The 114,533-nt window shown below is 40.1% G+C and overlaps 2 protein-coding genes across 6 annotated transcripts; one reads left to right on the forward strand and one right to left on the reverse strand.

The window, feature by feature from the left end:
* The first annotated feature begins 10,926 nt into the window (after positions 1 to 10,926).
* On the forward strand, positions 10,927 to 18,029 carry nr2e3 (nuclear receptor subfamily 2 group E member 3). Its single transcript, NM_001097164.1, is given in 8 exon segments — positions 10,927 to 10,977; positions 12,025 to 12,175; positions 13,120 to 13,223; positions 14,355 to 14,603; positions 15,594 to 15,775; positions 16,403 to 16,643; positions 17,675 to 17,780; positions 17,894 to 18,029. Coding segments are annotated over 8 exon segments (1,215 nt in total). The 5' UTR covers positions 10,927 to 10,928; the 3' UTR covers positions 18,027 to 18,029.
* A 9,054-nt stretch (positions 18,030 to 27,083) lies between these two features.
* myo9a (myosin 9a) lies at positions 27,084 to 103,816 on the reverse strand. Of its 5 annotated transcripts, XM_002934550.5 has the most exons (44): positions 103,176 to 103,813; positions 80,720 to 81,625; positions 76,711 to 76,805; positions 75,759 to 75,821; positions 75,576 to 75,675; positions 74,867 to 74,923; positions 74,541 to 74,638; positions 73,313 to 73,439; positions 69,468 to 69,557; positions 68,358 to 68,480; positions 66,292 to 66,426; positions 65,739 to 65,860; positions 65,519 to 65,660; positions 62,017 to 62,209; positions 61,160 to 61,291; positions 57,941 to 58,016; positions 57,581 to 57,730; positions 56,760 to 56,799; positions 55,325 to 55,447; positions 54,957 to 55,037; positions 52,304 to 52,414; positions 51,365 to 51,487; positions 50,331 to 50,480; positions 49,915 to 50,231; positions 48,233 to 49,837; positions 47,458 to 47,539; positions 44,617 to 44,796; positions 43,870 to 43,982; positions 43,644 to 43,777; positions 42,763 to 42,974; positions 42,222 to 42,338; positions 41,927 to 42,118; positions 40,278 to 40,325; positions 39,869 to 39,980; positions 39,420 to 39,481; positions 37,617 to 37,809; positions 36,480 to 36,608; positions 36,079 to 36,184; positions 35,811 to 35,942; positions 35,032 to 35,155; positions 34,842 to 34,895; positions 29,705 to 29,895; positions 28,966 to 29,108; positions 27,084 to 28,450 (listed from the first exon to the last, which is right to left on the reverse strand). In XM_002934550.5, exons 2-44 carry the CDS (start codon positions 81,563 to 81,565, stop codon positions 28,032 to 28,034), a joined length of 7,842 nt encoding a protein of 2,613 aa, XP_002934596.2. In that variant the 5' UTR covers positions 81,566 to 81,625; positions 103,176 to 103,813; the 3' UTR covers positions 27,084 to 28,031. The 5 variants fall into 5 exon arrangements, 4 of the variants coding, with proteins under 4 accessions (XP_002934596.2, XP_031754985.1, XP_012822326.1 ...); XM_031899125.1 differs by lacking the exon at positions 44,617 to 44,796 and having other exon boundaries at positions 103,176 to 103,814; XM_012966872.3 differs by lacking the exon at positions 61,160 to 61,291 and having other exon boundaries at positions 103,176 to 103,812.
* Between the last annotated feature and the right edge of the window lie 10,717 nt (positions 103,817 to 114,533).

Here is a 114,533-nt window from a genome sequence, read left to right on the forward strand (position 1 = left end):
GCTAGCGATATTATTCATTTCCAAGGGTGCCACAACCATGTGACCTCTGCTCTGACAAACTTCAGTCACACTTTACTGCTGAGCTGCAAGTTGGAGTGATATCACCCCCCCACCAGTAGCTGATCAGTAGAACAATGGGAAGGGAGCAAGATAGCAGCTCCCAGTAGATATCAGAATAGCCCTCAATAGTAAGAAATCCAAGTCCGGCTTGGGACTCCTCTAGTTACATGGGAGTAGGAGAAACAATAGGTTACCTGAAAGCAGTTCTACTATGTAGCGCTGGCTCCTTCTGAAAGCTCAGACTCAGGCACAATGCACTGAGATGGCGCCTACACACCAATATTACAGCTAAAAAAAATACATTTGGTTCAAGAATAACATTTTAAATGGTAGAGTGAATTATTTGTTATGTAAACAGTGTAATTTAGAAATAAAAAGTACATAAATGACAGAATCCCATTAAATTCCTTCCCCCACCAGAGGTGCAGGCTGATAGAGCCCACACAGTCAAACACATACATAAGGAGCAAGTGCCACAACTCACTTATTTTGCGCATCTGTGTGACTGGGTGGGTAAGTCATATGCACGCACAGTAAGGACATGGCCACCTGCACTGGAAGATCCCATTCCGGTACAGGTGGATTTTTTTTTTTTTTTTTTTTTTTTAAACAAAAAAACTATTGTTTCCCCTACCTGGGCTCTATAAGTCAGCACCTCTGGTGGAGGAAGCAATTTCATTATGATACACATTAAGTTTTAAGTTAAATATGTTGCAGGATTTAATGGTGCTAAACAATAGCAGGTGGAAGATGTTTAACAAATCTGTTCTACAAAAAGTCTATATTTTTCTAAAAGTTCTTTATATATCTAGCTAGTTCCTTAACCCTACAGTTATTCCAGTTGCAAACGATCCGCTCATGCTCAGAGAGGTATTTGATGTGATCCAACAGACCATTTTCACGAGTCAGCAGTTTAGTGTATTGGCCCACAGCATGGCTGACTTGTTTGCTCTATAGAAGAAAGTTAGTTTGAGAATGCAGCACATGGTACCTGGATTACAGAGCTGCCCCTTGGAAACTGAGTGGGAAAAAAATCAAATAAATCCATTATAACAAAGTATTTTTTATATTTTAGAACATATGGAAAAAATATAACTAAAAATGGAAAAATTATCTGTAAATAAGTGTTTTATGAAACTGACCTACTAATTTAACAGACCTGTGGCGAAGTATATTTACCAACTGTATGAGGCACTGAGGGGAATGGAGTCAATGGTGCAACTATAGAGAGGGCAATATGACTGAAGATTTTCATTCATCCAGGTATATATCCATGGTATATCTAGTATAAAGAAATCTAAAGCCACTGGACTTGCTAAGTGATTTCAGTTGCAAGTCCAGTTGCTTTAGATTTACTTATACTTGAGATAATAGGGCAGACTCTATAAACACAGGGGGCCAATAAGAAGGGGTTGCAGGTAACCCACAGTTTTGGACATATCGTTAAATACTCAAACAAATAAAATAATGAAGTACTAATATCCTACAAGCAGAGGGAAGCCCATTATTCAGTTTATAATCCATGCATTTACAGGAAGTAAAACTAACATCAGGTGCTTTCTGTTTTTTGGCAACCTGGGCTCTACTAAAGCTGTATTTGCAAAGTATAAGATTCTGTATAGTGGTCCTTTCTGGCATGTTTTATTCTTTTCTGTGATTTCCCATATAGTTCCTCTAGACATATATCACTTCATCCCTGCAGAATAATTCGTTTATTATTGGGCAACTGAGTATTCTCGCTGCAAAATGGCTTTAAATCACAGGGCTTGTGTGTGGCAGTAAACCTTGGGCTCTATGGAGGGGGGGGAGATTAGGTACAGAAAAATATTTAAACAAAGGGTAAAGCTGGCCATACACGTGGCGATCTCACGATGTTTCGTACGACCGTCGGTCGCACGAAACATCGTCAGATCCGCCACACACCATTCAGGGCTGAATCGGCAGGTAAGGAGGTAGAAACAATAGGATTTCTACCTCCTTCTGCCGATTCAGCTCTGAAGGGAGAATTTTGGTCAGGCGCCTTCTATGGCGCCCGATCAAAATTTTCTAACTTGGCCGATCGGCGAGCCGACCGATTTCAGCAGCTTCCTGCAATATCGGTCGGCTCGCTGACATGCCATACACGCACCGATTATCGTACGAAACGAGGTTTCGTACGATAATATCGGTGCGTGTATGGCCACCTTAAGAGGTTCAGTATATTAGGGATTTATGCATAGTAAACAAGCAGCTAAATTACTATAATGCTTTTGACTGGCAGAATTTTGCCTTCTTATTCACAGCCACAATCTAAAACTGGAATGATACAGTTTCACAATACGTCTTCCTGCAACAACTTTTTTTTCAGTTTTAGCTTACATTTCCCATGGAATGATAATCGGTGGTGTGGAAGGGAGAGAGACCCATGTAGCTTTGATCAGCTTTGGATGTTCTAAATGATTCGGTAGTGGCTAAGCCCCATCAGGAGGATGAGAGACACAGATCTGACAGCCTCAGCCGTCTGAGCATCAGGAATCTGCTGAGGGCAGGAAGATGGTGACTGCTGCAGATGGTGGCTGTCAGAGATCTAGGTCAGGTCCTTACAATGCTAGGAGGCTCAAAGTAAGGAGCAGAGATTTGGCAATATGTTCTCTACACACACATTTTTATTTAACTAATCATTTTATTCTTTCGAATCACATTGATAGGAGAAGTATGAACTTTGGCATCTGTTTACTAAAGTTCCTAAAATTGTCTATAAGCTATTGCTTAATATTGCTGTGAATGTTCTTGCGACAATATTAACGCCACTCCCATGTTTACTAAAGTGCGATGAGACAGCTTTGTCTTGCCATAAGTAGTGATATTTAGCTAAGCGTAGCAGTTAGTTTCTGCTTTATTTATGGCGCTCATTTAAGTTAACTGCATTATCTGCTAGAAATCTTGCAATTTTTTTTTCGCCACTGCCAATGGCCACATTAATGAATAGTTTATATAAAATAATATTTATTACCAATTTATAAATGTATTATTAAATATACTTATGGCCAATAAAGTAATTTCAGGAATCAGTTATTTTCACATTATATGAATTATTCTTATTCTTAATTTTCGCTGCTCATGTTTAAAAACTGACTTGATGTTGCTCCCACTATACAGTTTCTGCCTTTTGTTTCACATAATGTCACTCTCCAGGTGGCGATTAAAATTGGCAACAATTTTGTTTAAAATTTGGTGACAATTCTGGCAATAATTTTTAGTAAACCTTGTGAGACCGCTTACATAGCATGAATGGGATAATAGGTGATAATATATATGTGCACCAGAAAATTTGCCACCACAAAAGTGCAAGCACTTTAGCAAATCTGCTGTTGCGTTATTTCTGCCGCAAGTCGTTATCGCTGTCTATCGCACCTTAGTAAACAGACACTTTAGAGCTGGAATCCACAGCAATATTATTTAAGAGCTCAAATATTATTTTGGTTCCGACGCCTATGGGCTGCTGACTAATGAGCACTAGTTTTGGAAGTTGTGCCTAAACGGAGGCAGAGGGGCAGGCGGCTTAGGCAGGAGAGGGACAGTGCGGGTGGGCTTCAGGGGGGCTCTCTTTAGCCACAAAAAGAGAAAATTCTCCCCCTCTTGGCCCCCCACAAGCAAAAACATCATCTGCTTCCCCTACAACTCTGATTAAAGGGCCATTACACAATCACATTAGCCAGCTCACCTATATCATACACATATAGTATCTCATTTTACAATGAGAATATTAGGGCTGAGTGTCAGACTTAGAATCTTTTATATCATAAATGCGTAAGCAAGTACAGCTATGGGACCTGTAATTCAAAATGCTCGGAACCTGGAGTTTTCAAGATTAGGGGATCTTTCTGTTATTTGGATCTCCATACCTTAAGTCTACTACAAAATCATTTAAACGTTAAATAAACCCTATATTGCCTCTGATAAGGATTAATTAAATCTTGGTTATGATAAAGTACAAGGTACTGTTTATTACAGAGAAAAAAAAAACATTTTTTATTTGATTAAAATGGCGTCTATGGAAGATTACCTTTCTGTAATATACAGCATTCTGGAAAATGGGTTTCCAGATAACCAATCCCATACCTGTATGTTGTAAGTAACTGTAACATTGTGCATACCACATAGTGATATATAAAATTAAGGTTTCTCCTTATGCAAATATATCTTCTTAAAAAACATATCAATTAAAGGATTAATTCACATTAAAATTAATGCAGTTTGATGTTTGAGAACAGTTTGCAGTTTGTCTTCATTTTATTTTTTTTACTTTTTTTTTAACAAAAAAGTAAAATTTAACAGCTATCTGGTTGCTAAGAATTAAATACCCTAGCAACCAGCAGTTTTGAGGTCAGAATGGACAATGAATAGCAGAGAGATGGTCTAAAAAGATCAAACTGAAGCCTTACAGTCACTGTTTTTTTGGTTGCTAGGATCCAGTATCCAGGATTGCAGTGACCCCTAAAACCAGAGAAATTTTCAGACCAAAAAGGCTTATAATTATATATAAAAAAAATCATGAAAAAAAAGAGGTTGCATACAATAGGTCCATCTATTACATACTAAAAGTATACAGGCGGACTTAACTTTGAAATTAAATAACTACATTTATATTTTTACCTTTGGTAAAAGCTGAATGTGTATTTTCAGTTGCTTTCCTATTGCACAGATTCTGGGAAGGAAATGGAATCATCCTTAGCATTGCCTAAGCAGCGTTGCAGTTGGTACATTTGTGTGTGCGTTATACCTTTGTGTAGTATCTTTTTAATGTGGCTATAGAGTAAATACATTCTCTGATTCTCTGAGCTCTCAGTCACACTTACCTGACAGGTGATAGTAATCCGGATGAGCTGCAGGATGTAGAATGACACGGGGTGCTATTACTGACACCATACGGCAATGCACTTAAGCTTAGACTCACATCTCTCTAACACACAGTCTGCTATTATAGCCCTGACCTCTCACCCTCCTAATAAAATGGCGTATAATAGCCTTGCTTGTAGGCAGATGCAAATCCTTCTTCTAAATTGTTTTCTATCAACTAATTAACTGTGATTGTTAGCCTTAGGGATTAGGGTTAGAGCAATAATTACAAAATACGATTAGGAATATACATAAAGCACTGAGCCCCTCAAACTGGGCTGCATAGTGCTGCACTGAACAAATCCATGCAAAATGATCTATTAACTATATCACTGCAAGGTTACCTGCTATTTTATTGTGCGGTTTTGTGGAGTGAATTATTCATTTTCAGGATTGCAATAAATAAAGATAATTTTTTTCAACATATGTTAAAAAAAACTCAAATGGGTTAACATCACAAAAGAAAAATAAGAACATTTCAGAATACAGTCAAGATTCAGATTTTTTGCAGTTTTTCTCTAATAGCTGCAAAAGCACAATTTTAGTTTTTACCAAATCTGCCCCTTGATGTTGTGGGCGGAGCCCATGCTCAGGCATAGCGAGAACGGAATGTTGCAGTTCATACAGGAAGTACTATACACCGATTACAGATTGATGCACAAATAATCTGCTACTGTTATATAGGTAAATATTGATTACCTAGGAGTCCCATATATCAATAAAGGCCACATTAAGGGCTTTAATTAGATCCATGAGTTGACTTTATAATTTCCTTATATTTTACAACAGCGGGTACACTAATTCTTCTAATACACAAGTTTGACGAGCCATGTAACGAGTGACATCACTAAGCTCAGCTGATTTCACAATATCATAATCATAATATCACTAAGAATCCTTTATAAGACAATATTTGAGGTTACGTATTATTCGTACGTGTGTGTTAAACCGGATGTTACTTCTGTAATATAAATATGTATTTAGTAATTCACAATGTGGTTACTGGGTGCTAGGTTTGGTACAGTTATAAGGAATGCGCCAAATCCAGGATCCGGTTCAGGATTCAGCCAAATTCAGCAGGATTTGGATCTGGTCGAATCCACATGCCTGGCCAAACCGAATCCAAATCCTTAACATCATGTGATGTTTTGTCACATAAACATGGAAGCTGATAATATTTACTGGGCACCAAGCGCAGTTCTATACAAATTAGGATTCAGATTCCCTAAGGGCTGTGACAGACACGGCAACAAATCTCCCTTGTCGCGGGCGACTAATCTCCCCGAAATGCCATCCCATCGGCGAGAATGTAAATCGCCGTTGGGATGGCATATGCGGCACCGAAATAGCCGAGGTTGCCTTGTGTATGCCATCCCACCGGTGATTTACATTCTAGCCGGTGGGATGGCATTTCGGGGAGATTAGTCGCCCCCCGACAAGGGAGATTTTTCACGCATCGACTAATCTACCCGTCTGTCACAGCCCTGATAGTTATCATCTTATATATGTAAGTATGGGAGCTGTAGAACTGCAAACATAAGCAGGTGCAGATTTCTGGATGCCCCTTTTATTACCTGCTACTCACTTGGATAGCTTCCCATTGATATCATTAGTAGGCAATACAAGATAAGTAGGATGATTGTAGCTACAAGTAACCAGATGCCCCCTGTGCCATAGCCCTTAGCTGCAGCATGATAACTATCTAAGCTTGCACTGAAATAAGAGTGTTTTTCTAGCCTATATTGTGATAACATATGGGTATGTCAGTTTCTGTGGAATAGCAGTACAGTAATGCATTGGCCCCATTAATGTTAATTTGTGATTAGATAAGTGCTAGTGTAATAAGGAGGGGTATGGGCTTGGCTATTGCTGCACATAACACTTCTGCTTGCGTCTCACTTTAATGCAGTGTGTAAACGTATTATCAAAGGATTATGGGATTTACATCTGTACTGGCTCCTATCATACTCCTTCCAAGAACCTTCAACCAAAGGCAGCAACAGAGTTTAAACCACCACCAGATTCAGCTAGAATTAAAGAAGAAATACTGGTCATATCGAAGGAACCAGCAAACAAACCTAAGTCTGCAGTTTTCAGAGAGAGAGGGGATTAGTGATGTTATGTGGTACCTATTGCACCTGAGAATGGTGTGCAGCTAAAGCTGAATTACTAGATACAGTATATAGTGCATATTATATATAAACACACACACATGCATACAGCTCACATACAATAGGTCAGACAGATCACACTGGGGGTCATTTATCAACACTGGGCAAATTTAACCATGGGCAGTAACCCATGGCAACCAATCAAATTATTCCTTTCATTGTTCTACCTGTAGCAGGCTGAAAAAAGCCAATCACTGATTGGGTGCTATGGGTTACTGCCCACGGGCAAATTTGCCCAGTGTTGATAAATTAGCCCCACAGTGCTGCTTTATTGTCCTCAGTAAATAACTTTGGTCAGTAAGTTTCACATTTTGTTGATGTGGGTTCAGTGGATACATGGGGGAATTATAGGAACCTTTGAAAGACACTATTATAAGCAATTATTCTGATTTTTAAAAATGATTTTGAGTAATAATAAAATAATACCTTCTACTTGATGCCAACCAGGCCCGGATTTGTGGCGAGGCCACATAAGCCCGGGCCTAGGGCAACACAAATTTAGGGTCAGCATGCCACCCAGCTGTACTGAAATGTTGCCCCCATACAGAGCAAAGGGGACCAGATGCACAGAAACTTTAGCATATCCATTCCCCACTGCTCCAGGGGGCGGCCTTGGGGTGCCCCATCCTCAAATCTAGCCCTGATGCCAACTAAGAAACAATGAATACTTATTGGATGAAGAACACTCCTATTGGGTTTATTTAATTTTTAAACAATTATTTGGAAAATCCCAGGTCCCGAGCATTCTGGATAATGGGTCCCATACCTGTACTAGGTACAGACAGACCTATTTAAGTAGATAATTGGCATGAAGAGTAAAAACTTAGTAAGTGACAAAGATAGGTAAACAGATCAATATGAAGGTCATATAAGGCTGTGGAGGAGAAACCCACTCGCTGAGCCCCTCCTTTCAGTCTCACCATCTGCTGACTCCTGAGCTTTGCTCTAATTTGTACAGTTTTTCTTTATTTTGGCTTCTTTTTGATAAATGGATTAAATGGGATCTTTTTGTAATTAGCATAATTTATGGCTGGCCTACAATGAGCTGTTCTTTCAGAAGAAACCAAATTAGTTCCTTGTTCATCTGTTCTCCTAAAGATTTTGTGCTTTAGCAGTATAGGGTGATAATAATGCTTTGTAGAAAATATAGCCATGATTTTACTAAAAAAAAAAAGATTACTTATTAAACAAAAAAGCTTTATTTTAAGTGATAATAAAACTATAAAAATGCCTACCTAGCCTACTTATTAAGAATGCTCATAAAATACACCATATGCCACTGAATCAAATAGATCAAACCAATTAAGAGATAAATAGCTTAATACTGTAGCCTTATAAGTCTCAATGGTAATTATGAGGGGGTGCAGTTTAATAACTTCATATTATTGCTGGGATTGGCACAATCCCTGGCCTCCATCTCATCGTGCCCCTTTGCACCATAATGTCACTATGCCAATGACAGCGCTAAATTAAACAATAAAACATTCCAACAAAATGTGAGTCTCACCGAAATATGATAAAGATCTGTTGATTACAGGGCAAGGTCATGTAATAATGGCCTGTAATATAGAAAGTAATTGGAATACGCTGCAAGAGAAAAGCTGCGTGTGTAATACATATTTATAGGTCTATACATTCAACATGGTGGTGCAGTTTTTAACACTGCTGGAGTACAAGTGTTGATTCCAGCCAGGGCACTATCTGCATGGAGTTTGTATGTTTTCCCTGTGTCTGTGTGGGTTTCTCCCATGATCCTCTCACCTCTGCAACAGGCAGGTAAGTTTATTGGCTCCTGATAACAATGTCCACAGTGTGTGAATGTTATAGGGACCTCAGACTGTTCCACTGGGACTGATGAGAATGATGGATAATTTCTATAAGGCGCTGTGGACATGTGTATGCAATATATAGAAATGTGTAATAATATTTTGTTCTTGCAAGGAAACTAAATTGTCACACCCTTGGTAGATAAGCCTGGCAAAACTATTGCACACTGGAGCTGAGGACAAGCAAAAAATGTTGTACTAGAATAGTAAGTTTTTAATGATATTGATCCGTTAAGGACATTGATTGGGCTACTCAAGGACAGCCACTTTCTTTTCTTTGTAATCCTCTTCAGACATTGTGTCTTAGATTTAGACTTTTGCTACAGACACTGTTGTGAACACACATGCACTGATTTTAAAGTGATGATAGCACAAGCTGTGCTCTGATTTTCTGTGATCAAAGAATGACAAAGGGTGGTAGCCCACATGGAAATGCCTGTGTGCCTTTCTGCAAGTGTTTTACTGGTTTGATATTGGAATGGAGCAGCCGAGAATGACAGAGCTCCGGCTACGGATGAAGTGGTATGCCCAAGTTTATTTCTCTGTATTAAATAGTTAGTAGGGCTCCACTATTTAGTGATGTTTTGCTTTGCCAAAAATTTGTGAAACTGAAAAATTCACAAAGCCACGAAAAATTTGCAAAACATGGTTACCTTTTTTGATGTGACCTTGACTTTTTTGATGCGACTGGGACTTTTTTTTTTTTTGCGACTGACTTTTTCCCCACTCTGCAAATTTTTTTGTGGTGAATTTTTGCAGCACTTTAGTAAAAAAAATTGCCAACATTTTCTGGAAATTTGCCGAATTTCACAGCAAATCCTGGTCTGGCAAGCTGCCTGCAGGGAACTAGAGAACTTTGCCATACCCTTCATATACATATCTGCTTATGAGACCAACTCTCTCTGTTTTGCTTCGAGTAGCAGTCATACCTCATTCCATGAATATTAAAATATACCCAGAGAGGAGAGGGTATACAGTATATAACAGAACAGATACAGCAGAAATAGCTACATAGCAATTTTTTTTCTCAAACTTTCTGTTCAGATGGAAAAAAAGAGAACTGACCATAGATAAAATTAAGCTCTAACACATTCCTCTATTTTATGCAAAGAAGTTTCTAATCACAAGAATGCATTACAGTGCCTAGATTAGAAGACAAAATAAAAGCAGCTATATAGGTTTATATCTAACTTGTGTTTTCCCAGCTCATCTGGTAAAATGTTATTTGAGGCTAGTATTGTCCAGAGGCAAGAGAAATAAAGACACATTAGATATCCTATAAAAGAACTGTGCAAGTGCCCTTACAAGGAGTCAAATCCAATTCTGAATCCAAGCAAACTGAACACCTATACAACACATACTGTACATCCGCACAAAGCCTTACTGGCAAGTAAATCCAAAACATACGGAGAAGCCAGCTATTTAGATTCTTGATTCAAGTCCTCACATTCAGAAGAGCATATTACAGCATAATTACCAGAAAAATCTCTCTCTCCTCTATGTTACTCCATCAGTAGCATATATATAATTACATTGATTAGCAGAAGTTCATAATTCAGTTGAATCTTGTTAGAAAGCCATATGCTAACCACTAAGTGCTAATCTCATAGAATGGACACCTCGTTAATTCTTCATGGGTCTACATGACTGCTCCACCTTCTCATAGACAGTAAAGATTAAGAGGATGACAACAGGCATCTGCTTACACAGCGTTAGGCGCTAATCTTCAGGCCCTAAGAAAAACTCTTGACCATAGACAAAGAGTAAGAGAAAGATAAACCTCTCCATTAATGTCCATCTCTCCATCCTGCTGAACCTCTGCAAGGAGCTCCTTTGTATTCTTAGATTTCGTAGGGTATCAGCATTTCCCTTTGGGGAGTTAAATTAAAGGTCACCGGGATCTCAGCAGTAAAGAAACAAACACTTGCAGAAGAACCTGCTCACCTGAACTGCCACCTAAAGACAAGGAGAAACACTGAAGGGAATCGGCACAATGAGTTCTCCCACAGGATCTGTTCTAAGCACAGAGGACAGTCAATCAGGTAAGGGATGCTTGTTCAGAATGATATACCTTATTATTTATGTAGTTTACGCAAACTTTATTACATAAAAGCCCAAACTAATAAGTAATATTTATATGTATCCAGTAAACTGCAGCATTTGGATGGAATGATTTCTCTGAAAGACTAACCATCTTGGTGTATAACAGCCCCATGCTTCTCCTAAATAGTAAACAATTATGAATTGTACCAGAAGAGGGCTTTAAATTGAACATTCCTGTTATTAGGATTTTATAAGAATATAGAAAATGTAATTGAAAGGCGTGTATCCAAGAAATAAATGTCCATGAAATTTTAGAGATTTTATCCTCAGCAAGATGGTTGTTTTTTCACTCATTGCTAAAGACTGAGAGACTAAATAGCTGAAGACTTTGCTAAACTAATAACCCATTGTGGTGTTTAGACAAACCAGAACATTAAATTAAGTTTAATCAAGCCAAATGATCCCCTTTATTAAGAGAACAGCTACAGCTTTAAGTGGTACAGAGCCTAGGAAATGTTGTGAGTCTTTCTAACTTAAACAGGACACTTGCAACAGTGCAGTTACCTATACCAACTAGTTCACAATTAGTCTGCATCTTTTTACTGTTGGTATAGTAATGTAAACATAAGGGCTATGACCCTGGGAAAAATGTATCCACTGTTTCTAATAACCTATAGAATAGTTATGTCTGAACCATAACCATAGAATAGTTATAAAGGTTGTGCACATAGTACTCCATTATAAACAGAGATGAAATAAGGTGTACTCTGTATGAAGCTGTAAAGGAAAGACAATACAGAACAAAGAGTTAAATGTGAGTTTAAGGGCAAAGACACACGGAGCTACTTGTCACGGCTACAAAAATAGACAATGCTGATCATTTACTGATAATTGTCTCTATGTGTGTTTTAGCCATTATCTAGGGCAGGGTATTTTGTGGCATTTAGTGACAAGTAGCTGCTAGTAAGTAAAAGTGCCTTAGCGCTAAGAAGCCATTCCCACACTGAGATTGAGATGAGGTACTGATGTTGCATTCTTTCTTGCAGTTCCCAGCCCGGCCCCAGGCCCTGCTCCCAACCCTCTCCTTTTGTGCAGAGTGTGCGGTGACAGCAGCAGTGGAAAACATTATGGCATCTTTGCCTGTAACGGTTGTAGTGGCTTCTTCAAGAGGAGTGTTCGCAGGAAGCTCATATACAGGTAGGCTCCATATCTTCCTTCCATTTCTGGCAAAAGCTGGCTTGTTTCATTTGCATGAGAACTGGGGGCATTTGCACTGGATGCTTGTTCTGAATTTCTGCCCTGCAGGGATTAATAAAATGTGACCAGTGAAGGGTAGCACTTTTTCAAATAGAAAAAGTTATTTAAAGACAGTTTTTATATACTGTAATATACATTCCAACTAGTACACATAAATAGATTGCACTATTGCAAGCTATGGAAAATGGCTGCCAAGTTTTAAATGCAGAGAATGAATGTTCTCTATAAACAATAATATATGAACCTGGGCTATGCTGTATAGAAAGGAAAATAAATTACATTCTAATAATATATATATAGATATATGTCTAATATTATTAGCGTAATATTTAGGAGAGTTTATTATGGAGTAAATGATGGTGTTGTAATGTTTAATATTACCTAAATATCCATTATTAGTGCAGAATCTTTTCCTTGTTAAATGTTAATCTCTCTATGAATACTCTGTACTGCAAGGAGAAAGGGTAGTGAAAGCTAAAGGCACAGAAAACACTATCATCACTGCACTTTTAAGCACTACAGTAAGCTTGCGCTCATTTGTACTTCTATCACAAGTCATTAGCAAATGAATGTTCTGCATACACAATAACTGCTGTTCTGTTATCTCCACGTGAACTTCAGGCAAACGGAAGTTAGATTTCAGCTTTTACATGATGTGCGGAGGGGAAACATTCCGTTTAGCTTAATTCAGAATAGACCCAAATTCAGAATAGGATTAATTTGAATGTAACATTAATCCTAGAGTTTAGTTACAATTTCAAAATGAATAGTTGTTTATGGAACAAAAACACATTGCACATTTTAAAAATATCCATATGCTTATGCACTCACTGAATGTATGTATATCTGCAAAACTATAAAAATCTAATGCATCTAATTTTCAGGTGCCAGGCTGGCACAGGACTGTGTCCAGTAGATAAAGCTCATAGAAACCAGTGCCAAGCCTGCAGACTAAAGAAATGCCTTCAGACGGGTATGAACAAGGATGGTGAGTGCTGCAACTATGTATTGGTTTGTAGATGTGATGTGTCCATATTAGCAACTATATCAGTAGAAAGTGTGCCTTTTCAGCTGTCTCTGTAGTGCAGGATACCATCCAGCCTTGGTACATGGGACAGCCAACAAAATGATCTATTAGTGATACAGTGAGGTATTATTATGAATAATGGGGTTATGTATCTCATTGTCTTGTGCATATAAATGCAAGCTTACCTTTGAACAGGGAGCATCAGCTGATTAAAGGTGGCCATACACAGGCCGATTGTAGCTGGCGATATCGGTAGCTGGCAGCTTATCGGCCCATGTAGGGGCACAAACGATGGGCCTGCCCAACCGACATCTGGCCTGAAATCAGCCAGATATCGATCTGCAGGTTAAAAAATTTAGTTGGATCGGGGACCGCATCAACGAACCGACTGCGCCTATTACCGGCGTTCTAATTTGATTGTTTGGCCTGACCGAATTAGCCTAAATTCACCCAATATCGTCCCCACCCGTAGGTGGAGATATCGGGAGAAGATCCACTCGCTTGGCGAGGTCATGTATGGCCACCTTAAGCATGTTGATTTCTCAGATGTTCATCTCTGAGATTTTCCATGGGGTAAAAAAAGCATTGCCTGTCTTAACCCTAAAAGTCATGTGACTGGACAGCTGAAGGTGATTTTTTTTTCTTCAAATTTTAATATGCATAAAGTTTGGTACAGTATTTAGTCAAATGTCTTGTTTAGGATTTGGTTGAATCCAAAAATCATAGATTTGGTGTATCCCCAATTTGTGCAGCTTATAGCAAGGAGCGTTATGAGTGGGTACTGTTGATACCTTTCCTGTAATTTAAAATAGTTAAGATTGGATACAACTAGTTTAACATGTTAAACCAACAGCAGATGCTCAGAGTATCTTTCTACTGCAATAATAACTGGTATTAAGTTCATGTCTGATCTGCACTGTACTAAGTCACATCCACGTACCAGTGCTAACAAAGTCTGCTTCTAGAAACAATATCACACTTGGAGTAGATCTTATGGAATCTTGTCAAGTGCTGCACCATTATTGGCATCCTATGCAGCTACTGAACTTCATCATTGTTAAATGTTAATAAAGGCTATTGTTCTTTTTGTAGCTGTCCAGAATGAGCGTCAGCCTCGTAGTACAGCTCAGATCCGCCTTGACAGTATTGACTTGGACACAGATAGCCGCTCTGAACACTTAGCCACTACACGGGATCCTCCTCCTTCCTGCCCACAAGGCAACAATCTCAGAACCCCAATCCCTAGTGCCATATCAGGAACTCTAAGCCCCCCGCACAACCACCGCTTCATGGCTAGCTTGATGACAGCAGAGACATGTGCCAAGCTGGAGCCAGAAGAAGGTAAAGACAAATAGAAAAGTTCAATAATAAAATATTTTAGCAAACATAGTAACATTGTCTGGGGATTATCTATATTGTCTGCCAAATAACTAAGGATGCACTGAATCCATAATTTTTGGACTTGGTCAAATACCACCACAAAGATTTGGGTGATTACCAAACTGAATATGAACCCAAATTTGATTAATCAAAATAATTGCATGATCTGTGAATAACAAAATGTTGCATTCAGTTGTCCAGAAAGTTAAAGAAAATGGCTTTATATTTAGCTGAAACAAGTCAAAATCTGAATCCTGGAAAAAGGGCTGTGATTTGTCCAGATCCTCAGCTGAATCCTGGCTTTAGTGCATACCTACGAACAATGATAACCCAAATGAGCAACATGGTTTGTCTAGGGCAAGGCGTCATTATGAAAATTAGTGCACTGAGAAATTAACCCTTTTTTCCCACATCCTACTGAGACTGGCACACGCCATAAATTTAAAAAGAGTTTAAAAACCCAAGAAGGTTAACATTTTAGGAAAGTGTCATGTGTGTAAAGGCAAGGCATACATGTATGGAATCCCTTATCCAGAAACCATTTATCCAGAAGGCTCCGAATTACGGGACGGTAATACCCCATAAAGCCCATTTTAATTAAATAATTCAATTTATTTTTAAATGATTCCCTTTTTCTCTGTGATTATAAAACAGCACCTTGTACTTGATCCCAACTAATATACAAGTAATTCTTATCGGGGGCAAACAATCATATTAGGTTTATTTAATGTTTAAATGATTTTTTAGTAGATTTAAGGTAAGGAGATCCAAATTACAAAAAGATCTCTTATCTGGAAAACCCCAGGTCACATGCATTCCAGATAATGTATCCTATTCCTATATATGTAATGTGTGTTTCCTTGTAACATACTGAAAAAGGTAAAACATCAGTACTAAAAAATACATAATCCAAACTATTTTACAAAATCTCCATAAAACTTTTTTTTTCAGCTGATGAGAACATCGATGTTACAAGTAATGAGCCAGAGCGAACCCCAACTGACTTTCAGATATCAGGATTTCCAACGTCTAGCCCAGAAGGAGTGTATGAAACTTCAGCTAGGCTTCTCTTCATGGCTGTAAAATGGGCTAAGAACCTTCCAGTTTTCTCCAATCTTCCATTCCGGGACCAGGTGGGTTATACAATTCTGCCATTTTCACACTAGATGCCATTTTCTAAATTGTTCAGCCACAGATTCAGATTCTGTTTGTGGCTAAATCAGCCATCCACCAGCTCTAGGTCACTCTCTCATTAAATGCCCTTCTACTGCATACATTCATGTAACCATTTACTGCCTTGCATTCTAAGTTGATTGGTGGGTCCTCTTTAAAGCCTCTGATAATGCCCTCTTTTTTCTGGGTGACATTATATATACATTACATATAACATATATGTAAGATGTGCTTAGTTCTGGTGGTCAGCCAGGCGTTTATCTGTTTGCACTAAAGTTTATCTGTTTGGCCTTAGGACTACATGCAATTCAATCATCAATTCAACTTTTTTTTTTTAATCTGAAGAATGACGTATGCCAAAAATAAATACTTTTGTATTTATTACAAAAAATAAATGGCAGACTATGGCATCTTAGATAATCTTCAGATTGGCCAAGACAAAGACAGTTGAGTCTGGTAGCTGTGTATTTGCAGTCGTGTAGAGTGCAAGCTGAATGTCAGAAAGTGACACTCTACCTGTTAACATAAGTCATCAGATTCAAGGTTTTGTTTCCAACAAATGTCCTTTTTATCCTTCCCTGGTACAGGTTATCCTTCTGGAAGAAGCATGGAGTGAATTATTTCTTCTATGTGCCATTCAATGGTCTATGCCTCTTGACAGCTGCCCTCTGCTCTCTGTACCAGACTTGTCTAGTCAAGTTCATGGAAAATCTGTGTCTTCCACCATAGATGTTCGAATTCTTCAAGAAACAATTAGTCGGTTTAAGTCACTCAATGTTGACCCAACAGAATTTGCCTGTTTGAAAGCTGTTCTGCTCTTTAAACCTGGTAAGTAGGAAAGACCTTTCTTGCCCAAAAAAAAGTGATTGCTCCGAGCAGTGGAGGGGAGCTCAGCCTGAAAAACAGACCTTTTTTGGGTTAACTGGTGGTGCAGGGATGGGGGGCACTTGCATGAAGGCCCTTTAAAGGAGAAGGAAAGGCTAGTAAAGAGTTAATCTCAAGCTGCAGGCATACCTTCAGTTGTCTCAATAGTGCCCTTAAGTCTCCCCATATTTCTCCTGTTCAGAAGATCTGAAGCCAAACAGGAAGAAAAAATGCTGAGCTGTGTAAAGAAAGTTCCCATAATGCCTCACTCCTGCACAGACACTGGGACCAAGTGAACATGCTCAGTTAGTAAGACTATGAGTCAGCTTCCTGCTGATTGGCTCAGATCCACATTCCTAAGGGGGGGGGGGAGTGAGGTCTTAGCATTCTTGAGGGAGGGAGGAGCAGGAAAGAGCAAAAAACAAAGATCTGCGTGTCTGTGGCACAGGAAAACAGACACAACTAATCTTTTGACAGAGAAGTCAGTGCAGCATTTCTGTGAGTGCTTATGGCTGTATTTACATAGACCTTTCTGATAAAGCTTACTTAGTTTTTCCCTTTCCTTCTCCTTTAAATATGGATGAATAACTGATAAACAGATATTTTCCTATATTCTAGCCATTTTGTGAGCTATAAAGGCTCTAACCAAGGGCTGAAACTTAAAAGAGAACCCCAAACAAATATTGGACCTCAAAGGATTGAACTAAGAAAAACACTGTAGGGGGATCCCCAGCCCAAGCATCTAAACCCATTAGATAGAGCCATGCAAGTGCCTTAATAATCATGTGACTATAGCCTAAAAGTGCAAAAAAGATACATTTTATGGTAGTTATTCATTCATTCATCAGGTATGACTTTGGTAAGAGACAAAATGCTTTAAAATGTAACCATTCAATGTAATTTTTTCCCCAATTGATTGAAATACACAATGATTCATCCTCGCCTGTCTCATGAAATGAAAAATTATTTCCCCATCTCTATTTCCTGTGTTCTAGAAACAAGAGGCCTGAAAGACCCTGAACAAATAGAAAACCTTCAAGACCAATCTCAGATGATGTTGGCCCAGCACACAAGGAATCAATACCCAGCCCAGCCCGTTAGGTAACTCAAGGGGAGGGATTGGTTGGCAATTTGAGTGTTGTGTTGTACTGCTGTGGGGACAGTTTGCTAAAGGGAAGAGAAGCCTTCTAACTGACACGTCTCCTTATTTTCAGGTTTGGGAAGCTTTTGCTCCTTTCTCCATCACTGCGATTTATTTCATCTGAACGTATTGAGCTGCTTTTCTTCCACCGGACCATAGGAAACACTCCAATGGAAAAACTGCTTTGTGATATGTTCAAGAACTAAATCACTTCTAAATGACACATGAAACTATACATATACACAAGCACTTTAAGGAGTTAAGTACTGCCCAGGCTCCTCCACCTTTAAGACAAATGGCTAAGAACAGAGGTGCCATCAAAGCAAAAGTGGAACGGCATATTGTGGAGGCAGAGTTACGCAAGTTGATTCAAAGGAACATATTTGTTGTACCTCACAGTTACATACAGGACTTGGTTCACTGAAATGTTTTTGGTGTTTCTAAAACTGATGCAATACATGTATACAGTAAAGCCCAATGTAATGTACTTATTTACCAATTTCTATAAAACCTGCTCAATAAATGAACAAGCTATGACTTAAAAAGGGACAGTATATTTCCTTGTACAACATGAGTGCAAAAAAATAGCTGAATATACTTTATGCCTATGTATGTATGTATATTTTTATTTATATAGCTATACTTATGTACGCAGCGCTGTACTGCAGAACAATAAGTCAATAAACCAACAGGGGGTCACAGAGCGGAGGAGTTGGCCAGAAACATATGGAGCCTATTGATTTTATCATACAATGTTTTTTTAGATAAACAGAGAAACTTCCCTCCCTAGGTAATTGGCTCCTGCTACCCAAACAGCCACAACAAAGCATGGAATGGATTCTTAAACCAATGCTATTCAATGAAACATCATTGCAACAGGCCTAATGCCCCAGTTAGACAGGGTTCTCAATGGAGATTCATCCTGCTTTGCTCTGTGTAACCGTGGCTCCTTTTTCTTGTTTGTGGATCTGGCACTACTGTATGGCTACCCACCTGGTGTCTGATGGTAAATATCTGCAAAGTTATCTACTGATATCAATCAACTTGATATAACAAGTTGATTGATATATTGCTGGAAGGCAGAATTCCCTTTGGAAAACCCTTGTATGCCTGTATTTACCCGTGGGCTGCCAACAGGAGCTTTTTGTTGAAATTTTTTTTTTCTTTTTAAGACTGATTTATTTATTTTTTTGTCGATTTTAAGATTGATTTTTTTTTATTTGTTCTACATAAAAAAATAAAATTTTTTTTTTTTTCATTTCACAGCAGTGCTGCCATGAACATGCCTGGAACTATAGCAGGGTGACTGTTAGGACTATATCCCTACATAGCTGCAGGGTTGCCATTATGGGGTTAACAAAATTTTACACTGCAAAGAGGGCACTTAAATCCATGGAGTATAATAACCTCTGTAACAAAGGGCTACAGTACAAGATTGGCATAGTGCTGTGTGCACAAAGGACATTTTTTGCACACAATTAGGGATGCACTAAATTCACTATTACCTTGACCACGCCGCCTCTCTGCAAAAAAATCTTCGGAGGGGCCATGGGTGTAATGCAGTACTTGCTCACTTGCCCCTCTTGTCCGCTAGCTCTCAGGCAATGGGGAGGGGGTTTCCCTAAAGCTTGCAGTTTGGTCCCTCTGTTCTGACCATGGAGTCTCTTTCCTCTATAGTTACACCACTGCATTCATTCCTCTGAACCTCACTTTATCTCTTCTCGTGTCTCCATATGTTCCTAGCCAACTTCTATGCTCCTCTCAGAGCAACCACTTGATTGCACCCCCCACTACTACTACTGCTGTTTGGCACCTTAAACCTTTCTGCCTTGCTGCCCAGGGCCGCCATCAGGGGGGCACAGGGGGTACGATTGTCCCGGGCCCGGGCGTTGTTAGCTTTAAAGGGGGCGCGGCCGCACCAGAGTTTCCGGGCCCCCTATCATCAAACCCGGCCCGGGCCCAATATTCAGTTGCGTCTTCCTCTATGTGCCACGGCTCTCTGCTGCATCCTCGCTTTTATAAGGTTGCGCCCGTGCGTACTGACGTCACACGCACGGAGCGCAACCTTAAAAAAGCACAGAAGCAGCTGGGAGCCGCGGCACATAGAGGAGGACATCATGGGAGCAGGACCCTGCTGGGAGGAAATTGAAGGTGCTTGGGGGAAGCTAAATGATGCCCTGGGGAAAGCTGAAGGATGCCCTGGGGGAAGCTGAAGGATACTTGGGGGGGGCCCTGGGGGAAGCTGAAGGATGCTTGGGGGGGGGGCCCTGGGGGAAGCAGGAGGATACTTGGGGGGAGGCGGAGGATGCTGGGGGTGCCCTGGGGTATGAGTATGAGTAATTTGGGGGAGGACCACCGATGTTTTAGGGGGCCCTGGGCTGGCTAGCAATGATTTAGGGGGTACCTGCCCTGGCACCAATGCAAAACGTAATCCCTGGCTACCAATGTCTGTATGTCTTTTGTATTGATGGGGGGGTCATTGGGGGAGGGGCCATTGGGGGTGTGGGAGGAGGGGGGGCCCAGAAATTTTTTTTGTGAGGGGCCCCGTGATTTATGATGGCGGCCTTGTTCTGCCCCTTACATTTGCAATGCCCTCCCTGATTTCCTCTGGAAAGAATCCTCCCTCAGTCATTTAAGAACTAAAAAAAAGGCTACCTCTTGGAGCACTCACCCAGCACCTGATCTGGAACTTACATCGCAGTGTCACCTAATGTAACCTGCAGCACTATTATCCTCCCATTTAGGGCCGTGAAACAGGGGGAGATTAGTCCTACCAGCTAGAATGTAAATCACCGGTGGGATGGCGCAGCAATATGCTGAAGTCTCCAAAAGTTTCCTCTCAAGGCAAATCGCAACATTGCATATGCCATCCCACTGGCGATTTACATTCTAGCCGGTGGAATGGCATTGCGTGACTAATCTCCCCGTGTGTCACGGCCCTTTGCAAAATACAGTTCTAGGTGCCCTGCTGGGGATAAAGGGCACACATAAATGCACTGAAAAAATATTAAATGGAGATTCCCCGTTAAATCTCATTGACAAAAGGAAGGAGAGCAAAGGAATCCAAGCTGATAGCAGCATTAACATAAACTGAAACATTCAGCGCTTTAAAAAAATAAAAAAACACACACAAATTAGACAGGTGTTACAAAGAAAAGCAATGCTGGATTTAAAGACAAGGGTTAGAGGCTGCAGTAAGACCTTACAGAGCTCTGATGTTCTCCATCAGGACATACTGATTTCATATGAATGTAGCAATGCCAAGTGCAGAGACGCCATGCGTGGGAAAGGAGACCATAGTGAGGATTCTCCTAAACAGGAATCCACCGACTCAAATAACCTTCAGCTTGGAAGGGGCCTAACCAAGTAGCACAATGGGTTTAATGTATACTTACAGATGGAAGATTGATTGGACATGTATATTATTTATTTTAAACAAAGTATGGCTTTTAGACTAGCCTTAAACTACTCCTGTAAAGCTCTCTCTTAAGTACATTTACTTTGCTGGCCAGCAACTTATGTAATAGGCAAGCAATGAAACAGATTCACAGATCCTGCACATTAACCAACAGGTGAGAGGTTATAGGATTCCAATACATTAGTATATAACCCAGAACTATAACATTTACTGCACTTGGCCTGCCTACAGGCATCACAGACTTATTATTCTACAGCAAGCAAAGGGTTATTTAGTCTGCGTAGTAGGCGTTTAAAAAAAAAAAACAAGCTTTATTACAATGTTAATTTAGGTAAAAAAAGTTTGTGTATCTTAAGATGGGGTGTGCATTAATGCATAATCATCCTTGTAGGAACATTATTAAAAACTGTTTAACATTTTTATACAAGCAACCATTGCTAGGAAATGGTATGTGTTCACCATGTACTTACCTGAAAGGTTCAGAGCAGACGCTTTCTAACCGGCTGGTCCGTACGCTGCGTGCATATACCTAGGACAAATTGTGGCCACTTGGTGGCAGCAGAGAGCAGTCTGGAAGCTAAAGGGCTTGCAGTGTGGCTGCATTTAGCTGCCTGTGCTAAAGGTGGCGCTATACAATTACGATCTTTCATGCAACCATTGGTTGTAGGAAAAATCATTAGTTAGGAGCCGAATCATCACATATGCAGGTAGAAACAAAGCAAGTCTTACCCCTATCTGACGATACAGCATTAACATTACACTGATCGAAATTTTCAGCCGAATCAACGAGACTACCTTTATCCAAGGCTTTTACCAATACTGGTCACCTAGGGGCTGATTTACTTACCCACGAACGGGTCGAATGGAGTCCGATTGCGTTTTTTTCGTAATGATCGGTACTTTCGGTAATTTTTTCGTATGTTTTGCGATTTTTTCGGATTTTTTCGGATCCAATACGATTTTTGCGTAAAAACGCGAGTTTTCCTATCCATTACGAAAGTTGCGTAAAAAGTTGCGCATTTTGCGTAGCGTTAAAACTTACGCGAAAAGTTGCGCATTTTTCGCGTAAGTTTTAACGCTACGCAAAATGCGCAACTTTTTACGCAACTTTCGTAATGGATACGAAAAACTCGCGTTTTTACGCAAAAATCGTATTGGTAACGAAAAATTCGTACAGAATCCGAAAAAATCGCAAAACATACGAAAAAGTCGCAAAATGTTCGTTTTCAAGTCGGAACTTTTCCAATTCGGGTCGGATTCGTGGGTTAGTAAATCAGCCCCTTAGTCTCCCACCCTACATGCAACAATAATCGTACTTCGTTTTGTACAATAATATTGGTCTGTGTATGGCCACCTAACGTCTTTGCAAAATACAGTTCTAGGTGCCCTGTTGGGGATAAAGGGGCCTATCTGCAAACCTTATGCAAGAAAAATAATTTTTATAATGCTGTCTTTTTTGGCCTACCGTGTGATTTAATGCTGAGCAAAGCAAACCCGCAAACCCTGAAACCACAATCACTGTAATGATATATTTATCTATTTTTATGTTATATTTTATGTGACCTGAACACTAATGTATTATGAAATTTACCTCAGACCTAGGGGCACATTTACTAACCCACGAATCAGAATTGGAAAAATTCCGATTGGAAAACGAACATTTTGCGACTTTTTCGTATTTTTGCGATTTTTTTCGGCGCCTTTACGACTTTTCGGAAATTGTCGCGACTTTTTCGTTACCAATACGATTTGCACGAAAAAAACGCGAGTTTTTCGTAGCCATTACGACTTGCGCAAAAAAACGCGACTTTTTCGTAGCCATTCCGAAAGTTGCGCAAAATCTGGCGATTTCTTTCGTAGCGGTAGAACTTAAAAGACGCGACTTTTCGCGCAAGTTTTAACGCTACGGAAAAAATCGCAACATTTTGCGCAACTTTCGGAATGGCTACGAATAAGGCGCGACAATTTTCCGAAAAATTGCAAAATACCGATCATTACGAAAAAAAAGCAATCGGACGCATTCGGCCCGTTCATGGGTTAGTAAATGTGCCCCCTAATGTAAGTCATTCAAGACAATGGCAAAACGTCATTTTAACTATAATTAGTTGTGTAAAAATTTGTGTAAAAAGCAGATATGATGAATTCCATTCCCTAGCATTTTCTACGCAACTGCCAGGGTTGGACTGACACACTGGGTTACTGGAAAAACACCTGGCCCAGACCTCATGGGCCCCATTGCAACTGCCTTAGGCAGCCCAGAGACCCCTCACCCCCAAGCTGTACCTGCTTGTGCTCACTGAGGAAGTGGCAGGATGCCACGAAACGCGTAAATCTGTGAGTTGCACACTTGGGCTCGAGCAGTAAGTGCTCCCATGTATTATCCTTATTCTGCTTGCGCTCACTGACTGACTTGCACATCTTTTACATCTTGCATTGATTCATGTGGCAGATTAGTGTTGTGAGCAGAAAAAGGGATTGATTACAGTTGTAGCAGCACCCCTGCAATCCTTCAGCACCAAACGTCTCTATGCGCAGAAACTGCTCTCCAATTTGACATTGTATAGAAACTTCAACCTCCTGTCCAATAGAGAACAGTATTGTGCAAAGAGAAAAGTTTGTTGCCCTTAGATGGGGAGGACAGTCTGGAAGAGGGCCATGCATAGTGTGCTCTCAAGTACAGCAGTTACACACACAGCTTGCAGGTAATCACTTTTACTCATCCTTTGCACTATATAGGAATGTGCTTAAATCCCTTTATCATAAAAGCCCCTTAATATACTCTATATAGCCCCCACAATAACATACTATTCTCCCTGCACTCATTCTCATGCAGATTCTGTACCACAAGAATCTCAGCTTCAGCTCTCTTAGTGACTTCCTGCTCTAGCCCCCTTTTCTTTGCTGATCTCTCCTCTCTCTTTGACTGTGAAGATGGTTAAAGTGGTGCTTACTGCATATGCCTTATTGATTTTAATTGGAGCAGAGCCAATGAGCATGTGCAGAAGGCATTTCTTAAATAGGGCAAAGGGTTAAATACTGAAATACTTAGGAAGAGGAGAAAATGAAGGTTAGTGTGAGGAGGCTGGAAGAAATATATAGGATGTGAGTAGTGTGCTGCAGCTAATATGTCCTTCTGCGGCGGTATTTGGCTATGGGCCTGCGCTTTGATTATTTAGTTTACAACGCCCATGCTCCTCATCATTCAATCCTTGAAGAAATTGTAATCCTGTTATGAGCAGGTAATTCTCTGCCACATCTAAAGTAAAAAAAAAAAAAAAACAATTGTGCATACTGGTAACATTGGCGATCCTGGGGCTGCTGCTGCCCCCTCTCTCCCATTCCTTGCTTACAAATTTATTGTTGGGTCAGGTCCAGAGGGGGCCACATTGAGAATGCTATTGTGCTCTCTGCAGTAGCAGAATTGCATTTTCATTTTAATAAACAAAAAATCAGCTCTTAAAGTTACCAGAGGTGGCTTTTTTGCTGCCCCTGGTAATTGGCTGCTCCCTGCTGCCCAAGGCAATGTTCTCATCTTATGGCAAGAGCAGCCCTGACCAGGAAGCAAGCAGACAGCTTAGGGATTGGACAAGTGGTGATACATTCAGTTGTGAAGATTGGGTGCACAAATTACACTCTATCAAAACGAATTTGAGTGCTCCATTCATTGGAGAGACGGTCACAAAAAAGTATACTGAATAAATGGGACAACATAGCAGCAAGAAGAGGAGTGCGCAGAAAAGTAAAATGGACACAGAAGGAACAGGAGTAGATAGCTTGGGAAGGAGATATAGAAGACCAGAATAAGGAATGAAAAAGAAAGCAGAAAGGAGTAAGCAAGAGAGGAAAAAAGCACAAAATACTCCATTCTGGTTTAATTTTTTCTTTTTTTGCTGTGTGGTGCCGTCACTATGTCATAAAATGCTTGGAGGGCCAGACTGTGCCATGAAATTTGGGACAATGTCAGTCATGAAATGTTGATGCCTCTCCCAACCATGTAAAAAAAAGGTGTGGATTTGTAAATCAGAAGCGTTGAGCTTCCCAGGCCCCTGGGGTGAGGTTCTCTGGTGGGCCCCAGGTACCCCACTCCGACACTGGCAACTGCTGCTTTGCATAGCACAATTGTGCAAGTCCAATTTGGCCTAAAAGCTATACACAGCTCTGTTTGATTTTCCACAGAGATGGGTGGTTTTTATTTTACACAGTATTATAAATAGGCACTCAAGTATTCTATGCAGATAGCCTTTGTTACTTGAACAGGTTAGAAAAAAAGAAAGTAGAATTGCTAATAAAAAAATGTGTGGGTAAAACACTATTAGGGTCTATTTAGAGCATGTAGGGGTTCAGTTAAACCAGCTGACCCAGTTAAGAGTGTGTACAAAGGAGGTGGCCAGTCTTTCCATGGACCTAATAGTAAACCTCTAAATATTAACATATAGGAGTTGGCCTAGAGATTAAGTGATCAGCCTTTGATGTGGGATTTCACGCTAGAAACCGTGGTTTGATTCCCTGTGCCAACTCTTTGTGTCCCTGGACAGGTCAACTCATCTTCTGGTGTCCCGTCATGCTTAATGTGCCTAAAATGGCTCTCTTGCTTGCTGTAAATTGCTTTGAGTCTTTGGGAGAAACGTGCTATATAAATGATGCCCTTACCCTTTCTTTCCCAACAGATCTTTGCAGAAGGCACTAGGGCATCACTTAGTGGGGAAGGAAAGCTACTGACATTGTTTACTCCCAATTGATTAGTCACAATAGTGCAAGCTAAATCGCTATAGCAGCTGCAATATTACTTTAGTGTGACATCACTTCCCTGCCTGTGTCTCTCCTGTTGCCTTGTCTCTCGCTGCTAACTAGTGGCTTAGATTATAGCAGGGAGGGGGAGAAGCGCAAGTTGTGCAGACTCATGCCCATGTCTGGAAGGTAGTCTGATACAAAAGTCCACCTTTACACAATAGAAGCAAAGTGTCTTTTCACTGAGAACTCAGTGCAGCATAATGTAAAGGTGGCCACACACGTGGCGATCTGACGATGTTTCGTCAGATCCGCCACACACCGTCAGGGCTGAAACAGCAGATAAGGAGGTAGAAACAATAGGATTTCTACCTCCTTCTGCTGATTCAGCCCTGATGGCAGATTTTGCTCAGGCGCCTTCTATGGCGCCCGATCAAAATTTTCTAACCTGGCCGTTCAGCGAGTCGACCGATATCAGCAGCTTCCTGCTATATCGGTCGACTCACCGACTTGCCATACACGCACCGAATATCGTAAGAAAAGAGGTTTCATCCGATATTATCGGTGCGTGTATGGCCAGCTTAAGTGTAACTGGGTGTATTTACATAGACCTTTCTGATAAAGCTTACATGGTTTTAACCTTTCCTTCTCCTGTAAGATAAGATGAAAGATGGCTTAAAACATGAGATCTGGTCAGCAGCAGAATTCTACATTCTTCCATGAAGCGACTGCACAGACAGATATATTAGATAGAAGGATATCTCTTTCTAGAAGCTAACAAGTGGTTAAATCAATGCATTAATTAACTCAAGGTATTAATACTCTTAGTACAGTATTGATCAGGGATGATATTTTGGAGTCCAAGAGAAAGGTTGTTTTCTGTATAAAATAGAGGCTGATTCAAAAGGAGTTTGAAATGATTTGGGCATCCATGTGATATACTGCGGTAACATCTTAGGCAAACATAAGCACAATGCAACACAATTCCCAAACCCTTTGGTTTGACTTCCCATGGGGCTATTTAACTTAAAGGGTCAAAATGACACAAACTTTACATAAAGGCAAAATCTCCAGTGCCATTTGACTGAGCAATAAATCAACGCACGCCTAAACACTGTAACATTCTGCAGCTTTTGTTGTTTAATAAGCTGGGTTTGCTCTCAATGAGATGGGATTTACAGCTGAAAATATTAAACAGATTGTACTGAATACATACATACAACAGCTTTCCCTCCCACCAGTCTGGAGTAATATTTGCACCTAGTTTTTTTCTCCCAGATACAAAACATTTACATTCAGTCTGGAAGGATTCTGCCCCTTTTAAGGCTCAGCAGGCTTATGTGAGGGTAAATGTGATACTAGAAGGGGCAATGCAGTGAGGCAGCTGTTTCATCCCTATTTCTGTCCCACAGAGCTCCACTGAGTCCTGATCTGGTCCATGTAATAGAAGTCATATGTCTCTAAAGTGGGTGCCAATATCTCGTCATCCCTTGGCATGGACCTCTGTGTGGCCTGGACAGTACAGTGTGCATCCATTAACAGATCCCTGGAATGTGCTCACACAGTGGTCAGAAGTTCCCTTGGGTTCTGTCGAAACATCTCAGGGGCAAAGAACCAAGGGGGGGGGGGGGGGGGGTTGCATCTCCTCACCTAGAGGAATGTTTAATGTAGTCTTCACCCTTCCATAGCGTTGCGTCCACAGTGCAGATGCTGTTTTAAATTAAAAGGGACTGGTTTATTTATACAGGGCTTACAAACCACAAATAAAATTATTATTATTAATAATAATAATATAGTTATATTTATAATAAAAGCCTCTCTGACAAAATCATTAGCATTAGGAGAGGGTGGGTAACAGAATCCCATGAAAAGTAGTGGAGTCAGCTTGTTAAACACAAGTTTCCTGGTGCTCAGTTTGAGCTGGGTGTGCATGCCAAGCATTCTGTAGCTTGTGACTGTGCGCGACTGAGGCACAAGGCTAAAGCTATGATGTAGGGCACAGAGCTTGGCAAGACAGGGGTATGGCGTTTGGCAGGCGGTCTTAGGGAAGGGTTTGAAGTTTTCTTCACACCATAAACTCGTTGCTCCCAAACAAAACGATAGATTGTGAGCTGCCATCTGGTCCCAGAATTTTATGCTCACCACCATCTGGGGTGTCCCTGGGTTTTTGTGGGGATTGCTTGGCACTTTTCAGTTTCTGCCGTCCTTTCTCTGGATTAAAAGTCCCACGACTAGTGAAATGTAAAGGTGCACCAGGATCCTGAGCACTGGCTGGTGCTGACTCTCGGCTGTCCCCCTGTGCTCTGTAGAAAGGGTGCAAATGGAACCTCTTTCTGCCTAGTTGGGGTAAGCAGGATGAGGCCGTTGGAGAGGAGAGGTTGCGATCTCTGGTATCTGTGCTTTGCATGTCCCTTTTGGCCTGTCTCCTGGCTCGGGTTAACTCAGAACGAGAACCTTTTCCAGAACTCAGTCCTAAGCTTTTATCTGCACACAAAGGACAAAAAGGAGAGTGAGAACAAATAAACGACACAAGGAAATACAGAAGTGAAAATAAAAATGATGTCTAGTGGGGGCAGTGGTGGGTTATCTTTTGTCCTCACTGGATACATCTTTTTATATGTGCCACTGAGCACTTCCTTCCAAATTCGCACTCGATAAATTAATTGTGGGGGTCAATAACTATGGGCAGGGGCAAAGTGCCCAAAACAGGCGCTATCTTCAGTCATGAAAAAAAACTCATGTCAGGCACATTGACCTACATTCCCTAAGTGAATACAGCACTGACTGCGTTCAGGGCACAGGACCTGGGTAGTATCTCTGAGTTATTCTATGACCGATAGGACTTTACTAAACCCTGTGCTGCAGTCAGAAAGGTGGGATCCACAATATACCCCAGCCAAGCATTTGCACATGAATGTAATTTAATAATAGTCCAAAAGTCTGCAACATGTCTAGATCACCATAATAAGTAGACAAAAGAAAATTACATGGCCACATACCTGTCCTGATGGACACAGCCCCCTCAGATTCACAATTCAGATTTTCTGAGCTGTCTGCAGTTCCCAGTGATGCCTCCGACTCCAGGGTCTCGTCATCTGAAGCTCGGGGCTCCAGTGCCAGCATCTCATAGGCCAGCTCTTCCCTAGCAATGAAAAATGGAGCCTTAAAAACTGAAGCAGTTTATAAAACCCATTTTCTTACCCCTGAGGTATAAGTACCAAGGCAGCCAAGTGCAGCGTATTATTTCACAACCCTTGTATGAACTCTTAGGGCTCTGGCACACGGGGAGATTAGTCGCCCGCGACAAATCTCCCTTGTCACGGGCGAAAAATCTCCCCGAATTACCATCCCACCGGCGAAAATGTGTGCCAGAGCCTTAGGGGCAGATTTATTGAAGTGTTCAAATAAGAGATTTTTAGAAGCATATTTATCAAATGGTGAACTCCAAATTTCACCCCTTCATAAGTACGCTTCTAAAAATCCCATAGGCACCACAGGCCAAATAAACTGATGGCAGGTAGAACACAGTGGGACGAGCCTAAGCCCCAGCAGGATCAGGGTCAATTGGGATTCTTCCTGGTACCCATGATGCTGGGTGCCCTATTGGAACTTTTGTGTTGTTGCTGTCTTGTGCCTTTTCTTTAACTGTGCATTTCCCAATGCTCTCCTTATCCTAATCTCACCAGAGCCACTTTCTCCTAATTTTATAATATAGCACTGGGAGTACACCATACTTACTTTTCCTTTTGTAAAGTCTCAATCTGTTGGGCCAAGATTCTCTCTTCCTGTTGCATAGCAGCCTCCTTCTGCTCTGGGGATTCCTCCTCTGAGGGGATGCTAGACAAGCTGTGATCACCTGCTGCATCTGTAGCCGCAGTGGAGAGTCCAGATATCACTGGGCTTAGTCCAGGCCGGAGACGTCCTTTCCCCTGCACAGAATGAGCAGTGTTAATACGCACACTGGCACCACATGAACCATCCAGCTGGGAAACAGGATTAGTATTGCTTCAACATCCAGTGTCATACAAATGGCAGGCCTCTCAGACAGGCAAATAGCATTTAATTGCAGGGCAAAGCGTTAAGTAATCACCTCTTTGTTACTCCCCACAGGGGTACAGGAATGTATTTTTGATGTATAAAATTTAAATCCACTATAAGCACAAACCTAGGATAGCTGATTCTTTGAAAATAGAATTCATTTGTGCTCTTTAATGTTAAAGAAAACAAAAAAAAATACAATACAAAAAGAGCATACCTTTAAATACTTTCCATTTTATATAAGCATTACTATGTGTACAGGATATCTTGCATACTCATTTCATACAGTTTTTATACAAATATGTGCACTGTGGCAGCTCCTGCACCTTTTTAAATGCAGATACTCAGAGAGGAGAGGATGTTCATGTACAAACTATGCCCTCATATTTCTAATTAATCTAATTAATCTTAAGGAACTCTAATTATAGGGTTTTTTTTGTCCATATATATATATATATACAACAATTAGCAAAGGATCCGCACTCACAGGACTTACGTGCAGAAAGTAGAGTCTTTTATTGAGCAAGCAAAAAAACGACGTTTCGGCTGTGGCTACAGCCTTTCTCAAAGTTACACATACAGAATACTAGAACCCTTACAGTGTGTGTCGGGAAAAATTAAATCAGCGTGATGTACACCAATTGGTGCAGGTAAAACAGAGGCGTGACGTAACCCCAAAGTGACAAATGGTCAGTAAATAAAGTGCAAAAACAAAACAAGATATACATCAAGAAAATAAACAATAAACAACGAAACCAAAGCAATAAAGTTAATATAAATAAAATTAACCCGATCATGTACCAGATCTGTGTGAAGCCACAGCCGAAACGTCAGTTTTTTGTTTGCTTAATAAAAGACTCTGCACGTCCTGTGAGTGCGGATCCTTCGCCAATTGTTGTCTATACTATCTACCTTATGGACTGCACCCAGGCACCTTCATTCTCCTTATCGTGAGTGCCAATATATATATGCCTGACCGAACCAAATCTGAACCCTTAAAGGAGAATGCAAGTCAAAATTTAAAAAGCATACTGCCCAATAGTCCTCCTATTGTTTAGTAAAAACGCCACACTTTTGGCTCACCTAATCAAATATTTACTCAGTCACACTTACTTCACATTTTCTAGAACAGGCAGCCATCTCTAAAAAGGTATTCTCCCTTCCTTTCCCTCCTTGCTTCATACTGCACATGTGTTTCATTACCTCCCCCCCTCCCCTCTGGCAGATCCGCTTCTGATTGGCTGGTGGGCATGTGTAGCTCAGAACAGGAGACAGGATAAAGTTACACACATGCTCAGAGAATAGGAAGCTGCCGCTGGCAGCCTACAGGAAGGGGAGAGAGATTTCAGTGATGTCACTGTAGTCTTCACACTGCTGTAGGCTGCCAGCACCATATCTCAGAGAAGCAAGCAGGGATCTGGGAATTTAGATATGCAGTAAGTACTTAAAAAGAATGCCTTTAGACTATTAAGAATATTAACCTTTCATTGTCCTTTAAAACCATGTGAATTTTGATCACACGAAAAAGGAAATTTTTCATTTTTTTCTGCATGCGTAGTGCGAAGTTCTTTTTATACCTTTCTTACCCTAATTAATATATGCAATCTAGGGTTCTGATTTGGTTCAGGATTCAGACTAATCTTCTATGAAAGATTTGGGATTTGGCCGAATCCCAAAACAAAGGATTCGGCGCATCCCTAATTGCTTCCAATACAGAACAACAACAACAACATGACAAGCAATCTGTACATTAAAGGGACAATACATTTAAAAATCAAATTCACAGATATATGTGTCAGTGTTTTGGTGCAGTAAACAAGTGGCACTTATCCTGCACAATGGCCCTGGGCCTGCAATGGAGACATCTGAGCACTCCCCAATACAAGGAATGTGTGCTTCCTCATTCAATTTGAGTGTAAGCTCCACAGAGTAGGGAGCTCACATGGCACTTAATATAAATAAAATTATACATATATTCACTGGTTATTGTATCTACAATGCTTTTGTGTAGCAGCATCTATTCAGTCCATATTTATTTATTTATTTTTTTAAACTCTACAACGTTGTGCAAGTGCCGTCTGGCCACCTCTCCTTCCCTGTTGCAGCTAGGTGACGGGATGTGTACAGCGCAATGCAACTGCTGTAACCATTCCATAAGAAGCAATTTTACATCCGGTTTGCAACAAGTCTAATGACCCATACCAACTAATCAACTGTTTGCTTTCAAATAGGTAACAAGCAAGTGCTATCTGATGATTGGTTGCTGTTTAATACTAGACTTGGCACAAACCTTTGTGACATTTCTTACATTTACCTGTTGGACCTCAAACAAAAAGGTTGTGCAGGAAACATTTGTTTTGCCACAGTCTAGGAATATTTCCATATATATCTGTGAATGGAGCGTAAGGACTCTGGCACACGAGATCGTGCTGCGCGTATGCCATCCCATCGGTGGGATGTCATATCGGGGAGATTATTATGAAAATGTAAATCGCCGGTGGGATGGCATACGCGGCGGCACGATTTGCGGAATTCGCCGGTGGGATGTCATATCAGGGAGATTAGTCGCCCGCAACAAGGGAGATTTGTCGCGGGCGACTAATCTCCCCGTGTACCAAGGCCCTAAAGGTGGCCATACACACTACAATTATGACCTTTCCCACAACCATCGGTTGTAGAAAAGCTTGTTTGTCCACTATACTAACATTAAGAGATGAATTGTTAGATATGCAGTTAAAACCAAAGGAATTCTTTACACCTATCTGACGAGGTGTAAAGGTTCCTGAACAGATATCCAAAGGTTTTACAGATAGCGCTCACCTTATCTCCCACCGTACATGCACCGATTATTGTATGAAACGTATATTGGTGCGTGTATGGCCACCTTCAGACTGTATCGACATAAGTTAGAGATCTGATTGCCCTTTAACTACTCACCAACCTGCATTGCAATTCTCAAAAATGCCACACATAACAAAACAATCATTAAAAAGAAAACAAACAATAATTATAAGAAGGGTCTGCACCCTAAATCTTATAATTAGCACAATACAGTAAACAAACATATTAGATACGTAATCAAATACCAAATGATGTAACAGGAAACATTTGCTAAATGCATAGCAAGTACACACACAAGGTATGTGCATACAGAATGGACTGGAACATGCACTTGCTTGGTACATGAGATCTGACTGGGGTTAATGAGATCTGAATGGATATACAGGTGCCTTTATCACAGGAACATTAAAGACTAAAGGATACTAACAGAATGCAAAATTGTTCACCCTGCTCTTCCTAACACTTTTACAATATTTTTTTTGCTATATAATATGAAGAATGTGTAACAGGAGTGCCCCCTGCTGTTTTCTCCAGGCAAGGCCAAGCAGAACAGCAACATCTTAATTTACTACAGCAGGAAGCATGTCCGACTCTGCCCAGTTCTACCACTCCTGTCACACTGAGCAACAGGACTGAGCAGAGAAGCATCATCACTTACTTTCTGCAGCTATTTGTCTATCCATCACCAAACAGAATAGCAGGCAGGGGGAACTCTTGTTTCACATTTATGATATTATTAGTGTAAAAACAGCTAAACTCATGAAATCTAAAAATAAAATGAATAATGCAAAAAGCAAAAGATCTTGGAAACGCATTGTGAGCAATTTAGGTTATATGAGTGGTATATGTTCAGGCAAGTGATATGAGTGTAATGGTACACATTTAAAATCTTGTAAATGAAAAGGCCAGAGCCACAGCAGTGTGTTTCAATGGGATTCATTTTTAGTGAAGTTTGTAAAATTGATTAAAAAGAAAAAAAAAAAAAGGAATAAGACTGCCCATGGCAGCTATGTTCCTAAAAATAAATAGTTATGTAAGTTTGTAATAAGTGGATGAGAATGTGTAGTTAGGTGAGAAGAGAAATCACGCAGGGTACGGGTGCTTAGCACTGGGCGCAGAATGCTCAGAAAGTGGGCAGAGTGATGGCATCTCATATGCTGGGGTAAGGCAATGGTGTTTCTTTGTGTAGAATTATTATGTAAAGTGCTGCTTCAGCTACAGAAATAGAATGTGTATAGAAAAAAAGTTTAGGGTCACAACATAACATGTTGTGAGAGAGGCAGATTTATGCTGGAAAGAGGTAAAATAAATGCATATTTATAAAGCTGTGCATTTCTCCTTATGCATGCTTTGACTCTGCCCACAATCATCCCTATAATCATCCATTAAAAAGGGCTATTTTCTTTTGACTCACTTGTTTATACGGTTTATACTGTTTATACTAGGGATGCACCAAACCAATCCACTTCAATGGATTTGGCCGAATACCAAACCGAATTAGGATCTAGAGGTTAAAGGGTTAAAAATCGCCTTTAATCAACTTAGGGGGAAAAAAATTTCCCCCCTTAACATTTAACCCTTCTGAATGCTAATTTGGATTCAGTTTGGCCAGGACTGTGGATTCGGCCGAAACCTAACCCTGACAAAGAAGGCAAAATCCTAGCCGAATGTGTATACTAAGGAAGAATGGCTGTGAATATAATAAAAAGGCAGCAATGATAAAGTTCATTTTTAAAAAACAGCATTTTTATGCTGCCTCTCATGCTGGAAATTTACAGATATACCATTGCTGAAAACCTATACACAGCTTGATAAATACACTGGATTTCACACTGCAATATCTGCCTTTCTAATGGCACCGTGTGTTGTATTTGATGGCAGGGCCAGGGAATATACAGGCAGTGAAGGTGTGGACAAGCAGATTGAACAGACTATGTGAATAAGGAAAAGGGACAGGATGAATAAATGGGAGACAGCCTGATGTTAATATACATACCGGAAGGGAGCTGCGATTTATGCTCATAAATCTAACTGCAATTAGTACGGGTTTCTGGATTAGAAAAGGAGATGAAAGGAAAGCAGAAGGTTAGAGGAAAGAGAGCAGCACAAGGGTGAGGTGAAGGAGCACAAGTGTGTCAGTTAGTGTGGCCAACTTCTGCCTATGCAAACACCTCTGGACAACTCACCATGGACCTGCGGATAAGGGATAGTCGGCTCTTTGCTTTATTCTCAGCAAACTCCAAGCTGTTTATATCCTTTAGACGAGCTCTGTATTTGTTCATTTGCTCCACCACAATCAGCTCAACACAGCTGCAAGAGACAGGCATCCATCAGTAAGGCGCTTACACCCATGGAACAGGACAGGACAGCATTAGGCAATTACAGAGCAATGAGAGAGTAAATAGTAAGCATTATATGGAATAGAAGAGGAGGACTATGGGTGTGAAGAGCAATAAGAGGTCTCTCAAAAACACACATTAATCAAATGGGAGATGGAGAGGGCGTTACATACAACGAAAGCAACATGAGTGGGGAAGGGCAAGGACAGGCAATAGGTGCCTCTGCAGCTGCAACAGAACATCTTAATGTCTCCTAGCCATCATGACAGGCAGCTGCAGGAATCTAATTGTGTCACAAGATATGGCTAAATTGCACAAAACCTAAACAGACCATTGAAACAAGCAATATCTGTTTGACAAAGTGACCAACTCATATTTAGTCATTATTCCCACTACTGCTGAACAGTCTACTAACTCCCACACTGTGTATGGGTAAAATACATATCAAGCAAGTGTTATGTAAAAGGACAAGCTATAATGTGGTGGAGTAAAGGGCAATTAAGTGAATGCCAGAGAAACTGTGCAACATATCCCTTCCCCAGGCTATGCACAGTGTAAACAGATGGAAGTATGTTGCACCATATAGCTGTAAGAATAATGTACACAGTAAGCCTGTGGGTACTCACGCAGTTGTCTTTCCAATGTCCTGCACACTTTGCAGTGGGTCTGTTGTGTCTGGACACCGAAGAATACATGGGGCAAACACAATGGCTAACGCGTTGGCAGACATGCGATTGGTCTCTTCTTGTTGTGCAATCCTAAAAGCACCAAAAATAAAGGGCAGGTTAGTTAGTACATGATTTTTGTCACATATCCTAATGGTGTTTAGGATTACAATACTCTAAAGAGCTGGCACCACTGTAGCCATATTCATGTAAAGGAAGCAGTAATCACCTGACCAAGTGGAAGATGAGTCTCTCCAATGTTATGAGGTGTGTCCGGGAGAGCTGGTCTACCACAGAATAAACTCCTCGAACTGTTTCTTTTCTTTCCCCCAGCCCTGTAGAAACAAAATCATGACTGAAAAGCTTAGAAGCTTTACTGATGGAAGAATATGGGATTTACACTAAATAAGTGGGGGCACATGATTATGGACTACCACACTATACATTATACTAAATGTAATCTAAAAAAAGTAAACTACCCCTTTAAGTTAAATGCGCATTCAAATCTGGGAACATGGATTTTAGTTCTGTTATATACAGATATAGGACGGTCCCGTTGTGAGTGGGGAGAAGAAAAGTTGGAATCCCAAATGTTAGGGTATTACTGAAGCAAGAAGTAAAATAAATTACCCATGGATCTGAGGAATTCTTCATATAGTTCAAAGGTCATGAGAGGATTGGGCAGCTCCCTTAGCCACTGCTTGAACACACTGGCAATAACATGGATATTATAATCATCCAGATTTACATTTTCAATATCTGCAAGAAACAAAAGAGGCTGGGTAAGGGAACAGGTCAAGGAACAAGCAGAACACAACAAATAAGGGCTTGTGTACGCCCGCAGATGAAACTGTGTCCGATTTGTGATGAAACACATGTGCAATTGCGTCAAGAGCCTATAAATGCAATATAATAAAGTGTTATATACTCACAGGAACAGGAAGAGATATATGTTTCTGGACAGTAAAATTTAAAGATGTGGAAGCTCCAGATCCAGAGTAGGTCTGGGGTGATTTGTCCCCTGAATTTGGCATTGGAGCCAAAAAACATTTTCCGCAGACATAAGTGTACTTTTTTTTTTAATTTTACAAGTGAAGTTTTTGAATTGGACAAGAAAAATTAATAGTTTGTTTTTCACTAAGCATCATGGGTAAAAAGGAGGTGAGCACTGTTGACCCCTCCTCTTCCTGTGGGTATATTTCATTTGATTGTATTTCTATCTATAGAGTTAGAAAGAGCAAGGCCCAAAATGTTGCCTTAGTTAAGGCCAGGTATCCCCAACCTTTCTTACTCGTGAGCCACAGTCAAACATAAAAACACTTGGAGAGCAACACAAGCATTATAAAAGTTCATGGAGGTGCCAAATAAGGGCTAACATTGGCTATTAGGCAGCCTCTATGCACACTATCAGCTTACAGGGGGCTTTATTTGGTAGTAAATCTTGTTTTTATTCAGCCAAAACTTGCCCCCAAGTCAGGAATTCAAAAATAACTACCTGGTTTGGGGGGCACTGAGAGCAACATCCAAGGGGTTGGTGAGCAACATGTTGCCCCTGAGCCACTGGTTGGGGATCACTGGCTTAGGAACTCAAGTTTTCACTTTTACGAAATAGTGCTGAGTGCTGCTGTTTTCACTGATCTATATTACTGCACCCAGGCAGAGAGTACTCTGTGTACCTGAGCCAGTGAAGAGCCTTTTACCATTGTGTAGCACACTACAACTTATTCTAGGAAACTAAATGGTAGGATTTACAGACTTTTCCCCCACCTGTGTCTAAACTTTGCCTTAGTTCACGGATTTTATTGGTAGAGCCCGGCTTCCTATATATTCCCTCTGTATACAGTCCATGCATCTCAATATAACTGATCAGCTTCTCCAGCAACACAGGCACCAGGCGCTCCTCATTAGTAAGGCGCGACAAGTCCACTCCAAATTGCCGAGTTGAAAGCTCAGAGTCATTCTGGGTAAGGACAGAAGAACAAAACCGACATTAAAAATGAAATAGAAAATGCTTAAAAGGAAGGGAAAGAAAAAAGAATAAAGTGAATAGCAAAACCAATGAGAAATATAGTAAATGAACAAAGATAAAACTAGAAGGCACAAATTTTAGAATAAATTCAGTAGGCACCCTACATAACCCTTGCTGAGATCAACCACTTAAATACTATGACACACTGGGCAAATGATTAAAGGCTAACCCAGAACTGGGTCTTCGTATGTATTTTGTCTCTGCATCTTCTTTTTGTCTCTGCAAATGTCAGGAGATTTCCGCTGATTATAATGATTTTTGCTAATGAGAAAAGTCTCAGACAAAGAGCACAGGCATTTTGAGTATTATTGACTGAAACCATTATTCACAACTTTTTGATGCAGTGTTAAACAGGCAGATAGGCCATAGATTAATATGCCCACACACATGCACTCTATACTTCCTCTGTGCACTGATTTGTTGGTTCCACCTTCTTATATACAAAGATGAAAAGTGCAATGTGCAGAATGCTCTGGAGCCTTAAAGGGGCACAGGTACAGGGCTTTCTTAGTGGTTTAAGACACTGCACTTGCTGGAAAACCCACACTGATGTTCATGCAATGTGCCTTTATTGGCAAAATGGCTGCAACACTTGCACCAGGATTGACAAATAAGGGTTTGTTTACTAAAATATTGTTTAGTTGCTACTAGCAAACTATCAGCAATTATCTGTAGCAGTTGATTACAAGTGAGATAATCAAAGCAAAAATCTGCCAAGGATAGCTGCACTGGGGCAATTTATTAGCTAAGAGATAAGGTAGCTTCAGGTGCATAATTTGCAAGGCTTGCAATTAAACTGTTACACTGTTGGTAAAAAATATTGTAAATTGTACCTATGAACAAATGCACACTGAACCACGTTAGTAAATAAACTTTTATATGGTAAAGTGATATAGAAATATGGAGTCATAAAGTTCCATCCTTATGCAACTAACTGTTCCCCAGTAAAGCAGCTTATTCTTTCATCCAGCACCAGTGGATGCCAGACTGCTGCCTACATATCTCATAAGCTCACTGCTTGCTGCCCAACAACCACTGCTGCAAAATGGAGACAGCAATCCATTAGATAAAGATGGCATTTTCTGGCTAACTGCATCAATTTAACACAGAAGTGAAAAGCTTGGGCCTCTGTAATGCATGTTCATACAGGTATAATAATGATAATATTATTTTATTGTTCTGGTGCAATTAATCCAGGAGATGATAATATGGCTTAACACTTTGCTATTCCTGGAAATATAACTGGAATACATTTAAAGTAACTAACATACCCTTAATGTGAGCTAAGATATTCTCTTAGAGTAATATAGACCAATATAAAACCAGCAAAGTGCTGAGACTGAAGAAACTGAAACTTTATATTGATTAACAGACATGATACCCAACATCAGAGGACAAAGCTAATAGAAAGCACTACTTAGCAGGTTCCATTACAGTCTCCATGATAGGTATAAAGTAACATGAGAAGCATGCAGGATGAGAGGGCAGCGCTTACATACAAAAATATAAAACTGACAACAGATATCCACTCTATTTCTCACCTTTTTATTGCACGCTACATTGATCAGGGAACAGCATTTCTTGTGACAGGCGTATCGGCACACTGAAATACAGCATTGTTTGATGAGAAGTTGCACAAAATCACAACTGTGTGTATGTGAACAATTTGTGACAGGTAGTTCAACACTAGCAGGTACAGTAGCAAGCTCTCAAGAGACAACACAACCATATTGTACTGAGTGACTCAATATAAATATAGACATACATGTTGGAGCATGACATTTTGACTAAAAAAGTTAGTATCTGCACTTAATAATCCACTGCAACCAATTAGCAACTTGCTTTGGTTATAGAACTACAAGTTGCTATATATGTTACTCTATGTTAGTCAATAAGCTGTTATATGGGTAGAATTCACACACTGAACCCAATATTTTGTAGATATGCACTACCACAAAATGAACTGCTTCTATGTCAAGGTCAGTCATACATTTGCAGACAGCAGCTCGATCCATGATCCAGATGAGTGAGGAGCAGTACTCGCAGTATGTTGGAATGTTGTACTGGGTGATTTTAAATATGTGACCATTATGTTCTTCTACCTGTAAAAGGCAAAGGATAGCAGAGAAAGCTTAGGAGACAGAGCAAAATTGCAGGAAAAAGAAGCAGTCAAGGAAGATAAGGATTCAGCTGGACTGTGCAGGTACAGGAACAGAGGAAATGAGTGAAGGTTTGTGCATGAAGAGGCAAAGAAGTGTGCTAGAAGTCTTTATAGAGAAGGGGGGAGCAAAGTGATAGGGTTTTTATGTGTTTTCTTGTTTGTCACAAGAATGGGAAACATGCTGTTAGGGTGTGGGCAGAGTGGTAGATAAAGAGATTACACTGGCAGGTAAACTTACAATGTCAGAGTCCTTTTTCCTCCTCTTTTTACGTTCTGTCTTTTGGATCTTGAAATAAGAAACAAAATAATGTAAGCAAATTATATCAGGTACTGCGATTCTCCTATTGTTGGGTCTCACTGCCATAATCCCTACAAGATGCTCCAGGTTTTTTAGTATTTCTCACTAAAGGCAGATTCCCAAATGCTAATCACCTCCCATTTCCACTGATCTAATGGTCCATCAAATGAAAAAACCTTGCTTGCCAGGCAGGCCCAGACTGGCAATCTGTAGATTCTAGCAAATACCAAAGGGGCACAAGTGAGATGCCATAGACAGTCACTCTTTAGTGGGCTGATCCGAGCTGATTGGGCCTCTATGTACTTAGATTGCCAAGGCCATTTCTGAGCCCCAGTCCTGGCCTGCTGCCAGGGATGGTGCAACATTTCCAGGGTAGTTTCCGTATCTGGCAGAGGAAAAAGGGCAATGCTTATCACTACATGTGTCTATTATAATGTATAGGCTAAGAGCCCACTGCAGTATTTAATACTCTATAGTTTCCTTGTGGCATACTGCATATGGGATATATGTATAACTTTATTTATAAAGCGCCACAAGGGTATGCAGCGCTGTACAATCTTACAGAATACAAAATTACACACAGGGAGGACAAGTGATATAATAAATAAATACAGTAAATATATATATATATATATATATATATAAGTGCCATGTGGTATGAGGCACAGTGGGAAGGAGGTCCCTGCCCCGTAGAGCTTACAATCTAAGTTTAATATCACCTGCATGTACTTTCCATCTAGTATTTGGTGGTGATCCTGGTCTCTGGATGCCTGACCAGACATCATCATATAACTCAGCACAAATAAGAATGGCACTCAAGTCAGTGAGTCTGTGGCGTAATGAAAGTGTGTAAATCCCTTAAATAAAGTTGTTCCTGCTGCTGCTAATAAGACATGGTGGAACTGCCTAATGTCCACTGAGCCTAACAGGTTTTTTTTTTTCATTTGTAGCACTACAGTATTTGGGTGTGAGGCTGTCAACAGTTCTGAACATGCCACTTCACAATTCTAATTTTTTAAACCGTAAAATTATTGCTAAAACAGAGGCATTTAATGCTCCATAAAGTTGGACCAAAGTTAGAAAACAGAGCAAACCTGGAAACCTAGAAGTCTGTAATCCAGATCACAAGTGCCCTTCATTACACCCAGTGGTATTTTGCGTGTAAATCTGCTCTCTACGCCAGCAGGGAGCGGGGATTTATTGGTGAGTGGGTGGGGGGATGCATCAGGGCAGGAGGCGGGGTCACTTTGCAACTCTGCACCAGGCCTCTCTGAAGATTTTTTTGCAGGGGGGGCCAGCGCAGAGTAGTTACTCCACTGATTATACCCCCATAAAAGGTGATCCTTTACCTTTTTTTAATAAAACATATTAAAAAAGGTGCTTCTTTCTTATGTGCAATAGTACAAAATAATTCACTGATACATAAGGGCTGTCACTGCTTTGCTTCTCTGTACCCCCAAAAAATAACCAGATCAGTAACCTATAGTTATGACCACTAGGATCCTCTTCTACTAAACTGAAGATGGATCCCTTTTTCCTAATAGGTATCCTTTCCACTTTAAACAATCACATTTAGCAAAGCTTTTTACCTTTCCTGGAGTGTAATTCAAGGGTTTGTATTCAGTGACAAACTCATCTAGGAAGACCTTGAATGTGTTTATCCAGACTCTGAGTGGAGACTCACTCCAACTCCTAGGGTGCTGCTGCTTCATTGTTTTGTCCAGGATCTGCTCAAAAAGTGCACCCAGGTCTCTGTAACGAATGCTCTTGCCTTCTTCTCCCTGCCAAAGCAACAGATAAAGGGAAGCAGAAGCAGCTAAAGACACAACACTTGACTGATCTACTTCAAGTTATGGTAGAAGAAAGTGGACTTAAACCACATACCATGAGTGAGGTTGAATAAAGGCTAAAGATATTCTGGCGGAATTCTTTCAGGGCTCTTTTAAACAGAACATCCACCAGAGAATCCTTCTTCCCATCTTCAGAGTCCAAATCACCAATCTGCATCATGAAAAAAGGGGTTTACAGCAATGAGATCAAAAGAAGGAACATAAAATGCAGTGGATACGGCAGACTAACCCCAGCATCTCCGCCATAAAGATATTATGTTAAAGATAATTCAGGAAGCTAAAAGGGACCTATATATATATATATATATATTTCATGGACTTTTCATCTTAAAAATCACAACAATCAAATACTAGTAAATAAAAGTCAGTAGAAAGTTCTGTGGTAATAACACATATGGGAGATTTTTGCCAGAGCATGTATGTCTTTCAGTTGATTACTTTTACACTAGCAAACTGACAATGAGTGTGCAATATTCTATAGCCTTCACTGCAGACTGGAATAAATGAAGTCTGGTTGTGGGAGCTGTTAGCCCTAAATCCTGCAGGAGAGTTTCAACATGTGCACTCAGACGTACCTTTTTTTGCAGAAACTCATCCATGCACTTTAGGTCACTTGCACTGCAGATGATCTGAGCATGCTCATGTTGCCACTGCACAGGTTCAAGTCCAGCACTGCTAATCTTCAGACTTCTTCTGCGCTGTACCTTTGGGGAAGGGTCCTTGTTCTCCTTTTCACGCCCTCGACTAAGATCCGGACTGTGAGGGACCAGCCATAAGCCTGAATCCACTGGGGAAGAGGTGCAAAGACTGATTGGACCAAGAGTTTATGTGTGTAACCAGGTGTAACTGGGTACAACAATGCTAAAGTAAGTTCCAGAATGTATGTGTGATCTACTCTACTTTAAAGGTAGGAGCAAATACAACAAACACAATCATACAAAGCACTGAAAAGCTCCAACAAAAGCTTAGAGACAGGGTAGGAACAATTTAGGAAGTAAAAAACAGCAGAGGTGTAATAAGAGAAACTAGAAACTACAGATACAATCAGGGAATGTGTTAAAACAATAGTATTCAAAAAAAGTGCAGCGCATACAAGATGTAACAGCGTGGTATTAATGTTAAACTATGAAACAGAATTTGCAAGGCCTCTTTTAAACCCACAACACAGCCTAACATTAAAGATAATTTGTGGAGAACACACTAACAGAGGTTCACTATACCTAAGGGCTCATGGCAAGATAAGAATATGGTTTGACTAAAAACAGGCGATTCTAGGAAAATTGGGGCAAAATGTTGTAAAGTGATAGAAGATGTGATGTAAAATCTAGGAAAGGCCCCATTGAAATGCATTAGAATTAGTGGGACCACCAACAAATGGTTTAATGGGTGGGGAAATTTAATATGCAAGACGTAAATGGAATTTTCACAGTATTGTGTATTTATCTACCATTCTCACCATCACTTGAAAGAATAGAAGACATGCAATCTTTTCCCGAGGGATCTACATCCATCTCCAGAATCTCTGACGGAGTGGTCAATTTCTCTGAAGCCTTCAACTTCCCCCAGAAGCGAATCTTCCCTTTCTGTGGTCTGAAGTGATACAAAGAGGAGGAAGTATAGCTATGACAGGCCAGACACAGGTAGGTTATGAAATGCATGAAACTCATCTTTTGAGCTTTTACCTTGTGTCAGACTCTGAAGTGTTGTGTGAGATTAGAAAACGGAACATCTCTCCCTGAGACACAGCCTTGTGCAGTCTGCTGGCCTTGTCTCCTCCCTGCACCCGCTGCAACATCTGTGGGACAGTGGAAAAGCATTTTATGAAACATCAGCATTAATTAAAATTCTACTGCTGTCAGTTACTGAGTGCATATCTTTAAAATGATCATTTTAATTTGAGCTGCCATATTTTTTTTCATATCACCATCACATGGTAAAACAGGCCTGCTTAGGCATCAGTGTTGGACTTCTCATAACAATGCAGCAAATAGCTCATAACTGTGTCTTATTGAACAATTACGTACAAATATACCTATCAAAAGCCACTGTTCTGGTGGCATCTCTAATGTGCTGCCAAGTTATACCCATTAGTGCTAAAAGGCATTTTTAGATTGTAAGCTTTGTTGAGCAACCTCTTTACCTACTGTATCTGTCAGTATTTGTATATTACTTGAATTACATGAATAACAGTAATATGTTGAGAGCCATAATAACACAGAGTCTGTTCTATTTATCCTCTGTGCAATTCTGATGATCTCTCCATCATACCAAACCACCCATTACATTGACTGGTGTATTTGTTTGTCCAAAAGAGGAAAAAGTTCTGCTAGTTCTGCCATGACTAAGCAAACTTAAAGCTTAATGGACAAGAGTTGTTCTTGAATTGCCGCTGGATAATCTAGAGAGACAGATGCCACGCCTGACTTTACCATTTCTGAGTCGCTGTGACAAGCTTGGCTCAGTCTGCCTGCCTCTTCAGCTGCGTTAGTGGGAAGGTTCAGCTCCCCTTGGTCATCTGACTCTTCCTCAGAATCTGCCCCCCCAAGAGCTCCTCTAGTCATGATATCAGAGCGAGTTCGAGCCATGCGAGCCTTCCGTCTGTGTGGGGCCTGACAAACAGAATGACATGGGACATGGGGATGGAAAAATGAAATCACAGGCACATGGCTGTACAGAAGTGAGGCAAAACCATATAACTGATAAAATAAATCTACATATGGAAAAGAGAGGTCAAATGGTACTGCAACACTCACCACCATGTTGGTGAAAAAGGATGAATGCATCAGTAAGAGACAGAAACAGACACACCACGCTCAGGTCACAAAAACAAAGGGGCAAGAGTAATATTCAGCATTCATTCACTCAAACATATATTTAGATAATGTGTAGCCAAAGTAATGAGACAGACAACCTGTAAGCACCCCTACCCAGACTAGATCAGATTACATATGCAGATGGTATTGGTAAACATACTGTAGCCCACTTTAGAATGATTCTTGTGCTGCTACCTGCTGATAACTTTGCTTTGGCGCTACAGGAGTCCTGAGCCCCCGCTTACTATGGGGGTTAACAGGGATTTCTCCCTTTTTAGGCGTGCCTCCACCCAGGGATGGTGTTGTGGAACTATAATCCACCCCCTGGGAACTTAACAGTCTCTAGTACCTCTGCCTGGGATCCACACACAGCCCCCAGTACCTTGCCCCTCCCTGGGGTAGTTGCTTACCGGCAGGTAGGTGATCCTTGTGGCAGGAAAGAGTCAGATACACACGGAGTATGATGAATTAGATGAATCAGTTTATTAGGGCAGGACCTCTCCAGGAGTGGCACAAATTATCGATACACAGCATGCAGGGCTTTATCTCCTCACTACTCATTGAGAGCTTTCTCCTGTTGGGCAACTCACGGTACTCACGCCAAGTGTCTCCTTCTAGGTGATCTCCCCGGTACTCACGCCAAAAGGCACCCCCTCTTGGGGTCCTTCCCGGTACTCACGCTAGGCAGCCTCACCACAGGCAGCCCACCCCGGTACTCACGCCTAAGCCCCCTCAGATCCAGCCTCCTGGGTTAGCGGTGACCTTGTCCACCTACCTAACCACTTATGGCCCTGCACTCCGGCTGATGTAATGCCGGGAGGTCTTAACCTCACTTCCACTCCTGGAGGGGCAATGTCCGCCCATTCTAAACTCCTGGTGTCCTACATATTACTCCTAGAGCAATCTATTATAGAACTTCTAACACTAAGCTGTACCTGGGGTACTCCTTACTGGAGCAGTCCCCAAAATGTCTGACCACAGCACATGGCTGCACCCCCTTATATGGGCCTATGCACCACCCTGGGGCCATAACCCGAACTACAGGTATACTCCCTGTTAACTATTTAGCAACCCAGTCATCCCAGTGTCCCTGTTTCCCAGCACCACCCTGTGGCCTGTCCTAGGGGTTCCTGTCCTAAGGGCCCATTTTTGGTAAACCCCTACATTACTATAAAATACCTTTTACAGGGCCTAAAGAAGAACCCGTTTAGAGGTTGGAGAGCTTACTATCTGACTATCTATATAAGGTACAACCTTTAAGGCAATACCAAGTCAGTATTGAAGCACCAATTTTTTCACCAACTTCTGGGGCACGCTGGCGTGTGCTTTAACGCGCATGTGAAGGTGGGGGGGGGGGGTTGCGGGGCAGTTCACAATGCGATAGATCATTGCCCCCACCGCGTTATGACAAGCGGCAGGGGCAATCACTAAAGTGAGCGGGCTAGGGGTAGGCAGGAGAGGCTGCCTGGCGCCCCCCCAATCGTTGTGCCCTAGGCAGCTGCCTCTTCTGCCTACCCCTAGTTCTGGCCCTGCACGCTGGCACTGTCACTGCAATTGTTCAGTAAATAAGAAGGCTTTTAAGTCAGAAATGCAGCAACTATGATTAATAGCAAGCTCCATGCAACTCAGTAAATATCAAACTCAGAAGTACGTTTTTGCATAATGAAAGAAAACGACGCAGTACAGGTACTAAAGCAATTTTCTGATATACAGTCATTACAGCCATTTGTTGAAAACCAATGTCTACATCATATCAAAATTACATTTTAAAATGAACATCATAAATAAACCTTCATGGAACATAAACATGAATTTGTCCTGTCAGTTGTCGAGATCTCAAGAAAGAAACTTGGGACAATTTACCACGGGGGAAAAACATGGCATTCACAGCTCATAGCACAGTCATCAGGCTGCAGAGAATGTTAGAGAAATCAAGGTGTCACCAGCAGAATGGAAATAAGATCAGAAAGGCAAAGGAGGACCAAGTCAAATAGATGTGCAAGGGGACACAAATCAAAAGATGAGTGTTTCAGTTTCATGACCAATTATGTATGTGTGTGGTGGGGTATGCCTTCAGAGTGTCCTTTCAGTATTACTGATGTACTCTTCTGTTACATGTATGTGACAGTGTGTGTGCATGTTTGTTTGTGTGCATACGTTACACTCCTGTGCGTGACAACTGGTACTGTCACTTTTGGAACTTTAAGTGTAAGAAAACTGTAATTTTTGTTATGGTGCTATATTACTGCTTACTACTTTATTCTTTACACAGGTTAGATGGCAGGATTCTTTGGGCAAACCTTGATCATTTACCACAGAATGCCTGGAAATCCAATGAACCTTACGGGCAATAAAGGCTGTTTGGTTTAATCCAGCTACAGCTCACAGTACATTATAGTCACTCCTCTGCAGTCTAGATGCAAAGGCAATAAGATATCCTAGTCAGCCAATACTCACTTCTGTCACTGCTGATGGCTCTGTTGCATCCAGTCGTTTTATAGGATCACGAGCACACCGCTGAGGAGGGGAGGAGCCAATTCTGAAAAGAACAACAGACACAGAGTCAGTGGCAGAATACTGACATATGATAGAAAAGCTGTAAACAGAAAAGTCTGATATAATGGCACTCTGTGTACCATTGCCTATATGTCTGTGTCTATTAGATAAGGCATTACAAATTATTTTTTAATTTATATTTCATAATGGTTATATCTTTCGGACTGTTTTCTTTCTTCTTGCTCCTTCTAGCTCTTGTGTATTATAACAATATTTCATTTCATTTGTGAGTGTGGCAATCCAAGGTGACATCTAATATCCTCATATTTTACTAATATTACAATATTTCTCATATGTGGGGTACATTATTTTTAATAATAATCAAGAGCCTTGAATATGCTGTAAATTATATTCTTAGAATCATTGCTTAGTGATATCATTTCTATCACATGACTCATTAAAACTTGTGCATTATAAAAACACAATGTACCCCCCTGTTGTAAAATATGAAGATACTAGAAGCCTGGTGCCTTTGTTTGGTCATTAAATTCCTCCTTAATCGAATACTACACTCCTCTATACTATTTACCCACACATACATAAAGAGAGGGAGATAGTGACACATACACACACACACAAAGACAGTAAGAGACACACAAACCCAATATTAATCATATTAACAAGTATGGAAACAACTACAGTATATAAAAAGTGATAGTGTAAATAATTTACTCACTCTGGGTTACTAATATTTCCTTTAGGGTTAAAAAATATGGTGGAATTCCCTGTGGTGTGCAACCAAGGTCGCTTTCCTGTATCTCTTGCCTCCCCCACAGGGTCCCTACATGGGGGGTCCTGCCCTCCTACAGTTTTGCTTATTGGACGGTCATTTTGTGAAACTTGTGGGTCACATTTTCCTCCAATGCTCAGTCCCTTTATCTCCACAGTGGGCTTAGTTGGGGGACTTTTCTGTTGAGAACTCTGAATAAGCAAAGACTGTGGCCTATCTGATATTCTTTTAGAGGTCCCCAATGGAATTTTCTCTGGTTCCTGTGTCTCCTGAATCCTACGTTGCCGCTCAAGTTCTTGTTTTTCCTGGCGAATCTGCTCCATCATTTGCCGCTCCTTCTCCTGTTGAAGCTGTTTTTGCTGTTGTTCCTTCTCCTCATTCAGCTTTTGAAGCCGCTGCAAGACAGATTCAGTAGGGATCTCCCCAGTTTCAGTGAGCTTCTGGGTCCGCACAGTTTCCTGTTGTGGGAGATAGAATGTAGGGAGGCTGCTTGACAGCAGCGGCTCCCGCGTGTGTGTCCTATTAAAAACAGGAAGAGAGCTTTTAGCAGGGGCACTCTCTGATATCTCAAACCCTTGAGGCTTCTGTCTCCAGCTAGATTGTGAAATATCAACAGCTATAGATGCAGCAGATGGTGTGTGGTGGAAAGAAGCATTTTCTTCTGTTACATTGGAAATTATGGGTCCATTGGATGAGACATTCACTGGTCTTGAAGATACTTGGGTATGATTGGTAAAGTAAGAGTTTACAGAATCATGATTAGGGGATCCTGGTAAAAACTTGGAGTGTGGAACAGAATGGGTAGGACTCAAGGATCCACAAGTAGGAAGCTTTTCTGGAGTGTAGTGATGCTCATTACTAAGGTGACTTCCGTGATCATTACTGGGAGTGCATTGTGGTTCAAGTGTGGCAGAGTACGGAGGTTCTATCCTAGACAAAATTGATGGATCATAAGTCTTTGAGGCTGCCATATCACAAATGGGGAAATCTTGGCATGCCTCAGTGGCATTGCTTGCTAGTGTGTCAGTTGGAGAGCTGGGAATTATTTCAGAGGCTGATGGATGTGTAGGAGGATCTTTAGGAGACTGTAAATTTTCCTCCGGGTTTATAAGTTCCAAACTAAAAACAGAACTGTCACTCTCTGGAGTGTCAACAAGCTTATCCAGAACCTCTCCTGACCAGCGCCGCTCCTCTGAAGGAGAGATTCCTCCACTGCGCACTTTTAGTAACTCAAGACTGAACTGAGCTTGCTCTAGCTCCCGCAAGCGCCGGCTTTCTCTCTTTGCTCGGAAAACCGTTCGCTGATTTGGATTCTCAAGAGATTTTGGCCTTTCCCTTATGTGAACTTCAACTGGTATCGTGTTGAGATCTGCTGAACAAGAGGAATCTAACAGTTGCTGCCCAGGAAGTTCAAAAGAAGCAGAATCCTGCAAATGTGTGCAATTCATGTCTGGAGTGTGAGCAGTAAGTCTGATGGGTTCAGAACCCTTGTCTCCTTGGGAAAGTTCATGGACAAAACTGTTTGATTTTTGATCCATAAGTGAATGAAATCTATTGGGAAAAAATAAAAACTGTTGTTAGGCATCTTCTAGTTCTATATTTTATTATATTACTGCAATTTGAATTACCTGCATCTGGCTAAATAACCTCGAGATGCTGCTTGCAGGACAATAATACACTTCAGCTTTCTCTGATACAAGCTCTTCTGATAAGATGCTCTCCACCAAGATTGGATGGAGACAGCAGCCCTCTGCTTCTTCAGGTTATGTTCTCGCCAGCAGTTTTGTATAACAAGTACCGAGTTCTTTGTCTTTAGAAACCTGAGCCGTGTCCTTCGACATCTCCACCATGACTGAATAATACAAGCTGCCTCACAAGGAATAAGTGTGTGTGGAACCGGGGGTTCCTCACCAATCCATCGCCTCTTGTAATGTCTCCAACATCTCTGTAGAATGAGGCATGACAACATTAAAACACATTATTAAAGAATGAATTATAAAAGATTATTGTTTTGTTGCAATAGATCTTTATTAAGTGGGAATACCTGGATAGTAATTACTGCATCCCTGAAGAGTAGGAACCTTTTACGTTGGAGTCTTGCTCTTATCCAACGCTGCAGCAAAATGATTCGCTGAAGTACTGTTTGGTGCAACATTTCCATCAGACACTGGCGTTCTTGCTCTTTTAAGAACACCTGAAAAAATTATATATTTTACTCACTGTGTCACTCAGAAAGAAGAATACCTCACCTCCAGAAGAAGAGTTATATTTAAATCGGACAAATCAAATAAGCTCCAACAAGACACAGAAAAGGAAACAACCTTCCAAAAACTCAACAGCACAAAAATTAAGGGTGCACCAAGACTAAGGGGCAGATTTCCTTAAACTCTAACATTTCTGATTTTTGTTTTTTAAGTTTTAAAGTTGCGAAAATTCTGCATTTTTCTGAATTCTGAACCCGAAACCCTAAAGTTTCGGAGCAAAAGAAGGATCCTCCAGGGAAGGGGCATCTGCCATTGACTTCTGTATGGTCTCTGCAAGTTTTAGCTGGCAAATTGTCAGATTCACATTTTTAGCCATTTTGATGCAAAGTTGTGACTTTTTTTCCGTGCTAAAAAATCCAAATCAGGAAAAAACAAAATCAGACAGTAAGTATATAGCCCCCTAAGATTAGGTTTGTGATCTGGTGAAATTTCGAGATTTTTGCTGGACTGAATTTTTAGAGAACCATGACAGCAAACAAAATGACTTTGACTTTTGTTTTTATATAACTTTCCTGAAGAACAATCTTTTTGCTTGCAGAGAGAGAATTATTTGGGAAACCTGCATTCACACTGTTATATGGAAATGAAAGTTTAATTTTGTTATCTGTAAAAACTTTTGCTGAGAATTCACTGGTGACAAAATCCAAATGTTTATGCATTCAGTGCATCCCAAATGAAAATATTCACTTATGGCTGGCAAATGTATACAGCTAGGAGTTTAAAAAAAAAAAAAAAAACACACACTATTAGTCTAGCTGAAAGCAAGCAGACTTTTGCAGTTCCATCACAACAGTACTATAACCTGTCACCTTACCATGGTTCTCCCCACTTGGTACTGATCGGGGCTATGGCCTATTCTCCAGAAGAATTCCTTGATACTTTGATGGACAGGGGAAATGTCTTTAGGCAGCAACACTGAAAACTGTGTTACGAAGTCCTGTAAAAGAAAGCAAAATGAATTATTACTTTGCACATGAACAACCTTACTGATCTCCATTAACATTCAGGACCTTTTGACTAAAGTTATATAAGGGATATTTCTGCCAGCAGAAACTCCTCAGTTGCCTTAAACAGCTCTCAATGTGAACATTTTTTTCACTCCAAAAATGCATTTACATGGTTTTTGGGTAAAAAGGTACTTATACCTCCACAAGGTTCCTATAAAAGTAATTGTGTGACATTAGCCTTAACAGAAAAGATATATAGTAAACACTGCTAATTAGCTCCTTACCCAAGACACAAAGGGGCAGATTTATCAAAATGAGAGTTTAGTGCATAAAACACATAAAAACTCTATCCACGCCTATAGGATTTTTAGAACCGTATTAATTAAATGGTGAGTTCTAACTTTTACCCATTGATAAATACACTTCTAGAAATCCCAAAGGGGAAAAGGGAATAGAGAGTGGGGAATTTTACTGTGGTGAATACTAATTTTACACTTTGATAAATCTGCCCCTAAGAGTTATTTTTGGGTAAATATCTGACCCTCGATGCTAAAACTTACCACTTGTCTTTCCAAGTTAAGCCCTAACTAATCCTGCCTGGGTTTCAAAGTATAAGTAGCCCTGATTTCTGTTTCTTATCCTCATATAAACTGTCTGCAGTTTAAATCTGCTTGATATTAATATTTTTCTTTTCGACAAAGAGTATAATCAGTGAAATAGCATCTGTATAGAATGACATCTGTTGGATACATTGCAAAAAATGATGGCAAATATTTATAAGGCAAGTAAATGCCCCACCATCTTACCTGGAATGGGTATTTGCAGCTGTAGCCAGACTGGCGTATTCTGACAGTTTCCAGCATTCCTGTGTAACGCAGCTGTCTAAGTACCAAAGCATCATCAAAACGCATTGGTACCTAGAAATAAAAAAATTATATTGAAGACAATCAAGTCTGACAAGAAATCATTTCTAGACTTAGAATATGATTTACACAAGGCAATTAATTTTGCCTAATTTATACAGGTATGGGGTCTACTATCCAGAATGCTTGGGACCTGGGGTTTTCTAGATAAGGGATCTTTCCATAATTTGGATCACCATACCTTAAGTCTATTTAAAAAACATTTAAACATTAAATAAACCCAACAGAATTACTTTGCCTCTAGAATGGATTTATGCAGCTTAGTTACCATCAAGTACAAGGTATTGTTTTTTTTTTTTTATTGCAGTGAAAAAGGAAATCTATTTGGTTAAGACACAAAGGTACCTTTAAATGTGGAAGGAACAGATGCAAGGCCTGTGGAATCATAAATGTGTCTAGGACCTTTGTTTGTATTTTTTCGGGACAGGTTTTTGACATCCCACAATACTTTAATTGTCAGTCAAAAGGGATAATTTATTTAGAGATATGTGATTGTGGGGCCCAATATGTCGGTAAGACTATTAGAAGGGCTGGTACCAGGTTTTTGGAACACCTGTCGGCTGTGGAAAGACATGATTCCAAATCGGCGATTGCTAAGCACATGGGAGAGAAACATGGCGAAGGTGGCCGTGTGACCTTCCAAATGATAGATAAACCAAGGGCTAACATTAGGAGAGGCAATTTGTATAGTAGGCTATTGGAGAGAGAAGTCTATTGGATCTACTGTTTGAAAACATCAGAACAGTATGGGGGTCTTAACCGTGAATGGGAGACATAATGTTATTGTAGATAATGAATGAATAACCGGGATGCAGCGATACTTTTTGTGCGCTATGTGTTATGCAACATATGCTATATGCCTATACACTATTGGGTCAAGTGCGACATTGGCTTACTAATACTTTACCCCACCCTCCCTTTTTACAGTGTACTGCAATAATGTAATTTTGTGATTATCATAAGCTATATATATGGTCTTATTGTACTATTATTATACATATTTACCTATTTATTGCAACTATCTCTTTATATATATATTTTTTCATCTATTTCTTTTTTGTCATTTGATTTCTTGGAATGGACTCTGTTTGGATATGGAGTAAAAGCCACTAAAAGTGTTATTCTTTTTTTTTTTAGTGGTGGATAATACAAAGCTGCTTTTTTCTGTTCTCGTGTTGGTAGAAACATGAACATTTGTGGTCTGGAACACACTTGGGGCAAGAATAGCAAGAAATATGTCATTTACCAGAATAGGTGCAAATTTGTGTTAACTTAATTGAACGAAAGCAACCAATCAGCAATAAGAATATTGGATGCAAACATTTGATTGGCTGCTAAAGGTACCAGAACAGGTTTTCATTTTCTGAAGTCACGCAGACTTGCGTGCAGGAGGAAACTTTGTGCAACTTCAGATTACTGAAGCGATTCGGAGCGGTTTGTCGCCCACGATAGTAGAGCTCTATCGCAGGTGACACAACTGCTCCATGGGTTCTTACCCTAAAGGATTCAACTGCCTGAACTGATAGTGCCTCTATAGGCTAAGAGCACTACTGGTACCGAATTTTAGTGAGTGGGTAAACAGGCAAAACTGCTTATACTGCCTCCCAGTATTTGGGAGTATTTTGGGAGGGTGACTTAAAGCTTTTCTCTGCCAGCTAAAATACACTGTGGAAAAACTAACCCTTGAGCCTCAATTAGCTTTTACATTAAAGGATATATAGACATATACACACAGTATGTGCTTGTAAATAATAGTATATTGATTCTAGGACCAATATCCCCAGATCCTAAATACAGAGGCAGAAGTAGTGGTACCCAAAATACATTAAAAAAAGTGAGAGACATTGGGTAGTGGCACCACAAATACATTATATACAGTGAGAAGCAGTGGGACCTTTAGCCCCAAATACATTATATACAGTGATTATATATAATGAAAGGCGATGATTCATGACACCCCAGACCCCCTAACCCTTCCAAAAAGTAGGTTTTCTAAAGGCTGGAGAAGATTTTTAACATTGTAGAGATCAAATAAATTCAAAAAATTGTTTGCAAGTCTCATGCCCCACCTAGTGGTAGATATGAGAATAGCACTCACAAGGAAAACCTACTTTGTTTTTATGCATATTGGGTCCTATTGACAGTACATTGAGCAGGAGAAACAATTGCTTGTCTGAAACCAGTTCTATGTTCAGTCATGACAGAATCCCTTTAACTATTACAGTGGGTTCCACATTATATTACACACTGGTGATACCACAACATTTCTTTTGTTCAAGTTTTGACTACTGATGTTAACTTGTGTGTTATGCAGTGGTTTATTGGAGCAGTTACTTAATTCAGAATCACTGTACTGTGCTTTAAACAAAAGTGATAATGTTCATTATTTTATATTATGTGCATGCATACCAATATTTCTGAAGGCAGCAGAGAAAAATATTGTGGTGGGGTTCCCTAGTATGGAGGTTACAACTGAGCAAAAAGGCGCCCATGTTACCTCACCTGTTTGGCATTACTGCCTATTGTGTTCTCTTACCTTCTCTGCATTGGATCGGATACATTTTACAAAGTAAGGTTCTGCTTGCCCGAGAGTTTCCATTAGTTTGTTGAGGGAAGTCTGAAAACAAAAAACATAAAAAAAGATGTAAAAATACAATTAAAACAGTCTCAAATGAGTTGCTATTATTTTATGGCAATTGCTGCATGGATGTACAGCTAAAAATGTAATGTGTGTTCAGGCAAAATCTGCAGTTTTAGGCAATTTGCAACACCGCAATGTTTTTATTTTTTTGTTTGTTTTCCTGTACAAAAAATTGCCAAGACAGGGTTGAACAGTTAAAAGAGAAAAAAAACAGATACCAAGATGATATGCTTGGAGGACGAGGTTGGCAGGAAAGTACTGACCTGAAACTGTGCACTAATACTAGGAGGCTTCTTTTTCTTGTGGTGGTGCAATAAAGATTTGGTAATGCGATCGTGTAGGGTAAGGTTGGAGAGATGCTTCAGGGACTTCACATCCAGCAGATGCTAAGATAAAAAAAAGAACAATATCACAAAGAAGTTGTGTCTGTCTAATGCAAACACAGTATTTTTTTTAGGTCAGTCACTGCACATTTACTAAGAATCATGCTAGTCTACATGCTGGCCATCGCTTAATTCAGCAGTGCACAAAGAGCCCATTTCATAAAACACAATGGGAAACAGATGGTGGATCCTCCTGAAGTACTGACTGAATGAGCGCTGCTGAACTGACCCATGTTACAGTACCAAAGCCCCGCAATAATTACAAGAATGGCATTCTGGGTTCCTTCTGAAGTGATACTGATACAATCCTTATCACTTAAAGGGACCAATCAGTGTCATTTAAAAAAAAAAAAAAAAAGATATACTCAGATAACTCTGTTTATTGTGGTGTTCTGAGTACATCAGAATGTTTACTGTTCTAAAAATATATCTCCTTTGAGGCTGTTGTGGCCCGGGGTAAATTGTAAGTGCCTCCTAAAATAACTGACCCTAGTGTTATAGGGAACTTAGATTGTAATCTCCATTGGGACTGATGTAAATGATGTAAGATATGTGGAAATTAATGCAGAATATGTTGGCACTAAACAGAAATTAATAATAATATGCTTTTGGCTTCTCTGGGGTGAGGCCATCCTGCACAGTCAATGGTCTTAACATTTCATAACTTTGTTAAAAGCCAAAAGAGCCAAAAAGGGAAAAAAATTATTTGCTTCAGCAAAATATTACATTTCCCCTGTGAGTTCTTATCAACATTGCAACTTGGAGCCAATACTCATTTACTCGCATTGGGAAATGTACTGTACCCTGTGCCACCGGAACAAAAATGAGAGAAAAATAGAGAGAATGCCACACATAATGCATTAAACAGAAACACCAAGCCCTTAATATGTTCAAGACTAAGGTTGTACAGGATGTAAATGCCCTAAAGAAGGCTTTGTATTAATAAAAAACAAAATATATATATATACAAACCTTTTTGAGGATTGTGCATATCCTATAGCGCATGTGTAAGTTTTATAATAAGTTCCAGGAAGCTTAGTATAGCACATGCCAGAATGCTTGATGTGGAAGCATCACATGGTTAGCATGTGCTTTTTGTAGCTGGCTGGAAATAGGTGTCTATTCTATACATAGCCAAGTACTATATATGATCCTTTCAACAAACAATAAAACCCCCTTCTAGCCAGCTATAAGTAACCCCTACTGACATAAGCCTAAGGGCTTACTAAAAAGACACCTATATACTCAGTAAGCAAAGCCATACAATACCCACCCCCGCCAAAAAAAAAATAACATAATATATCTGTTGACTCACCTTTGGTAGAGCAGGTTTGTTTTTTGTGCTCTTGTTTCTCCTAAAATGAAACATGTTTATTTTTACAATTCATTTTAGACAATGCTGCAAGCCCATCCCTAAATATATTGAAATAAATATTAAAATGGTTCTGCCCCTGACTTGGTTAATACTTCAACTTCTAAAGCATACCATAACTAACTAAAGGTGTTAAATCCTCTTTTAATGTCTCATTTGCTAAAGCCAATGGTCACATTTTGTCCCAAATCAACAGACCACTGGCTTGTATGTGGGCTCAAATATTTCATTTTCATCAAAACACTCACACGAACAAGTTATATCAGGCATTCTGGAAAATCTCTTTAGCTGATAATAGCATTGTCTGGTGTATGCAGCAAGTCTATTAGGACTGTCAAGTTATCTGGGCACTGAAAGGATAATTAGAACCTAGGGGGGAGATTTATTAAGACACGAATGCAAAGAGGGTTCATTCTGCGTTTTTTTTTTCACGCTTGCAAGACTTTTTTTGTATGCTTGCGCGACTTTTTCATACGCTTGCGCGGAAAATTCGGAAAGGTTCTGCCACTGTTTACAATCGTTCGGTACGAACATTTCGTGACTTTCGGATCGCCAATATGATATTATCGTGACTAATATGATTTTTTCGTAAGCATTTTCGTGATATTTGCGATCTTCAGAAATTATCGTATCCAATCTGAATTTTTCCCATTCGGGATTCGAACTCGTGTTTTAATGAATCGGCCCCTAGGTGTAATCTTTGATGGCATGGTTATCAGGCTGAACTGCCAGATGCCCCCTCCCCAAAATTCCACTTTTCTCACATGAGGATTCCATGGGCCCTCTCCAGCAATTTGCTGTCAGTGCTGTTGTTCTGGTTGGAGCTGGAGGAACTTATGAAGATACCACCACCCTCCAGGTAAGAATTAGATGATGAGAGACGGTTTTGCCTTCGTGAAGTCCAGCTCATTTCTCTGAAATAATTAATCAGTTCAAATGAGGCAGCTGGAAGTTTAATAGAGTAAGGATAGCTGAAGGAGAGAATAGCATGAAGACTGGACTGGCAGATACAGGTAAAATGAGTATATATACTTGGCAACTTAAACAATTAAGAATACAAGATTCAGAAATTTATTGAAGAAGGCAAAGAAATTAAAGATGCTGCTGTGATTGCCGCTACTCACTTAGGGCTTCTATCCTGGATAGTATTTGCTCCCTGCAGGTCAGAAAGGGGAGTGCGAGGAGTCCGACGAGGAATATCTGTAGAGAAGGATCATGTGATTATATGGCAACAGGTTGCTTGAAGGAGTCTCTTCACTCCTGCCCTGAATATTCAAAGTGTCAAGCTCTGTGTCCCAGGGATGGATGTGCAACTGAGTCTCCACTCCCTGTGTTAAACTAAATCTTGTATATCTGTGTGCAGAATGCACAAAGTACAACTTCCCATCTATACTAGAGAAAGTTGTGTTTATGCATTATTGTGATAAAGTGTCTCTGCATATGTTAATACGTTTAAATTGTTGTGTCCCTCCCTTATTTGAACCTTATTTCAATGTTTTAACGTGTAAGTATGAATATGTTCATATGTTGTTACTAGTCAGTGTGGCTCTGCACTAGAAAATGTATTTTATTGTTAGAGATTATTCAGTGTATGTGAAACGGTTCAGGTGCTCAGCTCTGAATTCTTCACACTTTTCCTGCAGACTCAAAATTGCGTTAGCAATACAAGAACATAGAGGAAGAAGAGGGAGATAAAGAGAGCAAGATAAAGTAAAGAGAGAAGCAGAAAGACAGCATGGGCATCAGGCAACATTCCATGGCAACACGGGGAGATGGCAGGAGAAATACCCACATATGTGACGCATGCTTTCCTATCAAATGTAGGCCAAGGTATGGGCAAGGCAAAGAGAGGGGGGGCATGCTAAGAACAGAGTTAAGAGCAAACAGAGCAAGTGAAATACACACTAAACTAGTCTAGCCTAACTAGTTGTTATTTTATTCTCCAGTGCCCCATAAGACTTCTGGCTCTCTCTCACCTACGTAGGGTTGCCAACTTTTATAGAAAAAAATACTGGCCTTCCTATATTTTTATGTTTTTTTCCCTATTACTAATAATGGCCAGGCCGGGTGGCAATCCTTTACCTAGACTGGGCTGGTTATTTGCTCTGTCTGTTCTATAAGATGGGGAGCAAGAGAACCTGTTAAAAACGACCATCTTGTCTCTCTAGGTTTAGACTATATACAACACACAGCATTTCTGCCTTCAGTGTTAGCTCGCTACCTAAGGCCCAGTATGCACTAATACAATAAACTTTCATTTGTGCACTTATACCATAAACTTTAATTTGTCTACATTTTCAATATTTCAGTATATCTACACATTTCTACCCCCAAATCAGAGAAACTTTTATTATAAGTGTGTATTAAATATATATATATATATATATATATATATATATATATACACATACAGAGGGAGAGGCACACATGCAACTTCATTGGCATGCATAAGGAATGTTTTATGGAACTCTATTTAAGACAGAACTGGGATTCCATTACTGTGTTTAAGCACAGCAAGAGTAAAATTTACATGTAAAGTTTAGATGGACAGGTTGGCAAGAAGATTCTAGGGAAATCTTGCATGTGTTAAAAGATATGTGAAGTCATAGTGTTGCTACCCTGTTTGCACTCATGTACAAAGACTTCTGTAAGTATATGTATTGTAAGACAGGAAATTTCTTGAACAATGTGTAAATATATGTTTAAGCTGCACACTACTATTAACAGAATACTCCCAGTTAGGCAAAAAAAACAGCAAGTTTACAGTATATGTGTGATATGGGACAGAGGCACAACTGGTTCCACTTGTTCAACAGGGTCGATACATGCATCAGCTCAGCACAGGGAACAAACCTATATTAAAGGGATATTGTTGTTAGAATTCAAAGTGTTTCAGTTTGCCTGAAGTGATTACTTTTGCTCCCTTGTTATAGGTATCGTTGCCAATGCTAAAGTAATTGAGGGTTCAAAATCTGCACCGCATAGATTTTGTGTATGTGTATTGCACAGATATATTCTAAAGTCAGAGGGACTGAAAAAAGGTAATAAAAAAGTCAGGGCCATATGAAAGCTGAAAAAAGAAGAAGAGAATGGAAAAAACTATATAAAAAAATATAAAGACCAACTGCAAAGTTGCTAGAAACAGGACATTCTAAAACATACTAAAAGTTAACGTAAAATTGTGCGGTGATGGATTCTGGGACTTGAAATTCTGGAGAAACAGTGCAACAGCCACTGTGGGAAACAGAGACTTCAAGTCCCAGAATCCATCACTTCACAATACAACCAGTGAAGGAAGAGTTGTATGATTCTGTAAGACAAATAGTTAAAAAGGGGCATATATTATCTCTTTAATGGAGTGATATCATTTAAAAGGATATCCTTAATATGTGCATATTTGCACAAATGAAAAGGAAAAACAAGTTAAAAAACTATATTTCATGTTCTACTAATTTGCATTTAGATATGACAGGAGCCTGATGTATTGCATGCCTTAGCTCTGGGTAAGCATAAAAGCCTAAATAAATTAAATTCCTAAATAAAATGCAATTTTGGAAAATCTAGTGGATAGTTCCTTGTGTGCACTAGACATTCCTTCTCTATATATTTGCATTGCCTGGTCTATATGCTTATTATATTGATCTTTGTAAATTCTTAAAATAGGTGTAAGTAGTTAGTTACAAACATTCTGAAAAAGAGGTGTTTATGTACAGTGAGAAAGAATTGTTTGAGCCAGAGGTAATGTTTTTTGGTAGAAGCCTTTGTTATTGGTTATGTGCATCCAGTAGACCATCAGGGCAATGTACAGTTCTGGAGTTAGGGTTGCAAGGGTAGGAGCCTGACTATTCTAATCCAGTTATAATATATATATATATAATTATGTATTTTATATACATTTTTTACAGCCTAGAACACTGGGCTGCATAAGCATCTACAACTAACTGATGTGAAACAAAGCACAAAATTAGAATAGGATCTGGGCCTTCAGCAGCATTTAAATTGTGACAGAGACCTATTAAATAAGTAAATGCAAATGGAAAAAAATAGAGGAAAAAAACAGCAATAGAATTACCATTAATAACATGACCTCTAACCCTGGCTTGTACATTGCCCTGCATATATCTACATATTGCAAGATGTTTTTTTGCATGAAATCTTGTGTTGTTTGCAGTTAAATGAATTTTGGACAGAAGCACACTTGTACGTAGCTTTATGAGAGTGTAAGATGAGGGATGGAAGACTATGAAAGAAGATGCTTAAAAAATTGCAGAGGATTTGGAGATAGTAAGCTGTGTGTGCATGTAAATATGCAGTTGCAGAGGATTGTGGGATGGCAGCCTTACTGTATTGGTCGGTCTGACACCTTTGCAGGATCTGTAAGCTCCTTTGGTGGACGGGGTGCTGCAGAAAGCTAAAGCTAGAAATGCCTTTGTGAGCTGAGCCGGGGGGCCCCGGTGTACAGAGGGGGCCCGAGCCTTGAGAGCAAACACACAGGAAGAGAAGACAGAGACAGATTAACCAGAGAGAGTGCAGAGTAACCATCTCCCAGCAGAAATAGAGAAAGAATACCCCAGTGATGCGCCTACCATTACTATCAACAAGAGATAAGCATTACAGACTCCTATTTTAAAAACAGTTGAAATACCACTGGGATAAAGACCAGCTACATTTTTAACTGGGGGTTCTGAATCAGGAGAGTTACAGTGTTTGCTTATATGTGTTCCCCCATCAGTACTGAACCCAATGCAATCATCCTCTGTGTAATAATTCCATGTAAATAAACCCATGGCTTATAAGCTTAGTTAAGATGCTTAGACAGAAGCACAGATTTTCTCCTATTTTAATTTCAGCCAGAGGTGGCCCAGATCAATCCTTCTTGGCCTATCCTGTGGAGATCAAGTGCAATACCTATAGCTCATCAACAGAACTAAATCAAATGTACTTTTGCTAACATACACTTAGAAACACCCCAACATACCATAAAGCAAAACTTTTCTGTATTACCAATATCTCACTTAAATTGGTACACATCCCTTTTTCCCACATTTCTAGACACAATATATTCTCTTTGTGATTCTTCAATCATAACCATTCACCTGTTCTCTTCTTCGAGGTCATACCTTTACTTTAGCCAAATACCAACACACTTAATCATTTCTTATTAATGAAGTTCCAGTATATGCTAAAGCAGCATACTCACCAGTCTTTTTGCTGCTGCTCTTCCCACTCTGCTTAAATGCCTCCACGGCTCGGAAGAAGGCTCTCAGCAGAGCCCAGCGGAAGGCACCCACAGGACTAATAGAGATCATCCCTCTGATAAAAGCATTTCTGCTGCTGCGCAGCAAGGCTACAATGTCAGGGCGCATGTGATCTGTGTTCTTTTCTCGGAAATCCTACAGTCATGGAGAATAATGGGTGTGAAAACCACATTTTCTTAAACCGATAAATCTTTTCCCCTTTCTAATTTATGTTGCATTATTATATGGTTTACTTTAAAGCACCCAGCTGCAGAACCCTCCTTGAATCCTCTACATCTGTTTATTTCTTTTCTATGCATGTTTCTGTACATAATTCACCTTAAAGGAGACATATTGGATAAATGGGAAAACCCCTAATTTTTTAGGGAATTATGAATAATATACGGTGCTGGTTTCACTTTGTGCTAAATCAGTGCTGTCCAACTTCTGTTGTACCGAGGGCCGGAATTTTTCCGACCTACGTGGTGGAGGGCCGATAATGGAAGCCAGTTTTGACCACTCCCCTTTTTGAAACCGCACCCACTTGAAACCACACCCATGTTATCACATGACCATACTCATGTTAATGGTTGTAGTACAGCAAAAACCTGCCATACTCTGCCTGCCCTACCCTGCCTTTGTGTGTGCCATACTCTGCCTTCCCTACCCTGCCTGTGTGTGCCATACTCTTTTTTAGGTGTGCCAGTTTCTGTCTCTTATTGTGTCCTTAACACTATACTTTACATTACGAATTTCGAAATACTGTGCACCCTAAAATTTTGTGTAGTGCGAGGTTTTCCTATATTTATTATACTCTGCCTTCCCTACCCTGCCTGTGTGCGCCCTACTCTGCCTTCCCTACCCTGCCTGCGTGTGCCATACTCTGCCTTCCCTACCCTGCCTGTGTGCGCCATACTCTGCCTTCCCTACCCTGCCTGCATGTGCCATACTTTCACTGTGTGTGCCATTCTGGGCTGGTTTGTGCCAAACTTGGCCTGTGTGTGCCATACTCTGCTTGCCCTACTCTGCCTGTGTGTGCCATACTCTGCCTTCCCTACCCTGCCTGTGCGTGCCATACTCTGCTTGCCCTATGCTGCCTGTGTGTATGGCACACACAGGCAGCCTACAGTGACACAATGCTGGCACTGCTCCTACAGTCTGCACAATAACTATATATTAAAAAACTTTTTAATTGCAGTACCACCTCAGTATATGTTCTTTTTGTAGTATGCAGGGATTATTTGTGGGTTTCTACTGATCCTGAGGTGTGAACAGGGGAACAATGGGGGTGATTACAGCCTGAGCCTGAGGTGTGAACAGGGGAACAATGGGGGTGATTACAGCCTGAGCCTGAGGTGTGATCACTGCAGGGGGTGAACAATGCAGAGATTAAAAGGTGTGAACAGTACAGGGGATTACATATTTAAACAATACAGCCTGATTACAGCCTGAATCTGAGGTGTGAACCATGCAGGGGGGGGCAGTTAATCACAGTACTGATACCATTTAAAGCTTACACAAGAGTAAGCCATCAAAGCAGCCAGACAGGTGGGGGGCCACACAGAGGGGGGTCGCAGGCCGCCAGTTGGACAGCACTGTGCTACATTAATTTAATCTAATTAGATTAATCTAATTAATCTAATTAATCTGTAAAAATTGCCCCTTTATTGAAGCCCCCTATAGATCCTATCACTTCTCCGTCCAGTGTGAAATGAAGAGTGGGCGTGTCCTAACGGTCCCTGCCAGAAGCACAGTAGGAGGGGGATAACCAATCACAGCTCTGCACTCACACAAGCAAAGACAGGCTTCAGTTCCCTATCAGGTCAGCCTAGCTGCTGATTGGTTCCTATCCTACAGTGCAGTGTACAGAGGGCCGCAGGCACCCCAGCTCATCCAGAGAATTCAGCCAGCAGGAAGTGGAACAGATGGGCGGGACTACTGGGGTTTTTGTGGAATTTCTCAGTAAATCAGTCAGAAACACAACTTTTTAAGCACAATCCTTCTATATCTAGAGGAGTATAATTCACTGGTACATTCTTAATTTTTATAGGATATGTCTCCTTTAACATGCAGATAGTAATATTCTAGGAACATTTGCAATACCTCTTCATTTTTTATTTTTTTTAATTATTTAGCTCTTTGTTCCACAGTAAACTGAACCCTAGCAACCAGGCAGTGATGTGAATAAGAGACTGTGAGATGAAGATGGAGAAGCCTTAATAGAAAGATTATTAATTAATAGGAAAAATAAAACTATAGCATGACAGAGCAACAGATTTGGGCTGCTGAGCTCAGTGACCCCACTGGAAAAGGACTGTTGCACAGAGCAGTGTTGTGTACCTGGGAAGGGCTATTTCACTTGAAAAGCTGTGCAGACCTTAACATGTGAATAAACTACTGCACTCGGGCTTAGAGGTACCGTGCACAAGACTATGGACTGTATATATGGCCTTACATGACCCTGTTTTGGCCCTTAAGCCAGGGCTATATAACAGGTTGATACCTAGGTTAAAATTCTCTGTATAGGACCAAATAGGGGTTCCCTTCTAGGTTAACATATGAAAAATTTAGTATTCAATATTTTTGTTTTGAGCCTACAGAATTTGAGATGAGTCAGGGGTAAAATCATGCACTGTATATACACTGCCGTTATGTAAGCAGTTTGTATTTCTATTTACAAACCATATATTTATTCTCATTTACTATCGCTAAAATGGGAGAGATGCCAAACACTGAAGAAGATCTCCCACACATTTTTATATTATATTTGCAATTGATGGAATCGACTGATACCTTTTTTTTGCAGCAGCAGTAGTCTTATTTTGTTTAAAAAAGGCTTTTTTTATCCTAGGTGTGTTGAGAGCTATAACTGACATTTGACCATTTGGCCTGCAGTTTTATTGCAGCTATTTCAGCTACTTCCTTGTCTATTGCGAACCACCCCTTTCCTTTTCTGAGCTCTCCTTCACTCTTTGACTGTAAAAATAGTCAAAGAAGTGCTTACTGCTTATGTCTGATTGATATCCATTGGAGCAGAAGAAGCAATAATGCATGCAGAGTAGATGCCTCTTTGATCATCTTCACAGTCAAAAGAAGGAGAGCTCAAAAAAAGAAAAGGGGGTGGAGAAACATGCTAGGAAGTAGCTGAAAAAGCTGCAGTCAAACTGCTTGAATTTAGAAATACGTAAGACCGAATACAGGGAGTGTGGTATGCTATTCTGGGGGCTGTTTAGAGTCTTTTTATTGGATTTTAAAATAAAAGGTTTACTTATCCTTTAAGTACTTTGTATGTAAGTTTTACATGTTACTGGTTATACAAAATTGGGTACAACCAAATCTAAGCATATATGGCTATCTTTATTGTGAACTCACAGTCCTTTGCTACAGACTACTCCTGGCAGATGATAAGTTTGGTCTTATATGTAAAACAAAGGTGCGATACCTGCATCCTCACAAAGTACTCACCTTGACCCCATATTTAACTTTGCCAGCATAATGATGAATTATAAAGGCTGGTTCCATGACTGCTGGGAATTCAATGTAAGGGTTGCGTTCGTTGTGACGCTTAAATTTCTCCAGAAGGGTCTGGTGAGTGGCCTGAGGAAAGCTGTAGAGAAAAAAAGACCATTAAGCAAAGTGAAGGCAAAACTAGCAATAGAGATGGATAAAATGTGTCACTACTCACTTGCTCTCCTCATCTAGAAGTTGGAGGAGACCAGTTGGTTTCTTGCTGATCAAATTAATGCAGCCACCATTATCAGAGTAGGTAATATTGCTCCAGCTAATCCCTTCTGAGCGATACAGCTCCTGTACAAAGTAAGACAAAATCAACCATAGCACCAACATTCTTCATTAATGAAAAACATAGTTAAGCAACATTGGCAAGAGAATGATTAGTCCACAAGACAGAAGACTAAATATGTACACTTAGGGGCATATTTATCAAAGTGTGAAATTAGAGCTCACCACAAAAAAATCCTCCCACTCTCTGTTCATTCGTTTGGGATTTTTAGAAGGGTATTTATCAATGGGTAAAAGTTAGAGTTTACCATTTAATAAATATGCTTTTACAAATCCAACAGGAATGAATAGAAAGTAGGGTGATTTTTTCTGTAGTCAGCTCTAATTTCACTCTTTGATAAATCTGCCCCTTAGTCATTTAGTACACAGTGTCACTATGATCTTGGAAGTTCACAAGCACACTGATGCAGCCCCACGCAATTGCACACTTTCCTTACCTGCTCCAGCTGAAAAAGGTGTTGGTTGAAGTAATGCTGTAGTCGCTCGTTTGCATAGTTGATACAGAATTGTTCAAAGCTGTTAGTTCCATAATCTTCAAAGCCGAAGATATCCAGAACCCCTATAGAGAGAGTCTGGGACAATGCACAATATCATTACTGACTTATCGTAACCATGTTGAAATATGATAAAAATACTATTTCTTATGAAAGGAAAATTATTAGGCACATTTCCCTGAGAGCTACAACAAATAATGTATTGGAACCAAACTCATAACTGTCTACACTGTAACTAATAATAACATGAAAACCATTTGCTTCAAGTCTATAACATTAACAACGAATCAGGTTGTTAACATTAACAACGAATCAGGAAGCATTTACTGGCATTTACTAGTCTACTGTAATGAATAAAGTATTCTAAAATAGTGGCATAACTTATCGCTACTGCTCCCTCTCCAGGAGGGCAGCTAGGGAAGGGGGATTTCTTTACAACTATAGAGGAAGTGGACCCCTGGGCCCCTTTGCAACTGCAAGGCCTGCTTCCTTATAGTTATGCCAGTGTATAAATATTACTGGTGGCTATGGCTGACAGAGCCAATATAGGATACTGCTATCACTAGTACCATCAATAAAAAGCAGATTTTCCATTTGTGTTAAATCTAGCATCTGTCATTTTTCAGCTATGTGTACATAAGACTCTGTGTATTCCACAGTAGCACACACATTAGAAGACAATTCCATATGATCATGCAAAAACAAGTATGCACCAGAAATAATCAGTCTGTGATCCTAGTGTTTTTGGAAACAGAATGCCTTAGCTTCTCAGAATCAGACATATTTATACACAACACAGAAACCTGAAGCAATTTACTTCTAAAAAGTATTCACATTATCTTACATTAACCCACACTGATGAACTGGGAAACCAGGACCAATATGTACATAACATGTTTAAACTCATTGCATGCTCTAAAACCATATTTAACATTAAATCCCTCACAATATAAGGGTCAACTTGTACTGCTATCAAGTTTACTACACTTCCCATGATAGTGTATGTTTAGGTGGAGCTTCTGATTTACTGGAGATAGTTTACTATTAGTTACAAATCTAATTCATACCTTAGCCCTTAAACAAACCAAATTCCCAAAGTAAATGAGTTACTTTTTAGCCAAGACTGAACAAAACAGGTTCATGCTAATTAGGAACCAGGGGAAGGGCTCATTAAATTCATAACATTACATTTACATATTGTCCATATCCCCCACAGGTACATTTCTTCTTCATCAAAGGTGACTTAAAAACAATTAAAGTGCCAATGTGCTATCTCACTTACTATAGATAGCCCAGTGATTTGCCCCATATTTTACACTGCAAAGATCTCAGTGACCAAAATGTATGTGATGTGCAGTGGTTAATTTATTATTGTTAATGGGAAAAGGCACTGACATGACTGTTGCCTAGAAAAGCATACTTCTGGCAGCAGTCGCACACGTGATTTTTTTTTTTTAAATAAAAGAAAATTAAGTGGCAATGTCATCAAAAATATTACATAAATACATTTAGAAACTCTTAAGAAAGTCTAGAACAGCAGAAACTTTAGCACATAACTATTTACATAGGGGTTAAAAGAATGTCAAATTTTCAATGTTTTGAATGGTTTTTGCACACTTTGGAGTTAAATTGTCTATCTCTGCTCTGGTGGCAGTTTATAATTGGTGTTAGTTTTTGGACTTATTATCTCCTTACTATCAGATTCAGAAAGATGGAGTTAAAATGTTGAAGTTTGCTTTACTCGATTTTTTTACTTAAAAAAAAAAACATTTTGGAGTAAAGTGGAGTAAAAACTGACATTCTACTTTTGTGTATTCCCCCCAGGGCAGAAAATAACCACCCTTTATAACCCTAGGAGACTGCCCATAACTTCCTATCTCTACCATCTCAAACAAAACTAGTCATCATCTCCCATGCAAAATTTCCTTCTCACCACTGTGTTCCAGTTCCTGGCTTTGAAGTATTTCACAGTCTACAATTTAGCATTTGACCTCCCCTTATCCACTTACCTGGCTCCCTTCATCTATGGCTTTGCTGTTGATGTTAAGCAGAGCGTGGTTGATACGAAAAACAATCCAGTCAAAGAGAGCACTGTAAAGGGACTTAGCCAAAGAGTCTCTGACAGTGATAGCCTAGGGAAACAAAGAAAATGTATAGGAGACTGCAAGATGCAACATATTATCAAGTGAAATAATACATAAAACAACAATCTATGGGTAATGGCACAATTTGTCACTGCGAGCAAGAAACTAGCAGAAACTGCCATCACCTGCATTTTCCGATGAAATTTATTATTTATAGAAGTACAATTTGCCCATCAACAAATTACTATTTTAAGCAATACTGTCTAGTTGAAGCTTGGAAAACTACCGGTACCTGCTTTGTCCAACAAACAACCGGACAATGGGCAAATTTAATTGTTAACAACGAAAAATATTAAACCCAATCAATTTTCTAATGGATGTCGGATGAAAAATTGCTAAATGTACGATCGTGCCCACTAACCTTATGATAATTTGATGGATCGTACTGAAATTTGCGGTTAGGGAGAGAAAAATCTTAATATGTACGTCCAGCATTAGTCTCCTCCAGAGCAGGTGGAAAAACAAGCTGTGTGCCATTACCTTAACATCACTGACTGCGATCCTTTACACACTGTGCCCACCACAGGCAGTACAAGCCGCAGGCAGTACAAGTGAAATTAAGGTTATTGGAACACTGGGCAGACTCTTGACCTGTGCAAAACCGCAGGCCCAATAATAGTCCCTTGACTCATATTTGCAGTCTTCATCTGGAGCCACTGGGCCAGTCCAGGTGCAGAAACACAGAAGAAATCTTGGCACTGAAATGCATGCTCATGTGATTTGGCGCCAAAATCTCTCTGTTGTCTGTACCCTAGCCAATGCAGTGACTCTGAGTGAAGATACAGAAGACTGCTGTTTCTCACCTGCTCTTACATGCAGTTGGAGAAACAGCCCATTGTGGAATTAGGCTAAGCAGGCAACAAGTATTTTTAACAGAGTTACATACCCTGCAGATGGAAGGTATACTTTTCATATACCACTTATACAGAATATATTGCCCCTTCAGCCCAAACCTATTCTTTTTTTAATGCTTACCTCTGGCAAGCGGTATGGCAGGATTAGTTTTTCTCCAACTGTGACAGTTTTTCTTGTTATCAATGCGTCCAACAGCATCTCCTCCCGCACCTGTGATGGAGAAAGCATTCCACAGAATTGCCAAAATCAAACGAAAGGGATTATGGCACAAATTATATAATTTACTTTTAGGAAGCAATAAAGTTATGTTAGAAGGGACCACAGTGAGGTATACCATTTAGTATGAAACAAATGGAACAGACCTGGTAATGAAAAGACACAAGACCCTGCAAGGCATTGTGGGAAATGGAGTTTTAATTGTTTCAGTGGCACATGTAATCAGGTCTGGCAGTTTGGAGAATAGCTTAGGACAGATAGATACTGCTTTTAACATTGAAAATGTTTACCGCATATCAAAAAGATGATAGTTACATTTGAGTTTACTTCCCCAAGCATTTGTGACCTCTCTGGAAAAACAGTTAGGGCTCTGGCACACGAGGAGATTTGTCGCCGGCGATTTTTAAAAGAGCGATTTGGCGACAAGACGAGCGACAAGACGCCAATGCTAAATCAATGGAAATCGCCAGCGTCAAAACATACGAGGCTTCTTCAAATTGCCTGCGGTTTCAAATCTCACACAGACCCTTTTCTGAGCGACTTGAGTAAACATGTGGGAGGGGTAACTGTTGAGTGGTACCATGGGTAGCAGATCGCCTGGAGCTCAACTCGCATGAAATCTCTTCGTGGGTATTGTCGTGGCGACTTGTCGCCAAAGCGCCAGGGGGAAAAAACGCAGGCGACAAATCTCCTCATGTGCCAGAGCCCTTAAGGTTAAAAGGTGTGACCTCTTACTGTGAGCAACCACTTTTGTGTTTATATACATCATGGTCACCTTTGAAATTCCACACAGTGTCAAAAAAACAAAAAAAAAAAAGGTAATAATATGGCGCCAAAACTCTCACAAAACTTTTATGCCTCAAAAAAAATAAAATAAAAGCATAACCTCCATCCTCTTTTGGCATACACGCCAAACGTCTTAGACATTGCCTGAACTGGGAACTTTCTTCCTCACCATCTTACCTGTCTCTTCCAGGCATCACTCACCAAATTAGATTGGCACATGTGCAAGAGAGTTACATTTTCTTATATTACACTAGTGCGCATGTGTATGCCTGATGCTTCAGATGGAATTCTGCAAATACTAATGGGGCCAAGAGGCACTTAGCCAGCAACGGTTTAGAGCCTCACTTAGTGCTGCCATTAAGAGTTAGACTCCCAGGAAATACAGCCTCAGGGGTGACTTTCTAATCACTTTCTGTTTATGTTTGGAGGGAACATATTTGCTGCAAATGCAGCCCGACCCTATACCTGATTGCTTTCTGATAACAGCAGGCCATTAAATGATGACTGAAAACTTGTTCCCATAAAGCATTCCTTCTCTGCATTAGATGAGTGGGAATTAAAGTCTGACTCAGCAGAGGTGAAAATTAAACGAATAGCAATAACAATGGACATAAAGCGTTCATGGTCTATCAAGAATATTCATGCTTACTTCATCCACAGGAATGTATCAAACTATGGCCTCTTACTGTATGGCATCTATTTGTTTTAATATAGCACCACTTGTATACACAGCCCAGGACTTTAAAACAATACATCAACTGAATAAACGGGGAGTAATACGATAATAGAACATAAATATTTACAATCCTTTATATTATATTCAAGTTTATACTAGGATACACCATAGCAAGGTGGTCCCTGTCCTGTAGTTTAAAGTCTTAAAGAGGTAGTTCACCAATAAAGGGGAAGGAAAGTTAAAATAAAAAAAAAAGTTATTATGCAACCCCCAGTGATTTTAGTCACTTACCTACAACCCTGGGCTGGCGCTCATCTTGTTAAAAAAAATTGCATCAGCCCAGGGTATCATTTGATAAGAGCCACATTGCCATGTTCTTTCTTTCTTCCAGGTGCCCTTGGCGCCAGTTCTAGGAGGGTGCATGCAAAGTACAGAAATCTCAGGAAAAATCTCTGTACTGCATAACACATCCAAGCTCAAAGATGGGCACCCGGAAAACCAAAAAAAAAAAAAAAAGATGGCAGCATGGTACTCAGAAAACAGTACCCCCAGCTGGTGCATTTTTTGGGAAGCAGCTCCAGCCTATGGAAGCAGATTAGTAACTAGAATTACTGGGGGTGGTTAATTTAACTTCTAGAATGTTATAGAATGTCCTATTCTAAGCAGCTTTTCTGTTTGTATAGGCTATACAAACACCACAATGTTTATTATGTGCAATCACATTTTATGGCTCATTTTATTGTTAGTTCATGTAAGTGAATGGTTGGTAATTAGTGCTAAAATTATGTTTGTAAAACCCATTAGAGTTAGGAACTTTATGGGAATGCAGTTGTCTTGCAATGTAACCTATTTTTGTTTTATCTTTCCATGATAAAGATTAGCGCAGTTGTGTCTGTGGTGAACATTTCAGTTTTATAGTGGCTCACTGGTTAGCACTTCTGCTTTACAATGCTGGGGTTCTGAGTTTGTTGTAGGCCAGAGCACTATCTCAAAAGTGTTTGTATGTTCTCCGTGTGTCTGCATGGGTTTCCTCTGGGTAATCTGTTTTTTTCCCACCTTCCTGATAAAATTGCCTATAGTGCATGTTAATGTAATAGGAACTTAGACTGCAAGCTCCTCTGGGGCAAGGACTAATGGGAATGATGTATAATCTCTGTGCGATGTAAATGTGTCTGCACTATATAAATAACAGATAATAAAAATAATAATGTATCCCTTTGGCCATGGTCAACATTGTTTAAGTAGAAGTACCAAACAAAATGCATATTGTACTTATTTATCAAAAGTGTACATAGCTTTGTAACAAAAATAAACAAATACTGCAACCTACAGCAAACAAATAGTTAAAAAGTGTATAGATAAAGAGTAAAATATATCGATATTAAAAGGCAGTTCATTTCACTTATAGTTCATGGTGTATTGTAGGCAGTAATAATTGCAAGGCTGAGAGAGATAGGACAATAGGAATGCAATAATAATAAGAAACACAAAAATAGCAGTGAATCATACTTGCCCTCCAGCATAGTGAAAGTTACTTTAAAGGTGATTTTTCTCTCAAAATGTATGTAGAATTCAGTGACCCCGGATAAGGGGTCTATCTGTAATTTGGACCTTAAGTCTACTGAAAATCATGTAAACATTTATTAACCAATACGATTGTTTTGCCTTTAATAAAGATTAATGATATATTAGTTGGGATCAAGTTAAAGCTACTGATTTATTATTATAGAGAAAAAGATCATATTCAAAAATAATAATTTTTTAAAATGGAGTCTATAAAAGATGGCCTTCCTGTAATTCCGAGCTTTCTGGATAATAGTTATCCAGATGACATACCTGTATGTAATATAATGATATTGTGATATGTATTAAGGCAGAGGATATACAATAACACTAAATTTGTAGCTGCAAGCAGAACTTTCCCATTTGGCATTGATATATATAGGACCAGCGGCCAGCTCTTTTATTGTAGTTCTTGTCCTTTACAACATGGACTCAAAAAAAAGGGAGTACAGTACATTGTGGGTAAAAGCAGGTTGCACTATGCACCTTGCACCCTACACCCTTTAGTAAATGAGCCCTGTACATTTGGAGAATTAAACACAGGGTTTTGCTGCAGTTTTCTTACAGCTCTTTACACTTCTATATGAATGCAGCTTGACTTTGACAATTGATACACAACCAAACACTTGCCAGCTGTTCTTTGGACCATCAAACAAGTTTGCCCGCTGAGTCAGGATTATGCCATTTCATTACAGCTGTAGCAACATATTATATTTGGATTTACCTTTAGAAGCTCAGACACAATGTTGAGGGTCTCAGGGTTTGAGATATCAATTGACTCATCACGATACGTCTTTCTTTTGTACTGGATGTTTCCAAGATGCAGAATAGCAGAAAGTAATGAGACAATCCTGTGAGTGGAGAGAGAAATATAAACAGAATGAGGCAATAATGTAGTAATATGGTAACGTACAAGCTTTGTATGCACTTGGTTGAGCTGACTTAATATCAAAAGCGCTGCTCTTACTGCTTTACTTTTAGACAGGCCTAACCAACTGACATCTGGTCTAAAATTGGCAAGATCTTGATCGGGCAGGTTTGATTTTCCTGTTGGATCAGGGAATGCATTGGTTTCCCATTTTAATATCAGGAGAAGATCCGCTTGTTTGGAATGTGAGATCTCAGCTAGAGCTGATAATTCTAAAATGGTCTATGGTAATTATAACAGGTCAAATAGAGGCTAATAAGCTGCAGAATACAAAAAGGGTCTGGTCCCCCTGGTTAGCATTCATTGATTCTAAACAGCTTGTGAGAAACCCTTAGCAGTATGTGAGACCCTAGTTATCTCTTACTATGTCTGCATGTCCCTCCTTCCCCCTGAACAGGATATCGAGGACAGAGCCTCTCATGGTACCCATGGTTAAAAAACAGCACCAGCCAGAGACATCAAAACCACCACAACATTTTATTCTAAGCAAATCCTTATTAGTTCAACTGTTTAACGGCAGTGCATAGATGATATACTAAATTGAATGAACCGAATGCGCTCTACCACACACAGATGGATAATGATAAAGGCTGGGGTAGCCTTCAGACTAAATTTACGCATATGTTCTTCCTTTTAAGCATTTGCCTTGTTCTACTGTCATACTGTCTGTATCATCTGAGTTATACGAAAAAACTTACTTGGATAAAAAAAAAAGGTGTATAAGACAAGTATGCTCATTTAGTGCAAAAGAATTATTCAAGACTTGAAATGGTGGTGGCAAAGACTATTTCAAACACAATTTAAGACTATTTCAAACACAACTGTCAGCATAAGCTGGACTAATACAAAAAACTATGTGCCACTGAACAGTTGTTACAGAATGGTTCCCAAAGCACCCAACATAGTCTAGGTTGTTTTAAAATGAGGAATGTGCCTTTCTTTAATGTAAATGGGAACACTGTCAGGCTACAGAAACTCTCCAGTTTTCTCACAAGCTCTCTCAGGCTGCCACTCGCATACTCACTGTCTTCGTGTTGCTGGCATGAAACCAACCATCTCCATTGCCAGCTGCAGTCGTTCAAAGTCATGTCTAAGATCCTCACCCTCTCCTCCCAAGGAGTCCTGTAATAAAAGCAGAATTTCACAATGCACAACAGCACTGAATTATAGACAGCACAATGTTTTATAAAGAAACATAAATATTGCTGAACATGCACCTGGCACTGCCCCATAAGAACAAAAACTAATAAATCACCTACTCAGACAGAAACTTTTTCAGTGAAAGCAGTGTTCAATGAGAAATACCATGCCCAGAGAAAATATATCAGTTACCCCTCAAGTAACACTCACTGTTTCATCTTCACCATAACTTTCTCCCCAGACCTGTCTTTGTGGCTTTCGCGTTCTCTGTAAACAAAGAAACATAAAGGGCATGTATCGGATGCACAGTTTTTTAGTAAATGACCCTAGCATTACTTCATACTGCAATGGCAGTGAGCAAAATTACATTTAAAACATCCCTTAAGCTAATGCTGAGGTGCATTGCATTTCCCACATATCTTTGCTATACGTCTATGGCTATCTAGGGGGCTATAAATAATACTAGCAAAATAAAAGAATTGCTCATATAGAGTATGTTAATTGGGCAATGTTAAGCTTAAATGTACCGAACCTCTTCCAATGTCTGGAATCTGCTGGAAGTTTGTGACACTATTCCTCTTCTACAAATCACTTGACATCTTATGGAGGGTGGTGCTCCGTGATCACCGTGAAAGCTTCAGTATGTTACCACCCAGGTAACATATTGAAGATTGTCAACAGTATGATTTTTTTCCATGACTAACCACTTTAAAGGGACACCTGCCATTTGACTTCTACATGATCTTGGCAGGGTTTTAGCTGGCAAATTTAAAGATTCTGATTTTTAGCCATTCCAATGCATAGAAAATTTTGAAAAATTTTACTTTGGCACTAAAAAAATCCAAATTGGAAAAAAAAACTGTAAATGGCCCCCATAGTTTCTACAAGCTTCTCACCAAGCTCTCCAGCCCTCTCTTACCTGGTTCAAGTAGTGATAGCTCTCTGGATGCTCCAAATGGAATTCTGCCTTCTCCTCTTCACTCGCCCCAGCAAGAAGATAATAGAAGACATGATAATTCCTGTCAAAAATGTAAAAGGTAATAAATCACTAATGTGGCCATAATATCTCATTTTAAGTAGTATTGCCAAAAATCATACTCACCTTTCCTGCTGCTCCTGATAAACCAGCCTGGACTTTTCCAAAAGATATTTTTCTACGTACGCTCTACGGAGACAAATTTTATATATAGTTAGTTCTCCCATAATGCACCCCCTAACAACAAAAGGCTACATTGTGATTATGGGACATGCAATGTAGCACTACCTACAACCATATTTAATAAAAGATACAAGTTTTTGCAGGTGCAGTAATACATAGCAACAAATTACCAGTAAATGCTATACCTGATCATTGCTTGCTATACATAGTAAACCCAGCACACACAACCTAACAAACTTTTATTACCTTACACCACAGAAAGCCATGTGCTGTAGAACATGATATAAGTGATAAATCCATTATAATGAAGTACAGTTTTTGGGACCTGTTATCCAGAATACCCAGGACCTGGGTTTTTCCATAAAGTGGTATTTCTAAATTTAGATCTCCATACTTTAATGGGGTCATGTAATAAAAGGCACTAAGTTTGGCCGGAGCAGTAACCCATAGCAACCAATCAGTAGGTAGACTTTACTGGTCACCTGTTTAAAAGCAAACATCTTATTGGTTGCTATGTTTTTATTATTTTATTTTTACAGAGAAAAAGGAAATCATTTTTAGACAATTAAGATGACTTGAAAAAAAAACAACAGCATGGAAGTCACTAATACAAGAAAACATATAAGCTTACTGCTACAAGGGTTTTGTTTCTAGAAATGTGCTCTGTGTGTCTGCACCCAGGCCAACACAGCGTCTCTGGGAGCAGACACACCATTCTGCAGATCGGAGTGGAGGGACAATTTCTTGGCCTGTGCCTATACTCAGGCCAAGAAACCACCCCATGTGGCAGTAGCCTAAAGATCAATGTGCACTGACAGGGATTGAAATAGTTGTATGCAGTGGCAGCAGAATGCAACAAACAATATTTACCATGCACAAAGTATATACCACTCACCCACGCACAGTTCCTGTCTCGTGATAGTTGACCTGGATGAATTTTCCAAAACGGCTGGAATTATTGTTCTGATATGTTTTGGCATTTCCAAAAGCCTAATGCATAGAGATCAAAGGAGAAAACTGTAGGGAACCAATGCATGCCAAATGAGCAAAGACTAGGAAACACATTTCTTTGCCATCAATATAAAATATTACAATCTTTTTAATCACATTCCTTCTGTCTGGTTATAACCAAGCCCCATACATATAAAAGCCAGTCCAGGTAATAACATACATACATAATATAATATAATATAATATAACATAATACATGAAGCTGATCAATAGAAACACAAAACAACATCAGAGATATATTTGAGGTTATGCTTGCAATTTTACCTCCTTTCAATAGCATTTTTGGCTTATATTTGGATAATGTTATCTTATACCAAATAAATTCTTAATGTCATATTCCCCATTAAAAGGAGTAGCCAGGTAATCGATTGAGTCCCTAATCAGTGTTGTTCCTCTAATAGTCATTTTTTAATAAGGTATATGTTTCCATTATTTGGGAATCAATAATTTAGCTGCATTCAAAAGATGCAGAAAAGATGAATTTGTGAGAACTTGATGTTGGTGACATATAGCGAAGTAATATACATATATATGCAAGGTCTGCTAGGTTCCTGATTCCTGCTAATTAAGAGAAAAGTTGAAGTATTTATCCCACTATGGTTTAGTCTTAGACCACTCCCAAAATACGTGTAGAAGAATGCCTAATTTCAAGCTGCCTCTCCAACACAGTTAATTAGCATTTTGAAATATACTGTGTAATTGACATGGAATTAGGTAACATTTGGTTAAGCTTCTACCATAGTTCCCAATCTGATGTCTCATTTTCTGTAAAGATGGCCATACACACTACAATTACAATCTTTCCCACAACTGGTCGCAGGAAAGATTGCTTGTCCACTATACTAACATTTAGAGCTGAATCGTCAGATATGCAGGTAAAAGCAAAGCAATTCTACTCCTATCTGACGATTCAGCATTAATGTTTAAGATGTTCAGGCACCTTCAAAATTTTCCTCCTGCCCATTCAACAAGACAACTGATATCCAAGGCTTTTGCCAATATCAGATTACCACGGATTATCGTTTCATATAATATTGGTGTGCGTATGGCCATCTTGAGTAAAGATCTCTGGCTAAAGGTGGCCACACACGTGGCGATTTTTTGGATTTCGAAGATAGTTCAATCAACCACTAACCTTCAGGGCTAAAACAGCAGATAAGGAGGTAGAAACAATAGGATTTCTACCTCCTTCTGCCAATTCAGAGCTGAAGGCAGATTTTGGTCAGGCGCCTTCTATGGTGCCCGATCAAAATCTTTTAACTGGCCTCGTACGATATTGTCAGTGCGTGTATGGCCAGCTTTAGCCTGTAAAAAAAAGTTAAAAATTTGTAGAGGGCTCAAGCAGAGGTTTATAAAGAATGTCAATGTATGGGTGATTCAGAGTAGCTACATAGTTTTTCAAAGGCTATGACCAGTCATCATCAGTGTGACTCATGTAAATAAAATTCAGTCAGTAGCTCTCAATTTAGCCTAACTGTGTCCCTTATACTGTATAAATGGGGTATATGTCTTGCTAGAGTTATCCAGCAGAAATTATGTGTTTATGGTCATACACATTAGCTGCTCTGCCATAACTCTCAGCTTTATTCCTCGAACATTAAATTCTATATGCTAACCAAATGTACTTTTCTATATCTTACAGTGCGCCTATCATCCTCCAAGTAATGGAAGCAACACTTATATGGTTCATAACTCCAGAGTGCAGGGTACCAGTGTGCCTGTGTGCTGAGTATCCTGCAGCCCAAGGCAGAACAGTGGGTTTCTTCTGAATTCCTGATTGGGAAGGGGGCCCCACCAGACAATCGCAAAGGTTAGTTTTATGGGCATCTAAAATATGCAGCCCTGTACTCTATAAATATCAAAATGAAAAAAATATTTAACCAGGAATTTAGCTGTACTTTATTGTTGGTCTTGGAATATTTCCTGCTTCATATAAAGCCACAGATGCGAAGAGGAACACGCTGTAGGCCAATTGCACTGATCAAGGAAACTATTTTCCAGTAATTGATATACCGTATATACTCGAGTATAAGCCAAGTTCTTCAGCACCAAAAATGCGCAGAAAAATTCACCCTTGGCTTATACTCGAGTCGGATTAAATACAAGCAGGTTTTCAGAGAGATCTCACTTGTAAAAGCCCCTGCCAGCAATCGCGATTAACATTCCCACCAGGCTTCCTAAGAGTGCGCTCTTCTGCGCGTCTGGGTGGAAGTGACGTCACGCGCCCCACTTCGAGCACACTTCTGCCCTGCCAGCACTTCCCATCCCACCAGCATCAGTAGCCCCACCAATGCCAGCAGCCCCACCAATGCCAGCAGCCCCACTAAGGGTGTCTTTTACGCCACTGGGCGCCCCTGCAGTTTCAAGCTTGGCCGCCATCAGGGGGGCACAATTGTCCCGGGCCCAAATGATCGTTGATTTAAAGGGGACCCCTTTAAAGAGTTACAGGCCCTTGGCTCATTGGTGGTCAGCGGGTAATTTTATTGGTTGAGCCCCGTGCGTACCTGTGACATCAGCACGCACGGGGCGCAACCTAATAAAAGATCTGCAGCTGCGAAAAGTGGGACCTAAGAAGAGATGGGGGACGCAGGCAGACGCAGCAGGCAGGCAGGCAGACAGGCAGGCGAGCGGGAGGGGTGGGGGATGATGTTGCGGGGAGCTGGGGGATGTTGGGGAGAATGCTGGAGGATATTGGGGGGAGCTGGAGGATGGTTGGGAGAACGTTGGGGTGAATGCTGGGGGGAGCTGGGGGTTGTTGGGGAGAAAGCTGAGGGGAGCTGAAGGATGTTAGGGAGGACGCTGGGGGTAGTTGAAGGATGTTGGGGAGGATGCTGGGGAGGATGCTAAGAGGGAGCTGGAGGATGCTGGGAGGGAGCTGGAGAATGCTGCAGTGGTGAGTGGCCCATAGTATGGGGACACTTGGGGGTCTCTGCCTTGGCACCAATGCAAAACGTAACCCCTGGCTACCAATGTTTTAGGGGGGGGCCCTGGCTACCAATGTCTGTGTCATTTTTTGAGGGAGGGGCCATTGGGGACAGAAAATTTTGTTGTGAGGGGCCCCGTGATTTCTGATGGCCCTGGTTTCAAGGTACTGGGAGAATATAATTAAATAGCTGAATTATTATTACTAGATAGGCTTACAGTTATAGTGCCATTTACTGAGCTCTGGGAAAAAAATAAATCATTTTCACTACATTCCACATTTATTCATTCCACTTTAATTTGAAATTAAAAATCAAAAGCCAGGCTATATATTATACCCTCTTCTCCACTTACAGAGCTAGTTTACTGTTTTTCTTTGAAATAAATATTTAATAATATATACCCCACTGATGCCTCAATTAATGTAATTTTATTGGTATTTATTTTGATTATTGAAACTTAGCAGTAGCGGCTGCATTTCCCAGCCTAGGCTTATACTCGAGTCAATAAGTTTTTCCCGTTTCCTTAGGTAAAATTAGGTACCTCGGCTTATATTCGGATCGGCTTATACTCGAGTATATACGGTAATGAATAAGATGCCCATATGAGGGATTAGCTTTTAATTTGTATGGTAGCACAGTATTTAAACTGTTAATAGAAATTCATATTTTGAAACAGGAACATGACGTTTAATGCAAATAACGATAATACACTAGCACAGATTGTAATTTTGTGTGATTGCCAAAATAAAAATATCTAAGCATTTTGTATTCTCCATCATCCCTTTACAAGACTTCAAAACCTAACATAGTTTTACTTAATGCTTTAAGATGAAAATCAGTTACATACAATGCCTCTAAAATCTGAAAATTGAATTTTACATTTAATAGAAATGTTTCTGTTTGCTCGCATCTTCACTTTGCATACATAACAACCCTTCAATCCCTCCCTCTAAAACATTAAACACTTACCTCTAACACTGGCCCAGCCCCAAGTATGATCTGCTCCACTCCACTTGCATATCCTTTCTGGCTTAGTGCAGTCAAATGGTGAATAAGAAAATTGGTACTTTGGGTCTTGCCAGAGCCAGTCTCCCCAGATATAACAATGCACTGGTTACGCTGTCGGCGGAGCATAGCATGGTAAGCAGCATCAGCTACTGCATAGATGTGAGGTTCTCGATCCCCCAGCCTTCTGTTGTCATACATTTTCACATACTTGGGGTTGTATATGGGCAGAAAGCGGAATGGGTTCACAGCCACCAAGATGGTCCCCACATAAGTATATATTTTTTCCTGGCGGAAACGTGTTCGGAGTGTTTCAAGCAATGCCCTCTCACTAAGATCTGGTAGACCACAAAGATCCTCACACTCTGGTCCCTGCTGCTGGGGAAGAAAACCTCTTTCCACCATGTGCCTGCGCTCCTCTGTCACTCGCAACCAAGACTGAAGGCTCCCATAGTGGATGGAGCCATCCATGTTCTTCTCTCTCAAAAGGAATCGGTAGTCTTCCCCAGATCCTCTGGCCTCTAATGCCAGCCTAGGCCACAGCATCATGCGCTGAACAGGACAGTCAGAAGGGTTAAGAATCCATTCTTCTCCCCCAAACTCTTTGACCTCCGCCAACACATAGCATTTAGCCCGGTCCAAACGCAGTGCTGTAATAAGGGTGTCGATGACATCTGCAGCTGTTGTGTGCCGGCGGGCGGGAACCGGCCAGTAAATGACCTCTTGTGCAATGCTGCCAGGATATACCTGCAGCGTGAACTCTTCGTCCAGCAGGCGGCGCCGCCCGCCGCCACCCCCCACCTCGGACATGGCGGCACTCCGTGTCCCATCAGAAGGAGCGCAGGCAGTCCCTTGTTAGATGGGGGACACCTTTTGAAGAAAATACAGAACGTTAGTGCATTTCTTCAATATTTTCACATTACACACATTTAGAAATAAATTCAAAAATTAATAAAACAATAACAAATAGTAAACATTTACAAGTCACAAGGACAAGAAATACTGTTAATATTTTCTTGCATATAACCTGTATAACTTGTCTTGAAAAATAAACCTACAGTTACTTGGAATTGGAGAAAGTCTAGTTAAACATTAATTTACAGCAGAGGTTCTTACATAGGAGGACAGAAGGTCCAAGACAGGGCCCAGCCTAAAAGTTACTTAGGTTGAAATTTAGAATGAATGTGTATCATTTCTTTTACAAATTACAGGTGGTGTGATATATTATGCTTTCAATAATGAGATCACACAGGTGTCTCTGCAGACTCCTAGGGAGAAGACTGCATCCTTGGCCAATGCCAGAACCATCTGATGATAATTTCCCGCCAGTGCAAACTGGCCAGAGTCAGTAGCCAATATTTGTCCGTGTATGGCCAGCTATGCAATCATGTTGCAGTCATGTTTCAAATAATATGTAACCTCTTACTAATATAACGCGGGGACTAAAAGGATTTTGCACAGCAAGAGAGAGCCTCAACCCCAGGTGAAAAATCTTTGTGTTACAGTAAGAATTATAAATATATTTCAATGTTAAGTTTTAAGTAGAGTATTCATACATATATAAATGTATATACATATATGAACATATATACAGTTAGCATACAGAGCCAAATTATACTCAATATTTGTGTACCTACCACAATGGATTTGAAATGAAGCGATTAGGTTGTGATTAAAGTACAGTTTTAATTCAAAGAGTTTAACATATATCATATATCCTATTCAGAAATTACAGCTATTTTCATATAGTTTCACTATTTCAGGGACTCAAAAGTAATTGTACAAACTAATGTAATAATAAATACAATGATAATTTTAAATACTTTCTCTTAACTGCTTTGCAGTCCATAACTGCCTGAAACCCATAGACATCATCAAATGCCGCTGTCTTTTGTTTCCCCTTGTTCATTGGCCTTTTTTCTTTAGCAAGTGATAGGCCTGTTTAGTTGGGTTGATGTAACATGACTGACGTAGGTTTTAGGTAGTTGTACTACAAAGTGCAATTCAATCAGTTCTGACGCATCTGGCTGAATCTGAGCAGAGAGTATAGACCTATACACTTACAGAATTCATCCTGCTACTTCTGTCAGCAGTTATATCATCAATAAACACTAGTGACCCCATGACCCACTGGCAGCCAAAAATCTCCATGCCATAACACTATCTCCTCCACCATGTTTACAGATGATGTTGTATGCTTCAGAAAATGAGCCGCTCCTCTCCCTCTCCATACTCTCTTTCCATCATTCTGGTGCAGAGAATACCTTCTAAAGAGTGTTCTTGACTTAGCTAGATGTTGTGAAGGGGTTTCTTTTCACCTCTGAGAGAATTTTGTGACCATACAATATAGCTTTCTTTTGTGGTAGTCTAGGTATTTTGGAGTTTACCAGTGCCTTCCTACTTTTTAAGAACGTACCGAATTACCAAATTGATTATTTGGCCACTTCTAATGTTCCTGCTGCCTATCTGATGGGTTTGTTTTGTTTTCTCAGCCTAATGACAGCCTGCTTCAACTACAATTTGTTTTGGTTATTGTTATATGCATTTACCATATTGAATTTTCTACACAGTTTAAAAAGAAATCTTGAAAATGTACAACATAAAAAATAACTGAAAAGAAAGTACCTAGATAGGTAAAAAGATAAGAGCTGTTTTCCCTGCTTGAACTTGCTACCTAGGGCTGTCACTTGGAAAGCCACTCTCTTTATAACTAAATCAACTACTGCATTATAACTGTACTTGTAGTTTGTGCAGTCTCCTTCAAACTGAATCTGTTTGCAGAAGATTTACATAAGATAATTATCTAGCAGAATCTGCAGATGTATATACTACAGAGAAACATACTTTTGTATTAGAAGTTTCAGATAAGGGACAAATGACTGACTTGAGTTTGCACCCAAACTGTCCTGAGTTCACCACATTATCAAGTGGTGATTTATGATAGGTTTCAAAGGCTACTCTCAGATTCAGTTTATAGTTAAAAATAAACATTACAGCTTCAGTGCATTAATCTTGCATGTTTGTCTGTGTGAGGGGAACTGATGAAGAATCCAAATTCTTTCCTAATATAGCTATACTGCTCCATGCCACAAACACGAGCCCGTTTCTACTAAAGCTGTAAGATTTTTCATTTTTGTTTAACTCACCCTTTCCACATTTTATTTGGTACTTTACACAGAAGAGAAAGACTATTTTCCAATTTAAAGCAAAAAAAAAAGCCAGAGAAATACATACTCAAACTGCTTAGTTTGAGAGTAGTGTTGCCAGTTTTTCTGGGAAAAACATACTTACATTCCTATATTTTTTTCCCCTATAATTAACATTGAGGCAACCATACAAGAGATAAAACCACAATTATCTGCCTTTGACTCATTTCCATTCCCCACCATAAGCTATCAGAGTCTAGCAAGCCCTCCATCACCTTGTTCTTTAAGTGATGGACTCTGGGACCTGAAGTCTCTCTGCTTTTCAGAGAAGCTGTGCACTGCTCACATGTTGAAATGCATCTGGCAAGGATAAAACACAAGTGCTTATAAGGTCCCTTAAAAACAGCCAGATAGATTTCTAGACGACTTTTGGCGAGATATTGGTCGTGCAAGCACTCCCAAAGGCCTCATACATAGGCCAATAAGCTGATGACTTGTTCTGAAGGGTCTAAGTGAGCAGTTTTCATAATTTTATGTATGGCCACCTTTGCAGTGAGTAGAAGGACTGTTCTCAGCCAGTTTAGTAACTTAGCTATGAGGAGGCAGGCCATGAGTGGGTTTACCTCCTGCATTACACTCTGTTGCACAAGGGCCAGTGGAGGCATAGTCTCAGCTTGCACAAAGAAACATAGGCTAGAAAAAACATGGTGTACAATACACAGATTCTCTCGAAAGCAGAGGTCACAGAATCCATTACTTCAAACTGGAACAAGGTGAGGGAGCGGCTGAATGGTTTGCCTAAGGGGCAGGGGGAGTTGGGAACTTGTCTATGTGAGCCAAATCTGAGGAATCGTGTGTGTCTGTATGTTTGGCAGTTAGTGTTGCACGTTTTTAACATAAATAATCAATGGGGTATGCACACAAATAATAATCCCTTGTTGGAAAATTTCATTTATACTTTGGACTGGAGATTGCAATAATGCTTGCCTTGGCAGAACCACTCTGCAGACATCAGATTAACAGCTCTTTTATTGACAAGCAGATGGTGATGTTCTCTTCAAGTCAATGAAGAGAACCTCGGCAAGGAGCACAGCGGTTTCATCTCATTTGTATGAAAAAATTATAGCGAAAAGGAATGTTCTATGCACAAAGTGACTATGCACTCACTTATTTATTGTTTTATTCTTTAAATAGAAATTTAAGACAACCTTATAGTGTAGTATCCGTATACTTGTAATTATCTTAACAATGCAATTTTAAACAGTTACTGTCTGGTTTCCCGATCAGTGTACCAAATATTTGACATGGTTTTTTTTCTTTAAAAAGGTGACCCTTTTGTTAAAAGAAGACCCCCAAAGTCTGAGGGGTGTGGGGTTATTGCTTAGGAAATTTTTAATTTACAATTTTTGAATCTAAAATATTTGTGCAACAGAGATTTAAAATCTTACAGGCAATACTAACACAGTCAAGTTCCACTAGATTTTATGTTACTTCAAAACAGTTTTAATAGTAGAAAGGCCACAAATGACAGTGATACAGTAGATTAGGCGGAAATAGGACTAGATGTCCATCTAGTTAAAACTTTTTGTGTAAGGGAACCTGTCTAACTACTAGTTGATCCATGTGAAAAACCCCATCTGAAGCCTCTCCAATTTGCTTCAGAAGGGGAAAAATTCCTTAATGACTTAAAAATAGCAATCAGCCCAGAACCTGGATCAACTCTGTACTAAGAGTTTTTTTTTTCTTTTAAATACAGGGTTAATTTCAGTAACCCTGTATTTTTTCACTTTCTCTACCCTTCAGTTTTGTTCTTATTACATGACCCTTGTCATACTTGCTAACACCAGGGCAGGGTCGGACTGGGCCGCCGGGACAAATCCCGGTGGGCCCCGGCCCTAGTGGGCCCCAGTGGCCCAGTCCGACCTTTGCCGGCGCTCCCCCTACTGACTGTTCCTCCCCGACGCGTTCAATTTATACGCGCTTGGGGAGGACGTCAGGCGGGGGGCCCTGCAGGGGGGGTTAGGGGACGCGGCTGGGGCACCTGCAGGGCCAGGGTTAGGGGAGCCCCGGTGGGCCCTGCACCCCCCAGTCCGACCCTGCACCAGGGGATGAACTAGATCCATATTTATAGATCATTTATGGGGTTATGTAATAAAAGGTGCAAAGTTTACAACATGTCTAATCATCTATAGCAACCAATCAGCAGGTCGCATTTACTGGTCACCTGTTTAAAAGCAAACATCTTCTTGGTTGCTATGGGTTACTGCACCTGGGCAAACATTGTGCATTTCATTATATATAAACTCTAACAGGAATGTATTTATAGCTAAGAACTCATTTAAAATAAATACAGAGCTTTCATATTCCAAGGTGTTCCTCCTGCTGAATAATAATGCAGTTACATTACTCCCTTTCTCCAGTAGGATTCACTGACAAGTAAATGTACCTCTTAGGGCTCCACACTGAAGATCTCTTATTACTTTCTCCCCTTCCTGGCTTTTCTATATGGCACCTTTCCTCTGGCCTACTGTGCCCACTGAGTCTCCCAATCACTAGCAAGGGCTTCTTTCTGTTGCCCAATCTCAACCTCTTTGAGGCACAATGCAAAAGACATGCGATAATTGAAAGAATAAGTGATCTTCAGAAATGTATGGTAGATATCAAGATACAACTGAAGAGAATCAGAGATGCCTTGAGGCAGCATAAGTGATCTTTATAAGCATGTATCTCTGATAAAATGGTGTGTGTTCCTAACTGGTTTAATGAGATGTGTTTGGCTTGCAATGCTGTTTTTATAGGCTGCCAGGCTAATATACTATATAGCATATAGTACAGCAGGAGCTGGGAGTTTTCCTGCAAAGTATAGTGCACAGGAGAGTACTGCCTTCCCTCAGTGTGACAGTCAGCTTTTTTGTGAGTGCTTATGGTTGTATTTATATAGAGCTTTCTGATAAAGCTAAATCATTTTTGGTTTTAAGGAAGTGCTAAGTATGTAGGATGAGGCATGTGAATACCTTCTGTTTGAGGGGAGAACTAAAGAAGTAGGGCAAAAATGCTGCTGTCAATTACCTGAACTTAGGGACCGATGCACAATATACCGTATATACAGAATAAAAATGTCACAGTATAAGGCTGACAAGTAATTAATACAGATAATTTCTACATGGCAGCTGAGACCTGTAGCATCAGCTTATATGACAGGCCAACCTCATTTTCTGCTTGATAATATGTTATACCCCCTATGCTTAGCTTCTCAACAGCTGCTCAGAGCACACTAAGCATGTGAGTGTCGCAGACAGTTTCCAAGATGGGGAGCTCCTGTGACAAGTTTGAAGTCCTTCTATTGAGAAGCTGAAACTTTAGGCTGGTGGTGAAGTTCGGTATATAAAATATGGCATTTTAGCCGTATTCATTTTTAGGGTTTAGTTCTCCTTTAAAGATGCTTTACTTCACTTCTTGCATTGTGAAGGGCTCTTCATGCTCCTTATAACTCTTTTTACCCTGTTATGGTTCCTTCACTTTGTTACATTTTTGAAAAGTAACTCTTCAACAAACTTTATTGGTGGCAATGTATTTGCCAAGATCTTTGAAGAGTGTCTTTGCTTTCATTCCACTATATTAACCTAAGCGTTACATACATCACAATGGCAGGTGGGTTAAAGACTTAAACTCTACATGAGCTTATTATGATAGTTTCAATGTATAAGAGTTTCTAGGTAAGACATGTATTTCAATATCTTTATGTTTTGTAATCATTAGGTGCCCAGCTAAAGAGGAGAAATACCATGCAGCCTGCTCAGTGCAAAAGCCAGCATCCGTGATGGCATGGAGAGTTTGCACATCTGGGTAGGCACCATTAATGTTTTGGAGCAACAGTTGTTGCCACCTAGATGATGTCTTTTTTTTAGGGAAGGCCCTGCTGATTTTAGCAAGAATGCCAAACCGCATTCTGCATGTATTACAACAGCATGGCTCAGTAGTAACAGGGTCCGGGACTGTGTACACTCACCCACTGAAAACATTTGGTGAAGAAACAAAAAATAAAAAAAAAAAAGACGCGGAACTGTTGAGGAGCTGAAATCCTATATCATGCAAGAATGGGTCAACGTTTTACTTTCATAACTACAGCAACTGGTCTCCTCAGTTCCGAAACATTTACAGAATGTTGTTAAAAGAAGAGGTGATGCAACACAGTGCATCTTTTTTGGTAATGTGCTTGTACTATTTATGGTAGTTACTACCAAATTGTGCAGGTTTTGTGCAGGAATTCTATCTGTGCATGCTTGTAGGCATTAATATACTCACAGGTGTACAGGGCTGTAGGCAGAGATGGAGAGAAAGAATTTAAGAACAGACCTATGACCCTTCTGTTAATACCTGGTAAGGATAGCAGGAAGGGATAAAGCAGGCAGTTGGACAGATCTCATTGCCTGGGGAGGACTGAGGACATCCCCAAAATATGTGTAGGAGGAAATATGTGTGTGTGTGTGTGTGTATATGAGGGGGGGGGGGGAGAAAAATCTGGATGGGGGATGGTGGGTAGTATAGCAGAAGTTTTAAAATTTTCTAGAACTATGTTACACACGTACACACACAGAAATCCTGAGAGGACTTGGTAAACAAATATAGTCATTTGTCTAAGAAACACTATTTTAACTATTATTTAATGCTCTTTATATACCTAATTGATATATGTATTGGTTACCATAACTTGAGATCTCTTGTTTACTTATTTAAGGTATTTATGTTTTGCTGAACTACAGTTATATCTTATTATATAACACTTGATTGTCTGTTAACATGATTTGTCTCCCAAATTCTTATACTGGTATGTGTTGTGGGAAATGATTAAATCTTACTAATAAACTATTGATAGTGATAGGCATACACAGTAGTACACAATAACATACATTACAGCTGGCTGAATGCTAAAACTTTAAACAGACCCTTCTAATAAATAAACCATGTATATAAATACTCACTCAAGTACTACTTTGTAAATTTCACATGTTGTGCTGGGGATTCATACAAACACATATATGTATATATAAATAAACAACATCATACAATTTGGGAAGAAGTACTTGAGCATGCATTTATATGCAGAACGTGTATTTTATATATACAGGTATGGGATCTGTTATCTGGAAACCCGTTATCCAGAAAGCTCCAAATTACAAGAAGGCCATCTCCCACAGACTCAATTTTAATAAAATAATTCAAATTTTCCCAACCAAGATATCATCAATCCTTATAGGAGGCACAATAATATTACTGGGTTTAACTTAAGGTATTTCCTTACCCCAGGTCCTGAGCATTCTGGATAACAGGTCCCATACCTGTATATATAAGCTAAGCAATTGAAATGCCACTTAATATGAGCAGACACTGCTCCCACGGCTAGTGGCACACGGGGAGATTAGTCACCCGCAATAAATTTTTGCTATGGCGGGTGACACATCTCCCCAAAAATCACCAGTGGGACTGCATACACATCACTTCGGATTTCTGATGTAGACCAAAGTTGCCTCCCAAGGAAAACTTAAGCGACACATATGACATCCCACCGGTGATTCACATTCTTGTTGGCGGCAAGGAGATTCAGGAAGATTAGTAGCCCACTGTAGCAAACATTTATCGCTGGTGACTAATCTACCCATGTGCCACCAGCCTTAGGGCAGGGGTACTCAAAGTGGACTGTCTGCTTTCCTCTGCCTGTGTTTTTAATCCAGGAAAAGGAAAGTGGATCATGTGGGCCTTCTTGTTCTGACAAACTTTTTCAGTTCAGTCTACAAATTTTAATGGTGCTCATCTGCAAACTTCAGTCTGGCTTTTTAATGCTGGGCTAGGAGTAGGAGCATCTTTCCTGCAGAACAGCCTTTTAGGCCATCAGGGCTGTGGAGTCGGTAGATAAATTCTCCGACTCCGACTCCTCAGTTTCTGATACTTCCGCCTCCGACGACTCCGCCTCCACGACTCCGCCGTTTTTAATATGCTAATGTATTTTATACATCTAGGAAGGGGAAGGGGCACTTAAAACACAACTGAACTGATAATAAACTGATAGACAATTTTATCTATACTCCTAATGATTTCCCTAGAATCCCATAGTCATGTTTAAAGTTTAAGCTAACATTACAGCTGAATTACAGCAGTTTTTCAAATGTTTTAAAGCTTCAGTCTTAAAGGAACAGTAACACCAAAAAATAAAATAGCTTTAAAGTAATAAAAATATAATGCACTGTTGCCCTGCACTGGTAAAACTGGTGTGTTTGCTACAGTAAAACTACTATAATTTATATAATAAGTGTAGCCATGGGGGCAGCCATTCAAGCTGGAAAAAAGGAGAAAAGGCACAGGTTACATAGCAGATAACAGACAAGTTCTGTAGAATCTGCTATGTTATCTGCTATGTGCCTGTGCCTTTTCTCCTTTGAATGGCTGCCCCCATGGCTACACAGCAGCTTACTTATATAAACTATAGTAGGGTTTCTGTAGCAAACACCCCAGCTGTACCGGTGCAGGAATGGCTGCCCCCGGGGGCACACAGCGGGGTATTTATATAAACTATAGTAGGGTTTCTGTAGCAAACACCCCAGCTGTATCAGTCCAGGAATGGCTGCCCCCGGGGCTACACAGTGGGGTATTTATATAAACTATAGTAGGGTTTCTGTACAAACACCCCAGCTGTACCAGTGCAGGAACGGCTGCCCCCGGGTCTACATAGCGGGTATTTATATAAACTATAGTAGGGTTTCTGTAGCAAACACCCCAGCTGTACCAGTCCAGGAATGGCTGCCCCCGGGGCTACACAGTGGGGTATTTATATAAACTATAGTAGGGTTTCTGTACAAACACCCCAGCTGTACCAGTGCAGGAATGGCTGCCCCCGGGGCTACAGAGCGGGGTATTTATATAAACTATAGTAGGGTTTCTGTAGCAAACACCCCAGCTGTACCAGTCCAGGAATGGCTGCCCCCGGGGCTACACAGCGGGGTATTTATATAAACTATAGTAGGGTTTCTGTAGCAAACACCCCAGCTGTACCGGCGCAGGAATGGCTGCCCCCGGGGCTACACAGTGGGTATTTATATAAACTATAGTAGGGTTTCTGTAGCAAACACCCCAACTGTACCAGTGCAGGAATGGCTGCCCCCATACTACACAGCAGCTTATTTATATAAATTATAGTAGATTTTCTGAAGTAAACACAAAGTGCAGGGCAGCAGTACATTATATTTTAGTTACTTTTATACACTTTCATTTTTTGGTGTTACTGTTCCTTTAAACTATTGACTATCCATTCCCTTCACATATACAAGTATTTCTAGTCCTGCAATGTTTTTACTTAATTAGTTATAAGTGAGAGTTAGGCTAGGTTCACAGTGGGCATTGGGTTCCCTGTAACAGAGGAACAGGACGCAGTGGAGCTGCCGCACCTTAACTGTGCGTTACATCCCATTTAGTGAAGCATACAGTCAATGAAATGCATGTTTCATGGTCACTCAACGTGTTCGTTTATGCACTGTGTGCATTGGGCTTTATTCTTATAGCAGAGAAGTAATTAATTATGACTGTTTGTGAATTGGGACATTTAAACTTGCTTTAATTTTTTTTTTTTTTTATTCCCATTTAAATTTAGTAGGAGTCGGAGTTGGTTCATTTTTTGCCGACTCCGACTCCAGGTACCCCAAATTGCCTCCGACTCCTCGACTCCGACTCCACAGCCCTGTAGGCCATGGCAATAAAAGCCTCTCTTAATAGCGGCTGTTGATAGCTTGGTACCTAATGCCTGCATTTCCTTCGTTGTTGTCCTGAGATTGAACCTTTCAGAGCAAGGTTCATTCATCCATGAGAGTTCATATGAATTTGCTTCTTGAACAAAGCATCTGTGTGGTCCTACGATTTTTGTATTTGTGCATAATGGCTTGTGGCACCTTCAGCTTTTAATATTATTCTTATTAATGTATTTATAAAGCACAGACATATTAAACATATTGGTCTTGTACCATACAGATTTGCATACAAAGCAAGCAATAACTGATACATGAGGTGAGCAGGGCCCTGCCCAAAAGAGTTTACAATCTAAAAGGAGAAGGGATTAACACACAAGGTGTGGAAATTATTCCTAAGGATGAACTGAACCTGTGGAGGTCCACAATTTTCTTTCTGAGGTCGAGGCTGAGTTTAATGGATTTTCCCATGGTATCATGGGCAAACAGGAAGTGGGTCTGAGGTATATCCTTACATACAGCCTCAGGTGCATTTCCAATAACTAGGAAATCAGAAGATTCTACAAGTCATTACATCAACCACTGGAATCTTTAAGAATGTTTAGAAAGACAGCCAGCAGTAAAAAGCTAATCCACTTCTTTTTGTTCCCTCTATGCGTGCACTGACAGGCACAGGATCAGCCTGTCAGCACACATATAGAGGGTGGAAGGCAATAGATTGCCCTGTGTGCCATTAGCCTACATATTCTTTTTGACTTAAAGAACATGTGAAGTTTATTTCACTGGGGGTTACCACCAGTAAAACAGATCGTCAATTTTTTTTCCCAGGCTGGTGCTCCTTTTAGGAGAAAACTGCACCAGCCTGTAAAAAACAAATGTTCTCAGCGCTGCGCTGGCATTTTACTTACCTTCCTACTGACGTCCTTGCGAAAATCGGTGTTCGTGCATGCAACACTATGCATATTGTATCTGCAGGCACACACACATATAAACTCTAGAGCTACAACTTGGCTCTCTACACAAGGGTTTTTGTGAATGACATAACTTTAGAATAACCACTTAGTTCTAAGTGTATATTTATAGAGACAAGTACTACTTCCCACAAAAACTTTATAAATAAACAACAAGTGTGTGTGTGTGTGTGTGTGTGTGTGTGTGTGTGTGTGTGTGTGTGTGTGTGTGTGTGTGTGTGTGTGTGTGTGTGTGTGTGTGTGTGTGTGTGTGTGTGTGTGTGTGTGTGTGTGTGTGTGTGTGTGTGTGTGTGTGTGTGTGTATATATATATATATATATATATATATATATATATATATATATATATATATATATATATATATATATGTAGAGAAAGGGAGAGAGATTTATTACACACACACACACACACACAACAATGACAAAACACATTTTAAGACAAGGGCCTTGGAGTGGAGAAGGCTGACACATTAAAGCAATGAATGTAATAACAGCCATGTATATAAATAGAGATACAAGTACTAACACACACTGGTCATTCCTTGCACATCCTGCACTGGCCTCGCCCAGTCCACATACCTCTTCCATTAACCCTGTCCTCTCCATACCGGACAATACACGGAAATTGCAGAAGGAAACAAGAGCATTAACCACTCTCTTCCCAGAGCTCTGCCAAATGACATTCCATTAAGCAGAGCAATCTCAGGCCTGCAGAAAATCAATCCATCATCACAATTACTATACTCTTACTTACGCTGACTTGCACATCATGACAATGTGAGGCTGAAAGGATCCTCTGGCAGCACTATGCAGGCTATCACTCGGCTAACTCCTCCTCTCCCAGGAGAATGGGTAAAGATAACATTTACTCTTCCACTACCATGGATCTGTAAACTTACATTACATGAACGTCCCTATTGATTGTAAGCCTTTTTAGGGGTGTGGCACTCATTAAATACTATCTCTTGGCCTGCTACATTGTTTGGTTAATATATCAGGTTGGTGTTTATTCTATTAAATGCAACAGAAAATGCCTATTTGCAGTTTCACTGCAATAAAGGGCAAGTTCACCTTACATATGGGATGATGTAGACCAGTGCTGTCCAACTGGCGGCCCCCTCTGTGTGGCCCCCCACCTGTCTGGCTGCTTTGATGGCTTACCTTTGAGTAAGCATTAAATGGTATCAGTACTGAGATTAACTGGCCCCCTGCATGGTTCTCACCTCAGATTCAGGCTGTAATCCCTCTGTATTGTTTAAAAATGTAATCCCCTGTGTTTTTCACACCTTTTAATACCTGCATTGTTCACCCCCTGTAGTGTTCACACCTCAGGCTCAGGCTGTAATCTCCCCCATTGTTCACTTCTTCACACCTCAGACATAGGTACTGTAGGCAGAGTATGGCACATACAGCCAGCATAGGGCAGGTAGAGTATGGCACATACAGGCAGCATAGATCAGGGAGGGTATGGACACACAGGAAGGGTAGGGCTGGCAGAGTATGGCACACACATTCACGGTAGGGCAGGCAGAGTATGGCACACACAGGCAGGGTAGGGCAGGCAGAGTATGGCACACACAGGAAGGGTAGGGCAGGCAGAGTATGGCACACACAGGAAGGGTAGGGCAGGCAGAGTATGGCACACACAGTCAGGGTAGGGCAGGCAGAGTATGGCACACACATTCATGGTAGGGCAGGCAGAGTATGGCACACACAGTCAGGGTAGGGCAGGCAGAGTATGGCACACACAGGAAGGGTAGGGCAGGCAGAGTATGGCACACACAGGAAGGGTAGGGCAGGCAGAGTATGGCACACACAGTCAGGGTAGGGCAGGCAGAGTATGGCACACACAGGCAGGGTAGGGCAGGCAGAGTATGGCACACAGAGGCAGCATAGGGAAGGCAGAGTATGGCACACACAGGCAGGGTAGAACAGGCAGAGTATGGCACACACAGAAAGCATAGGACAGGCAGAGTGCTGCCTGTGTGTGCCATACTCTGCTTGCCCTATGCTGCTTGTGGGAGGTGAACCTGGCAGGGGTTTGTTGTGGGAGTTTGTTAGCAGTTGGAAATAGCCATTAAATGGTCCCTAAGGTGTGTAATTATGTACTGGGGGTTGCTCTGCTATCCACAGGGGAGGAGGAGGCATATGGAATTTAAGGGTATGTCTTAATAGGACATAATTCTTTCACATATGAATGATGGTTGATATCCCCACAGTAAGGACCAAGCATTTGGGTTTTTGCTGCACTACCACCATTGTGATAAAATAGGTGTGGTTTGAAGTGGGTGTGGTTTCAAAAAGGGGAGTGGTCAAAACTGGCTTCAATTAGCGGCCCTCCACCATGTATGCTAGAGAAATTCCGGCCCTCGGCACCGTAGAAGTTGGACAGCACTGATGTAGACAATACAGAAAGAGGCAAAAAAAAAGACAAATAATAAAACATTCAAAACCATTCTAAACAGAAAAAAAGGCCAACAGAAAATTGTTTCAGAAGTGTAATGTATTTTAAAGCAAACTGTGATGTAAACCCAAAAATAAAGTTTTGCCTAATGAAAGTGAACTTGTAATTCTAACAAACCTTCCAATACACAATAAAGCACATATTCAGTGGTTTGGAAAAAATAGCTGCTACTAAAAACAGGGTCTGTCCCTTTAATTATCTGCCTAATAGTTCTGACTTTTATTAAACAATGTAGCAGAATCTAATTGATTACTGTGGAAAAAGTATGCAAGGTTGACTTTTGCTACATTATTTCAAGAGACAGAGATAATTGTACAAAGGGAAAGACATTGAAAGGCTTATTTGCTTCCCCCAGGAGCCCTGTTCTTATACCATGTTTTCTCCATGTCTGCATGGATTTTCTTCCACACTCCAAGAGCAATGACACACAGGGATATTTGTAGCCAGCACTGAAACATTGCTACCCCTGGCTACAAATCTCCCCAAAAATGCCTTGCCATTGATTAACATTGTGATTGCCATTATTAAAACATACTACTAGATGCAATCTAACTTAATCCCGGCAGAGAGGCAATTTCCCATGAATAAACCTGACTGCCATGAGTAATAGGTTTTACTTGCTAGGTCACAATGTTAGTCAATGGAAAGGCATTTTTTAGGGGTGGCAGAAGTGGCAATTTTTTAACACTGGCTACAAATCTCCCCATGTGTAAATATTATCTGCACAGTAACAGTACAGCTTACTTTCATGCATCATATCTTTACTATCTCTCTGGCTTTGCATTTTTTCTCTTTCATACATTTAAAGAAAGGACATAATATAAAGCGAGGAACATTCGAAAACCTGAAGGAGGAGATAAAATGCTTAACTTTGTTGTACTCAGTATGTGCAACCTCTTTTTATAGTATACAAATCAGGGTCAGGAATCTTAGTGTTCATTCTATCCTCCTGTTGGCGTGAAATTTAGCTATCACCATGCCCAAATAGCTAAATTATTTACCACATAGTAAAGGGTGCACACTGCAGAAGAAGTGCCACAAGAGAGTATGACAGTGTATCTGTTAGAAGGTTATTTTGTTGCTTTTAGGGTGGTTTTTGTACAGGTGCTATTTCCGACAAAGTTGTGATATAACTGTGCTCATTCTGACTGTCTTTAGAATGTTACTTCCACAAATTAAAACAAAGCCAGACAGTCTGTCCCCTTACAAAGAGCTTCCAGTGACAGGAGGAACTGACACATGGCATAGAGAATGTGACCCACCCAGCCATAGTGACACAAGGAAGGGACCTGACTCACCCCAGAATCATCGCACCCAACACAGGCTGAAACAAAGGAACTATGCATCTTCAGATTTGCATGGATACAACAAATCAGACAGAATAGGCTGGTGCAGCTGCCACACTGATTGTCAGTAACAGCTTCTGGAAGTCTGATTGGTCACTTTTTGCCTATGCTTGGCAATATCAATACTGGTACAGTGACATTAGCCTGGAACATCAAGGTGGTCATACACGTTCAGATTTTAGTCTTCTTCCAAAGAAAATTATCGGGACAATAATTTGGAGCCCACAAACAGTCCAAAAATTATACGAAACTAAGGTTTTGTACGCTTTTATCGGTACGTGTATGGCTAGCTTTAGTCTTCTTATGGCAAAGATCTGCAGCAGATTTCAGGTTAACGAATATGGATGTGACCAGGTGACATGGAAAATGGTGTATAATGACACCACTGGAAGGAGACATGGCGTATTGGAAACTGACTCAGAGAACAGTATATCTGAGATAAAAGGGAAGTGTGGGCAGAGCAACATAAGCGACATATGATCTAGGGAAAGTGACATATGATCTAGCGATCTAGCAAAGAATGGTATTGGTACACAATCTGCACATGTAGCCTGTGAATGTTTTAGGCCCAGTTCTCCTGATCTACATCTGATGTCTGGCACAGCTCCATTTCTCTCTTATCTATATATGAAGGTTTGCAGCTCTCCTTCTATCCAGTCTCGCATCAGAAATCATCCTTACATCATCCTATGTGTCTGCCCAAGATTTCAATCATAACATCTCACAATCTGATCTTTCATGGGCGCATGCAGTAAACAAAACAAGCATGAAAAATGAAACACACATAACTGTAGCAACTGTTGTTTACCAATTTGCTACCATGTTTTTACCTTAGAATAATTCATATACAGACAAACATGTACCGGGTTAGCTCTTGCTCCATTCATAATGTTTAATGTCATCTAGTAAAATATTCCTCTATCTAACCAATGCACGCCATTAACCTTCAGATGAGTCATGCCACAACTATCCAAGATTCCAAGCTTCCCACCTACTTCTCACTTTGCATTCTGCATTATCAGTCCATCACTTTTTTATTCCTATATTCTCTTTCTACAAAGCAAACATATACAGTCTATATTCCTATAAGATGTAGACAACCAGGAGTGAAGACAGCAGAGCAGGGTAAACTAAAAAGAGGGTGGAAAGGGCAAAAGGAATACTTGGCAAACTCTCTAAACTATAGTGGCACAATGGGTTGTATTATGCCTTGGAGCCTGGGGTCCAAGACTAAATTCTAGCCACATGGAGCAAGTCTACACACAGGCCAACGCAGAGTGCAAATACAAAAAGAACCAGATGGGATCAGCCATTTGTCCAACTGCTTTTATACACAAGCACATGCACTTGTGGCAGTAGCCTAACTGACTCCTGATAAAACTGACGCTAGTGAGACAGGGACAACGATGTTATAATCTCTGTAAAGTGCTGCAGAATATGTTGTCAATATGTAAATAAATGATAAAAAGTTATAAACCCTGTTATTCTCTTATACTGGCAAACACATAGTGAAAGGCACATTTAGGTTTGCTCTAGTTTCGCATTAAAAATATCACAGGTTATTCATTTGCTCCTAAAGTTTCAGCATCATCTTAGATTTTAAATAGGTTGAAGTGCAAATTCATAACAGATTGGGTTGGTGCTTTAGAGACTTTGTTTATTGCATATACCTGATGGCTGACCTCACTAGCATTCAATTTCCAGCCTCTTTGCTAATCCCACAAATCATCAAATATAAAATGTTATTAACCCAGTAAGCGGCTTTGTAGGTTTAACAATAATATTTGAGAAGAGGCCCTCATAAAGACATGCCTTGCGCATCTGTCATTCCTGTAATTTACCATCTATTTTCTATTTATCCACAATTCTTACATAGAACCCCCAAAACATTTCTAGACATATCCTCCAGATCCTTTTCTGTGAGACACTCACTCACGCATATAAAAGAGACTCCTGGGGTCTCCAACTTAATATATTTGATGAAAGAGTTAACCAGGAGTGTCAAGCTGCAATATTTGTTGCTGAGCTACAACTCCCTTCTTCCCTGAGTGTCTATAACTGTTAAGTGATACTTGGAATGCTAGGTCACCAGATGCAATGCAACAGGACGTATATCCCTGATGTTAATACAAAACAAGAAAATCTAGCAGTTATTATACTTTTGCCAAGGACATTATCTAGCCAAGCAGCTGCCACTAACAAGGAGAGCCCAAAGCAAAAGCCTCAGAACCTTTTCATACCAAGATATCTGCATTGCCCTATGCCCAATCTGGTCTAACTTTGACCCTGCAACCTAAACAACCCTTCCTGTAAACTAGCTTTCCAGCCCATGATCTGGTTCTACAGATAAACCTCATGCCCCCATATTTCTGGTAGTATATTAATTGCCTCATCTTAACAAAGTAATTGTTTTTTGCTATATTACACCATTATTTTCCCTATTGTTCTGGCACAGTGCTTTAGAAATTAACCACAAAGATTTTATAACTAAAAATCTTTGGCCCTTTAGATGCTGCTAAACAACAACTACAGGGGAGATAAAATTCAACAACATGCTAAGGGGCCACTCCCTGGTGAACACTTACCCAGGGGTGACACATTGGCAGGACACACCAATACCACAGAAGGGTGCTCACTGCAAAGATAATGCAGTTGCACAGTGCCTATTACAAGAAAGGAGTTTGCACGCCCTTTCTCTCCCTCTCACTGTCCGGGATATCCCGTCATGTGAAAATGTCATCGTCCCACAACATGAAAAGGGCTTTGTGTAAGAAACAGGCTCTATTTAACCCCTGACCACCTTCTATACAGACACATTTAATGGATCAGAATACAAAAGGCTGGCTCATTTTGATTCCCCAAGGGAAATATTTGGGTAGCAATTAGATTCTAAATATATTAATGATATATTTTGATGTCACAGTGGGATATTTCTCCTCCAATCTACTGTAACAGATGATAGAATTCAAGGCACTTTGGCACTGAGTGCTTTTTCAGGCCAAGCCTTATTCTCCACATACACATGATAATGATAGATTCATCACAACAAACCATACAGCTGTCCATTTGGCAAGGCAGACAGGCATACCACAACCTAGAGGAATGCAGAGCAAAACATGCAGCCCAGTTGTACAATGCAGCTACCAACACAGTCCCACAGTGCTGGTTAAAAATACATACAAACTATTAGATATACTAAAATTCAGCAAACCTCACAAATATATAGCCACAACACTGTACGACAATGTACACAAGGGAAAGAGAATGCCCTTTCCCAAGCTATAAACATAAGTTATTTTGTCCAAACCAAGAGATGCCCAGTGCATGACAAGTATCGGCAACATAAAAGCAAAGTAGTCCATTGTGCATCCAGCTAAACATTAACGCAAAAAGCCCAAGGAAAAAAAGTAACAAGACTGCTCTCATATGTAGGCTCGTAAACTCTGCTGCTTCTGTGCGGTCATTCTCTGGAACCAATCTAGATTTTTTATAGAAGTAACATACATTATTTTAGGGGCAACGGATTCTCACCCATTATTTGCAATATCATGTGAGGCTGTTAGCCCAAGGTATGAAAGCTAGGGAAGGTTTAGCTGTGCTCCTAGAAATTACACAAATATCAGTGACAATAGCATTGCATGACAGGATCAATATGATGTATTTACTGTTACCCCTACATACTACAGATTCATTGGAGATTATTATAATTTTGATATTTAATCTATATAATAAGGACATGAAAATGAACAGTCCTAATAAGTTGCAAACAATCCAACTTCCTCACAGTCACGGATAGGTCATGTCAATTTTTTTTGTTTCTGGCTAAATTTTATGATCCTGCATGTTCCCATGCCACATAATCACTCTGGCACTATCACGCCAAAGCTGAATGGCCAATATTGAAACCGGCGTCGATGGCTGGCCCATTTGTGTGTGTTTATTAGGTTATTCTGGCAAATTCACTGGCTAATCTTTCACATCAGTTTAACAATTTGGTCCTACATGAATGTCCACCCATACTGCATTCACATTTAACTGTTTTGTGAGATATTGAACTATTTGGTCCAGGCCAAACTGTGGGTGCTGGTAAATGCAAGAGGGGCTGCTGTAACATGCCACAGAAGGTCACATTTTGTGGGCTGGTGGGGGCTGTCTGGGCCTCTGTGTATTTGGAATGCCTGGAGGGCCTAAGCTGACTGCCAGCCCAGACCTGATTTGGCATCTGGCATGCTTCACACCAGAGCTGTGTATTCCAACTATACAGATGTGGCATTACTTAAATACTATAAGTAATAATGCCCCCAACTGACATTTACAAGGCAAGTCATCTCTAGTCTTATGACCTCTTTTAAGGCAGTCTCAGGCAAGTGTTCTTTATGCATACAGCAGAGCTCATAGCATGAAATCTACAACCAAAACTAAAAAGTGTGTATTGTATGGGATAATGAATGTACCTCTTGATGGATATTATAAAAGACACTTGTACTGGTCGTGGAATTATGAAGTCAAAAAATGCACTTTTACCATTTATTTTATACAGCAGGGATCCCCAACCTTTTATACCCATGAGCCACAATCAAACGGAAAAAGTGTTTGGGAGCAACACAAGCATAAAAAAAGTTCCTGGGGGTGCAAATAAGAGCTATAATTGACTATTTGGTAGCCCCTATGTGGACTGTCAGCTTATAGAAAGCTCTGTTTAGCTTTACACTGGGTTTTATGCAACCAAAACTTGCCTCCAAGCCATGTTGCTCACGAACCACTGGTTGGGGATCACTGATATACAGCAATAGTACACATAGATATTTAGGTTCCAGGATTCCCTGCACTGTAGATTGAATCTAACCTGAGGCTTAAGGAGTGGGAAGACTAAGTAACTGTCCAAGGTCAGAAAGAGAAGCCAAATGAATCAAACCCAAGCTTCCGGGAATCAGAATGCTGTAACTTAGATTATGGATACACATAGAAAGAAAGCTGCACAGATCTAATTTACATTTAGACATACTGTATGAGAAATTACGTGGATAACTGAATGGATGAACAGAAACTACAGCTAAGTGGATATGCAGTTTATGTTATAGGCAGGGCCACTCCTTAAAGGAAAGGTAAGAACCGTCTTTTCCTGTGTAACAATATTAATACAGTACCTGAAACTTGATGGTAAATAAGCTGCATAAATCCATAACAATTGCAAAACACCAATTTCAGTTTATTTCATGTTTATTTTTATTTATTTTTTTAATAGACTTGAGAAATAGTGATTCTAATTGTGGGAAAAAATACCTTTACAGGAAAAACCCCAGGCCCCAAGCATTCAGGCTAACAGATCCTTTACCTGTATAATATATATATAGCTACAAAAGCAATAAGGTGGCATTGGCGTGACATACAATGTACCACAGTCAAAGCAGCCAACAATACAACCCTTGCTCCTCTAGCATTAACATTGCGTTCAATGAACACATAAGGTTCATGGACTTACACTATTTAACAGACTCCTGCTAACATTGTGTTTGGCTACTAGAATAGACTGGTTGGCTCCTAACTATTTAGCATTTTGTCCACTCCTATGTAAAGTAACATTAGGTTGTTAGGAGACTGAACAGAGAAATAACCTTCAAAGAGCTAGTGGACCAAAACAGCGCAGTTGTAAAAGAGATAAGAGACAAGGTGGAAACATTACAGCAAAGAATGTTTAAGCATTCAAATATATGGCCATAGAGCAGTCTGTGAATAGAGGGCGTAAAAAGTAAGCTTTAAACTGAGACAATCTATACACTGCAATGGATGTTATGTGACACCACATAAATCAGATCTTTTGTACAGATATTCAAATTGATTGATTTGTATGTGATATGTAAGGAAATGTAAGAATCAGCAGTGCTTGGAGCTATGGGAAACTAGAGCAAATAAAGCATTAAATGGATGAGCCTAATGACTTTTACAGGGATTTTATACACACATTCGCTCTTGTTGCATTCTCACAGTATCTTACATATCCAAAATACTTACAGACATACCACAAATACCGAGAATACTGACAGCATCATTACTCATTACTTAATGTCCCTGCAAACCCCCAGTGTCCCATGAATGACAGACAACAGGTCACAATGGTTCTTTCGCAGCTGTCGGGGCATAGTAGGTGTGGGGAGGGAGAAGATGGGCATCTGGTCTTCAGAAACAAATAGTGTGATCCAATATGGCCTGCCCAGTGGTGGTTGGACTACAACTCTCAGTTGTCTTCTTGGAAAATGTCACATTGTTTAATGTTACATTAAACAATAGCTGGAAGGTCAGGGTTTACCCATACTGGCCTATATAACAAGAAGGAAGAGGGTCCCAGAAAAGTGTAAGTGTAGAGAAAGAGTATGCTGCAGAACTCTGTCTAGAATGTCATATTTGATGGGAGTAAGCCCACTGTCTCTATACAGGCACAGCAAGGCCATGAAGTAAGGCTACATTACCTGGGCTATAAAGGACTAATGGCACATGATGGGCACCACTCACCTACCGTAATAAACACTGATCTTGGGGTCCACAGTACAACTGCACCCCTCTGCCCTGACTAGCTGAGCTTAGTGTGTGCTTATATACAGGGTGTATGTCAGTGGGATAATATCCTGCGACTCCACACTTGCTTTGGACTAAAACTCCCAGCATCCCCATACAGCCGATAACCAGGATCTTAGTTAAAGAGAAGCTGGAGGGCCGCGGTTTAAACTAGGAAGTGTTCTATGGAGCTCCGAAGTGTCACTTACCCTTATCTCGGCCCCCGGCGATTTCAGGCCTTCTGACAACAGTGAGAGACATCCAGAGACCGCAAGAGACAGCTCAGTGCCCAAGACTCGGCATGAAGGTCCAAGACACAGTTCCAGCTACAGATCCAGAAAGGACACGTACAGAAACCCGGGACAGTCACATTTAGGCCTTGGAGCTGAAAATCGGCAGAAATTAGCTAGGAAATCGCCAGTCAGGTTGATAAATCCGGTGACGTGAGGCAGCAGCGGAGAGATAGCCCGATGTACAATCCTGGCTCAGGGGCAATGACAGCTCACACGGGCCGGGGCCGGAGAGATTCCGTACAGATCGCTGTAATTCCCAGCAGGAAGAGAGCCCACAAGACAGCAGATGGAGAGGCAGAGACTGCAGGATGTGACTGCAGGGTGGAGAGAGAGAGACAGGAGGGGGGAGGGAGCAGCCCAGACAGGCGTGTTCAAGGGAGAGAGACACAGAGATTTACTACAGAAAGAGACAGAACTGCTTGGGAGAGACAGACTGGGCTTAGAGAGGGCCCCGTACATCTATTAGATTAGGGTGAGAGACAGGCAAGGTACCCACATGCCGCCTTCTGCAGAGCCACATCCTCTGGGCACACACACAAGATCCTCATTGCGGGATGAGAAATGCGGCAAATGGAAAGCAGAGGCCTTAATGATTTCAGAGCAGCTGCCACAATTAAGCTCCCAATGCACAAGATGTAGCCTTATGGTGTATAATAAGGCAAAGAATGAGCAGTGGGGTCAGGGGGTCTGTGAACCCCTGCAAATCCTTGGGCAGGGGTCTAATTCTTGTCTGGCCTTCACATACTTACTTTGATAATCCTTCCTTTACCTCCACCCATATACCTATGTTTGTGCTATGGAGCAACTAGTCTGAGGCTAACATTAGAGGGGTAGTTCACTTTTGAGTTAACTTTTAATATGTTAAAGAATTGCAAATTCTAAGCAACATTTCAATTGTTCTTTATTTTTTTATCTTTTATAGTTTTCTGAATTATTTGCTGCCTTCTTTTGCCTCTTTCCAGCTTTAATATGGGGATCACTGACCCCGGCAGCCAAAAAACAATTTCTCAGTGAGGCTACAATTTTATTGTTACTTTTTCTTACTTACCTTTCTCTTCAGCCCCTCTACTGTTCCTATATCAGTCACTCTCTCTCTCTCTCTCTCTCTCACTCCCTGGTTCCTAAGGTAAATTGGACCCCAGCAACCAGATAGCTGCTGAAATTCCAAACTGAAGAGCTGAGGAATAAAAAGTAAAATAATTAAAAAACCTCCAATAATAAAATAATCTCAGAACTGCTCTCTCTATATCATACTAAAATGTAACTCAATTATGCAGGTAGAAGCAATAGAATGCTACCCCTATCTGAATATTCAGCATTAACCTACTGCCAGTGTTTGGAACCTTTACACCCTGGCCGATCAACAAAACGAGTGATAGCCAAGGCTTTTGCCGATATCTGTTGCCTAGTTAATTCACTGTACAATAATAATATCAGTATATGTATGAGCGCCTTTACCTTGGGCACTAGTGATAAGTATGTATGTAGGAGTGAGTTATTTTGCTCAGTACAGTTATGTGGCAAAATTTGTGGTTTTGCCCACAGAAAAAATTTCCAGGAATTGGTGATAGAATTTACCCATGCGGCATGTTTGTAGTTAGTGGGTAGTGATATACAGTCATATGAAAAAGTTTGGGAACCCCTCTCAGCCTGCATAATAATTTACTCCACTTTTAACAAAAACAATAACAGTGGTGTGCCTTTCGTTTCCCAAGAACATCTGAGTACTGTGGTGTTTTTAGTTAGGTTTTTAGTGAAGCAGTATTTAGTTGTATGAAATTAAATCAAATGTGAAAACCTGGCTGTGCAAATATGTGGGTACCCTTGTATTTTTGCTAATGCATGTAACTGACAATTGCAAGTTGTGCTTGTGTTTGAAGGCTACAAAAAGCTATCTCAGAGGTTCAAACTGTCAGTTTCAACTGTAAGGAATGTAATCAGGAAATGGAAGGACACAGGCACAGTTGCTGTAAAACCCAGGTCTGGCAGGCCAAGAAAAATACAGGAACGGCATATGCGGAGGATTGTGAGAATGGTTACAGACGACCCAAAGATCACCTGCAAAGACCTGCAAGAACATATTGCTGCAGATGGTGTTTCTGTACATCGTTCTACAATTCAGCACAATTTGCACAAAGAACATCTATATGGCAGGGTGATGAGAAAGAAGCCCTTTCTGCACTCACGCCACAAACAGAGTCGCTTGTTGTATGCAAAAGCTCATTTAGACAAGCCAAAGTCATTTTGGAACAAAGTGCTTTGGACTGAGGAGACAAAAATTGAGTTATATGGTCATAACAAAAAGTGCTTTTCATGGCGGAAGAAGAACACCACATTCCAAGGAAAACACCTGCTACCTACTGTCAAATTTGGTGGAGGTTCCATCATGCTGTGGGGCTGAGTAGCTAGTTCAGGGACTGGGGCCCTTGTTTAAGTCGAGGGTTGAATGAATTCTACCCAATATCAACAAATTCTTCAGGATAATGTTCAAGCACCAGTAACAAAGTTGAACTTAGACAGGGGTTGGATATTCCAACAAGACAATGTCCCTCCAGCCCATGTTCTAAGTTCTTCTGCTTGTCTGCACTCTGGCGAAACAACTGCATTCATACCAATAACAGTCTCAAAAGAGGGTTATTAATCTTTAAACTGGGGGGAAGCCTGCCTGACATGCTCTAAAACCTTGCTGCGTCTTTGCATTCTGTAGAGACAGCTTCATTCACTACAGTTTATAATTAATGAAAAATTAATGGGTGTTTTGGTAAACCTGATCTGGAGAATTTCTGGCCTGAGAAACTGGAAGAAAGGATATATAGACAGTATGATATTGAAGAAGTCGCTGCCATGTTTGGAAGAAATTGGAAATTACCGTATATGAAGACCAGTTCTGTAGTATAGACCAGAATTCTGTAGTATAGTGGAAATAAATTTCCCTAACAATGTATGCTATTCCACAATAAAAACATCTCAAGTGCAATGTAATTTCACCTTCCTATTAACTCCAATGTATTTTGGTAAATGTTTGCAAACTTTTAAGTAAAGCAAAATGCCACAAATGTGCTCATTTCTATTGGGCACCCTAAGTACCTTTTAAAGTCATAATCTTTACACATGTTTTTATGCCCCTGGACACACACAATCTCATACCTCCCAACTGTCACAATTTTCACAGGACAGTCTGAATTTTAAGAGCTCAAACTTTTCTTATTGAAAAGTCCATCCCTCATGTCCCTTTGATCTCTTGCAGTGAATGCCTAAAATGATAAATACGTCTCTTTGGGCACCTGAGACTTGCATTGTAAAGGGCAAATTCACCTTAATTAGCAAAACTGTAATAACACATAAAACAAGACCCCAAAACACCCAGAAATGTGTTCAAACTTTACATGGCCCAAAAATTTTCGACATTTATTTTTGTCCTTCTTTCCATTTTTTGTTGGGAAGTATGCAATCCTTCTCCAGCTGTTTTAGACTAGAAAGAAAGTTATGAGCTGGGAGTGCATACTGAGAACTGTAGCTCAGAAAAGTCTGTAGAGTTACCCCAAAAACCCTAGCCATTTTCACCCTGCTGACATATTCAAGTCATCCATGGGGATTCTCACTGAACCCTCTTTACTTTGCTGTGGAAATGTATCTGTCAATTGCTCTTTTATTAAAGGTAGGTGCTGCAAGTTACATAGTGCAATTATAAACAATTTTATCATGCTCCAATTAAAAAAAACTGTAAAAATACAAATTGTTTACCAGTAGCCAAATAGAATTCTGCTAGATATATGATTAGTACACAGCTCTACTGGAATGAATGTTGATGTGTTAAAGTTAACAACATTTTTGTCATATCTGGTAAAGTGCTGCAAGGTTTTACCTTGCATGACTTACTGAGTCATAAAACAGATTACCGTATTGTCCAATACTAGATATTAGATGTTTCTAGATAGTACACAATACCCTCAGCATAAATACCTAACCATCAGTTATATATATATATATCAGAAAATGTGACCCTTTTATATCTTTTCCTTTGAGCTACCATTTTTTGATGGTATATATGCTTCCTCAGAGATCACCTGACAGAAAATAATGCAGCTCTGACTGTAACAGGAAGTAGTGTGGGAGCAAAAGACAGCTTTGTCCATTAATTGGCTCATGTGGCCTAACATGTATGTGTGCCCTTGGTTTGTGAATGTGCACTGTATCTCAGCCCTTAGTGCTTAAAATGGCAATTTTCTATTTAGGAGTACCAAATGGCACATACTATTAAAAAATATATATTTTTATGAAAATGGTTTATTTAGATAAAGCAGGGTTTTACATATGAGCTGCTTTATACAATTGTTTGGGGGTATAGTTTCCCTTTAATGGTACAGGATAGCTTAAGGTACATGGAACACTTTCATACCTGCACTTCTGGGGTGTCTCTCAGTCAAGTTGAAACTCTTATTGTTGCTGGTGGGAAGGCATTTTGAAGTGGTTAGTCACCAGAGATCAGGGCTGGATTTGTGGCAAGGTCACAAAGGCTTGGGCCTAGGGCAGCACAAATTGAGTGGCGACATGCCACCCAGCCGAACAAGTTGCGCACACTTGGAGCACTGCATACAACTGAAGGTATGCCTGCATCTTGAGATTAACTCTTTATTAGCCTTTCCTTCTCCTTTAAGGTATTTTCTTAGAAAGAGTATTGTGTGCATGTTAAACAACTGTCAAGATACCATGCAAGAAGATAGCGGGGTTTTTAAATTCTGTAAACACTGTGCTGGCCTGGGAGATGCACCTCTGTGCCTACTCATAGAATTCCAGAAGAACAGAGTGAATCCAGTGCAGGGAGGCTTCTAATGGGAGAAGTAAATTAACCCCCGGGACACCAGCCTGGCTACAAAGCTTGACAGCAGGAGGATTCCTGGTAGAATTAATTATTGTTTAAGAGAATATATAATGAATACATAAGATTTTAATTGTACACATTTACATAATTTCCATTCATGACGTTGTGTTAGTATGCATAGCATACTCCACTTTAGGGTTAACAGTTTCGAGATCTCAGTGTCAGCTCCATTATAAAAGTTCACAAATATGCCAGAGCTTAAAGGAAAATCCCTGGAACGGACATGAGATGCAACATACTGTTTAAGAACTAAGAGAAGTAGGAGTGTTCATTCAAAGCAAAGTTTAAACGTGGATAGGGAGTGCTTATACAAATAAATGTAGGCAGATATCACACAGGGAAACAGCTAATATATATCACACAGACTTTCTACTAATATATATTAGTGTAACATTCCAAATTGCTTGAGAGAGGACAGTTGTGTCAAATAATATGCACACAGAGCAATGAAAAACACAACAATATGTTTTCTGACTTTATTAAAGAAAAAATTCTCTATGGGTTTTATTATTCTATAAATAGTGTATAAATAACCGTACTGCGGTAAAAGAGAAAAAACAGTGAAAGAAAGAAAGAGAAAACCAAAGGAAAGGAAAAATAAAAGACATAATCAGAACATCAAGGACATGAGCCCAGGAGTCTAAAATATAATTAATTTACCGTTTTAGCACCACTTCTATGTCAAAAGGTGAGTATATGGAGGGGATGTTACCACCACCAAATTCATAATAGTGTAGGTTTATATAGATATATGGCATGGCCTAGTGATGCAGTAATTATAATGACAACTTTCTTAGATATTTTATTGCCTGTACAAAGACAAAGAGCCTCTGCAGACAGATACCATAAACTATTCCAACATATGTACTGCTAAGTAATATTCACTTTATCAAGAAATGTATAACAGTCCTTTTTAAGCCAAGACCAAGAAATCCCAGAAGAATTTTTAGCTGCTATGTATGGTGCCAAGTACCCTAGAGTAGTGCTGTGCAACTTCTGTGGTACCAAGGGCCAGAATTTTTCTGGTGGAAGCCAGTTTTGACCACTCCTCTTTTAAACACACACGTACTTCCAACCACACCCATGTTATCACAAGAGCTTTTAAGACCATATCCACATTAATGGTGGTAGCCCAGCAAAAACCAAATGGTTGGTGCTCACTGTAGGGATATCACCCTTCATTCATATCTGAAAGAATTATATTATGTCATATTAAGAAACACCCTTAAATCTATATGCCTCCTCATCCCCTGTGGATAGCACAGTAACCCCCAGCATATAATTACACACCTTAGGGACCATATAATGACTATTTCCAAATGCTAACAAACTCCCAGAACAAACCCCTGCCAGGTTTACCTCCCACAGACAGCATAGGGAAGGCAAAGTATGGCACACACAGGCAGCATAGGGCAGGCAGAGTATGGCAAACACAAGCAGTACTCTACCTGCCCTATGCTGCCTGTATTTTCCATACTCTGCCTGCCCTATGCTGCCTGTGTGTGCCATACATTGTACAAGCAGCATAGGGCAGGCAGTACATATAGTGACACAGTGCTAGCACTGCTCCTACAGTCTGTCTGAGGTGTAACCAAGTGAACAATGTCAGCGCTTACTGTCTGAGCCACGGGCCACCAGTTGGGCAGCACTTCCCTAGAGCATTTATTGCTAAATGATAGGGCTGGGGATCAAAGGCCAGATATGGGCAGCATAATGGTTAATACCTATTTGCTCTACCAGATATAACCAAAAGTTCAGCCTAGAGTTAGAGTTTGTAGCAGTATATTGGGATATCCTTAAAACTATATCAGCATTACTGAGTTACCTAAATGACATACTGTAATGCTCTCTCATTTACTCACGAGGTGAGGTTTAAACCCCAGATATCTCTGAACAAATGTATGAAGCTACTTTTTCAAGGGTGATTAGTATGATTGATTAGTATAGGGCCATGCAAGGTGAATGATCTGCAACAAAAAGTAATAAAAAAGCAGGGATCCCCAACCCTTTTTACTCATGAGCCACACTCAGTGTTGGTAAGACACAAAAGTGTGAAAAAGTTCTATTGGTATGCCAAATAAGAACTGTGATTGGCTATTTGGTAAACCAATGCGGACTGCAAGCCTGCAGGAGGCTCTGCTTGGAGTGAAACTGTGTCTCTTTGCTTCCAAAACTTCTTTCACGGCAGAAATATAAAAATGGGCACTTACTTTGAGGCCTCTGGGAGCAACATCAAAGGAGGTGGTGAGAAACTTGTTGCTCACAAGCAACTATTCGGGGATCACTGCTCAATTGCATGAAAGACAAGCTCATTTGCAACTCTGCCAACAGAGTCATCCATCCAGACAATAATGCACCAAACATGTTAAATTCTGTAATGCAGGTTATTGGGGGGCATCTTCTGTAAGTGCCTCCAGCTTCTGTACATATTTCATCTAGCTGGGTTTTTCAGACACGTCGCTTCATTTTTTATCTTATTGGGTAACCCTAATTTATAGTTTGGGGATTTGCTCTGAACTTGCAATGCACCTTCTTATTTTATTTTAGGCATTGTTGTCAAAAATAAGCCTTTGCTTGTATAGCATAGTATAGTAAACACTGCACTGATGTAGGGTTACACGATCACTTCTGGAACACATCTTGAAAATCCAGCAAGAAGGGATGCACAATTTAATTTAAATGGAATCAGTGCAGCCTGGCAACATGCATTTATTAGATGTATTGTTGAATTTTTAAGTGGATTGGTAACCCTAATCAAATGGCAAATACCTATATACTAAATACTCTTAATTGTTTCAAATGGGTGAACCTGGGAGGGGGTGGCTGTGATGTGAGGCCTTGTTAAAAAATCTAGAGACAAAAAAATATAGTAAACATGTTCTTCATAAGAAGGTGAGCCAACAAGTCTGAACTAAACTCCACTGCATTCACTGTTCTCATAAAGATTTGGGCAGATAATAAACAATACTCTGTGATGGCAATTTGCAAAGTTATAGTATATATGGGACACAGGAGCTAGAAGAGGGGGGCTTCCTTAGTTTTAGCTTGGCTGCTCCCTGGAGAAGCTCTGTTCAGAAGTTTATATGGTATCATATACTCTGTTACATCTTTAAGCCTGAAGAAGAGATGTACTACAATTTTTCTTTTTTTTTGGCATTTTTAGAGCTTGTAAACTCGGAAAATTCAAGATATTTGCGTTTTTTATTTGAATGGGTTTTCCTTATTAATAAATAAGCGACCATTCAATATACGAATGTAGAGTTTTTTAGAAAATCAAACTTGAATTCACAAACTTGAACATTTATAAATAAGCCCCTAAGTGTCAGAACTGGGTTAAATGTTATGCAAGTGCCCCAAGAAGTAGTCTTTGAGTTTATTTTTGAAGAGAGAAGAGATACTCTTTAGGAGAATTCAGGGATGGCATAGAAATACTGTATAAGAAACAAGAAGAAAGAAAGGCAAGAAACAACAGTGGTAGTGAGTGGTGCAACCGAGCACACAGACACAAAAGAAGAGGTGAAAAAAATGGAGGGTTTTATAATTTATAAGAATGAGTTTATATGGTGAATAATGACAGGGGCACTCCAGCCACAAGGCATGGTTATTTCACGGGTTACCAGAGGCAGCAAAAAGCCACTCCTGGTAATTTTAAGAACCAAAATTCTTTAAGCTCTGCACTAGCAATGCATCCCTCTTTGCTGATGCAGCATCTCTCCAGCCACCTCAGAGTTGCAGTCATATAAAAATGCAACTTTTTCGAATTGTTGAACGATAACTTTTTTATATTGTCACAAGAAAGCTAGAGACAAAAATACTCGAAAACCTGGAAAACCACAAAGCAAAGAAAGATATTCCAATTGTAAAAGGAACATCTGCCACTGATTTCTACATGATCTCGACAGGTTTTAGTTGGCATATTTTTGGATTTGGAATTGTCACAGGTTTGTTGCATAATAAATCTTGGAAAAGTCACATTTTCTGTGACAAAGTCGGGGTTTTCCGAAACAAAAAGCATGACCTGAAAAATCACACTTTAATAAGGGACCTGTTACCCAGACATAAAAAGCTGTATAATAAAAGTCCCTTTCAAATTAAACATGAAACCCAATTTTTGTTTTATTAACACACCCATACCTATTATAAAGGCATTTTAAAATTCCAGCTGTCGATCATATATTGCCTGCCCCACCTCTATGCCTTAGGCATAGAGGCGGGGCAGACAAAAACTTTAATTTTCCATTCAGCACTTCCTAGATGTCACTGCAATTCTCACTTTTCCACTCCCTCCTAATCTAATTGTGTTCCCAGTGCATGGACATAGGTATCAGATCCCCCCATACTGGCACAGAAAGATTTTGGAATGATGCAAAGCTTGTCTTAATAACAGTGTCCACAAAATGGTGCCTGCCTGCTTGCTGTGATTATGTCAAAAGGTGGCCCTACACGCATAGATTTAAGATGCTGATTCAGGCCCTTTAGATCAGGGGTGGGCAAACTTTTTGGCTCACGGGCCACATTTACTCACCCCCGGGCCAGGGCAGGCAGGGCCAGGCCAGCGTTACGCCCCCTTCGTCTCTTTAATTCCGGCCCGCCAATGACACCAAGTCTCGCGTGATGAGACTTGGCGTCGTCGGCGGGCCGGATTAAAAAGGCCAAGGGGCCGGATGTGGCCCGCGGGCCGTAGTTTGCCCACCCCTGCTTTAGATCAAGTCGGTAGATTATCTTGCCATTTATGGGGCACTCCAACAGGCCTACTCAATTGATATGTGGCTAAAAATCGCCCAGATATGAACTGGTGAGATGCAGGAATGGCTCGTTGATGTAGTCCTCACCTCAAGAAAAGCGACAAATACCTAGTTCACCTTCATTGACAGACTTCATTGTAAGAAAATATTGGTTCTAAATTGAACCTCATAATTTAATTTTACTTGTGATTTTCAGATTCCTGAACATGTCATTATATGTGATGTTCTTGGGTCACTTTTTCAACTTTTTTATATAGTACAAGTATGGGACCTGTTATCCAGAATGCTTAAGAACCTGGGGTTTTCCAGATAAGGGATCTCCATAACATAAAAGTTTGCTAAAAAATCATTTAAATATTAAATAAATCTAATGGGCTTGTTTTGCCTCCAATAAGGATTAATTATACCTTAGTTAGGATTAAGTACAAGGTACTGTTTTATTATTACAGAGAAAAAAGGAAATCATTTTTAAAAATTTTAATTATTTGCTTATAATTGAGTCTATGGCAGATGGCCTTTCCGTAATTTAGAACTTTCTGGATAATGGGTTTCCGGATATTTATTAGACTAGTTACTAGAATTTTGTAACCGAGTTTATAAAGTAAAACAGCATGATCCTGTTTATGTATGTATGTTCATCAGTAGTTTCTTCAAATAACAGTACAGTGGCTTATCTTTGTCATATTGGTATCTGTTAATACCTGATATTATTGTGTCAGGTTAAATAGTCTGGTTGCATTCCTTGTGGCTTCACAGAGGCTGGAGGCTTCACGTAAGTACTCTGATATTACTGCTTTTGCAGGCAAACAAGAAGTAACCTGAGACCACTTTCTCTTGCTGCCTTCTGGGGTTACATTTAATTGTGTTTTGTGCTCAGTGGAAAATACCCATTGTTGTGGCTCATTTTTATAATATTTGCTACTCTCCAGCTGTTACTGAACTACAGCTCCACCAAGCCCCCAAAAGCCATTTATTGTCAGTGGATTACTAGAATTTTGGTTACAAAACAACTACTGTCAATGATAGTAATCCATTACTGTTCTCGGTGTGTTTCTTTTAAAAGCTTTAAGGGTCAACGTTTGTGGTTTAACTGAGATGTAAGGGAGTTAAGCATTTAACATCTACAAGTCAAAGGGGACAGACAAATAATTTAGGACTTATAAATATTACAAGGGCTGTAAAGCATCAATCAAGAGGGTAAAAAAGAGAAAACTATGAACTGATTTCTTCACTTGCAGTCCCCAAAAAACATCGAGAAAAACATTAGTTAAAGGTTGCAGTCTGAGAATGTGGGTCTATTAAGACAATGGAAATACTTTGATTACATGGGACCATAAAAGCAAATGTGCTTAAAAGGTTAGTTAAAAATTAACTTTAAGTTTGATGTAAAAACATTATTCTAGGACACTTTGTAATTGGTCTCCATTTAAAAAAAAAAAAAATATTAAGGGTCTCATTTACAAATCAGCCCTACCCCAAAACATGGGACCTAAGGCAAATGTGACATTTCTCCCAGGAATTTCAGTGATACAGTAGCTTTATAACAAATGAGTGAACAGCAATAGGTGAAGCAGACACGCTACTGCAGGAGGGCCCAACAGGACAGAGAGCTTGGTAAGTATGCCAGGGAATGTCAAACATGGGTAA

This window comes from Xenopus tropicalis, chromosome 3, assembly GCF_000004195.4.
Source record: "Xenopus tropicalis strain Nigerian chromosome 3, UCB_Xtro_10.0, whole genome shotgun sequence".
Lineage (NCBI taxonomy): Eukaryota > Metazoa > Chordata > Amphibia > Anura > Pipidae > Xenopus > Xenopus tropicalis.

What these genes read in the sequence shown, in the direction of transcription:
- myo9a (XM_002934550.5), bottom strand. Translation starts at nt 81,565, where the DNA reads ATGTCCGAGGTGGGGGGTGGCGGCGGGCGGCGCCGCCTGCTGGACGAA. An exon ending in GTTATGGTGAAGATGAAACA is followed by an intron (nt 74,639 to 74,866) that starts GTGAGTGTTACT and finishes CTTTTATTACAG; the next exon opens with GACTCCTTGGGAGGAGAGGG. An exon ending in ATGCCAGCAACACGAAGACA is followed by an intron (nt 73,440 to 74,540) that starts GTGAGTATGCGA and finishes CTCCACTCACAG; the next exon opens with GATTGTCTCATTACTTTCTG.